General features: G+C 38.5%; 1 protein-coding gene across 1 annotated transcript; it reads right to left on the bottom strand.

The window, feature by feature from the left end:
* Positions 1–42,229: 42,229 nt before the first annotated feature.
* Positions 42,230–128,252, bottom strand: LOC149205001 (protein SIEL-like). Its single transcript, XM_089393398.1, has 3 exons — positions 128,107–128,252; positions 43,627–44,189; positions 42,230–43,243 (listed from the first exon to the last, which is right to left on the bottom strand). Exons 1-3 carry the CDS (start codon positions 128,170–128,172, stop codon positions 42,307–42,309), a joined length of 1,566 nt encoding a protein of 521 aa, XP_089249524.1. The 5' UTR covers positions 128,173–128,252; the 3' UTR covers positions 42,230–42,306.
* Positions 128,253–144,179: the final 15,927 nt, after the last annotated feature.

Raw genomic sequence — 144,179 nt, 5'->3', positions numbered from 1 at the left:
GCCAATATGTATTGAAAAGTATAATGATTTCCATTCCAATGGGTGGTGCTAATGTTGTATTAGGATTCCAATGGTTACCATCTTTAGGGATGATAGCTTTTAATTTTCAAGAACTTTTCTTGAAGTTTTCTAAGGAGGAAATGAATTTGAATTAAGGGGTATCACAGGGATACCCATTAAAATAATCAACTCTAATGGCATGACAAAGATTTTGAAGAAGGAAAAATGAGGTGGAATTTCACAATTATGCTCACTATATGTTCAAACATCTAAGTCATCCATTTCTCTAGATCTCCAAAGAGTCCTTGACAATCATTCCAAGGTATTTGATACTCCCAAAGGTCTCCCACCTATTTGAAATTGTGATCATGTTATTCAATTGATTCCACGAAGTTTTCCTTAAAACATCATAAGTTACAGATATCCCTATGCCCATAAGAGTGAAATTGAAAATATGGTTGCAGAAATGCTAGAGGCTAGTAAAATTCAACATAGCAAAAGTTCTTTCTCTTTTTTAGTAATATTGGTGCACAATAAGGATGGATCATGACATATGTGTTCGAATAATAGAGAAATCAACAATCTCTCTATTAAAGATAAATTTACCATCCCTGTCATTGATGAATTGTTGGATGAATAACATAGAGTAATTTACTTCACCAAGTTGGATCTTCGTTCAAGATATCACCAAATTAGAATGAAGACAAAATACATTCCAAAAATAGCATTCAGAACTCATGGAGGTATTACGAATTTTTGGTCATACCTTTTGGCCTTACCAATGCACCTTCCACATTTCATGGTTTGATGAATTCCACTTTCAAACACTTTGAAAATGCGTGTTAGTATTTTTTGGTGTTATATTAATATGCAAAAAGTCTTGGGAAGATCATGTTCAACATGTTGTCAGGGTGCTAAAACTATTGCAAGAGAAACAATTGTACACAAAACCCTCCAAATGTTTCTTTAGAGTACAAGAGGTGGAATATTTGGGTCATATTGTGTCTCATGAGGGTGTTAAGGTAGACTCTAACAAAATTAAAGCCATGAAGGAATGGAAAATATCCACAACCTTAAGGCATCGAGGATTTCTCAGGTTGACAGGGTATTATCACAAGTTTATTAAGAATTATGGGCAAATAGAAGCACCTCTAACAACATTAATGAAAAAAAGATGCATTTTCTTTGACTCTAGAATAAACTAAGGCCTTTGAACATCTTAAAGAGGCAATGTGTCGAGCCACACCTTAGCTACACCAGACTTCATAAATACCTTTACTGTGGAACTTGACACATCGGGAAATGGCATTAGTGTTGTTTTAATGCAATAAGGAATACCAATTTCCTTTGAAAGTTATAAAATCAAGGGAAAGAATTTACACAAACCTATTTATGAGAAGGAAATGCTAGCAATACTACATGTTCTTAAGCAATGACGCCCTTACCTAATGGGAAGACACTTCAAGGTAAAAGTGGATCATGATAGTCTTAAGTAATTCTTGGAACAAAGATTATATTTACAAGAGAAGCGAAAATGGGTCACAAAGATGTTGGGTTATGACTCTAAAATCATCTACAAAAAAGGGAAGAAAAATGTTGTTGCAGATGCACTCTTAAGAAAGGATGAGTATGTGGAGGCATTGATCTGTGCCATTTCTATTATCCAGCCTGATTGGATAACTAAAGCAATGGATGAACAAAAGAAAGATGAAGAGGTGAGGACACATTCAAAAGTTGCAACAAGATCCTAGTGCATCTGATACATTTATCTAGAAAAACAATTCACTATGGTACAAAGATTGCATATATCTATGTAATAAATACTAACTCAAACATAAGGTTCTTTTGGAATTGCACACCTCTCCTATAGGATGGCACTCGGGATTTTAAAAACTTACCATAGGGTCAAGAAGGATTTTTTTTGGGATGGCCCTAAATATGATATTTAGAAGTTTGTGGAAAAATATTTGGTTTTCCAACAAAATAAGGTTGACAATTAATACCCCATGTTTTTTTACAACCATTAGCCATTCTAAGTTAGCGTTGGGAGGAGGTCTCAATGGATTTTATCATAGGTCTACCCAAGTTCGAAGGAAAAAGTGTTATCATGGTGGTAATTGATAGAATTACCAAGTATGCACACTTTTATGCACTATATCATCCTTTCAAATCCAATATAGTTGCAATTGCATTAGTGGAGACAATTCAAAAACTACATGGAAACCAAAATATTATTGTAAGTGACAGAGATCCCATTTTCATGGGAAATTTTTAGACAATTATTTTTCTTGTCTTGGTACTCAATTGGCTCATAGCTCATCTTATCATCTTCAATCTAATGGGAAAACTGAGATAGTGAACAAATGTTTTGAAGGATAAATTTGTTGCTTTGTATCTAATAAACAAACACAATGGGCCAAGTGGTTATCTTTGGCAGAATGGTGATATAACACTTCCTTCCATACGGCAACAAAAATAGCCCCATTTATGGTGCTTTATGGATATCATCCACCGTTTATTACATCGTCTCAAGATACAAATCTAAGGTTCAAGTAATGGAAGATCACATCAAGCATCAACTACAAGTTTTCCAACTCTTAAAGGATAACCTTGTTGATTGCTATAGAATCAACATAAACTAGAGAAATTTCTATTTGCTAACTACTTCCAATGATAAATTTTAATTTCTTAAAACATTTACATCATCAAGCAGTTACACTTAGAAAAAATCAACCATTAAGATTAATAGAGCAGCAAAGATCACAGTGAAATAATGAGACAAAAGACACCAAAAATTTACCCTAGGGAAAACCCAACAACCTTTCCTTAGAGATATCCTTTAAACAAGAGATACATCAAATTCTAATGATAGACAACTGACTAGTATAGGTGACAAGCTCAACCTCTTACCAAGAAACCAAGTCATCCCTCATGAATTTGTCCACAAAGTAACCTCCAAGAACACGATCACAATCTCAGATAGGTCTACTCCAAAAGGCCTAAATTCGACCTATATCCAGACCACAGAAGTTCGGTCCTAACCATTGATATACCACTAAAACACCATAGAGTTTCAGACTATAATATTTGAATTTTCCACATAGAAACACCACAGAGATTCAGACTGTAATCTCAGACTTTTCCACATAGAAACATCACATAAATTTGGATTGTAATCTCAGATTTTTCCATAGAGAAACACCACAAAGATTCAGACTGTAGTCAACCTTTTAATCTTTCTTGAGCCAGGAATAAAGTTACCAACTTAATGAGAACTCTAGCCCTAAAATCCCTATTTTTGCGGGAAAAAAAACGTAAAAAAAAACACCTAAAAACGAAACATGTTGATGTTACATCAACACCCTAAAGTGAAAGTGTTAATGTAGCTTAAAAAAATCACAGATGTAGCTTGATGTTGTCTTCTTCAAGCATTTATAAAACAAATTAAAAATAACTAATAAAAATGCAAATTTCAATCATAGAAAATAAATTAATTAATTAAAAATAAATAGTGTAAAACAAAAGAAAACCTCAAAGAAACATAATTTAAAAAAAAAAAATAGAGATTAAAAATAATTAAAAAATAGATAAATAATTACAAGAAATCAATTTGAAAAAATAAAATAAACAAATAAAAAAATATTAAGAACCATTTAAAAAAAATCAAAAATCTATTTAGAAAAGATTAAATTATCAAAAAATTAAAAAAAAAAATTATTAATAAGAAAGAAAGAAAGTATATATATATATAGCAGAGGTTCGCGAACCCAGGGTGGGGTTCTTGAACATGTCCCAGTTTCTTGGCCCCAAGTACCAAGTTCGAGTACGGGTTCTCCTAAAATGCACCCAAAAGAATCGGGTTCTTTGCAACCAAAATTTGGGTTCTTTTGTCTAATTGGATGCGCTGAACCCGACAACGGGTGCATGGAACACCAAAATCAAGAACGTTAGGGTCAATATTTTTTACTGATTTTGTTGTAATTCTTTTCAAGCTCAACCTTTTTACTTCTCTTTCTACAATTTTGACCTAGAGATGGCCACTATAGATTCATTGTGTAGACCGAATGTCATTACTATTGTAGTTATGTTAAGGACATTACTATTGTAGCTATCTAGTGGGAGAGCACGTTGAATGAAGATCTAAGTGATGTTGATGACATGGCTTGAAGAAGCCATTGTTCACTATTTTGAAATTTCCTAGTTCATGTTTGGAGATGCCTTAAGGCAAAGTTTGAATCTAGTATGACAATGGACATATATCATGATTCTTAATAATATGTAAACTCCAATTTTCACTTGATATCAAACTAGAAATTTTGAAATTTCAATGTGAATGTTGAATGTTCAATGATGTGCATGTTTAAATCATAAATATTTTATTTTTCTTTTTTAAAGTTGGAAAATATACAAATTCATATATATATATATATATATATATATATATATATATATATATATATGCCCAACGAACCCACAAACCCTTTTTCAAAAAGGGACATACCCATTCCGTTCACGTCCTCGAACCCACGTTCCCCGATAATATATATATATATATATATATATATATATATATATATATATATATATATATATATATATATATATATATATATATACCAGGGGAATGGATGGGCCGCCCCCGCCAAGGCGCCAAAGGCTGCAGGCAAGGCAATTGGAGCGACCTCCACCACTCTAGTTGCCCTACCTATGGCCTTTGGCACCTCGGTGAGCGTGACACTTCCATGCCCGGTCAACCACAATTTTTTTTAATATTTCTTTTATTATTTTCTAATATTATTTTATTTTCAGTTTTTTTTCATATATATATATATATATATATATATATATATATATATATGTTTTAATGTTTTTTGAATATTTAATTTTTATTTTATATTTTTTAAATTGGTTTTTTTTTTAATATTTTTTTTTTTATTTTTTAATTATGTTTTTCTTTTTCCCTTCAAATTTTTATCCAATTTGGTTAATTTTTTAAATTTTATTATTAAATTTGTAATAATTTTATTTTTTTATTTGTTTAAATTTTTTGGCTTTATAATTTTTATTATTATTTTTTTTATTTTCTTATTCCATTTTTTTTTTTTGGATAAACGTTGATTTTAACTTGTTTATAATGTTTTATTTTTTCCCCTTTTGCTATTTTTTTCGGATTCTTGTTTTAAATAATCTTTTATTATTATTATTATTTAGTTTATTTTTTTGTTTTAAATTAAGTTTGGTTTATTTTCATTTTTTTAATAATTTATTTGTATTGTGTTATTTTGATTTTTCTCGTTAAAGTTGTTTTTTTTTAAACATATATTTATATTTTTTTGATTATTTTTACTTAAAATTATATGTGAATCATTATTTTTGGAAAAAAAAAAACAAAAACAAAAAAACAAAAAACTTCAGATGCTATTATCTTTAGACATAAAATTCAGAAAATTTCTTCTTTTTTTTCAAATTCTTCATAAAAAATATTTATTTGACACCTCGTTTTTAGCGAAATAGGATTTAATTGTGTATTTTTTTTAATTATATCTATATGCAAAATGTGTAAATTTTTGTCAATTGTTTAAAATTATTATATTTTTAGTGGCAATTATTTTATGTGTATTGAAGTATTAATTAAAAATACATAAAGATATAAAATCCTAACTTCAAAATATTAATTTGATTATTTTTTTTGAACTTTGCAAAAAAATTGAAATTTTCATATTACAAAATAACATTGCAAAGAAAAACGAAAAACAAAAACTTGAAAAACCCTTAGAAAACAAACATCTCAAGAAGAAAAAATATATAAAAATAAAAAGCTTGAAAAATGGTTAAATAACCAACTTTAAAAAAAATGTGCATACTTAAAACATAAGAAAATTCAAAGTGTCAAAAATATGACCCCGAAAAAAAAAGGTTGATGCAGCATCAACACTTTTCAAAATCAGCAGGAAGATCACCAAAATTTAAAAAAAATTATCCATACTTAATACATAAGAAAACTTAAAGTGTCAACAATAAGCCCTCCCTAAAAAAAAGGTTGATGTTGCATCACCAGTTTTCAAAATCAACATGTAAATCACAAATGTTTTTAAAAAAATGTCCATACTTAAGGCATAAGAAAATTTAAAGTATGAAAAATATGCTCCAGAAAAAAAGGTTGATGTTGCATCAACACTTTTCAAAATTGGCATGAAAATTGTGATTTTTTCTGATCTTTAAAAAAAAAAAACTAGGAACAGTTCTCGTTAATTTGGTAACTTTGTTAACGACATACAAGTCACTTCTTCTCCTTATGTACTTTGGCCTTCTTCACTCCTTGTATTTTTCGTAGATTGCAGAGATGGACGAATTTTAGATGTGAGATTGAAGTGCCCAAGAGGGAGGATGAACGTCTCCGTTATATAGCCATCAATGAGTTCAAATGGGTGCCATAAAGGGATTGAGCCGACTTGAGCAATTAGAGAAGCTGACTTGGTTTCTTGTGGAGGGAAAATTATAAATTCAAAATTCAAAATACTTCTCTTCTTGCAAGCATGAAGAACATGCTTCAAATAATTTCTTTTGTCACAAATATAATTTATATTTTATTATTACAAATACAAATTGTACATTTATGAATACTGGCCATAGATACATACTTGAACACTCCCTCTTAGCTAGGGAGGTACTCAGACTGTCAAGATGTCAACAAATTGAAAGGTCAAACAATCTCTCTCTCAAATGTATAAATCTCTGCATAAGGAAAGGTTGACAGCATCAAGTTCATTCCATAACCAAAACCAATGGCATCAAGGTCAACCCAACTAACCATGGGGTCAATCAATATCATTCATGAGGCCAAACTCTCCAACCATACGTAATGGTTTCTCAGTCAAACACAATGAATCAAGGGAGTAATCAAGATCGAACTCTCCAATCATACCAATGGTCTCCTGGTAAAATCCAATGACCTAAGAGAGAACACATGGTCCATCTTCTCGACCATACACAAAGGTCATTCAATCAAGCCTAATGACCTAAGGTAAGAATCCCTATCTCAATATCAAACTCCTCGACTATATAGTGTCTTGGTCAAACTACATGACCTAAGGGAGGAATCTCGATCTCGATGTCAAAAGAGCCAATCTCCCTAACCACATGGTATCTCAGTCAAATACAATGACCCAAGGAGAGTACTCAAAATCAATGTCCATGTGTTATGCAACTAGCTCACAAAATAGAAGAAAATATAGATCAACAACTTGAGAAATAGCCTCTTCGAGGGGGAAGCCTCCTTTACATCACATAAATGAACGTTTCTTGGATGATACAAATGACAAGACCTCTTTTCAATATATAGGAATGTAAGGGGTCTTAATATAATCAAATCCTACATAACAATAATAATTTAAGGGCACAACAATAACAATAGGGGGGTTACACTAGTATTGTAGGGACCTAACGTTTCCTTCTCATTCAAAAAAGTGTTTTCCTTAACGCTTGAGTAGTTCTATATGCTTATGTATAAAATTCTCATCCTCCCATGTGGAATCTTCAGTGGGTAAGTTCTTCCACTTAATGAGATACACCGAAACTGGTCGATTCCATAGTTGTCGAATTATTGTTTCTATGACTGCTTTAGCCTCCAATATGACTTTTCCTTCTTTGTCAAGTTCTGGAAATACTATTTGAATTGGGAGCTTGTTACCAATAACCTTATTTAAGCATGAAACATGGAAAACTGGGTGTACTCGGGAAGATGCAGGAAGCTCCAATTTGTATGCCATAGTACCAATATTTTGCAACAATTTGTAAGGACCATAATACTTGGGTGATAATTTATTATCCTTATTAGCTTGCTTGAGGGACATTTGTTTGTATTGTTATAGCCTTAAAAATACCCAATTTCCTACATCAAAACTTCTTTCATTGTGATGTTGATATGCCTGTTGTTTCATTCAATTCTGCACTAGAGTGAGGTTATCCTTTAAGAGTTGGAGAACTTGTTGTTAATGCTTGATATGATCTTCCACTGCTTGAACCGTAGAATGTTCTCTTAAATATGATGTGATGGATGGTGGATGATATCCATAAAGTGCCATAAATGGGATCATTTTTGCTGCAATATGGAAGAAAGCGTTATACCACCATTCAACCAGGGGTAACCACTTGACCCATTGTGTTTGTTTATCATATACAAAACAACCGAGTTATCCTTCCAAACATTTGTTCACTATCTAACTTTTCCCGTCAGATTGAGGATGATAAGATGAGATATGAGTTAATTGAGTACAAAGCCAAGAAAATAATTTCGCCCAAAAATTTCCAGTGAAAAAGGGATCTCTGTCACTTACAATAATCTGTGGGTTCCTTTGTAACTTTTGAATTGTTTCCATAAATGTAGTGGCAACTGTACTAGCTTTAAAAGGACGAGATAATGCAAAAAAGTGTGCATACTCTGTAAGTAAATCAACTACCGCAATTTTGACACTCTTCCCTTTAGAATTGGGTAAACCTATGATAAAATCCATTGAGACATCCTCCCAACACTGACTTGGAATGGCTAAATGTTGTAACAGACTCAGGGTCTTTATTATCTCAACTTTGTTTTGTTGGCAAACCAAACATTCTGCCACAAACTTCTGAATATCATATTTAAGGCCATCCCAAAAAAAATCCTTCTTGACCTTGTGCTAAGTTTTTAAAAATCCTGAGTGCCCTCCTAAGGGGAAGGAGTGCAATTATAAAAGAAACTTTTGTTTAAGTTGGGAATTATGACAGAGATATAAACGATATTTGTACCATAATAAATCATTTTTCCAGATAAATGTATCAGAAGTACTGAGATCTTGCTGCAAATTTTGAATGAGTGTCCATACCTCTTTGTCATTCTTCCATTCATCCCTTGCTTCATTTATTCAATCGGGTTGGATAATAGAAATGGCATAGAGCAATGATTCCACATCCTCATCATTTATTGAGAGTCATAACCCAACATCTTTGTGACCCATTTTTCTTGCTCTTCTGAAGGAAATCTTTGTTCCAAAAAATATTTAAGACTATCGTGATCCGTTTTTACCTTGAAGTTTCTTCCCATTAGGTAATATTGTCATTTCTTTCATGCATGTAGTATTGGCAACATTTCTTTCTCATAAATAGGTTTGTGTAAATACTTTCTCTTGATTGGACGACTTTCCAAAGCAACGGGCTTTCCTTCTTTCATTAAAACAACACTAATTCCATTTCCTGAGGCATCACATTCCACAATAAAAAAAATTGTGAAGTCTAGTGTAGCTAGGACTGGTGCTTGGCACATTTCTTCTTTAAGATGCTCAAAAGCCTTAGTTTCTTCTGGAGTCTAAGAAAATGCATTTTTCTTCAATAATGTTATTAGAGGCACTATTATTCTCTCATAATTTTTAACAAACTTGTTATAATACCCTGTCAACCCAAGAAATCCTCGAAGATTTTTTATGGTTGTGAGGATTTTCCATTCCTTATTGGATTTAACTTTGTTAGGGTCTACCTTAACACCCCCATAAGATACAATATGACCCAAATATTCCACCTCTTATACTCCAAAGAAACATTTAGAGGTTTTTGCATATAATTGTTTCTCCTCCAATAGTTTGAGCACCTAATCAACATGTTGAATGTTATCATTCCAAGACTTGTTGTAGATTAGTATATCATCAAAAAATACTAACACAAATTTTCTAAGGGTGGGTTTGAAAATAGAATTCATCAAACCTTGAAATGTGGAAGGTGCGTTAGTAAGGCCAAAAGGCATGACAAAAAATTCATAATGACCTTCATGAGTTCTGAATGTTGTTTATGGAACGTATTTAGTCTTCATTCTAATTTGATGATATCCTGAATGAAGATCCATCTTAGTGAAGTAAATTGTTCCATGTAATTCATCCAACAATTAATCAATGACTGGAATGAGAAATTTATCTTTAATAGTGAGCTTGTTCAGCTGTCTATAATCTGGACACATATGCCATGATCCATCCTTCTTGTGCACCAATACTACTAGAGCAGAGAAAGAACTTTGACTAGGTTGAATTATACCATCCTCTAGCATTTTTGCAACCATACATTCAATTTCACTCTTTTGGGCATAGGGATATCTATAAGCACTGATGTTTGGAGGAACACTTCCTGGAATCAAGTGAATAGCATGATTATAATCACAAATAGGTGGGAGGACTTTGGGAGTCTCAAATACCTTGGAATGATTATCCAAGAATTTTTGGAGATCTAGAGAAACAGATGATTTTGATGTTTGAACCTCTAGTGAGAATAATTGTGAAATTACACCTCGTTGTTCTTTTTTCAAAATCTTTTTCATGCCATTAGATATGATTATCTTCCCTAGTTTCCCTGCGATACCCCTTAATTCAATTCCTTTCCTTCCCAAAAATAATTCAAGAAGACTTCTTGAAAATTAAAAGTTATTGTCCCCAAAGATTGTAACCATTAGACTCCTAGTACAACATCAACACCACCCATTGGAATGGAAAGCATTGGACTATTAAATATTCCCCCATGGTTAGTTTGATATTATGACACTTTCTAAAACAATTTATAGTTCCTCCATTTGCAACCATCACTTGACACTCTGGTGTTGGATATAGAAAGCAATTCAATTCCTTGGTTATCTTACAATGAACAAAATTATGGGTACTACCTGAATCAATCAACATTATTACCATTTTATTCTTGATATATCCTTCTATCTTGAGAGTTTGAGGAGTGGTAATTCCTTCCAATGCATTACAAGATATTTTTGGATTCATTTTTTCTTTCTTGGGGGTTTGTTCCTGGTGTATATCCTCTTTTTTTATGTTTCTTATTCCTTTTATTCCTCCTCTTCACAATCTATGTAAAATAATTTATTCTCGGCACACTTATGCACTTTAGTGTATTTGCTATCACAACTGTAACAAATCCCTTTTGCTCTTTTTTCCTCCAATTGTTGCGGTGTCAACCTCGTAGGTTGTGGAAGGCTAGGAGCAACAACACTTCCATATTTATAGTTGAGTGGTAGACTTACTTGTTGCCATAATTTTGCTTTCAACTTTTCTTGCCACCTTGAATGCCTTCTCAAATGAATTAGGTTCCCAAAGTTGAACCTCATGTTGGCTTTTATCCTTCAAAGTCCCTATGAAGACATCAATCCTATGCTCCTTTGGCATATGAGTTACCCTGATATTCAATTTTTGGAAGTCCTCAATGTGTTCCGCCATTGAACCCTTTTGTTTGAGATTTATCAATTGGCTAAAGAAGGTGTTTCTCTTTGTATCTTCATAATGTGCTATCATTTCCTCCATAAAAATTGACCAAGTGAAAAGTGGTTTACGAGAACAAAGCCACCAATACCATACAAATTGATTGGGTTCTAAATATAAAGATGCAAAGTGTACCTTTTTTGTGTGTTGCACATGTAGATAAAAATATTGCTCCATATGTAGTATCCATGTTACTGAATCCTTGCCATCAAACTTTATCATATTGATATTTGGAATGTGGTTGGTCTTCAATCCAAATTTAGAGACTTTAAATCATGATTAACATTTCTTTTGTTCTCATCATGAGTTTCATGGAATACCTTTACGCCATTAGAAAGCATTTCTTACAGAAACTTTGTCAAACCTTCCATGTTTGCTTTTAAACCATTATTCAAACCATCCATCTTAGCTTCCATGTCTGATTTTAATCCATCCTTGAAGCCTTCAACCTTAGCTTCTAGTTCATTTTTTGTTACTCTTTGCGAGAGCGAAATTTGTTGTAATTGGTCTGATAAGTTTGATATATCATGTTGCATTTCTTCCTCTTCTTCATGCTTCATAGTAGAGATTTTTTGTTTCTTACTAGGTTTATTCATTTTTTTGTTTCGAGACATTTTAGAATCAACCAAAGATATCTATGCTCCTTTGAATCACTTAAAAATGATTTTTCAAAGAAAAGTTATGCACATGTAAAAAAAACAAAAATACACACATTTTTCTTGTTTTTAGGAGTTCAATCTTGAAACAGTTGTACCTTTGTATTTTGGCTCTCCAATGTCTGAATTTTTTTTTTGTGGTATCCCTCTGAGTTTTCTTTCCAATGCCAAAAATCATACCAACATTGGATTCCTCAAGATAAAGTTATGCTCAATCTCCCACAATGACTTGGTTATGGATTGGTTTAGTAGAGAAAAGTTGTACGGAATTCCACGTGTCATTGTTTCAACTTTTGGCCTTGAAAATGATATGTGAAAAACTATATTTCGTGCTATTACATCAAAACCTTATGAAATTCAAATTTGATGCTCGTAGAGAAAGTTATGGTGATTTTCCCTAGGTCACCTGTTAGAGACTGAATTCTAGAGCATGCAAAAGCCTTAACTTATTTAGACCATATCTTAGAAAATATATCGAACCAAGATTTGAAATTTTTACACAAAATTCACCAAGATTTTGGATCCATGTGGTCAAAATTTCAGCTTTATAAGCCTTGTAGAAAAATATTTATAGCGAAAATTCAAAGATGGTATGTTTAAAGCAGCGAAACCCTAGAATCCAAAGAACAAATACCAAATGTTATTGAACTAGCTCACAAAATAGAAGAAAAATGTTGGGAAAAATATTAAGAGGGGAAGGGGCTGAATCAATATTTTAAACTCTAAATTTCAAATTTTATATTATGAAATATGCAAGTTATTGTTCTTAAAGCAACCTGCGTATGTACACTAATTCAGAGAAAGAAACCAACGTGTATCTAGTTTACTGATTTTTCATGTGTTTTATCAGATGACTATATTTAATAATTGCATCAGTAGATTAATCAATATGTAGTAAAGAACATAAAATAATCACAACAAATGAGCAACACACATAGACCACCAAGATTTTTAGGTGGAAACCTAATGTGGGAGAAAACCATCACTATTGTTGTCTTTGTCTTCTTTCTTATGATATAAAGAAAATGTTTTATTACATTTGTATTGATGCAAACTCTTATTAATATGTAGGCACCCACCTACAAGAGGCTACAACCTCTACTCGTTCTCCAACTCCCACTGGAAGGGAGCTACAACCCCCTAATCTTGTTTACCAACTTTTACTAGAAGGAATCCCCTACCCCCTTTCTGAAGGTTGCAATTCTCAGCTCCTTGTGGACCGCTTTTCAGAAAGTTTCTGAATGGATCCACCTATCAAAAAATCATCAAAAAAACTATAGTCCACCTTTCATCGCATTTTCAAACTAAACCCAAACAAACATGTCAAATTGAAGCACTGAATTTGAGACACTGTAACACTGCAAATCAATTGAATTTCTGAAGCATTAAATCACTGAATGTAGAACCAAACCAGAATTAACAAAAAATAAATTTTGTACGTGATTGTACTAAATAAGACTCGCGTATTTACGTGCCTCCTCTATATAATACCTGCATACAGATCTTAAATTGATGCAAACTGAATCATGAATAACTGTAATGTTGAATCAATCAATATACCATACATAGAACAACAACAAAATAATGAACCAATCACAAATCCCCACACTGTAGCATCATTTCCAATCAACCAACCCAATCATTATAGTCAGACATAGATCATCAAGATAGAGACATCACTGGCAGACAACAGAAGATAGAGCTGAACTCATCAAGTGTCATCATCAAATCACACTACAAACCCTAACATATATACACGACTATCATAGTATAAATATGTGTATGTACATGAATATCATGAATTACACCAATGTGCAGATCTCAAAAAATTGTATACCATATCTCAGAATATATACACGGCCCTACATAAACAAATCTGCATATGTACGCGACCATTCAGAAGAAAACCAAAGTACATATCTAAAATCACTTAATCATACCTTTGCAATATGTCAAATCCAAATATTGGCCTACACACTGTCGCAATCATACATCATTATATGCATATTCATACCATCATCATAGGTCTATCATTGTTAGCCATGGACACAAACAGATTAAGCAATATGCATTTCTTTCAGATCTATTAGATCTAAGTCATCTCCATGCTCCTTGGTGCACACCTATTTCAGATCAAATCATTTATAAATAATGCATCACTTGCACACTTGACACCTTGAACTCCATCTCCTTATATAGTTTTAGCCTTAGGTAATACCTTAGGTAAATCCCTTGTTAATGTCATTAGTATTCTTTGATAAGATCAAATAATTGTTTTCGCACAAATTACTATGGCCCAATACCATGGTAAAGACCCCTGGTATTCAAATTACCATGGTTCAGATTATGTAAGAGAATTTCCCTTATAGGACCCGTGTATGTACGCAACCCTTCTTCATAATATCTGCATATACTTTCTCAAACTTCACCTTAACATCCATTTGTCTCTAAACTATCATTTCTCTATCCATACCATCTATAACATCTGTATAAATCTACATAACCTTCATGTTATCACAATGTTGATATATTTATCAAGTAGGTTTCCATCAAGGAAAACACATTAGCCATAATTCCAACAATCTCCACTTTTGGACTTGATGACAACCACTATGGTGTTTGGCCATTACCTATAAAAACCTGCAAACACACCCACAAATATCAAGACTTCTCATCTACATTCTTCTCCAAACACCAAGTTTCTCTCCCCCTTTGACATCAAGGGAAAATGGCTTACCAATGTTGAATGAAGGCTTTCCCCCACTTTGTAAAGAGGATTGTTGGAGGTCTGATCTGCTAAATATGAGGACTGCATACTGACCATGCTCCCCCTGAGCATATGCTGAACTTTTTGAAGGTATTCAATATAGTACAAGACTTGAGGACTCAACCAAATGACCTTTCCTATGACCAATGACTCTTTACATTAATTACCCAACTTGTGGGGTTTCCATATTGGATAAAAAAAATTACATCAATGTCTCAACATAATGAGATTACATACATTTCATGACTTACTCCCAATATGTAGAAATTCCCACTGTAAATCAACAGATTATGCAATAGACTAAAGCAAAATACAAGATCTACTTCTACAACAAACTTTGTGGAAGCTTAATCTAATTGAGAAAGATCAATGAGAACACATATAACTAAGAATGAGAAATCAATCACACATAACACAGAAGAAATAACCCGGGGAAATCCTCATCCTAAAACCCCAATCTCTATATTATCATACAAGTGGAAATATGTTCGAGTTACAAAAAGAAACAACTCACAAGCTATCCTGCTCTCTCTGCAATCAAACAATACATCTCACACATTGAATAGACAATATATGTCCTCCTCAAGCCCTCCAAGCCTCCTATTTCCTTGCACAGTTTTTCTTGGGGTCCAGTCATGCCACATGTGTGAATTGGCCTCATCACACTCACAAAACCTGAAGAAGTAATTGTGCAATCCTCAAGGAAATAATTCCTTCTGCATGCAAGGGATATTCACAATGGAATATTCTAGCAACTGATAGTACATTGTCCCTCCATCTGATCTCAACTAGATCTCTGTTTGAACTGACATGCATGAGTTATGTATGAGAGAATATTCAATTATCTGAAGTGCAGCAGTTACATGCATGCATGCATTAACTAACTAAACTCACAATTAATTCAACAACCTGTTTGAATCAATCTAACTGGACTTGACTCAGTTTACTGAGCCAACTAATTACAACTCATCCTTATCTCTTTAACTGATGGATAAATTCCTCAATCAATGGAAAAACTGTTGCATGTCCTCACATAGACTTCATGTTTGATTTTCCACAACTAATTAACTCATGGTGAATTAAATAATTGTTTTACAAATAGCTGCTAAGATCAAATTCGAATTTTTACTTCTCTATTTTAGTTCAGGGACTAACTAAAATAGGAAGGTATCTCGAAATGCTATTTATAGCAGTACTAAATTTAGCACTTCTATATTTAGCATTTCTTGTTGCTATTTTCAACACTCCCTCTCAACAAGAAAGCGATTATCAGTAACCACAATCCTGTCTCTGTGGAACTCGAACTTTCATTTTGAAAATGCCTTCATCAAAATATTTGCATCCTATTCCTCAGTCGAAACATACAGCAATAGCATGATCCTCTTGACCACACAGTCTTGAAGATGGTGATACCGGATATCAATGTGCTTGGAACTGTCATGAAAAACTGGATTCTCAGAGAGTTTGATACAACTCTGGTTATCACAGTAGATTAATGTAGGATCCATCCTCTAACCAAACAATCCCACTAGAATCTTCTGCATCCAAATGACCTCACATGCAGCCTGACTAGTAGCCATGTATTCAGCCTCTGCTGAGCTAAGTGCGATTGATCTCTGTTTCCTGTTGTACCAAGAAACTGCAGCTAAACCAAGGTTGAATATTCCTCCAGAATTGCTCTTATGGTCTGATGGACTCCCTTCCCAATCTGCATCTGTGAAGCCCTGAAGCTTCACTCCCTCTGTCCATCTATACCACAATCTGAACTGAGATGTGCCTTTGAGGTATCTCAACACATGCTTCGCTACCTTCCAAAACAGCTTGGTAGGCTGAACCATAGCTTGACTCAGCTGGTTCACCGCAAAGCATAAGTTGGGTTGTGTGTTCACCAGATACATAAGTGAACCCACTAGCTACCGATAAACAGTAGCAGCTACTACCTCACCTGAAGTAGCATCCTCCTTCCTCCAGTTCCCAGCTAGAGGAGTCTGCATGGGTTTGCACTTCTCCATGTGAAAGCGCCTGAGTATCTCATTGGCATACTTGCCTTGAGACACAAATACTTCACCATCTTTCTGCCACACCTCCATGCCTAGAAAGTAGTGCATAAGACCCATGTCTTTCATTTAAAACTCTCTTACAAGGTCCTCCTTGCAAGACTGTATCAGTTGATCATCACCTGTCAAAATCAGATCATCGATATAAAGAACAATGATCAATGGTTTACCTTCTACCATGATGTGGTAAAGGTTTGCATCTACTTCACTCTTGGTGAAGCCCAACCCAGTGAAATAGTTGTCGATCCTGGTGTACCAAGCACGGGGTGCTTGCTTCAGCCCATACAAAGCCCTCTTGAGTCTGCACACATGCGACTCACGATCGAAGGTCTCGAAACCCTCTGGCTACTCAATGTACACCTCCTCCTCAATCTTCCCATTGAGGAATTTTGTCTTCACATCCATCTAGTGGATCTTCCACCCCATTTGAGCTGATAGTGCCAACATTGATCTAATCAATGAGTACCTTGCTACGGGAGCAAAAGTCTCATCGTAGTCGATCCCCTCGACCTATGAGAAACCTCGGGCAACAAACCTTGCCTTATGTTTCTCAACACTGCCATCAGCTACCTGCTTTACCTTGTAAATCCATCTGGAACTCACCACTGCCTTACCCTGAGGTCTTGGGACAACATCCCACACATTGTTCCGAATGATAGAGTCGTACTCCTCCACCATTGCATCAACCCAGACTAGTTGTTGCACTGCCTCCTCGAATGAAGAAGGTTTGGTATCTACACACTGCCCAACCAGGGCTATGTACCCAGTGTACTGCTCGGGCAACCTCCTCTGTTTGCGTTGAGAAGATGGATATCCCACATTCTCCCGTGCATCCAGCATCAACCTGTCAGCTTCCCTTAAGCGTTTCCGCCCATCTCTGGAAGTCTCAGAATGAGTGGATGTCTCCACTCCCAGATCCTCTGCATGCAGCTGCTCCGCATCAATATGAGGCTCCTCCTCCTTAGGAACTGAAAGTTCCTCCTCTACATGCAACTTGGCCTCCCTCTCAAGTGATAATCGCATGGCTTTCTGCTCGTTGAACATCAGATCCCTGCGTACCACAGTCTTCTGACTGGTAGGTAGGTACACCCTATAGTTTTGGGGTGTATCCGTGTACCCCACAAGTATTCCCAACTCAGATGTTGGGTCTAGATTCTTCCTGGCATCTTTTGTCACATGATAGTAAAATGATGATCCAAAGATTCAGAAGTGACTTACATAAGGTCGCTTCTCGGAAAACGCCTCCATAGGTGTCTTCATCCCCAATATATAGTGCGGGCTTCTGTTCTACAAGTATACTATTGTATTGCATGCCTCAACCCACAAATGCAGTGGTAGGATTTGGTCATGCAACATTGCTCGAGCTGCTCCCACAATCGATCTGTTCTTCCTTTCTGCCACCCCATTCTGCTGTGGGTTATGGGGTGCCGTCAATTCTCGTTTAATTCCTTTTGCAGGCAGAAGTCTTTAAATTGTTGGGAGACATACTCTCCACTATTGTCGCTACGCAAGGCTTTTATTTTCTTTCCAGATTCTTTCTCTGGCAAGGCTTTAAACTCACAAAACCTCAAGAAGGTCTGATCCTTCTTTTGCATAAAGTAGATCCAGCATCTACGAGAAAAACCATCAATAAAAATAACATAGTACCTTTGTTTAGCAGTGGAGGCTGTAGAGAAAGGTCCACAAACATCTGATTGAACTCGCTCCGGAATTGCTCCAGCTCTACTATCTCGATCCGGAAAGGAATATTTCGCATAGTTACCCAAGGTACAACCTTTGCATGTATTCTTCTGCTCAAGTTTTCCCATGGATAATCCGGTAGAAATCTGTTGCATGATCTTCAGGGCTCCATGGTGCAAGTGGCCTAGTCTTCTATGTCATAGCTCGCCAACATCTTGGCTCTGCACCATCTCAGCTTTGGAACTCAAAGCAACACAGTCGTCTACCTCCATCTTGTAGAGATTCTTTACTCGAATCCCAATTCGCTTTGTCTGTCCAATATCGATATGCCTCAAGAATACCTTTCCTTTACTAAAGACTACATCATAGCCTTTATCTTCTAGCATAGAAACAGAGACAAGATTCTTCTTCAGACTTGGTACATACTTTACATCAGTCAGGGTGAGGGGAGCTCCATGCTCCCTCTGAAACACAACCGTACCTTCACCTCAAACACGGTACGTTCCATCATTGCCCATCTCTATCCGCATCTGGAGATCCTTCTCCTCCAAGGTACTGAAAAGATTCTTGTCACCTGACATGTGGAATGAAGCTCCACTGTCTAGGTACCACACACATCCCACCATGGATGAAACCATGCATGCGATAAGCGAGAAATCCAACTCAAACTATGAGGCCAGTGCCTCACCATTATATCCCTTCGAAGAACCCTTCTTGGATTTCTTCTGTGGACAATTTGTAGCATAATGGCACACTTCATGACAATGAAAGCATCACACTTTCGATTTGTCAAACTTCTTCCCACCATGGGAAGAACTGGATTTGGGATGGGATGCCTTCCCTTTCCCTTTCCTCGCCTTACTCGCTAAGGCTATATTTTCCTCATCATCTTGCTTTGATGAGGATCCATCTCTGATGCTTCTTCTTATTTCCTCCTGCATCAGATCTGACCAAAGCTATTCCCAATCTGGCAGTTTTTCTCTTCCATTAACTAAGTCTTGGTAGCTATGCCAGCTCTTAGGAAGACCGAGGAGTGCAAAACTCACCATGTCATCATCAGCGGTCGTGATCCCTACACTTCCAAGCTCATCCCTGCGAGTGGTGAGCTTGTTTAGATATGTAGAGATCGTGTCGCCCTTTTCACACTTGATTTTCTGAAGCTTGTCTTTCAGCGCCAGCTTCCTCTGATCACTGCTATTCTGATATAGATCTTTCAATGTTTTCCACATCGAAAATGGTGTCTCCTTCCCATGGAGACTCGAGACTATGTGGTCTCGAACTCCCTCCAGAAGGATTCTCCTTGCTTTAGCCACACATTTCTTCCATTCCGCCAATTGAGTAGCATCAGTCAGCTTGGGGAATTCTTGATCAATGAAGTCCTTTAGACCGTTATCCTCTAATACTGCTTCCATGCGATCCTTCTAGGCTATATAATTCAAGCTGCCATCAAGGGCATACTCGGGTCTTAAACTATTGAACGCCATTGGTAAAACTAAGATGTGATAAGAACTCGATTTCTATATTCAGGAACCTTAAACTTCGAACTTCTCCCTTCTTGTATACAGTTCTCTCCTTTGATCACCTTTGCTCTGATACCATGTAGAAATTCCCACTGTAGATCAACAGATTATGAAATAGACTAAAGCAAAATACAAGATCTACTTCTACAACAAACTTTGTGGAAGCTTAATCGAATTGAGAAAGATCAATGAGAACACATATAACTAAGAATGAGAAATCAATCACACATAACACAGAAGAAATAACCTGGGGAAAGCCTCGGCCTAAAACCCCAATCTCTATATTATCATACAAGTGGAAATATGTTCGAGTTACAAAAAGAATCAGCTCATAAGCTATCATGCTCTCTCTGCAATCAAACAATACAACTCACAGACTGAATAGACACAGTATATGTCCTCCTCAAGCCCTCCAAGCCTCAATTTCCTTGCACAGTTTTTCTTGGGGTCCAGTGATGCCACATGTGTGAATTGGCCTCATCACACTCACAAAACCTGAAGAAGTAACTGCGCAATCCTCAAGGAAAGAATTCCTTCTGCATGCAAGGGATATTCACAATGGAATATTCTAGCAACTGATAGTACACTGTCCCTCCACCTGATCTCAACTGGGTCTCTGTCTGAACTGACATGCATGAGTTATTTATGAGAGAATATTCAATTATCTGAAGTTCAGTAGTTACATGGATGCATGCATTAACTAACTGAACTCACAATTAATTCAACAAATTGTTTGAATTAATCTAACTGGACTTGACTTAGTTAACTGAGCCAACTAATTACAACTCATCCTTATCTCTTTCCTCAATCAATGGAGAAACTGTTGCATGTCCCCACGTAGACTTCATGTTTGAATTTCCACAACTAATTAACTCATGGTGAATTAATTAATTATTTTACAAACAACTGCTAAGATCAAATTCGAATTTTTACTTCTCTATTTTAGTTCAGGGACTAACTAAAATAGGAAGGTATCCCGAAATGCTATTTATAGCAGTACTAAATTTAGCACTTCTATATTGATCATTTACTGTTGCTATTTTCAACACAATATCCCATATATGACTGAATTTTACAATGATTTACAATATGGGCCTTTTCATGACCTTTACATCAAGAGACATTGACAATTATAACAAAAAAACGAGACCTCAACAATGAGGTAACAAGATCATGATAGTCATCAGCAACCACTATACACCATGTAGGAACTTGCAATATGAACATTTAATCACAAAAACATAGCAGCGGCATGAACATGATCAAGAAGCTATGTAAGATCAAGCAATGTAGCATCAAACTTTCCAACATCATCAACATCATCAACATGGACCAAGTATGCAATGCTTCCAAGCATCACCAAGTAACTCCAGAAAACCAACAACCAACATCATTATTGACCATAACATACACATCTTCCTCATCAAGCATAGCATCATTCATAACTTTATCATTTGGAATCCATGCATCATTGATAACTAGAGACATAACTTTAGCATATAAATATTCAGTAGTAACATCCAAAAATAAGCAAAGATATGTAACAAGACATGCCCAAGAAATCATAATGCCAACAAGGTACTATTAGGGGCATAACAATTGCTCCCCTTGACCTAAAAGACTACAACAAACCAATGTCAGAGCCAAAAAACTAAACATGAAATGATGAAGGCATATAGGAGGCTCCCCCTAAATCTATGCCACTTTTTTTTTCAATCACTAAGAGGTACATGCATCTGTCTAACTCATAAACCGAGTACATACGCAGCTGTCCTTCACACCATCCACATACGAAAAGTAATTTACAGACACAACTCCCCTTGAACATGATATACATGTTAGAACAATCAGTAGAGTGATGAGGCTGGAATCATTCCTAATTTATGTATGATATATTCAAAGTAATCATGTGGAAGTGGCTTTGTAAATATGTATGCAACTTGTTCCTTGGAAGGAACATATTCCAGTTTGACCTTTTGCAGTGTTTGTATCATCCATAGAAGTCGAGTACAACAAGATGTAGCAGCAACATATTCTTCCTCAACAATGGACAAAGAGATAGAACTTTGTTTCTTGTTGAAACATGAAACCAAGCAAGGCCCTAAATAAAATGCTCCTCCACTAGTACTCTGATGATCATCAACATTACCTGCCCAATCTGCATGTGTAAGCATGAAGTGCAAATTCTGCATTTTTGGGGTACCATAGACCAAAATCTTGAGTTCCTTGTAGATACTTGAATATTCTCTTAACTGCTAGGAGATGAGTTTCCTTAGGATTTTCTTGAAATTTTCCAACAATGCCAACTGATGCTAATGAATGGTCTTGTACCTGTAAGATAGAGCAAGATGTCAATCATAGATCTGTATTCTAGTTGATTGACTAAAGGAATCATCATTTTGACTTAGATTGCATCATGTTACCATTGGTGTGCATACAGGCTTGCAATATTCCATTCCATATTTATTCAAAATTTGTTTGAGGTACTTGGTTTGAGAGACAAAGATACCATTCTTAGTTTTTTGAACTTGAAGTTCAAGAAAGTATGTTAGTTCACTAAGTAGAGACATTTCAAATTATTGTTGCATAATTGAAGCAAATCCTTGACTCGTAGATTCTACATTGCTTCCAAATATGATGTCATCTACATAGACAACAACTATCAAAAAAATTTCTTTATCAAATTTGATATATAGGTTGTTATATGCAGAACCCTTTTTGAAGCCTTGTTACTGAAGATACCTATTAAGACGATAATATCATGCATGAGGAGCTTGTTTTAACCCATACAATGCCTTCTTAAGTTTGCAAACAAGATTTTTATCATTGCCAAGAATGAACCCTTCAGGTTGTTCAATATAAACTTCTTCTAGATCCCCATTTAAAAATGCAGATTTAACATCCATTTGATATACTTTAAAGTTATGAAAACTTGAAAATGCAAGAAACATTCTTATGGCTTCAAGTTTAGCTACAGGTGAAAATGTTTCTTCAAAGTCTATCCCTTCCTATTGAGCATAGTCTTTGCATACAAGTCTTGATTTGTTTCGAATAACTTCTCCATTTTCATTTAGTTTGTTCTTGAACACCCATTTTGTCCCAATAACATTTTTATCATGAGGCCTTGGTGCTAATTCCCATGTATGGTTATTTTCTATTGGATCAAGTTCTTCATGCATTTCCTTAACCCAACATTCATCTTTGCATGCTTGATTTATATTTTTGGGTTCAATTATGGATAGTAAGTCTAAGTAACTAGAAGTTCCAACAAGAGTTCTTCTAGTTTGTATTCTTGCTTCCTTTTCACCTAGAATTTGAGATTCGGGATGATTTTTCTGAACATACCTTGAAGGAGTCTTTTCTAATGTATTTGTATTTTCATTTCCTTCTTTTGATGCTTCTCTATTTCCTTCTCCTACAACCTTTTGGCTTGTAGTAGGGAGAGTTTCGTCATATGCTAGTGCTTCTCTTTTGGTACTTGTGGGTGCTACATCTATCACATCTATGCATTCAACAATCTTTTGAAGCCTTTTTATTATAACATTTATATCCCTTGCTTCTAGAAGAGTATCCAAGAAGGATTCATTCATCAACTCTAGATTCAAACTTTCCAAGCTTATCATCATTTTTCTTTATGTAACATTTGCTTCCAAAAATTCTGAAGTGTTTGACAGTTGCATGCTTGCCAAACCATAGTTCATGTGGATTTTTATCAATGTTTACTCGAACATGAACTTCGTTAAGTATATCCACGGTTGTATGTATTGCTTCTCCCCAGAAGGTGTGAGGTCTTCCCAACTCATAAAGCATGGCACATGAAATTTGTTGGATTGTTTTGTTCATTCTTTCTGCCACTCCATTTTGTTGAGGAGTCTTAGCTAAAATTGTCTTTTGATGTCGTGTTGTTCACAAAAATTGAAAAACTAATATGATATAAACTCTCCTCCTCTATCAGATCTAAGACATTTGATTTTCAAATCTAACTCATTTTCTACCAGAGCCTTTAATACTTTAAATTTATGAATTGCTTCATCTTTATGTTTTAGTAAGTCAATTCAAGACATTCTTGTAAAATCATCAATGAATAATATAAAGTATTGTTCACCACGAGGAGAATTCTTTCTCATAGGACCACACAAATTAGTCTGAATAAGTTCAAGTGGCTTACTTGAAGCACCTTCCTTAGCTTTAAACTGAACTCTAGTTTGCTTACCAAATTGACATGATTTGCAGATGTTATTTTCAGGTGGAGAGATGTTGGGCAAGTTAAGAATTGCTCCCATTCTGCTTGATTCGTATAATTGAGAAAATTTAAGGTGTCCCAACCTTTTATGCTAAAGCCAACTCTCTTTAGATTTACTTAAATAACAATGCTCTTGGTTGCCTTCTAAGACATAGGCATTGCCTGGAGTTCTTGTTCCCTTTATTATGATCTTATCTGTATCCATATTTCTTACCATGCAATTCTTTGATTTGAAAATAACTCCATGCCCTTGGTCACACATTTGACTAAAAATTAATAAGTTATATCTTAATCCATCAACAAACAATACATTTCCAGCCTTGACCCTTTTCTTCAACAACACAGTTCCTCTTCCCTTGATAGCAGCAACTGAGATATTACCAAAATTTACATTATTTTCTTTCTTTATTTCGTTAAAAGAAATAAACTTATCTTTGTCACATGTCATATGCTTTGAACATCCATTGTCAATGTACCATAGATTTTCTTGATCTCCTGCATACAAAGCTAGACCACAATTTTCAGTATCTGTAATTTTCTTTTTCCGTACCTTGGGTGGTATTATCTTTTGCTCATGCTGGTAAGACGGCCCCATGTTGCTTCTACATTCAATTTATTTATGACCAAAGTTATTGCAAAGAGAACATTCAATTTCATTATGAAGAGGTGAGAAAACATTATAAGAATATTTATTTTCCCCGATCTCATTCTTTTGTTTTCTTGCTTCTCTAGTCATAATAGTTTTATAAGCAACACAATGAATAACTTTGTGACCAAAATTGTGACAAGTGAAGCATTGACCATTGAAGTAGGAATAACTGGGAGTATAATACCTTCTTGAGTAGCTTTCCCTTTGATTATGGTAAGGTTGTTTTGCATGAGAAGGGTTTAATCCTTCATTTTGCTAAGAACTACAATTCTGATGATTGCTTCCTTTTACTGCATTGACGTAGCTTTATGTACCTATTTCAAAAGATTTCATAATTTTTTTATGTTTTACCATTTGAATTGTATCCAAGGTGTGTCTTGATTACAGGAGAGCACTTTGATGATTTCTTCTAAATTCTCAGTTCCTTTAGCAAATCTAAAATTTAGAGCCCTTGTTTTCTTAAGTTCCTTTCTTAGACCCACTATTCCAAGTTCTAAATTTTCACAGTGCCTTTCCTTTTCTAGAACGTGTTTCTTTGAAACTTCTTCAACTAATTTAGCTTCTTCTAAACACATTTTAGCTGAGTTATCTCTTCAACACGAGTATTTTCCTTGTACATACAATTTTCCTTTTCTTCTAGGGAATCCATAAAAACATCATTAGATTCATCAACATATTTTTCTTCAAATGCCATAAGCAACTGATAATCTTGATCAGATTCAACATCTTCATTATTGGAAGAATTCACTATCTTCATGAGTATAAAATATTTTCTTGCTATCAAAACTTCATTTAACGTTCCCTTTTGGAACATTCTTCCCTTTCTCATGATTTTTTTTATAAGGACATTTAGCAGCATAGTGACCTACTCTTCCATAGGCAAAATATTTTAAAGGGAGCTTACCTCTAAACCTGCCAATTCCTACCTAAAGTTTCTTCACAAAATTTGCTTATTCTTCGTCTAAAATGTAACATGTTTCCTTAAGCTCTTCATTTTCCTTTCCTTTATGTGTAGCCTTGAATGTTTCTTCTCTGATATCTGATGGACCTCCTTTTCTCATTTCATAAGCTGTTAAAATCCCATGGAGTTGTTCAATAGTGAGATTCTTCAAACCTTGCATTTCTTCAGTGGAAGAGACTTTGGAATCGAACTTTGAGGTTAGAGATATTAGAATTTTCTCAGCAACAGTAGAATCCTCTATTTCATCACCAATATCTTTCATTGAGTTAACGATATCATCTATTCTAAGGAAAATACTTGCAGTACTTTCATTATCATGCATTCTAAGGGTCTCATGTTGAATTCTAAGTGTTTGAAGTTTAGCATTTTTTACCTTAGTGTCACATTCATGGCTTTGGATAATCTTGTCCCATATAGCCTTTGTGGTATTCAGTTGCATGACCTTCACAAATTCTGATTCAACCAAGCTTCCTAAGAGAGCATTGACTTCCTTCACATTGGTCTCATATTGTTTCTTCCCGACATCATCTGTGGGAATGGAGGATGGGTATTGATATCCACCTTCAACAATTGTCCATACATCGGCTCCCAGGTGACTGCAAAAATGCTCTCATTTTGACTTTCCAAAAGACAAGGTTAGTTCCATTAAACAAAGGTGGCTTAATAGAAAATGCTCCTTCTTCACTACTCTTCTTGATAGATCTCCTTTTAAGCAATCAAGCATTAGAGAACTTTTGAGGTCTAAAATGGGCCTCCTAAGAAAAATGTACAACCAAATAAAATTTATAAGAACCAATAGGATTACGAATGATGATGTCAAACATGGGCGCTGATTTACCATTTTTGGGGTAAAAAAGTAAATATATTAAAAAATAATAAAATAATAAAAATACTTTTTCAACTTATCTCCCTAAGGTTTTACTCAAATTTCGAGTGGGAATACTCGTTGGATGAAGAATTTAATTCCTCATCCAAGGAGTACCCATGTTGGATACTTTTGATGGACCCTACTATACGAAAAATGAGAAATACATGAAAAAATGTGATTGCAATCACGTTTTTCATATATTTCTCATTTTCGTGCAGAAGGGTCCATCGAAATTATGCAACATGGGTACTCATTGGATGATGAATCAAATTATGCATCCAACAAGTGTTCCCGATTGAAATTTAAGTAAACTCATAGGGAGATAAGTTGAAAATACAAGTTCAATTTTTTTTTTTTCTTTTTTCCCTCTAAAATTTGATGATGTAATCTAATCTTATTTTATTATTTCCACTATTATTTTCCTTAGGAGGCCCATTTTAGACCTCAAAATTCCCCTAATGCTTCTTCTAAGGGACTTGCTCTGATACCAATTGTTGGGAAAAACTAAGACGGGGTGTTGGGATGGGGAGTGGGAGGAAGGGGGGAAAGGGCAGGGTGTTGGTGGTGGTGGGTGAATCAGTATTTTAAACTCGAACTTTCAAATTTTATATTTTGAAATATGCTATTGTTCTTAAAACAAATTGTGTATGTACGCTACTTCAAAGAAAGAAACCAACGTATATCCAGTTTAATGATTTTTCATGTGTTCTATCAGATGACTATCTTTAATCATTGCATTAGTAGATTAATTAATATGCAGTAAAGAACATAAAAGAATCAAAAAAATGAGCAACACACATATAGCATCGGGATTTTTTAGGTGGAAACCCAATGTGGGACAAAACCACCATTGTTGTTGTCTTTGTCTTCTTTCTTATAATATAAAGAAAATATTTTATTACATTTGTACTGATGCAAACTTTATCAGTACACAGGCACCCACCTGTAGGATGCTACAACCTCTACTCGTTCTCCAGCTCCTACTAGAAGGGAACTACAACTCCCTAATCTTGTTTACCAACTTTTACTGGAAGGAAGCCCCTACCCCCTTTCTCAATGCTGCAACCCTCAACTCCTTATGGACCACTTTTCATAATGTTTCAGACTAGATCCATGTGTCAAACAATCATCAAACAACTTGTAGGCCACCTTTCATCACATTTTCAAACTAGACCCAAACAAACATGTCAAACTAAAGCAATGAATCTCAGACACGGTAACACTGCAAATCAATTGAATTTTTAAAGTATCAAATCATTGAATGTAGAACCGAACCAGAATTAACAAAAATAATATTTGTATGCAATTTTACTGAATAAGACTCGCATATGTACACGCCTCCTCTGTATCATACCTGCATACATATCTTAAACTACTGCAAACTGAATCATGAACAAATATAATGTTGAGTCAATCACTGGACCATACATAGAACAATAACAAAATATTGAACCAATCACAGATCCCCACACTATAGCATCATTGCCAATCAACCAACCCAATCCTCATAGTCAGACACAAATCATCAAGATAGAGACATCATTGACAGACAACAGAAAATATAGAAAAACTCATCAGGTGTCATCATCAAAGTGCATTGAAAACCCTAACATATATACACGACTACCATAGTATAAATATGTCTATGTATGTGACTATCATAAATTACACCAACATACATATCTCAACAAACTGTAGACCATATCTCAAAATATATACATGACCCTACAGAAACAAATCTGCGTATGTACACAACTATTCAGAAGAAAGAGAACATACAAATCTAAAATCACTTAATTATACATTCACAATCTGTCAAACCCAAATCTTGGCCTACACATTGTCACAGTCATACATCATTGTATGCATATTCATACCATCATCATAGGTCTATCATTGTTAGCCACGAACACAAACAGATTAAGCAATATGCATTTCTTTTAGATTTATTAGATCTGGGTCATCTCCATGCTCCCTGGTGCACACATGTTTCAGATCAAATCATTCATAAACAATTCATCACTTGCACACTTGACACCTTGAACTCCATCTCCTTATATAGTTTTATCCTTAGTCGATACCTTAGGTAAATCACTTGGTAATGTTGTTAGTATTCTTTGATGGGATCAAATAACCGTTGTCGCACCAATTACTATGGGCCAATACCATGGTAAAGACCCCTGGTATTCAAATTACCATGGTTTGGATTATGTATACGACTTTCCCTTATAGGACCCACATATGTACACGACCCTTCTTCATAGGATCCGCGTATACTTTCTCAAATTTCACCTTTAACATCCATCTGTCTCTGAACTGTCATTTCTCTGTCCATACCATATGTAGCATTTGTATCAATTTGCATAACCTTCATGTTATCACAATGTTGTAGGTTTCCATCAAGGACAACACATTAGCCATAATGCCAACAAAAAGATAGATCAATGATTTGAGAAATAGTCTCTTTGAGGGGGAAACCTCATTTACATTACATAAATGAACAATTCCTGGATGATACAAATGACAAGACCTCCTTTCAATATATAGGAGTCTAAGGGGTCACAATATAATCAAAAAGCTACATGACAATAATAATGTAAGGGCACAACAATAACAATAGGGGGCTACACTAGTATTGTAGGGACCTAACACCCCGACCAAACCCATTGGTCTCTCAGTGAAACAAAATGACCTTAAATATCACTCCAAGTCGTGGAATCAACCTCCCCAACCATAATGGTTTTTTAGTCAAACTCAATGACCTAAGGGAATAATCAGAACAATCTTCCCAAACATAAACCATGGTTTCTCAGCCAAGCCCAAGGAATATTGTTATTCTCATGATGTTGTACATTCAATGCTCTTTCTCTCCAAGAGGAATAATCAGCCACTCTAGGCTTCTCACAGAAGAAAGAAAACTTCATTTGGGATAGCGGCTTTGTCAAAACATCAACAACTTGCTCATCAATAAAAATGTATTTGAGCCTCACAACTCTCCTTTGGAAAAAAACTCAGATATAGTGACACTTGATTTTAATGTGTTGACCTGTCATGAAAAAACATATTCTCAAAAATCTTCACACAAATTTGATTGTCACAATATATCACAGTCAATTCCAGCACCTAATCAAACAAACCAACAAATAATTTTCAAAGCCAACAACAGGCAGAACTATCAGTTGTATACTCCATGTTAGTCGTGCTAAGTGAAACAAAGGTTTGCATCCTGCTCATCCATGATATCCAAGCTAAAACAATATCCAAAAGTGCTCATCATGTCTTTAGAACATCTAGCCCAACCAAAATCTACAAATCCATGCAGCAAATAGTTCAACAAGCCAATTAGTAGGATCAACCAAGTCAGCAACAAAGTCTCATAGCTTCTTCAAAATTGTTATCGTAGAGGTGTACATGGATTTGTAGTCCAACATGCCATATTTTTGAAGGATCTCAATAAATATTTCAACAAGTTTATGCCACACTTTCAATCCCAGATCCTTCATTTCAATTTTCAAAAACAGCTCCCTCTTAAACTGGACAATGAGATCCTCAACCCCATTCAACATATAGTAGAAAAATCATGGGCTCATCCTCAATAGATTTGGATCAACATCGCTTTTCAACAAATATCAATTCAAGCTCGAGGTGCCTGACTTCATAGTTTTCTCCCTCTTGCTGAGGTAATCCTTCGCTTTGTACTTCTAGCAATCTTCATTTCGGAAGTCACAACTGAATTATTTTTGACATAAATAAAAAACAAGCTTCAATTTGGTTGATCTATCTGCTCCCTCTGAGTCCAGAGCTAGGGTTTGTTCTTTCAGCAGAAGCAATCAATCCTAGGGTTTTGTCTATAAACCTTACGGCTTTCTTACCTGGTCCCTTTATCTAACTAGGATTTTGTAGATCTCACTATTCATATCCAAATTAAATTCATCATTGTCATCAGTAAAGGACTCTTCAAACCAAGTAGCAGTAACAATATTTTGTTTTGAAAGATGTGGTCTTCACTTCATGATGCAACAAATAGTCTTTATTAATTTAGGTTGAGCATTCAACATCTGGTCATCCATAGAAATAGATACATGATTAGAAGTAGGTGCATTCAAGAACATATCTTCAGTTGATTACATCTTTGGCTTATAGAAACAAGAAAAGGAGGCTCTTAATTCATGTTTTTAAGAAGGGGTTAGTCTGGACTTAACTCAATACTTCCATGTCATAGCAAAAGGTATATGTTAGCAAAATAATGTCAATGCTTTGCATCATCTTCAAGGTAGCTCTTTATATAGATCATTTTGATCATGATCCAACACACCAAGATAATTAGCATGCCATTCTTCAAGTATCCTTCCTTCAAATATATGCAATGCAAGGATCAAGGCATCAACTTCACATGTTCGGTATATCCCTTTTTCAATCTTTCAATATAATTCTCTTATGTGACTACGTCTTTCTTTGAGCCACAATTTGATCAAGATAAATCTCATGCCATATATTAATGATGTTTTTGTGATCAAAGATTGTTTGAAAAACTCATCAATGAATGAGGAGATTCCTTTGATATTCATTGTCATTGGTGATCTCTCCAAGGAACAAACTAGACGATGTTGCAAGTGAATCATCGTCTTTTTCAATCTTTGATATAGACCCTTTTAAGCATACACGAGATCTTTCTTTTGACTATTAGAAAAAAAAAAACTTAGATAGATTGAATTATGATAATACCAGCCATAGTTTTGTTGATCTTCACATCCAACTTGATGCTTGTAATTGTAAATGGACTTTGAATTGATCGTGGATGATATTGATAGCTTTGTTGATCTTCACATCCAACTTGATGCTTGTAATTGTAAATGGACTTTGAATTGATCATGGATGATATTGATTTATGAGAAGCAATTTTTTGTATCACGATCACAGACTTGATCCTTCTTTATTAAACTTCTCAAAGTTAAACAAAAGGGAAAACCCACAGTACTAATTGCCAACTTCAATATTCCTTTTAAAGCCCTCTGACTCAGTAATAATCATACTTTACAATTCTTAAGTTGCTTCTTTCAACACCTTATGATGCATTTATGCCTTGACTTGATGCATTAATCACCTTACTTTAAGTCAAACACTTCCCAGAGTTCACAAGGATGTCTCTACTGCCATGTCAGAGATACTTCCAAGCTTACTCAGATTTTTCAAATGGACTTTCAATTCTGAGATTTCGATCCTTGAGAACATGGTATGCTTCATCAAATGAATTGTAGACTGAGATGATTCAACTATTCTAATGATAATCAATTTTTATCAATTTTTTTGAGGTTGCATTAAGGTACTTCCGCTAAGATGGATATTCTTTAGAAAGAACAGACTTCGACCTTTTTAATATTAAGACTCCTTGAAACTTTTTCGGACCTCCGACAAGGGCTTCGGATTTATGAGACCAGATTCTTGGATTGTCTAAGATCTTTCGGCCTTCAACAAGTCTTGTGGCTTTCTTTGGTCTGCGAGATTAAGAGACCTTTCGGCCTTTGGTTGAACTAATACTTAGTTATTAGATTCTCGGCCTTGTTGACAGAGGCGTAGCATATTCGGTTTGGCAAGGCTACTTCGTTTACCTTTTCTGAGGCTCGTGTAGATTGCTTATGATATTTTCCTACCTTTAATGAAAATTGGACCCTTTTAAACTCTTTTGGATGCTTCTTCGAAAGAGACACCAGATCATATCCTTGGTTTCTGAAGATAACTTTAGTATTTGAAGATTATTGTAGCAATTATTCCTTCATTGGCTTGGAAGACACCTCGTGAGATCCTCGACTTTTGAGTTTAAGGATTGCTTTGATTTCAAAATTGAGTCAAGATCTTTTCTGTGATTGGACCTTCAGAGTTAAGGCATTATTAAAACATGGAGTATGTCAAGTTTTCTTCCCAAAGGTTAGGCAAATCCAATCTTTGATTCTTGAACTAGGGCAAATAGGGCTAGATGACAAATTAAGCCCTAGATGACGACTAGATGACTTCGTTTTCAGGGCTACTCTTTTACCATAGTTTTGATACCATGTTGATTTTTCTAGATGTAAGATAAACTAGAGCAATTTTCTATCCGGTAACTACTTCCAATGATAAATTTTAATTTCTTAGAAAATTTACATCATCAAACAGTGACACTTAGAAACTTGCAACCATTAAGATTAGTAGAGCAGTAGAGATCACTGTGAAATAATGAGACAAAAGACACCAACAATTTACCCTGGGAAAACCCCACTCCAAGGGGAAAAACCCAACAACCTTTCCTTAGAGAGATCCTTTCAATAAAAGATACGTCAAAGTCTAATGATAGACAACTGACTAGTATAGATGGCAGGCTCAACCTCTTACTAAGAAACCAAGTTAGCCCTCATGAATCTGTCCACAAATTAACCTCCAAGAACACAGTCACAATCTCAGATAGGTATGCTCCAAAAGGCCTAAATTCAACCTATATCTAGACCACGGAAGTTTGGTCTTGACCAGTGATATACCACCGAAACACCATAGAGATTCAGAGTATAATCTCATAATTTTCCACAGAGAAACACCACAAAGGTTCGGTCTATAATCTCGAACTTTTCTACAGAGAAACATCACAGATATTCAGACTGTAATTTCATATTTGTCCACAGAGATTTGAATTGTATTCAGCCTTCTATTCTTGCTTGAACAATGTAACACTCCTCCCTTGTGTACTACATTATTGTAAACCTAAGCTAAGTTAAAGCTAGGTATGATATCCTCCCTTGTGTGTTAAATGTTTGTAAACCTAAGCTGAGGAAAGCTAAGTTTGATACCCTCCTTGTGAGTTAAACTATTCTACACCTAAGCTGAGGAAAGCTGAGTGATATGTAATATGAAAAGCAAATGTATTATTAAATAAATTAATAAAATAAATCACTTGGAGGATGGAGCACCAAGAGAGAGGAGATGCTTGCCAAATCCCATTAGGAATGGTATAGAGATGAATCTTTCATGATAAATCTTCTAGATGTGATTCTAGATAAGCTTGGATGGGAGATAAAAATCCATCGAACATAAAAGCTTTGCGGGAGATAAAGGCAAGCTTTTATGTGGAAAAGCGTCGTGGGAGATAAAAACGAGCGTTTCCGGATAAGACCTAGGCAAAAGGAAAATCCATAAAGTGGGACACCACTAATGGTAACGAAATCATGAAAGATCAATTGAGATAGTTGATCCTTGGCAAGATCTTCGGCTCGGGGGGAATCAGAGGTGATTCATGGCTGGGTGGTGGTGCTCCTCCCTCCAAGTGAGATCTAGTTGGTGTCATTTGCGTGGAATGGTTGTATGTCGCTCTCTTTCCCTTCATGTGATTATTTTATTTGGTTAAGTATTGGATATGTTATCAGTCTTGGTTTATTTCATTTTCTATGCGCATGAATGGGTAGGATACCAAATGAATCTAATGGAAATATTCTTATGTCAGTGAAGGAGATTTTATTGTTATATAAAGCCTCTAGTTAACATGGAAGATAGTGGTAGATGATTACAGATTATCATAGTATAATGTAGGTAACAGTATAATCTATGATGGTCAGATTTTCTATTGCATGTATACCCAATAAGGATCGATTTGCATTTTGTCAATTGCTTAAGAATAATGCATCCTTATGTAGCAGAATGTCCTATTAAATGGATGAAAACACTTTTGAACAATCTGATTAAAGAGTAGATGTGATGAAAGTGTTACATGTGATTATCTGAGTTAATTTATAAAGTTTTTGCATGCATTATAGTAACCAGGATTTATTAGTGTGGAGACAAGTTATTGGCATAGAGGCATGCAGAGCAACTAGGAAGTAAATTATAATCGTATATCTAAGGGTCGAGGATATCGATACCATGCGGGGCTTGATGCTTGCATGCTAGGGTTCCTCTTTTTTTCCAACTGTGGTTGTATTTATCAAATCATTCGATGAAGAGGAATTAATGGGTCTATGGTATAAGGTTATCTCTTGAATGTGATGTGACCATCCAACTAGAAGAAGAGGACGGGAAATATTAATTATAACTAAGGAATTTTTTAAAATTATGGGGAATTAGGGGTTATTTCCTGGTAGGCCATGGAGGTATGTTACAAAGAAGGTCATACAAGTCATTTCTTATCCTTTTGTACTTCGGCCTTCTTCACTCGTATTTTTTGTAGATTGCAGAGATAGATGACTTTTAGATGTGAGATCGAAGTGTCCAAGAGGGAGGACAAATGTCTCCTTTATATAGCCATCAATGAGGTCAAATGGGTGTCATAAAAGGGTTGAGCTCTAAGTTGCACGAAATGGGGAAACGGGTATGAGTTTCTGAAACAGGCACGGGTATGAAACGTGACCCCCCCAAATTTTGGAAATAGGGAAACACGAATATATATATATATATATATATATATATATATATATATATATATATATATAGGACATTTAAAAAATATGTGCAATCACAAAGCATATATGATACATTCTAATTTATTACATTATGATAAAATTGTCAATAGTCAATGCATAAACTATAAGTCTCTAAATTTACATCACATTTACTCATGAATGATCACATAATGAAAATAGAAATATCGAAAATCAGCCACGAGAAATTTCTAATTTCTTGTCTCGTGCTTGATTGGGAGTCTCCTCCTACATAGTCAAACGACCTTAGTGCTCTTGATTAAATACAAGTTTCATACCCTAGTACCCTACATGCTCTTGATTATTGGGAGTCTTTCCTGCATAGAGGGCTTGGTTCTCTTGAATAAATACAAGTTCCACACCCTAGTACATGATAAAATCCAATGGAAACATTGCAATCCCCCCAATCCTGAAATCCTGAAAAATAGATAAGTCTGCTGGATTTTGAGTGAGATCTAAAATTCTACTTTCTCCATATGAAATCCAATGAGGGTGAAACCACTCTCAAACATCCTGAGTCATTTCATGGTAATATTAAAAATTTAAGTAAAAGAATGAAAATGAAAAATAAAGGAGAATGTCACTTTTACTTTAAGAATTTAACATTACTATGAACTGAATTTAACATTACCATGAATTGTATATCAACACTAAGGCCACAGGCTTGAACATTTGGCTTCCCCGCTAAAAAAACTCATTTTTTTATAACTTGAGAGACATCTAGAAGCATCTAGAGAATATTTGAGTCGCCTAATAAAAAATCAAAAGCGAAAAAATAAAAAATAAAATACAAGAAAAAGTCAAGTTACAAGAGGAAACTCCGACATACAGCCCAGAAACGCGTTTCCGGCCGTACTGGCCAAGTTTCCTCCTCGAGAAACGGGCCAGTACGGACAAAAACGCATTTATGGGCCATACCGTACGGGTTTCCCTGTTTCCGTTTTCGTTTCCGTACGGGAACAGACCCTTTGCCCACGTTTCCTGCAACTTAGGTTGAGCTTACTTGAGCAATTAGAGGAGCCTACTTGGTTTCTTATGGAAGGAAAAGTACAAATTCAAAATTCAAATTTCTTATTTTCTTGCAAGCATGAAGAACATGCTTCAAATCGTTTATTTTGTCATAAATATAGTTTATATTTTATTATTACAAGTACAAATTGTACATTTATAAGGACTGGTCATAGCTACATACTTCAACAAACATGACTCCGGCACAAATTCGAATGAAACAATAATGAGATCAGCATTGCAATGAAAAAAGTTTTGATGTCGGCAATTAGGTATTTTTATGGCTACAACCATACAAACAAATGTCCCTCAAGCAAGTTAAGAAGTATAACCCAAGTACTATGGCCCTTATAGGGTGTTGCAAAAGATTGGTACTGTGGCATACAAATTGGAGTTGCTTGCATCTTCGCGAGTACACCCAATTTTCCATGTTTCATGTTTAAAGAAGTTTATTGGTGATAAGATCTCAGTTCAAACTATATTGCCAGAATTTGATGAGGAAAGAAAATTCATATTGGAGCCTACCTGTTGAAAATTAGAGCATCTCATTAAGTGGAAGAACTTACCTGTTGAAGATTCCACATGAGAAGATGAGTATTTTATACAAAAGCATCCAAAACTACTCAGGTGTAGAGGACAACATTTTTTTAAGAAGAACATGCTAAGTCCCTATAATACTAGTGTAGCCCCTATGTTGTTAAGTCTCTATAATACTAGTGTAGCCCCTATGTTGTTATTGTTGTGCCCTTACATTATTATTGTTATGTAGGCCCTAATTATAGTTTTTCCCTTTAGACTCCTATATATACCAAGGAGGTCATGTCATTTGAATCATCCAAGAATTTTTCATTTATGTGATGTAAAAGGAGGTTGTCCCCTTGAAGTCGTTTATTATCAATTCGTTGATTTATCTCTTCTTATGTCTTTGTGTTATTTTGATCTAGGTACATAACACACGGAGGGTGCAACCAAGATGCTATTCATTGCAAACTTGTTGGATGTTGGAACTATTGGATCTAGTGGTTGGACAAACCCTCATCAGGGGTGTCTTCAACTAGGTGAAGATCTCTTCCAATCCCATAATCAATCTGAAAATCAGAGACGCTTCACTAGAAGTCACTCCTAGTTGAACTTGAGGACTTATGGAGCTATCTTAGGCAAAGGTGGGGGCGACAGAGTGTTTTCGACTCCAAACTCATCTCAATGTCCAAAGTACAAGGTCAACTTAAAAGTGTTTGTGATTTGTAACCTGATACTTGAAGGTAATTTTGGGCTAAGGTAAGCATATCTTAGCAAACATCTTATTTTAAAACTCAATCTTTTCGATTTCTACTTTTATCAAAATAAAAATAAAAATATTTACTAGCATGCACTTTTCAAATTTTAACCAAAGGAAAGATATACCTTATTTTGGGTTTTCATACATATTTCACATGGTATATTGAGTTAATTTTGCAGATCTACATTAATCTATAGCAATACATACTTTAAACCCAATAAAATTCAAAACACATGGACATTTTCCAAGTTAGTATACATCCATAAGCATTAGATTCCAAATTTATTTATCAAGTTGATATCATTGTTTTACGACTATTTCTAGCTTACTCCAATACTTAAAAAGTTAAATGACAAGCTAGATAAATTTATGGGTTTTCACTAAATGGGAATTTGACCCCTAGACCTCTGCAAGAAGTTTTCAACTTGTTGGAAATGCAAATCTGTTGTAGATTTAAAGCTTAGGAAACACAAAATTGACATATGCATGTTATTTGAGCTTCTCCCATCCCTAGATTATCAATCTGAAGCATATAGACACTTGTGGCTAGCCCTGGAAAGGGAGTTTCTCTATTGTGTCTTGTGTTTTTTTGCATTTTTTTCAAATTTGCAGTCACAAGAAAGCAAGTAGAAAAACACAAGATAGCCCCTTACTAAATGCATACTTTAAAGAAAACTTGTATCTCTGGTAAGTATATTGAATTTTTACTCTTTTAAGCATTTTTGAGTAAATTACATTATTGGTCTACACTATTTTTTGGTGTAAATATCATTTCCAAATCAGTTTAATAAGAAAGAATTACCTTGTCTTTTCACTTAAGACCCCATTTAAGGCACTAGTATATTAATGACTAGGTGAAGCATTTTACATAGGGAATCGTCCCATAAGTAGGAGTGGGTTTAAAGAATGGGAACACATGTTGATATAAGAGTGGAAATTTGTCTTGTGCGTGCCATCTTAGCAAATCCCAGAGACCTTGGAAAACCTACTATTTTGAGTGGTAACAAGCCCAATATAGAGGAGATACTGTCACGCAAGCATAGATAACACTATTGAAAAATAATGAAAAAATACTTATATTAACAAATTTTAAAAATACAAGCTTTAAAGTAAAAAAACTACAAGTTATCTTTGAGTTAAAACTAGAAATAGAAAGTATTATTAATTTTACTACATGACAATAGTAATATTAACAAAGATTTACTTCTAATTATGAGTCGGTAATGGAAATAGAGAAAAAAATGTCTACTTAATTTATATATAAAAATAAAACACAAAGACTTATTTATGCACATAAGTTACTAATGGAATTAGAAAAATGATTGTTTTTTTGTTTGTTGATAACCAACAAAAAAATGATTGGACTCGATTCATAGTAGATTGCACTGACAGTAGCAAGGTGATTTACAACCTAGTATGTGGAAAATGTTACAAATAATAATAATGTATATACATATGTCTATGACAACAATAAATAAATAAACAAACAAACAACTAAATATGTATGTCACATCTAAAAAAATAAACTAGCATAAATCCATCTTAACCTTGGATCTATCCAACACTAGGAGGAATCAAATTTCTTAAGGTGTAATTTGTTTATCGTTTAATCTAAGGAATCAATACATGACTTGGAACTAAATGATAAAAAATATCTAGACCTCCGCAAATTTGACCCTTCTGGATGCTTGACAGATTTGAGTTTAAGAAGTTTATGTGGTCATAGGTTAATGACTTATTTTACACAGTTAATCTCAAATTTGATATCTAATATGTTGTAACTGTGGAAGCCCCTAATGGTTAAACATGGATTAGATTACAACCCTAATTCCTTAACTAGAATTAGTTTGCAATTGACCAAAACCATTGACCAAAATAATATATACCAAACCCAAAAAGATTCCTTTAAGGCTTTGTCCATAGCCTTCACATGCCCCTTGAATCCTCGTTGGGATATAACATGTCCAAACCCATTTATAGTTCAAAATGGTATTATAACATCTTTCTTTGGGGTTTTTGTGGAATGAACTACTAGAATAGGTCATTTTTGCAACATTTCCTAGCATCCTCTAATGCACAAATTGGAGAAAAGGGTGCATGATGGTCCCTTTGGCATTTTGTCTTTGCGTCCCTTTTCTATGTCTCTCACATGTCCATTGTGTTCTTGTTGCATCCTTTTTTGTGTCATTATTGCATCCCTTTTTGCATCCTTAGAATCCTCCTAACATTCAATTTGTGTTGTGTTTCTTTATATCACCCCCGCCCCCTAGAAAGACACTATAAGGATGCTAGGACAATGTAAGGACATTAAAAGGGTACACAAAAATGTTGTTGTGATTACAAATATTATAGTGATTAAGGCTACCTATCATATCATCTAGAGATAATATCCTCGGGTAATGATGATAATATGAGGCCTACACTCCACATATATGGTTGTCCTAAAAGAAATCACAAACTTCAAATGCAGTAATGTCACATAGTATGTCATCTTTGACGAGCTTGGCAGCATATTGTATGTGGCATTGTTGATTACATGGATGTCTTGCCCCTAGCTCAAGGAACCAATGGTGTATAGCTAGGGGTTTTACATTATTAGAAATGTCATTTTCTTCACAAACTCAACTAAGGTCAAATTCTCTTGACAATTGCTACCAACAATGACATGAAGTGATGTCCCCTTCACCTACATTTGCAAGTGGAAGAGGCAATCACCTTCCCCAAGCTCCTTTAGTGACCTTTGCAACGGTGATTGTGACATTGGATTCTATGTTGATGATCCATTTTATTTCCCCATCCATAGGATGTGGTGGCCTTCACACTAAATCAAGTTTGAGGCTTTAAGCTCATCTAATAACCATGGTTGAACATAACTTTGTCATTGTTGTGCCAAGGGATTTTATGGGTGTTGCACCATCCTACCATGTCCTTTAACTTCCATGTGTTCTCTATATGTTGCTTTCACTAGGTATCTTGAGATAGGTTATCCTTGCTATGTCCTTTTTGAAGTGTTAAGGTTTCAGTTCCCTTCTTTTTGTTGCTAATTCTCGACCCCAAACTCTTCCTTACAATTTTGCTAAAAAAATTCTTCAATCCTAACAATGTAATAGTAAATTGCTCCAAGTGAGGAGATGTCCAGAAACTACATTTATGTATAGATGTATCTATGCACGCTATTACAATGTTTTGGAACCAAGTGCCACTCAAATGTCTTGATACCTAATGTAGCACGCACGTAAGGTATCAAAGACATTGGTGTAATTTAGCACAACCTAGTCATTACCTTAGAGAAGATTGCCCATCTCGTTCATTTGTTTTCATAGTTTCCAATAGGTAAATACTCTTCTTTGTGGGCAATGAAAAAATACCCCCAAGTGGGTTTTGTTACATGTGTTTCAAAATCATCTCCAACATGTTTCACATAATAGGTATGCCACCAATGCTTTACATGGTGAAGGTACTTCAAGAGTGAGAAGGTGATCTTCTCACTATAGGAAAAGTTGCAAATAAAGAAAAAACCCTCTAGCTGATTTAACCATCTCTCCAACTCTTTTGCATCTATCTTGACTTCAGTAGAGGGATATTAAACTTAACTTGTACCTTGAAGGGTATTGGTCCTCCAAAATCACTATTTTTCCAAAGGCGCCCTTGTCATTGTTGGGAGTCATCGAAGGATATGCACAAAATGATCCATCATCTAGCTCCTTTATCACTCAAGAACTTCCTAAAATCAAGCTTGTTAAAATTTTCTACTCCATTTCCTTCACCAAGAAAGGTTGCTTAGGTTAGTGAGGAACATCATCACTAGGATTAGTTAGATCATGGCCCAACACCCTCTACTTTGAGCTTGTGGGGGGAAACCACAAAAAAAAAATAGAGCACAAATTGCTCTGATACCACTAATTTAGATTATGTTGACAACAAAACGAAAGATAGCATTAGCCTAGAAAGTGACATGGAGATACAATGAAAACCAAATTGTATCACTAAAAGGATGGCGACAAACATTGTATAAATACAATTGCTAGAATGGTGGTATCTATCATTGAAAAGAGATGCCTCTACTATGCAACTTCGCAAAAAACTAATCTGAGAGGTCTTATGATAATGTGGAAAAAACTAAAAAGACCAAAACCCTAAGATGCAAGGACCTTAACCAGACCATGAAGCTTTGACTAAGTGTGCACACTAAGCTCCAACTCACTATGGTTTAGAAAAAGAGTTTGCACACTAGTGACTAAACTATCTGAGAAAAAGCCAAGAACATAAGTTTTCTCTTCTTGCTCCATTTCAAGTCTTCTTTAACTTGTTGGAAAAAGGAATTGCACTTTCAACCAGATGCTCAATCATTAGGCATCAAAACCTCAAAAAGTGTATGGGAAGGCCCCAAAATATGTATCAACCGTATATGACCCAAAAACTACCAATATCAAGACCATTTTTTGGATGGCCCTAAATGGGCACCTAGATCATGGCAAGTACGAGGAAAACCATTTCTCTAATATATTCCTCTAGACACAATGTATTTGGGATGCTTTAAAGAGAAATTTGATAAAATGTATAGAAGATTAGTAGATATTTTAAAGAAGACTTCACATTTATTACTTCGAAGAAATTAGGTTCTTAAGAAATTGCAAAGCTATGAAATCACTTGATTTCAAAAACCTCTAGCAAGGTGTGGAGTTATAATCCTACATATTGAATGGCTTTTAAAACATGTACTCTACAGTTTTCATGCAAACTCAAAATGAATAGGAAAATTTTTACAGAAAAATAAAAGATAAATGTACCAATAAAAGAAAGTAAGAAAAAAAAAAGGGAAGGTAGCTTATAAATGAACCATAAAGGTGATTTCCCTTTGCACAAGGGAGAGAACAATGACATTGACAGGAACAATTTCCAATTCATGTGTTTGATCTCTTCCTGATACATGCAACTAGATCAATTTTTTCCACATTGGATAGTGAAACAAGTTCCCCTTTTGGACCAGCCTGAAATCTATTTAATAGAACTCTCCCAAATTCAAAGGGGCATTCCATCATAACAGAAACTTCTAAGAAACATGATGCAACTTTTTTCGCAGCATAAAATGGCACAGTAACTGAACCAGATTTTACTCCACCATTTCCTTCAAATTCATTGACATCTATTTGGTTATATTGTACCGAGTCTCCCAAAACCATCAACAACCAAATTCTGTGTTCAGTAGTTACATTGTACAAAGTGATGTGCAAGGTAATTCCAATAGGCACACCTATTACAAAATTAAGAGGTCGCTCATAACTATTTTCTGGAACAAGCAAAACTGCTCTAATTTCTTTAAGTTCTTCACTGAGAAATATGGGTTCAAGGAAAAAATGTTTAGGTAATTCCTGAACAGGTTTCAAGAGACATGATATATTTGGATTGTCATCACAAAGTTGCTTCTTAACTCGCTCTAAAAAGTCAGAATGCTCCAATCCAAGTCCTTCATAGAGGACCTCAGCAGTAGAAACTATGGACTTCAATCTGGTAAATATCTGGGAATGTAAATTTAGTCCTGACGCAGACAACCTCAACATATAACTGAGGGCATTCAGCTCAAGTATGTGCAGCTCTTGTTCTTCACCTAGGCCCAAAAAGCAATTCCCCATTCGTCTTAATGCTTTGTCTAATTGTTGCAGAAAGAATTCTGGTGAATTTATTCTAGAATGATATGTATTTCGGCAGCTTCTAGGTATCAAGTTGGCCCACAGCTTTGCTAAAAACTGAATTGAATATATATAGAGAGAAGAAAAGGCTATCACAGAGCTAGGCCCTTCAAAATTTCTTTCAATTTTTCCCAAGTCTTCCCTGCACTCACTATGTTCCAATCCAAATGGAAGTTAGTGCTAAAATATATGCCATGCAAAGAGAAAACAGAGGAATGAAAACTAATTTTACATGATCGATATCTGTTCTACTCAATGTTGCATAAACAATGATAATGAAATAAGCAGACAACTGACATTAAGATTGGTATATCTGCATTTGCATAAATGTTTACATTCTTATGCAAGCTTCAACACATACAAGAAGCAATAAAGTAGTGAGCATAGAAGAAAGGAATTAAAATGATTTCATGGATGGAACTATATTTTGCACCTAAAAATAAATTAACAATTTATCCCTAAAAATATTCATGGTATAACTAATCTAGAAGTCAGAATACACTGAAGGGACAGAAACCAAAGGAAGATTCTCACCTCAAAGTCTTTAGGACATCAACTAATGCCCTCTGTTTAATCAAAGGCCAAGTCGCAGCAACCACCCTGAGAATATTTGTAGCTGTATGTAAGATCTCACTTTCACATGGAGAATTTCGTTTATGTTGTCTCATTTCAGGTCCATCAACGTCCTTTGCCAATGTCTCACAATGTTTTAATAAATTATTTGGAAATCCATCCCCCATATCTAATGCTGTGAACTGTGGTCTTATATTATTTGTTTCACATCTAAAGCTTTGGCATATCTCCTTTCCCTCGTCCTGATATGGAACTATAGAACTTGATGCAATCAAGTTTTCATAATTGTTGTTTTCTGAACTCTTCTGCGAATCGTCTGAAGGTGGACTCTGCATTTTTACAGTTACAGTTGATCCCAGAGCACTAATGAACTTTCCATGGAAATATTTCGCATATGAAATCACCTCTTTTGGGATTTGAAAGCGGATTCCTACATTTGAGACTTCTGCTGCCAACATCATGATCAATAACGCTGCTACTTGAGGTTGATCCAAACCTAAATCTTCATTTGAATATGCTGTTATCTGCAGCCATTGACATTATATTAGCATTTTAAAATCCTTCCTTGCTCTTAAGACACAACCTTCATCTTAACCAAAATCAAGTTGCCCGCTCCTTTTCTCCAAAAGGATCTGCAGGAGAAAAAATAAGCAGCAAAACTGACAGAAAAATAGCACAAAAGCTCATCTCCAACGAATGGTAAATTTGTTGAGGAAAACTATTTCACCCTATGGAAAAGGTTTACAATCCAGTGAAAGCTGATGATCTCCAAGGATGCTATCAGTGATGCGCAATTTACTAAAGCAGGGATGAATGGGACCTATCAGGATATAAAATGTATTGGGTGAAGCAGTCAACTTAACTGGCATCATTGTAAAGGTTTTCCTTTTGCTGATTTTAAGTTTCTCATTTCTAGGAAATAACAGATGTCTGCATACGATTCAGACTTTGTGCTAGTGCATTCTAATGTTAATAATCAAGTAAATTTTTGCAATGGAATTAACTTCTTGAGCAATGCTGAGGGATATTTCAAATAAAAGAAGGAATATAGTTAGATTATTCATCTCAAAGAATAATGACTCTCGAGAGATAATTGTGATTGCTTAGAAGACCCTCATGTTTATGATTAGATTTTTTCTCTTTCTGGATCATTTACTACATAAAGTCGCATGTCAAAAATATTTTCAAAAATGTTAAATAAAAGTACCTCTCCCAAAAATGGATAGATAATATGGGAACCTGAAAACCCCCAACAGGGATGGAAGAACCCAAGAGAAGGATGGATCATACTAAACTATTAAGGGACATCAAAGGGCAAGCTGGGATTAGAGTGGGGCCGGGGGAGTTTGTAGAAATCATGGAGGAAAGCTAAGTTGCAGGAAACGTTGGAGAAGGGTCCGTTTCCGGTGGGAAACGAAACGGAAACGAGGAAACTCGTACCATACGGCCTGGAAACGCGTTTTCAGCTGTACTGCACTGTTTCTCGAGGAGGAAATGTGGCCAGTACGACCGGAAACGCGTTTCCAGGCCGTACGGTGGAGTTTCCGCTTCTAACTTGACTTTTTCTTGTATTTCTTTTGTATGTTTTCGCTTCTAATCTTTTATTGGGCGACTAAAATATCTTCTGGATGCTTCTAGATGCCTCTCAAGTTATAAAAAAGAGGATTTTCTGAGTGGGGCAGCCTAATGTTCAAACCTATGGCCCTAGTGTTGATATGTAGTTCATGGTAATGTTAAATTCTTAAAGTAAAAGGATGAAAATGAAAAATAAAGGTGAAAATGAAAAATAAAGGAGAATGTCACTTTTACTTAAATTTTTAACATTACCATGAAATGACTCAAGATGTTTGAGAGTGGTTTCGCCCTCATTGGATTTCATATGGAGAAAGTAGAATTTTAGATCTCACTCAAAATCCAACAGACTTATCTGTTTTTCAGGATTTCAGGACTGGGGGGATTACAATGTTTCTATTGGACTTTTTCATGTACTAGGGTATGGAACTTGTATTTAATCAAGAGAACCAAGCCCCCTATGCAGGGGAGACTCCCAAAAATCAAGAGCACATAGGGTACTAGGGTATGAAACTTGTATTTAATCAAGAGCACTAAGGTCGTTCGACTATGTAGGAGGAGACTCCCAATCAAGCACGAGACAAGAAATTAGAAATTTCTTGTGGCTGATTTTTGATATTGCTATTTTCATTATGTGATCATTCATGAGTAAATGTGATGTAAATTTAGAGACTTATAGTTTATGCATTGACAATTGACAATTTAATCATAATGTAATAAATTAGAATGTATCATATATGCTTTATGATTGCACATATTTCTTAAATGTCCTAATATATATATATATATATATATATATATATATATATATATATATATTACGTTTCCCCGTTTCCAAAATTTGGGGAGGTCACGTTTCGTACCCGTGCCCGTTTTGGAAACTCGTACCCGTTTCCCCGTTTCGTGCAACTTAGGAGGAAAGATATCACAAGTTCTCAGGGACAATAGCAAACAATCAGGCTAAAATGGATGCCCTGATTTCAGGATCAATACTTGTCTGCAACTTAGCCTCAAAAGAATTAAGACTGAGGGTGACTCTACAATATTGATTGATTATATAAACAAGAACAGAGAACCCTAATGGGAGTTAAGTACTCAGATTGATTGGATAAAAGAAGCAATAGGAAACATAGAGGAAATTTGGCTTATCAATGTTTAAATATCAGCCAATCAAATAGCTAATGGGTTGGCAAAGAGAGTGGTATCTAAATTAGATGCACAGTTGTCAAGAACTGAATGTGGGAACTTTCATAGAGAAGCAAGGAAACTAGAAGAAATGCCTCTTCGAAATAGTTGTCAAATCCCAGCCCACAAGGTCAATAAACATTCAAGTCCTACTCAACGTTGCATGAAGCAGAGATGAAGCGGGGACGTTTTTTGGAAGCGGGGACACGGAAGCATCATTTCCCAAAAGTCTTGGAAGTGAAACGTCTTGGAAGCGTCTACTATATATATATATATATATATATATATATATATATATATATATATGCATTGCATTTATATTAAAAAAACATCCCAAATACCAAATTAGTTGTAGAAGACATAAAAACATGCATATTTTTACATAAATTAAGATAGATATGGTATCCATGATTCCATTGTACATCAATGATTAATTATTCAAGCATCAACCATCTAGATTCTAGCAATTACAAACATACATCAAATTTTTAAGCATATCATAAAACATAAAACATTTAGAAAATAAAATCATCAAACATTCAAGTAACTTATCTAGCAAGTGAGTGTGAAATTCAATCACTACAGTAACTGATTTACTTTTCCTACTTATTCCACCATAAGTTATTCATGAAATCACTTCAATAAACATTAAAATAAATACTGCTGCAGATATCACACCGTAATACATAAACAAACATATGCACAAGAATCAACACATTGACATAGATATTTTGGACTAATGTGGGAAAACCAATGTGGGAAAACCGGTGCAGCAAGGGAGGATTTTATTATTCAGCAATTTTCTAGTACAACAGGGTGCCACATTGGCTTACCCACAGATAGAAAAATTCTCCAACACTTCTTCTGAACCCAGCGTCAACCCTGCTGCCCTCTGCGTGGTCTGAAACCCTCTGCGTCAACCTATTGAGACTCTGTGCAGCCTCTCTAGCCTTTTGCGTCACTCTTGCAGCCTCTGCGTGGATGACACAGGCCCTGCTGGCTCTGTGTAGTCTCTGTTGCCTCTGCGTGGCTCCCTCTGGCCCTGCATTTGCCTTTTCTGCCTCTGCACTGATCTCTCGTCTCTCTGTTCTGTACTTGCTACCTCTTGACTACTCACCAGACCACTGGTTCAATTTCTCAGCTAACCCCGCTCCAGAAATTGAACTGACTGGTCTCCCTCAGTATGTTCTCCAAGTGACCCTCAAGCCTCCTTTTATACTTTTCTTGTTAACAAATCAACGGCCGAGATTAAGTCCCTAATTAACGGCTAAGATTAGATCTAGCTTGATCCATGACTTTTGGACCATTCTAACACAGTTTTATATTAATTCACATTAATATTTTATTTTCCCTAAGTTTAGACTTAGGGATTACATTAAAAATATTAATTATTTTAATATCTCCCAAACTGTTTAGAATCTGCCCAAACCCTTTATGGGTATTGGAGATCTCATGTGCCTTAGCCTTTCCACCAAGTTTCGTGGCTAGAGCACATCCGATGCTACCCCAAATCAACACTCCCTCTTAGCGAGGATTGTGCTCTAGCAATACTCCTCACTGAGCATCACCCTGATCATCCGACATCGGTTCCTGTGCTGATGCTAAGCCTTCCTGCCCAACATCCTTTGCATTGTTGCCCATGGCTCTACCACTACTACTGCCACTGCTGCATTTGTGTTGTTGCTGGTCCTTTCTCCCAAAACTGCATCTGCACTGCAAGTCCCTCTTCATTCGTGCTACTAACACACTCATTTCTACTTCTGAAAGGGGTTCTTTACCATCCCCATATTTTCCCTGAAGTAGTCAAATTTTGACTTTCCAAGGGCCTTGGTGAGGATATCTGCCACCTGTTCTCTTGTAGGAGTGTAGCTCAACTGTACAGCTCCTCGTTGGACACAGTCTTTGACAAAGTGACATCGGATATCAATATGCTTCGACCTATCATGAAACACTGGATTCTCAGAGAGTTTGATGCAACTCTGATTATCGCAGATGATCCTGGTCGCCTCCATATTTCTTCTGAATAGGTTCACCAACATTTTTCTAAGCCATATGGCCTCACACGAAGTTGTGCTTACTACCATATATTCTACCTCAGATGAGCTCAAAGCCACAGACTTCTGTTTCGTACTGCACCAGGAGGTCATTCCTGATCCAATGTTGAAACAATACCCAGACGTACTTTTCCGATCCATTGAACTTCTTGCCCAATCTGCATCAGTAAATCCACTCAACCCGATATCCTTCCCCTTGGTGTATAGGAGCCCATAATCAACTGTTCCCTGTAAATACCTGAGAACGTGTTTGGCTACTGCCTAGTGTGCCCTCTTTGGTTCCACCATGAACTGACTGCAGGTGTTGACAGTGTGGCAAATATCTAGCCTAGTATTGACCAGATACATCAGGAACCCTATGAGCTGCCGGTATAGGGTGGGATCGACATCCTTGTCTTCTAATGCATCAATCTTCTTCCAGTTGGTGATCATTGGCATAGCCATAAGTCTACAGTCTCCCATCCCGAATCTTTTCAGGATTTTTGTAGCATACCTCCCTTGCCCAAGGAAGATTTCTCCTTTCTACTGCCAAACTTCTAACCCTAGGAAGTAGTGCATTCGTCCCAGATCCTTCATATCAAATGGCTAGATTCTTCTTGCAATCCTCCATGAGTCTGGATGCTCCTGTCAGAAAGAGATCATCCACATATAATACTAAGATAAGCGGCTCGTTCTCGACGACCAGATAATAGAGATTCGGATCTGCGTCACTCTTGACAAACCCCATCTTCTGTAGGTAGCCATCTATTCGACCATACCATGCTCTCGGCGCCTACTTCAGCGCATACAAGGCTTTCTTCAGTTTGCATACATGAGACTTCTTCTCATGAGTTTCAAAGCCCTCTTGTTGTTCAATGTATACCTCTTCTTCTATTACCCCATTCAGAACTGTCGTCTTGACATCTATCTAATAGATCTCCCATCCCATTTGGGCTACAAGAGATATCACAGTCCTAATAGATGTAGACCTGGCTACCGGGGTGAAGGTTTCCTCATAGTCAATCCCTTCCTTTTGAGCATACCCCTTAGCCACAAACCTGGCCTTGTATTTCTCAACACTCTCGTCTGTAGTGTAAAGCTTGTAAATAATTAAACAGCGATTTACCCTAAACAGATTATGAAATCTACCAAATGTAAAGCCTGTAAATAATTAAATAGCTATTTACCCTGAATAGATTATGAATTCTTCATGAACCTGTTATAAAATTTAACAAAATTTCATGTATCAAATTGATTGATTTGATGAGAAGGACCTACCTAGTTTCCTGCGGATGAAGAGGCTTCAGATTTGCTCCAGCTTTCGCCCCCGTTACCAAAAGACCATAACCTCCTAGCCAAACTAAGTACAACCTAGGTACTCAGTCCAGAATGCTTCTCAATTGTGGCACTCTGTTCCCCCGTGCCCAAAAACTTCAGAACAAACAAGGCTCAGTCTTTACTGTTGAAAATTCAGTGTTACAAATTTTCCTCCTCCTTTGACCCCCCCTTCTTCCTCCAACCGCCCCTTCCTTCTTATAAGTCTCTGTTCACCGACTTCCTCCATCTCCGTGTCCTAATTTTGATATGTATTGATTTTATAAAACAAAATCTGATTTGATTTGGTGATTTTATTCGAGTATCTAAATCTGATTTAATAGGTTATTTATTATTTTAATGATTTAATTTAATTTATTTAATTTATAATTTTAATTTAATTAATTTTAGTTAATTTCATAAATTTTAATTTACAAATTAAAATTTTAAACATTATAACTAACATTTATGTTCATTTGAGGGTTTATTATATATATAGTGCCTTACATACAGGTCCATGCATACGTAGCTATCGTATGGAGGCCTCGTATGTATGCTAATACTTGTATTTTACTTATAGCTATAGGTGGGTCATTACATGCAACATATTTGATCTTGTAGATCCATCTCGAACCTACCACAGATCTGTCTTGAGGTCTTGACACCACCTCCTAGACATTGTTCACCATTATGGAGTTATACTCTACCATCGCATCTAGCCAGACCTGATGCTGAGCTGCCTCCTTGAAGCTAGCAGGCTCTCCATCCTGAGCTACTAATGCCTGATATCTGTCTGGCCGTTTTCGCTCCCTCTTACTGTTCCTTGGAGCACCGATGAAGTTCCCTGCTAGTTCTTCCTCTACCAGCAAGTACTTTTGTTCGCTCCTCCTCCTCATCCTGAGAATCTACCTGACCTGAGGAAGAATTCTTCACTTCTGTTGGTTGCAGAGGCATGAACAACGGATCCTCTTTCGACTGCTCCTCGGAAGGCATTTCGGGAGATCTTCTGAAGGCTTTGTCCTCCGTGAACTTTACATCTCATCATACTACTACCTTCCTGCTCCCTGGAAGATAGATTATGTATGCCTTAGCATTCTCGCTATATCCCACCAGATATCCCTTTTCTGCAGTCTGATCCAACTTCTTCCTCTTTTCTTCGGGTATGTGACAATATGCTAAACTCCCAAATATCCTAAAATGACTGACTTCAGGAGTCTTCCTAGTGTAGACTTTCTCTGGAGTAATCTTGTCCAATGCGCGATGAGGAGTCATGTTCTGAACATAGACAACTATGTTGCATGCTTCCGCCCACAGGAATTTTGGCATATCCTGATCATACAGCATGACCCTAGCTGCTTCTACAATAGTCTTGTTCTTTCTTTCTACTACCCCATTCTTCTCCAGATTGTAGGGAGTTTTCCACTCTCTTCTAATGCCCTCCTTAGCGCAATAATCAGTGAAGTCCTTATCGACATACTCTCCACCATTATCTGAGCGCAAAACTTTTATTTTCTTCCCAGTCAAATTCTCCATTAGAGCCTTGAACTCCTTGAATCGACAGAAAACCTCATCCTTGGTTTTCAGAAAATAAATCCAAGTTTTCCTCGAGTGGTCATCAATGAAGGTAAGGAAATACTCGGCACCACTGAGAGCTTTGACGGACATAGGTCCGCAGATATCTGAGTGTATCAATCCTAGTACACTCTTGGCCCTGTGTTTGCTCCTAGGAAATGCCGCCTTGGCATACTTCCCTAGAGCGCATCCCCCGCATACATCATCTCGTTCCGTACTCAGATCTGGAACTCCTGTTACAGTGCTCCTGAGAATTCTCAGAGCTCCATGGTGTAAGTGACCCATCCTTTTGTGCCATAGTTCGTTCAAGTCCTTGTCCCCATGACTGCCTATTAGTGCCATTGGTGATTCTAGTTGTAATCTATACAACCGATTACTTCTGCACTTTCTTTTTCCAGCTCGGGTGTTTGACGTATACCTTTTCCTTGATGAAGTTGATGTCATAGCCCTTACCTTGCAGTTGTGACACGAAAAGTAAGTTCATCCCCAATCCTGGTACATGCAACACATTTGTGGCACGACACTGCTCTCCCGATTCTGTCTGAAAAACTATGGTACCTTTCCCTACTGGAGTACACTTTGCCTTGTTCCCCATGGTGATCTGAAAGTTCATCTTCTCTTCTCGATATTCTGAGAAACACTCCCTGATTCCCGTCATATGCCACGAGGCTCTACTATCTATATACCATACTTCTGATGATGCAGCACTAGTCATGCATGCCATGTTGAGATTGCAACAAGATGATGGAGCTTAGTGAAAAGAGTCGCCTTCACTAAGTGGGCCCGCAGGCTATTTTTGGCGCAAGTCTATTTTTAGACTATGTCTATTTTTAGACATATGGATCATGTCTATGGATTGCAGGTTGCTGTTTATGGATGATTGATCAAGTTGGGAAAAATAGATGGACTTCTATTTTTGATGAAAGTGTGAGTGATCACAGTGTGAGTGATCAAAGTCTATTTTTAGACTGGCTGTCAAAAAATAGAAAAGTCAAATATTATTGTCTCATAATAATATTTGGACTATAAACTTGATCTTATTCTCTTGGAGCACTTCAGTTTGAGCTACAGAGGTGGCACATGCAACTGTCAGAAGGAAATACGCTTTTCTTATGAGTCAGTTGAGTTGTTGCATGCATGACTTCAGTTAGAACTCAATCAGTTGAGTTTGGTGGAGTTGATTGTGGAGTTGATGGAGTTGTGTTCAGTTTAGCTTTGTTAAACTGGTTGTATTTAGTCTAACTGGCAAATAGACTAGAGATGAGTTGGGTGAATTAGTTATTAATTAATTCACAAGTTATTAACTCATAATACAACTAATGAATACATCAGTTAACTCAGTTGCATGTCAGTGCATGTTCAGTTCAACAGGGACAGGTGGTAGAGAATCAGATTGCTATCAGTTGTGACTATAGTTGTGCACCAGATCTTGCACAATCAAGGGATTGAGTATCCCAATGAGTTTGCCCACGTATTTGCCCACATTTTAGCCTTTGCTCACGTCCACAAAGAGTGAGTGACTATTTTGCAGGTGAAAAACGAGTTTGGGAAGCCATTCTCATCAGTTCTTGAGCAGGTATTGAGCAGTGGAGGCAGGCAAGCAGTGGAAGAGATTTGGAGATCAGATCTGAGCTGTGTTGTGTGTAACAGAGGTGGAGATACTTGTGAGAAGTATTATGCTGTGTAATGTTACATGACTCAATCATTAATATACAGATAGTTGGGGTTTTTAGCGAGATGCTTTCCCCGGGATACATACTGTGTTAATGTGTGAATGCTCTTGATGTTTTATTGTTATTGATGCTGCTATATTGATGATCAACGTAGAGGAGCTTATGTATTGTGTATGTTTTCCGCAATAGTACATGATCAGGATAATCTCCATTGAATATGTGTTAAATTATTCAAAATTTCTACATGGTATCGGAGCAAGCTAGATAATTGTAGAAAAAGTTTCTACATGGTATCGGAGCTGTTGATCATCAGATCTACTATTCAGGAAGTGTTTACATTCTATTTCTCTAGGCAGAGCCTGTAATCGGGCCAGGTAGCCTCTGGATTCATCCTTCCTTTGGAAGGTGAAATATCCGGTAAAAGCCCATACAGTCAATCTCTGTACGAGAAATATTTTGTTCTCACGAATCTTAGATCGGAAGCGGTTGAGTTGGTAGCTGGTGGAATTCGAATTTGCAGCAGTGTTGTTGAAATGTCTTTCAACGGATTGCAAATGTTATTCCAAAGCAAGAGCGACCTGGCGCTCAAGAATAAACTCAGTAACAATAAAGGTGAGAATGGATCTTCATCAAAGGTATCTGATGAAGAGAATTGCGCTTTGGCTGCCAAAGCAAAGAAGGGGAAGAACAAGAAAGCTTCTCATTCCGGTGCGAAAGGCAAGAAGCAGGACATGTCCAAGGTGAAGTGTTTTCACTGTCACCAGCACGGACACTATGCCACAAATTGTCCGCAGAAGAAGAAAAACAAGCAAGCTGCTGGATCTGCAGGGGGAGAGGCCTTAGCTTCTCAGTTTGAGCTTGATTTTTCATTGATCGCATGCTTGGTTTCAAGTGTGATGGGATCAGTGTGGTTCTTGGACAGTGGTGCGTCTTTTCACATGACGGGAGATAGAGATTTTTTCTCTGATCTGGAGGAAAAAGATCTTGGAGTGCACATCGAGATGGGCGATGATGGTAGATACAGTGCGACCGGTATCGGTACCATTTCCTTTGAGAGGGAGTCTGGTAAACCCTTTGTATTGAAGGAAGTCATGCATGTTCCAGGATTGAAGAAGAATCTCATCTCAGTGGCGATGTTAGAAGACAAGGAGTATGATGTTGTTTTCAGCGAGGGAAAGGCCTTCCTGCGCAGCAAGACAACTGGTGAGACCCGGAAGATAGGGGTTCGAGTGAGGAACCTTTATCAGTTGCATGTAGATGGATGCGCAGCAATGGCAGGCAAGGCAGAAGGATTGGTGAGCCGGGATGATGGCGAGTTGTGGCACAGGAGATTGGGTCACCTTCACCATGGAGCCTTGAAGATACTGCAGCAGATCACTACAGGGCTTCCTAAAGGCACACTTGCACAGTCAGATCAGTGCAAGGGGTGTACTTTGGGGAAGTTTGTGAAAGCCACCTTTCACGAGAAGGATAGTCGCGCCACGACGATCCTTGAGAGAATTCACACAGACGTGTGTGGACCTTTCTCAGTTGCTTCGACAGCAAAACACAGGTATTATGTGATTTTTGTTGATGATTTCTCTCGTAAGTGCTGGATCTTCTTCATGCAGAAGAAGAGCGAGACATATTCAAAGTTCTGTGAATTCAAAGCACTGGTCGAGAAGGAGTCGGGGAAGAAGGTGAAGGCTCTTAGGAGCGATAATGGTGGTGAATACATCTCGGACGAGTTCAAGGATTTCTGCAAGGCAGAAGGGATTCGTAGAGAGCTCATAGCTCCCCATAACCCACAGCAGAACGGGGTAGCTGAGCGGAAGAACAGAACGATTGTGGGTGCTGCACGGGCAATGTTGCATGATCAGGGCCTACCCCTTCACTTGTGGGCGGAAGCATGCAATACAACAGTTTATGTGCAGAACCGTTGTCCTCATAGGATACTTGGCATGAGTACACCTGAGGAGACTTATTCTGGTAAGAAGCCTGATCTTTCTCATTTGAGGATTTTTGGTGCTAACGTTTACATGCATGTGACGAAGGATGCCAGAAAGAAGTTGGAGCCGACTGCAGAGGTTGGGATATTTGTGGGGTACACTGATACGCCCCACAACTATCGTGTGTATTTGCCAGACAGTGGTAAAACTGTTGTGCGACGGGATATAAAATTTCAGGAGGAGAAAGCCATGAAGTGTTCGCTTGAGAGGGAGCTACACTTGCATGCAGATGAGGAGCTATTAGTTCCTAAGGATGAGCTTCAGGACGTGGATCAGCCACAGGACGAGGTTCATGGAGTGGAAGAGACCACTCATGCAGCGCCAACCATCAGAGGGCAAAAGCGCTTGACAGAAGCTGAGCGACTGGCTCAAGATGCAGAGAAAGTTGTAGGACCACCTACAGCCCAACGCAGGCAGAGACAGTCACCTGATCGGTACACTGGATACATGGCTCTTATGAGAAAGTGTGTTGTGACTGAGCCATCCTCTTTCGAGGAAGCTGTGGAGGATCCCGCATGGGTAGACGCCATGGTGGAAGAGTATGATTCTATTGTCAGAAACAGTGCATGGGAGATTGTTCCTAGACCGGAAGGGAAATCAGTGGTGGGTTCGAGATGGATCTACAAAGTTAAGCAGGCAGCTGACGGGAGTGTGGAGAAGTACAAGGCAAGATTTGTTGCCCGAGGCTTTTCACAGATTGAGGGGATCGATTATGAGGAGACCTTTGCACCTGTCGCAAGGTATTCTTCCATACGAACGATTCTTGCTCTCTCAGCGCAGATGGGATGGCACATTCATCAGATGGATGTGAAGACTGCGTTCCTCAACGGAGTCATTGAGGAGGAGGTGTACATTGAGCAACCCGAAGGCTTTGAAGTCTTCAGCAGCGAGTCGCATGTGTGCAGGCTCAAGAGAGCGCTGTATGGGTTGAAGCAAGCACCACGTGCTTGGTACACACGGATAGACAGCTATTTCACAGGACTTGGATTCTCCAAGAGCGAGGCGGATCCGAACCTATACCAGATTGTGGTGGAGGGTAAGTTGCTTATCATTGTACTGTATGTTGATGATTTGATTCTAACGGGTGATGAGCTGTTGATACTGTCATGCAAGAAGGATCTTGCTACAGAGTTTGAGATGAAGGATTTGGGCCTCCTTCACTATTTCCTAGGATTGGAAATATGGCAGCGTAGTGGTGGACTGTTTGTTTCTCAGGGCAAGTATGCTCGGGAGATACTGGAGAAGTTCAACATGCATGGCTGCAAGCCTGTTGATACTCCTCTTCCTGGAGGTTGGAGGAAGGAGGATGCCACTTCGGGAGAAGAAGTGGATGCCACTGTTTATCGACAGTTGGTGGGGTCGCCGATGTATTTGGTCAATACACGACCTGATATATGCTATGCAGTTAACCAGCTTTCACAAGCTATGGTTAAGCCTACCAAGCTCTTTTGGAAGGCGGGCAAGCATGTATTGAGCCACTTGAGAGGCACATCGGGATATGGATCTTGGTACAGACAGGAGGATGCAAATTGGGTAGGGAGCTCAATGGATGACATCAGGTACCATCATATCAGAGATTGTGTGCAGCGGAGGATCATGTTACTTTCGTACATTCCAACGGAGGATCAGGATGCTGATATTCTGACGAAGGCTCTCACTAGGAGCAAATTCGAGTACCACCGAGGCAGGATAGGGGTTGTTGATAATCCATATCTTGTCGAGAGGGAGTGTTGAGATTGCAACAAGATGATGGAGCTTAGTGAAAAGAGTCGCCTTCACTAAGTGGGCCCGCAGGCTATTTTTGGTGCAAGCCTATTTTTAGACTATGTCTATTTTTAGACATATGGATCATGTCTATGGATTGCAGGTTGCTGTTTATGGATGATTGATCAAGTTGGGAAAAATAGATGGACTTCTATTTTTGATGAAAGTGTGAGTGATCACAGTGTGAGTGATCAAAGTCTATTTTTAGACTGGCTGTCAAAAAATAGAAAAGTCAAATATTATTGTCTCATAATAATATTTGGACTATAAACTTGATCTTATTCTCTTGGAGCACTTCAGTTTGAGCTACAGAGGTGGCACATGCAGCTGTCAGAAGGAAATACGCTTTTCTTATGAGTCAGTTGAGTTGTTGCATGCATGACTTCAGTTAGAACTCAATCAGTTGAGTTTGGTGGAGTTGATTGTGGAGTTGATGGAGTTGTGTTTAGTTTAGCTTTGTTAAACTGGTTGTATTTAGTCTAACTGGCAAATAGACTAGAGATGAGTTGGGTGAATTAGTTATTAATTAATTCACAAGTTATTAACTCATAATACAACTAATGAATACATCAGTTAACTCAGTTGCATGTCAGTGCATGTTCAGTTCAACAGGGACAGGTGGTAGAGAATCAGATTGCTATCAGTTGTGACTATAGTTGTGCACCAGATCTTGCACAATCAAGGGATTGAGTATGCCAATGAGTTTGCCCACATTTTAGCCTTTGCTCACGTCCACAAAGAGTGAGTGACTATTTTGCAGGTGAAAAACGAGTTTGGGAAGCCATTCTCATCAGTTCTTGAGCAGGTATTGAGCAGTGGAGGCAGGCAAGCAGTGGAAGAGATTTGGAGATCAGATCTGAGCTGTATTGTGTGTAACAGAGGTGGAGATACTTGTGAGAAGTATTATGCTGTGTAATGTTACATGACTCAATCATTAATATACAGATAGTTGGGGTTTTTAGCGAGATGCTTTCCCCGGGATACATACTGCGTTAATGTGTGAATGCTCTTGATGTTTTATTGTTATTGATGCTGCTATATTGATGATCAACGTAGAGGAGCTTATGTATTGTGTATGTTTTCCGCAATAGTACATGATCAGGATAATCTCCATTGAATATGTGTTAAATTATTCAAAATTTCTACAACTTCTTCTTCCAGCCTGGAAGCCAACATAAAGAAATCGAAATCTCTTTCTCTTGTGCAATCTTCTAAAAATCTGTGTAAGTCCCCTGAGATGGATGCCTCTGCATCGTGGTCTCGACCCATAACTGATTTTCCCTTTCTATCTCTGATTACTTGCTCTGATACCATGTGAAAATTCTATCACTGCAGTAACTGATTTACTTTTCCTACTCATTCCACCTTAAGTTATTCATGAAATCACTTCAATAAACATTAAAATAAACACTGCTGCAGATATCACATCGTAATACAGAAACAAACGTATGCACAAGAATCAACACATTGACACAGATATTTTGGACTAATGTCGCAGAAAAAACCTAATGTGGGAAAACCAGTGCAGCAAGGGAGGATTTTATTATTCTGCAATTTTCTAGTACAACAGGGTGCCAAACTGGCTTACCCACAGATAGACAAATTCTCCAGCACTTCTTCTAAACCCAGCGTCAGCCCTGCTGACCTCTGCCTGGTCTGAAACCTTCTGCGTCAGCCTGTTGAGACTCTGTGCAGCCTCTCTGGCCTTCTGTGTCACCCTGCAGCCTTTGCGTGGATGACGCAGGCCTTATTGGCTCTGCGCAGTCTCTGCTGCCTCTGCATGGCTCCCTCTAGCCCTGCATCTGCCTTTTCTGCCTCTGCACTGATCTCCCGTCTCTTTGTTCCGTACTTGCTACCTCCTGACTGCTCACCAGACCACTGGTTCAATTTCTCAGCTAACCCCACTCCAGAAATTTAACTAACTGGTCTCCCTCAATATGTTCTCCAAGTGACTCTCAAGCCTCCTCTTATACTTTTCTTGTTGACAAATCAACGGTAGAGATTAAGTCCCTAATCAATGGCTAACATTAGATCTGGCTTGATCCATGACTTTTGGACCATTCTAACACAGTTTTATATTAATTCACATTAATATTTTATTTTCCCTAAGTTTAGACTTAGGGATTACATTAAAAATATTAATTATTTTAATATCTTCCACATTGTTTAGAATCTGCCCAAACCCTTTCTGGGTATTGGAGATCTCATGTGCCTTAGCTTCTCCACCAAGTTTCGTGGCTAGAGCACATCCGATGCTACCCCAAATAAACAGTGAGCAACTGTCAACATGAGTCATGTCCAAAATTCAAATAATAATGTTTACAAAATAGGCCACTTGGTCACCACCAAGACTCGAGTACACACTGAACCAGGAAGAGCAAGACAAAAAATTTCATAATCACAAGACTACAAGTCTAGTCTATGACAAAAGTAGTAAACTATGAATATATCTATTAATCTCTCCTTCCAACACAAACAGGGCGTAAGCCTCCACGTGGTGGCAATGAAGAAGAACGTGGTTGGCAGTGGAGCTGATGAAGATGAAGCCCTTGTTTTTGGTGTTGAAGCATGGAACCTGGGAATCAAAGGACCGGATGGGGGTGGCATCTCAACTCGGTCATCATCATCATGGATAAGAGCATCCTCCAATTGCTCTAATACCAACACTCCATCCTCCAAATTGGGCTCCTCTGGATTTTTGTCTCAAACCTTAAGGTCTTTATTAGTCTTTGCATCATCACAATAATGGGACAACAATCACAAGTTGTAGTGAACATAAACCAAGCTCTTTGCTTGGTCTAAACTCAATCTGTTCCTTTTAACACTGTGGATGAAAGAATAAGAGCTCCAACACCTCTCTGCAGAAGAAGTGTTTACCACCTGTGATAGCACCCGCAATGCCAAAGTTTGTAGAAGTGGAGTAGCACCTCCATGCATGCATGTAAATTCTCTCGACTCTACTGCTCCCAAATGGAAGTGTATAAAATGTTTCTGTAGCATGTCAGACTCTCATCAATAATGCTTTCATATAACCATTTAGAACCTATGGATCTCTCCAAAGCCATGATGGCTATGCTAAGGCATGCAGTGGAATGTTTAGCATATACCTTGCATGCACGGTCTCTAAACAATGTCTTTAATCTGTGAGGTCGATCTGTCTGCAGATCATCCATCATCAAGACTACATTTATCCATGATTCAGCACCATTTCTTGTCTCACCTTCACTAGCTGCCTAAAGGTGAGGTAATAACTTGCAAATCTTAGTTTAAGTAATTGCAACTTGGAGTAAGTGCCATAAAAATAGTTTACTTGTATGCCCTGTGATAAATTTAATGAGTTGCTTCCCTCTCTTGTAAAGCTCATTAATCCATCCACCTTCACAATATCATGTGGTTCAATGTGTGTTGTGTGGATGAGTACGCTCAATAATTTTTCATGCTACCTGGCATGATCACTTGGGATCTTTGAGGAGATCTGTCAGTTGCACTGATACATGACATGCACTGCACCACTAGGCAACATTTGTCACCCATCTAATACAATGCATGGTGTCAAAGCTCTTTGAACCTTTAATAACATTGTTCTAGCTTTCCATCTTTATTTTGTATCCTTTCTTCACCTTAACCATATCATGCATAGGGAGATAATGGTATCTGGACTACATCGGAAATCCCCTATTGACTTTCATTGCTACCATGAGGGATCTACCAAATCTAGAGGTTGCTTGATTTAGAAAGAGTCTTGTATTTCCAGCCTCCTCTATTTGGATGTATTTTCTTCTTTGTTCAGTTGGAACCTTTGGGCAAATTGCTATCCCCACAACACCCTTTTTGTCATCACTGTCCAACACCCCACAAAGACACCTCCTCACACGGATATATGAAACACTATATGGTTTTTCTCTATGACAACCATGAGGGCACAAAAACTTGTAGCTTCCACCACCTTTTCCCCCTTCAAGTTTGGTCACAAAATTCCACAAGGGTGTCAATGCAGCTTTCCCCTCTAGCATTTCAGTGTTTTTTTCATCCCCTTCCTCTTCAAACCTTCCTCCTCATCATACATTGGGTCACTCATATGGGGACCACTATCCTCTTGTTCTTCTTCCCTTCTATTCTTACTCCCCCTTGCCATCATGAAAACCAAAAGTGGAATGATACATAGAAGCCAAAAGAACACCATTTTAGAATATGAATATAGATAGACAACTTGCAATGAAATGAACAAGAAGAAAGAATGAGAAAGAGTAGGAGAGGGAGGAGAAAAAATACAAACAACAATGACAGAAAAATGAGGGAGTTTGGGGTTTGCACTTACCTCTTTAGCTCTTGTAGATGGAAGCCCTTCTTTACTCCTCCAAGCTCCTCCTCCTTCACTACTCCTAGCTCCTCCTCCTTCACTCCTCCAAGCTCTCCTCAAGTCTCTCTTCTCCAAGCTCTCTTCTCCTCTCTTCTCCAAGCCCTCCAAAAATACAAGAGTAAGGAAATGAGTTTTATCCCCATCTATCATTTCCCTAACTCAACATAAACCCACCCCTGACTCAAGTTAGACAAAAATAAAAATAAAAATAAATAAAAAGATTGGGTCAGCCTCGCGGAACTGCCCATCGGGCATCGGATCCGCTCGGGATCCACACGGATCTGTGCCTGATCTGCTGCGGATTTAAGGCGGATTTGAAATTCCAAGAACCGTGTTTTCCGGCCCGATTCACAGTTCCGAATTTTTGAATCGTAGATCCGGTGGCAGGTCACCCACAAATCCGTACGGGACACAAGTCTCAGTTTAGAACCGGGGGGGGTGTTTCTTGCAACATTGGTCCTACTACACAACACCATAGCGTAACTAAAGGGTGAACCAAAGTTCATAAAAAACTAAGTAAATGGTACAGATTTCACTACTTGGAAAAGTGTTATCAATCATTTCAACATAAATACAGCTTTGTGCTCCAGATTAAAAGAGGATCGAAATGGATTTCCCCCCTCATCATCATCCCATGTAAAGAGTCCTTTGAGAAGTGATTAAGAAAAGGGTCTTTCATGGTGATCGAAAGCCAATTCGGGTCCCCTCCTTTAGTAGGGGTACTCCAAAACTTTTTGGCCACACTATATAAGCTCAAAGCATGTTCCTTACAGCCTTATAAAGCCATGTGGGTGTGTGTTATCTTGTGAAAGTGACTCTTAGATCCCTGTTGGCATGGACGGCCATGGCTACTCAATATTTGTTAGTTTCATGATATATTTGCCTTATTGTTAACTTCCCCCTAGTGGGCAGTGTTACCACTCAAACTAGCAGGGGTCCTAGGAGGTGATCCTATAGAGCAACTACTAGGTCAAGTGGCAACAATGGAGCAATAGCCCATTGCCACCTCAGCTAAAGCTCCCTGCTCTTTATGGACTTTCACCAACGGGAGGAATCCTGATATGAGAGGAATCACGAGGATAGATAGATCAATGATAAGATGTGGAGTGATTCTTAAAGCCTATTCACATGAGAGGCTCAGGTAATTGGCTTACTTGCTTTGGAAGCAAGGTGATTGGCTCTCTAAGAAGAGATGAGGGGGCACCTAGAACTAGATTTGAGGAATATTCCTTAACAAGAGGTATCCTAGACCTAAGAATCCTAAAGGAGAAATAGTTTCAATGTAATCCGCGTGGAATTTGAGTCACAAAGTTGTGGGACCACAAAGAACCCAAGTGGACCCAAACTAGGTCAAGGGTGTGGGATTGATCAACAATGGATGAACTTGACCAGGTTAGGGAGAGGAAGACGATCAAAGGAGAAATTTTCTCTTGGAATCTATGTGCATTGATCCAAGTGAAGACACTAACCCAAAGGAACCTAGGGAGAAGTACATTCTTTAAGCTAGGGCTTGCGATATCTTAGGATTCCACCGTCGGATTGAGCTCAAAACTGGAGGACCTCTCAAGGAGACTCAACGCAATTCTAGACCGATTTTCAAGAGTTTTTGATGGCTGCAAATGATTTCGTGTGATGCCCTAGGAGGCCTTCTAGGGTTAGGCTTAGAGTTGGAAGAGAGGAAGAAAAGAAGGGTTATTTTGACGACCAAAGGAATGTGAGGACTAGTGCCTTGCTTCTTGGGCCTAATGGAGTCAAGATACACCTAGATCGAGAATTTTCATATGCTAAGGAGCCCTAGATGAATTTTGCTAGCCCTTCCAAGTGTAGCGACTAAGTCATTTAGGGATTTACACTTCGATTTGCAAAGGAGATGAAGTTTCAAGGCTTGTTAACCTTCTAGGGTGCCTCTAGGAACATTCGATCCCTCTGTCTATGAGCAATGCATGCAATATGTCAATTATTCAAGACTTAAGAGGAATTTCACATTATTTAGTGCCCATACAAGAACAATGATAAAATTTCATGCATTAGACAAGTAAGAAAGACAAAATGGCATTAAATTTCACTTACAAGAGAGGCAAGAGTATATCCATTCATCATCTTTGCATAGAAAGAAGCTCCAAAGACAATAGCGAAAATCCAAACATCATAGTGCATCAAGTAACTCCAAAATTTTGTTCAAGAGAGCAAGTGCGAAAATCTCAAGAGATACTAACCCAATCCAAACGATGATGAGAGGAATGAATGAACCTCTCATCTATTTATACAATCCATAAGGGGATTCGAATAGGCTAATTGGCCTAATTAAGCCCCACATAATAAACTAATGTACAATAGTGACATGACTTGGTGACAAGCCCACCAAGATAACTCAATAATACAAAGATGAAGCCTCTCAAGAGAGAAAAATAGTGAATACAATGATTCATTGGGCCCCTGAAGAGGCCTAGTGGAGTCCACATTGTGCCAATGTGAGAGAATAGGCTCCAAACACAGTGAGCAAGAGGGTGGCCCCTTGATATGCAAGCAAATCCAATGTGGTGTCCCCAAGTGGATGTGGGGGCACAATGACATCCTCATGGGTCTCCAAGTGGATCGATAATGCATGTATACCATCTGTAAGGGCTGGAATGATGACATAATCCCTCCCTTTGTCTCCCATGGTAAGATGCATCCTCATCTGGGCCCCAGAACATCTACCAAGTGTGTGGTGCAAGTGTGAAGTTGGTTGGGCATGATGGTCTAGGTGCATCATCCTCATCCAAAAGGTGTAACATGAGCAATCAACGCATAATCCCTCCCTTTGTCTTCTATGGTAAGACACATCTTCATCTGAGCCTTGGAACATTTGCCAAGTGTGTGGTGCAAGTGTGAAGTTGGCTGGGCATGGTGGTCTAGGTGCATCATCCTCATCCAAAAGGTGGAGCACGAGCAATCAATGAATGGAGTTGAGGGATCCATGAAGTGACAATCTGCTCTTTGTTATGGTGGAGGCCCATGGCTCTCAACGCTCACCATACAAATGCCAATATAATCCTCTGGAGGGCTTGGATCCTGTATAGGGAGACCAAACCCCAAATGGAGACCCACTTGCAATCCTGTATAAGATCCAATGTGTCCCCTCATCTTCTAGTACAACAAATCATTAGAGTAATCGAGTAAAAGAGTTCACAAATCATGGAATCAAGTGGACACTTCATAGTGGCATGCCCTTCCATAGCAGGCTTTAGCATGTACAGGTGTCTCCAATCTCAATAAGGGGGTTAACTAAGGACCCTATTAGGTGGTTTCAAACTCTAAAGGGGGTGACATGTCCATGGTACATCCATCAACTGGTAGGCGGCACATGATATAAAGATGAGATGGAGTGGGGCATCAGGGGAAGGCTCTAAGCCACTTTCCACAGTACAAGGGTAGCTACAATAGGGGAAGCCCACACTTGAGAATATGAATGTAGGAGGGAGAAATCGTGGTACATGAATTACCCCGACCTTTGTTTTTCCACCCTTCTTCATATGGCCTTTTGCCTTTGATTGATTTTTCTTCATAACTGCTTGGGGCTCTAAAGGATGAGAGCATGATGTGTAGGATATAGCAATGATTACCCCATTAAGGAGGGGCAATTCATTGCCCACCAGGGGTTGGGACAATCATGGGTTCCTTAATGATGAAAGTGGTCAATATGAGGGACCCAAGAAACCAGGGTGATTACCATAATGACTAGGGTAGAGCTCATGTTTGGGCTTTTGTCCACGTTCCAAACATGTATGTCCCGACCATCTTTTGCATTTTATGGTACATTTCTTGTTGAGAGTGGCCAAATTATGCTTTTTCCTTTTCTTTCAGTTGCATCAACCTCTGGGGTACCGTTCCAGGCCCGACCCAAGGTGTGGACAAGTGGAGGGGAAGGCTAACTCCTTGTGGACCCGAATGGGAAATATGGTGAATGGGGTTATAACGAATGGAGGGAGGTGATGTATGTGGTGTCGGGAAGTGGGACCACACAACCAAAATCAGGGTTCCCATGTAGTGCCACCCCTAAAGCTAATAACCAATAAAGGAGATCACACGGGACTAGGATACAAGGTTAAGCATCAACTTGGGCAGAGGAGACAAGAGTACAGACCTAATCCACTCTTTCTGTTGAATCCCTCCACTAATCCATGCCCAAAAGTGTCCATCATAAGTAAAAAAAGATATGCAGTGCACACAATGAAAAGCCATACATTCGCGATTAGAAGGTCCACCTTCAAACATATGATCATAACAGATGGGAAAGGGACGACATGGTTGGCTCAGGTGGCTGCAAGGAGCTGCTAGTTACCAAATGAGGACCATTTAAGAGAAAATTTTCTCCTATGGATATCGCCCACAAAGTGGTGGGTCCCAGGCGGTGACGCCTTGCCTTGATGGGTATTCTTATACGCTGGGATGTTTGATGGGTTTCATGGAGTAGGAACTACTAGGACTCATGGTTTAAGGGAGCACCTGCATCAATAAAGCCTTGTAAGGGTGATCACCATATGTTATTTTCAGTGACATTATCCCTTCTAATTTAGGTGCACCCTACCCCACATGTGTTATGTTCCTTATGTATTTTGCACTCCCCCTTGGCTTTGGATTTTTTGTGAGTTTGTCTAGCTCAGACAGGTGTTCTAGTCTCAAATTGTGTCTATGAGGTTAGGGAACACATTTTCTTCAATACCCAGAAAAGGTTTCATGAGAAAAGGCCTTGATTAGAATTAATTAAGCGGTTAATTAATTTTCCTAAGTCTAACTTAGCGAAATAGCTTAATTAATTAATATTAATTGGGGTAAATCGATTTTTCTCTAGAGACTTTTGGAAAAGTCATGAGATGGGGTCAAGATGATCTTAGCCAACGATTGAGATTAGATCATGGTCGTTGAGGAGATAGATGGGTCACTTGGAAAACACATAAGATCAGTGGAACATCAAGACACAGATTCGCAGTGATAGTTGTTGGACACCTAATCCTCTATGGGTTGGTGTGGAATGTGAACAACCACCGGAGTCCAAGAGACCACTTGGAATATGAATCCAAGGGTCACACCATGTACTATAAATGTATATCATGTCCATAATATATGCAATCAAATGCTTATCTTTCATGTTCGTTGTTTACATTTCATGTGAGTTTAACATGGTATCAGAGTTGGCATTCTCCTGCCGTGCTCCAATTTGAGCCACTTGTTTTGTGGTCTCTATATACATGTCAATTTTGCCTTTCTTTAGATAAGAATTGCCACCTTATAGAGCGTTTTACTCTGTGCATACATACCTATTTCATTACTAAGTGGATTTCACAAGGTGTAGGTCCATTTTCCTTGCCACACGCCTGTCGATGTGACCTCTCGCATGAATCTTACTGAGTTCTTTTCCATGCCTGACAAATCTACCTCTAAATTGATCAGATCTGCCACTCTGAGCAGTGCAACATTTACTTAGTTCTGTTGATTCTCCGCTTCATCTGTCAGAAACGTTTCATGTTCTCTTCCCAAGGTCCAATAGATTTGTTTTATTCCCAAGCATTGTCCACAGCGAAGGGATGCGACCATGTTGCACCCATTGCACACGTTTTCTTCCATTTCTGCACTGTTACTTCTCCTGCCATATCCCCCTTTCTGTCAATATAGAAATCCATTTCCTTTGAATGATGTAAAATGCACCAACTTTTCTCGAGTTCTTAATTAATTGTTTATTTCCAGGCCTATCGGCAAGTCCTCCTCTTGTACGTCTATTGTGCAAGATAATGAGTGGCATTTTCTTTGATCGACTCATTCATTTTAGCTCATTGGCAACAACATTTATCTGAGAAATATTGAAGGCATGTATAGGTTGCAGAAAAAGTGAATGCATGTATAGGTTGTAGAAAAAGTGAAGGCGTGTATAGGTTGCAAAAAAAAGGTTGCATTTGCACCATCCATAAGTGCTTCATAGGGGCCATGTTTATCTAGCCATTTCTGAAAACTAACAAACTTTTCCTTTAACTCCCTTCCACATGCCAATGCCACAACAGACCTTGCAAAGTTCTCCAACTCCTCTGAATCGATATCAATAGTGACCAATCGCTCCTGGCAACATGGGCAAACAATATTCGGGTTCATAGCGGTGCACTTCACTCTCTAATCCCTCGTCCCCAACCAGCGGTGCGTTGTTTTTGGTGTTATTGCTTACCTCCCTGTTCCACCGGTTGACCTCCCCTCTACGCAACAATAGAATGGTTATCTTGCTTGACCTCCCCTCTATGCCACCTACGCACTTTTTGAGCCTAGAGTGTTGCATGCAACAATGGGTGTACTAGGCCATGGTCTTCCAGCTGCAATACTTTCCAATGCTTGTCCAACAACACCATGAAGAAACTTTGATGCTTTATCCAGCTTGAATGTTATCGTGGGGCTCACAAGAGCTGCTAAAGTTTAGTGTTTGAAAATAGTTGGACAACATAGGGTCTTGACTCGAGGTTCAATAAAATAGTGATTTGGCGGCCCTCAAATTAAGAGAGATTAGTGTGCAGGTGGTGGATGGGAGGATCGACGGTCATAAGGGTACGTTGAAACAAAAATTGAGGCTTGAGTAATACCTATAATAGAAATGATATTTTGTTGCTAACCTGTATTAAGGGAAAAAAGGGAGCTCAATTGGATTATTTTATCATTATTAAGAAGCCCCAAAATTGTTTGAACACTGAGATTGAGAATTCTCAAGCTACTATCTTCATGGTCAAGAATTCAAAGTTTTCTAGAGTTTGATTCATCTTCGGATGTCGAAAATGAGTAAGCTCAGGTCATATTGCTTCTAAGTGAAGGCTAGGTCGTTCTGCTGCTAGGTGAAGTAAGGCAATGCTTACAAGTCTGGTGGTGTAATCAAAGTATCAATGACACAATGTATAATGAAGGCATAAAGAATAATGGCAGTTTATAAAAAGTGTTGAAAGGTGCATGTTTGTTGGAAATCGACACCTTTATTTGTTGAGGTTAATTTGTTGACAAAATGGCTCAAATTAATAATGTATTAGAGCCACTGAATACTTTAATACAGTCAATTGTTTATGACAAAGTAGAAATCAACAAAACCACTCTTGTCGACATTCAAACATGTCTACAACATGCACAGGAAATGATCGATTTTCTTCAACTCGAGTCAAAGCTACGAGAAGAAGAATTGTAGCAGTGGAGTCATCATTCTGAACCTATTTCTGTTCAGAACATTGAGATAGACTCCCATAAGCAGCAAATCAATAAGGTTGATCTTGTACCCAATAAAGGAGAAGCTTTGCAGAAAGATGCAGAAACTCAGCCTGCATGGTATCCAAGTCGGTCATCAGACCTTGGGAAGAGCTTGTCCATAACAAGCACAAAACAGATCTTGGATATGATAATGAGGTTTCCCTTCACATTCCAAATTACTCAAAGCCCATCTCGTTTCAGAATGTTGGGTTCCTTCATGGCAGTTCACCTTCACTTGTTCTAGATTCTCCTCCTCCACATTTGCAACCAAAAGTTGTTAAATGCCAACCTAAGTCACATGACACGAGGACACGAGACACGGAGGACACGTAAATACGAGGTATTCAATACGAAACACAGCGACCTGGAAACAAGACACGGGGGACACGTTTTATATATATATATATATATATATATCGAAATATAGTTTTTTATCCATATTAAATTGCAGGTTGTAGCTTATCTAATCAAATTAAAATATAATTACTTCTCAAAGTTCGTAGTTCACTTTAAAAAAATAAATAGAATCAAAATTTACAACTTACAAGCACATAAGAAACTAAGTAGTAAGTACTTACTACTAATTATAAATTTAGAACTTAGATATTAAAACCATAAAATGCAGATTTTCCATTAAGTCATCAAAATCAAAATGTATCACTGTTCAGTGTTCAGTGTTTACAATGTACATAGATAGATCATAGACTATAGTAGATACTGACTCCTGAGAGAATGCCAATGGAAAATACAAAAGAGTAGATACTAGATACAAAAAATTGCTAATAGTTTTTAACTTTTGCTAATTATCAACAGAGAAATTTACAGAATGATTCTGCATTCTAGGGTCAGATATTCAACATTTAATACCTGCATCCATTGCTGTGAAGGGTCAGATATTCAACTTTGAATATGATCTTGAAGATTCACATATTTTCCATGCCGATATTAAAATCCCTGCTTGTCTGTTTTACAATTTTTATCATGTGTGAAATTTTTAGTTTCACTGATAGCCTGACATTGAATTATAATTACAATTATTCTGGGTCTTTTGCCCATTTACATTTATGTGCCCATATAGGGATCAATAACATAATTAATTACAGTTTCAATATCAGTGGGGTTAAGTTCTGGGGATGTTACACCTTTGCATTGCCAATAATGTCGAAGAGCTGAAAAGAACCTTTAATCTCTCTGGTATGATGAGATTGTTAAATTTGGTGATGCAATAAGACCTTCCAAGGAGCATCCCCTTCCACTGCAAATATCATCCATTTGCCTGTGAGGGCCATCCCTTGCATTTGGACTTTGGGAAGGTCCAAAGGCCCATGTGCACAAGGTAAGGTACAGATATTTCAAGCCACTGAAGTAAGCCCTGTAGGCTCTCCCTGTTTGCTTGAGAGTCTGAGACAATATTGCAGAGCACATGTTCTAAACTTCTATAAGCTGATTTGGAAAAAAAGATATATGATGAATAATACAAATGGCCTGCTGCTAAATTTCTGTCCATCACTATAATGCACCCAGCAAGAGACCGAACCAGATGTTTCTTTTCAAATTTGCCCATGATTCACCTCCAGTGATAACTTATAGCATGTTTAGATAAGAAATATTGCACATGTATGCCATGTTTCTTGCAAGTAATGGAATGCCAAAGCATGGGTTTGGTGGTTGTTATCATCTGATCATAGGTAGATTTAATGATTTTCAGCTTGAAGAATGCAGCTATGTGTAGGATTCTTGTTAGTAAAGGTGTACACAGTTGCCATTTATAATTCTATTCAAGGCATAATGAGGAACAGTGTGATTTGACTGCTGCAGCATGCTTCAAAGGATGATGCTGAGAGTCTATAATGAGTGTGTTCTGAGGCTGATAGAGTCATAGTGATGTTCTGTACGTTACTATGAACTATTTCATATTTTCATTCATGCCAAGAAGATTGCCTGATCATCTGTTTTTGTATTGAGATGGATTAATGTCTTGATCCTTAGTTATAACATGTTGAGATAAGAAAGAATGCACATGTATGCTATATTTTTCATGAGTTTTAAGTGATGCCAAATCATGGATTTGGTGATTGTTATCTTGTGTTTATAGGTATGATGTGTTTCTAGCTGGAAGAATGCAGTACGTATTCAAATAGTCGAAATACGTTAGGGCAACGTATTCCACCTACGAAATACGCGTATTCGGAATGTGGGACACGACAAGAAAACGTTGAATACGTATTCAAATTTTGATGACACGATGAAAATCGTATTGGACACGTATTAGGGCCGTTTTCGTGTCCAATACGAAAAATACGGGACACGGGGCCCTAGGGGACGTGTCCTGTGACTTAGATGCCAACACTGTGACCGTTTTGGCCATATGAAATATCACTGTTTTGATCTTCATCCATGTGAGCATTGTCATAAAACCACTCATTTTTCAAATAGATGCTTCAAAAACAAGCCTCCTGCAAGAACAAAGATTCATCTTGGATGGATCCCTTCTTGGCAATGGGCTTCAACAGCCAAGAAGATATTTCAGTCATATGTTAATACTTGTTCTAGAGCATAGTTGCAGGGGAGCACCTCACCCCCCCTCGATCCCGCTCCCAATCTGCGCTCCAGGCGGGAGCGACTCGAGAGCAGGTCGGGAGCGCGCTCCCTAAAAAAAAAATCGTTCCTTGCCTTTTTGGGAGCGTTTTGCCTTTTTTACAGATTTTTTTTTGCAATTATGTTCCAAATGCAATTGTTTTTCAAAGAAACAAATAAGTTTTTAGTGGGGAAGCTTAATGATCAAGTCTATGGCCCTAGTATTGATATGCGATTCATGGTAATGTTAAATTCTTAAAGTAAAAGGATGAACTTTAATCTTAATTTTCATCCTTTTACTTAAATTTTTAACATTACCATGAAATGACTCAGGATGTTTGAGAGTGGTTCCGACCTCATTGGATTTCATATGCAAAAAGTAGAATTTTAGATTTCATTCAAAATTCAACAAACTTATCAGTTTTTCAGGATTTCAGGATTGCATTGTTTCCATTGAATTTTGTCATGTATTAGGGTATGGAACTCATATTTAATCAAGAGCACCAATCCCTCTATGTACCTTGATGTTAGTGACAATGGTTGTCGAACTCCTCTATCATGACCCTCGTAAAAATGTACGCATCACTCAAACAAAATCTTGACTTGACATGCTATGCTTTTTCTATCTTATGTTAATGCTTAGAGGGTGATATTAATGACAAAGATCCCTATACAGATATAGAGGTAATGACAAAGATACCTCTAGATATTAATGCTTAGAGGGTGATATTAATGATAAAGATCTTGATTTTCCAACAAGACTAAAAAATTAGACATTTCTCGTTGTGGCAAGAGGCCCAAGCATAAGCAATAGATAATAGATTTACTTGTCTTTTCTAGTTTCTAGTAGTTTTTATAACTATTGACTCTTTCATATTTATTATGATATTTTTTTAAACAATATATGACAATTTAAGTTTGAAGTTGGCAATTATAACTCAGTAATAATGAATTATGAATATGATGCTTCATGAAAGTTGAAAGTTGTTTCATTTCATTTTATAACATTCAATTTCATGTTATATATTATTTGTTGTAATGGTTACACTTAGTTTACAAGTACAACTTTGGTGATCAATGATGATAAATATTATATATTGAACTTTGAAAGCTTGAAACTTTAAGACTGATGAATCATGACTCAATATGTTGTATGTTACTATGTTACTAACTTGTGGACATGGTTGATGAAGATTATAACTTCTAGATGATTGTTGTTATATGGTTCAATCTATGGTTTTTTTATGCTTTTTATATCTAATTCATCATTCTGCATGTTTTCGTTGACATATACGTATCAAAATATAAAAATATAAAAGATATATATATTATATAAAAAACACTCCAGGATTCGCTCCCAAACTAGGAGCTTCTGAAAATGTTGCTCCCGCACCCGTTTTCGCTCCCGATCCCCGCTTTCGCTCCTGCTCCCAAGTAACATTGTTCTAGAGTATTGAACAATGTTGCAGTTGAGTTTTCTCCATCATCTCACCTTGTATCTGACAGGGGGGGAAGTGATGGTCATCTACAAGCTTCAAAGCCATATCAAGTGAGCTTGAGCCACAACTTGCCATACCAAATTCAGATTTGTAGCCAGAGACAAAGATGCCCTTGAGCAAGACTTTGGTTGATGATTAGCCTTAAACCATCTATGCAGGGTTGAGACATCTCTTCAAAGAATTGGGGACACTTCCTCTAGCAGAAGACTTCAGCTTCTTGCCAGTTTTGGAAGAGTTCCAGGAATTGCATTAAGCATTCCAAAGTTGGTGGTCATCCTTAAACCATCACAGGTTGAGACCTCCCTTTTCAGGTTGAGGTTCTCCCTTTTTATGCGGGGTGAGACCTCCCTTTCTTCTTCAAAACATTAGGAGCACTTCCTCTAGCAGGAGACCTCAGCTTCATGCTAGATTTGGAAGAGTTCTCGGAACTACACTAAGTGTTCCAGTGTTGGTGGTCATCCTTAAACTACCCCCTTTATACCAACATTTCAGAGAGCACATTCACCCTAGTGTTGCCATGCATTTTTTGAACATTTTGTATTACAACTCTCTTCTTGGACTCATACATACCCATTCGGATTAAGGGGGGGAATGTTGGACATCTAATCCTCTATGGGTTGGTGTGGGGAGTGTGAACAGCCACCAGAGTCCAAGAGACCACTTGGAATATGAATCCAAAGGTCACACCATGTACTATAAATGTATATCATGTCAATAATATATGCAATCAAATGCTTATCTTTCATATTCATTGTTTACATTCCATGTGAGTTTAACAATAGCAAGGGTGTGGAGGCAGCACAGAGATACCAGCAGCAAGGGTTTCAAGAGGAAGAATTGAGAGATTTTAAGGTATTCTTCACGAGATTATAGCATTCTGAGAGAAGGGAATAGAGCTCGAATTGATCTACAGTAAGGCCGCATTAGTTAGTGTGAGTTAGCCAGTGCGCATAAATGGGCAGCAGTTTGATTTCCAGTTGTCGGAGGAGGTGTAAGTTTCCCAGTAGAGTTGGAGGAAGAAGACGTTGCATGAACAATTTTGTAGAGGATGTGCAAATTCCAGGAGGGTCGTATGCATTTCCAAAGTAGCTAGTGCAAGTTGCAGGCAAGAATGTGAGTTGCGGGCAGGACACCATGAGGTTTTGCAGAAGGAAACATTGTGTTTCCAGATCAATTTGCCAGTGAGGAAAATTATCGGAGCTTTTCCAGTGTAAGGCAAGTAGTTGGTGTACCCTTTAATTTGTTGAAGAATTAATAATAAAATCCTCATTAGCAAAACTGGTTTTCCCTTCAGGGTTTTTCCAGGGACAGTTATTCAAGAATATTGGTGTTCAATATGTGTGTGTGTTTGTGTGCATAATTTTCTCAGTTCCTGTGGTTATTGATTTTTCGGTGAAGTGGTAGTCGTGTTTTATTCAGTATTTGCTGCAATTTAATTGCAAAAAACAAATAATCTAAACAGATAGGTGAATAATAACTAGTGATTGCAATAGTAAATCAAAATTTCACATGGTATCAGAGTGGATCTGAGGGTAGAAGGAAGATTTGCGCAAACACAAGAAGAGAAAAGTCAAGGGTTTTTAGCCTAGTTCGAACTCTTCAGATATTTCTCCAGTTTATTTGAGTTCACTACATTTCAGATTTTCCATAGATGGTTGCAACAAGTTTGAGAGATCAAGAAAGGTTGTATGGAGCCTCCAACTTTGGCATGTGGAAGGCCAAAATGTTTAGACTTAGGGACTCCATTAAAAATATTAATATAACAGTGGAAAAATTTTATGTGGGTTAGCCTAAAATCAGTTCCTAAGTTGTCTAATACATTAAGGAATTAATTTCTTGAGTTGGGCATTCATCATTAGGCTTATTTCATGTTTTAATTGTTGGCTGTAATAAGTATATCAGATCTGATATAATTCTGGAAATCACATCACAACAGGCTGAAAATTTTTGATAATTCATGTGGGCAAGTTTGGAAAAATTTCGGTAAATTTTTGGCATAAAGATATCATTGATAGCTCACTGTTTTCATTGTCATATTGCTGCTGTCATAAAGTTTTTCTTACTGCTGTCCTAAAAATTAATTTCTGAAAATTAAGTACTCTGTCATGGAATTGTGATAAAATGCATATCCTTTGTTTCATAAACTGAGTATTTTTTTGAGCATCTGTTGACATTGATATCGAATTGCAAAGTTGTTTTTGTTCTCTTTGAGCTAAATTGTATCAAGAAGATTTGAAATAAGCTGGTGTTTTAATTATAGCATCTTCAAGAGTTTATTTTCTAAGTCTTCATCTAAAAAAAGGCGAGCATTTCATTTGGGTAATTGAGGGATTTTGTAGCATAAGTGTTTTCCCATTCTCGAGTCTAACTTCATCTCATCTTCCAGTGCATTTGCATATAAGTTAACTTTGCATAGATAAAATTTACCTCCAAGCCTAAGCTTGGTCAATAGACAGATAGATCTCCATCCGTCTTTTCTTGAGAAGCCTGCTTTAATAGTACTTAAAACGGTGACCTTGCAGTCGTCAGAGCCACAGTTCTTTGTAGCGCCAGAGGCACCAGGTATGTTAGAATTTCCGGAGAGGTATCGCTAATCACACCTTAGTGTGTTTCTCCTGATCTTCTCTCTTCCAATTACTACGAAATCAGGCTCAGCACAGAAAGGATTGAAGGATTCACGTTTAAATAGGCATTTAACTAAAATTAACCAAGATTCTTGCATCTTGTAATGACCCACTTATAGTAAATTAATATTTATGAAATTAAATAAAATTAATTAAATTAAATAAATTATAAATTAAATAAATTAAAATTTAATCATTAAAATAAATAAATAAACTTTATTTCAAATTAAGATATGCAAATAAAATAAAATCAGATTTTGTTTATAAAAAAATCTCGACACGTATCATAATTTAGACACAGTGATGGAGGATGTCAGTGAATGGAAACTTATAAGAAGGAAGGGACGGTTGGAGGAAAGGGGGGAAAAAATAGGAGAAAAGCTTATAGACAGAGTTTGTTTATCATCAGGAACAGTTTGGCCTTGCTTGCTCTGAGGTTTCTGGGCACGGGGGAACAGTCTGCTTCAACTGAGAAGTTTACTGGACTGAGTAGCGAGGTTCTGCTCAGTTTGGCTAGGTGGTTTTGGTCTTTTGGTAACCGAAGAAAGAGTAGTTTGAGGCATCATCGACCGTAGGATTACAGGTAAGTATTTTCATTGGTTCTGTCAATTAAATTTATAAAATTCAGGAATTTTTATCATAGGATCATGATGTGTAATTTTAGAAGCCTTTATTGTCTCTGCAATGGCTGTAATATTCTGTTATTTCATATTCTGTTCATAGGGAATAGTTGTTTAAATTATTCACAGTTCTTACACATCTCACATTAGTTTTAGGATCTGCATTTCATATAAAATAGTCATTCATCTAAGCAGCAGCTGCTAATCGATTACTTGGTCTTAATTTCCCTAGCAAGATTTTTAGGCTAACCCACACTAAAATTTTTCCGCGTGTTAAATGTTTAGACTTAGGGACTCCATTAAAAATATTAATTGTTTTAATATCTCTTGATCTGTTTACAATCTGTCCAAACCCTTTTTGTGTATTGGAGATCTCATGTGCCCCAACCTCTCCACCAAATTTTGTGGCTAGAGCACATCCGATGCTACCCCAAATCAACAAACAATGTGACCCAGGGACGAATCAACTATGAAAAAAAAATACAACTAGATGTTCAAAGTGTTTCGCCCTCCTTTACAAGTTTTATCTGTCACCCAAAATTGTACTCGGCTCTTCAAAATGGTGCACAAACTCAGTTTGGAAATGCTCTGCTGGTATACATTAATCTCGGCCTCTGCTTGGGTTTTTATGATGATGGAAACCTTGAGCAAATCGTAGAGATCTGGTAATCTAACCTTGGAGTAAGAACACGTCCACTAGCTAGAACAATTGGCTTCTTCTATTTCTAAAAATGCCCGGCCTTCATGTGAGTTGAATTCTGGAAATTATGCAATGAGAAATCCTCACACCTTGGAGGAATTATTACTGCCACAAACTGAAAAAATTCGATCTCCACTCAGGTTATAAGTTTCCGCTCTCTGATCTGGAAGGGAAAGAATAGCAATCAACCTCTTTGAATATATCTTCCTTGGCACTAACTGAAGCATACGACCTCCTAACCCTCCTTGTGATTCGTCCTGCTGCCACAACAATTGTTTTGGCCCCTATGTGGAAAATTTGAGTATCCTTGCAATTGACAAATTTTCGTTGAGGGATTCCTTTTGAGCATCAAATGCCCATGATCTGCAAGAGTCTCTACTTCATCTAAATTCATAGCCTTTGCAAATACAATTATTGTGGACGATTAATCAGCCCCTTAAAAATAGTTTTGCGGCAATTAAACGTTGGCCCTTTACAAATGTTTGACAGCAACAAAAATTAAACCATGATTTTTATAAACTTTAGATTTTGCCTTTTGATCAAGATTTGCTCATCATTCCCTTTTTAATAATATTCCATGCCAAAACTTTTGGCTTTATACAAGAAAATTAATCCCCTTTTCAAAAACTAGTTGGCCTCTTCATATACTTTACGGGCCCCACTTCAAATTAATCAGCTGCGGATTTTTGGATTTAAAAAAAAAATTGTAATTCTTGCCAATTAAAAATTTGTCCAATGAAATAAAATATTTGTACTCCTGATCTTTGCCCTGACTTCATGAAAGAAATTTCTTCTCCAACAAAATAATGACTTCGACAAAATAGAAGAAATCCTTAAACCCTCCACGCTGGATGAAACACTAGCTCGATACCAAAGTAATATCCCAAACGGGATATTCGGCTAATTTTGCAAAAATCTAACTCACCCAGAATTTGTCCATACCATTCATTTAACAGAAAATTGCCATGTAAAATATCATCAATCGATTGCATGCAATTCAATAGCACAATGAGCAGAAATAATCTCAGCTTTCATTATAATAAATAACTGAAAGATTGTACATGATGATATGCTAAAATAGCTGAGATAGATAATCTGGTCTCCAAAAAGATCTGCTCCAATGCTAAAACCAGCCCTCCAAAATTGAACTGAAATGCAACTACTAAGCTCTCCTATGAATTCGGGATGAATTCACGAAGGGGAGATGGGTACTCGCCCAATCTCATTGAATCACCCAAGGGTTTCCATCCTAGGGCTACCAGTGATGTGGAGAATCAGGTTCTCAACCTCTCATACAAGAAGAAATATCAAATCAAAGATGTCCTCTAATGGCCTCCTCCTCGTATTTTTATAGCTCTAATGGACCCCTCTAGAAGCTCCTATTTTATTATTATTTTAATCATTGAGCACATTTCCCTCAATTAAAATATATTTTTAATGTGGGAAAATGGTAAATTGGCCACAATACTCTCCCTGGCCATTGAAAGTCACTTCTCAGCATCCCATCTTGTAGATCTTCTCGTTCCAGTTCCAACGAGCTATTACACTGAGGTGTTCCATTAAATAATCTTCCTGGAGTGCCACCTCGAGCATAATTAATTAAGTTAGGCCCCATAATAATGCTATTTTTGAAAGTTGTCGGAATGCAATGGAACGAAAAGCAAATTGTGAAAATGATGGAATATGCTAAGTGAATGCCATTGGATCCCATAAAAACTCCTCAAAACTCCCTCGGAACCCTGGATGACATAAACCTGCTCCCATGACATAGCCATCCCGTGCCCTAGAAATCCACCCTGGTTGTACTAAGAGGAAAATAAAAATGGGGACAAGACATTAGACTAGGCCCACTATATCGTTTAAACTCAATACTGAAAATACCTCAAAACAATTGAATACAAATTCTTCTCTCAACACTCTGCAATAGACTCTAACTCATAAACAAAACTTTGCCCAAAACTCTCAATTTAGTAGCATGCCCTTAACACTCTGCAATACAAACTCTGCTATAAGCAATCAATTGCACATCAAACTCATTCTCATCACCCCAACAAGCAAACCCTAGCATCACTTCAACAACAACCAAACCTTGGAAACACCAATCTGCTCTCACTATTAATCTCAACCAGCAACATATAACAATCCACTCATACTCTGTTCGTGACAAATTCAACATCAATCTCTCTCACAATCAACTCAACAATCATCTCATCAAACCATGGACACCAGCAAACTCCCTCATTCAACATAGAAGACAACATGCTGCCAAACCCTAGCAGCAATACATAGTAACAAGTAGCAACAAACTCTCACTAACCATCCAAGTAATGACATGACCTCAACAGCATAAAACGGCTCTCAGCATTGTTGCACACATTGTTCAAAGTTCCAAGGAAGCAGTTGTACCATATTTTTCAAAAGATCAAGATCATTAGCCATCAGCATTTTGAGTCATTGTAAACCCATTCTGCAAAGTTTGTAATGCAAATGATGCTAGTAAGACCGTGTATGTATGTAAGAACCTATGTAAGCCTATTATTTTGGTGATGAATTTCATCCTAGGAGGGTTTTCATCTCACTAATTTATCTGTGTTTCTAAACACAAATGATCGGAAGATTTTTCCCTCTAGCCTCACCCCATATCTAGGGTGGAATTTATCGTCAAAGTTTTAGGTAAGTCCTAGTGTTTTAGTCGCGTTTTTGTAAAAGTGATTTGGGAATAATTTAAGTTCATTAGCTAAATTATTTTATTACAAGTCACTTCATCTACTAGATCATATTGTGTCACAGAATTGGGCGTGTATTTTGAGGGTCTATAACAAACAGGTATCCCCCCTTTGAGGGTTGAATTTTGTAAAATCTTATGTAAAAAATATTTTAGTGCATGGTCCCTCATACTTAGATACCATGGCTAAAATATGAGGGTGGAAAAATAATTAATCCCCTCAAGTGTCAACTAATTACTTTTTCTGGCCTTCCCCATATTCATTAAGGAGAGGGTGAAGTGTCATATTCAACGGGTTTCCTTCCCCATAATCTAGAGGCTCAAGTGATTTGAATGTATAATCATGAGGTGGGTAGGTAGGAGCCTCATTGCTTTCCTCATTATAAGCATCAAAGATTGGGTTTTCATTAAAAGGAGAATCAATCACCTACAACTGTCCTTCTTCATGCAAGGGAAAATAATAATTTTCCTTCCCAAGGGTATTGATGGATATGTCATTGCAAGTAATTTCTGGCATAAAGGGAAAACCAATCTCAACCTCGTCTTCTTTGTCAGTATCATAAATAGGTGCACAGTGGAATTGAGGCCCAATAATCTCCCCTTTCTCCTTTTCAATGCGGAAGTAATCTCTAATGTCATCTTCTAAGGAGCTCGTGGGATCACCTTCCTCAAGGTTCTCAAAAGGAGAGTCATCAAGAGTGATACCCTTGAGAGAGGTAAGGTCAGTCTCGGCCCTACTTTCCATAGCCTCATTCTCCTCAAAACATGCTCTCAAAATTGTCATGTCCATCTTGCGGCCCTAACGAGGACTCATCTTCCTGCTCATCACCGAGATCCCCAAGGTCATCTTCATCTTGGTTGATTGATAAGTGGTACCCCTCTTCTTCTCTCTTCTCTTGAAGAACAATGGCTAAGATATTTGTTACATGATTTTGGTAATATGCTTCTAGGAGAGCATTAGTAGGGTTCTCTTTATATTCACATTTCATCTTATGAAGCTTCACCTCTTCATCATATAAACGGGAGAAAACTTCATTAGAATTACACTCCTTTACTAACCCCCTACATGACCTACTATATTCATCCATTCTTTCTTGTGTAATTTGGAGGCTTTCAGGATCCAACTCTTTGTCGTCCTCAGAGGAGATGTCTTTTACTTCACTGTTATTGGCCCCCAATTCCATAACTGATATTTGCTAATCATCCTCATTTTCTTGGTCATCCTGATCATCCAAATCCTCATCTGGTAATGAGCCATATTTTCCTTTGATCTTGTGAGACAAGGAATTAAATGCACCAGTATAATAAGCAAGCTCCAAGAAGAGAATTTGTGGGCCCTTCTTCATACTCCTGCCTTATGCTGTCGAGGTTTGACCTGCTCTTGTTATACAAATTGAGTATGAAGTCCTCGTTCTTGTGCTCTATTAGATGTACACAAAGCTCAGACCACGAATCTAATCTTTCCCATAGGTCCTGCTCTTCTTCGGGGCTAATGTTGTGGATACTTTCTTTAACCATTTTTCATGATCTTGCATATAATGCTAGAATGGAGACGTCAGGGTGAATTAAAATGCCTTCACAAATGCCTGCTTCACCCTACAAGCATTGACTTTGAAGTTCAATGAGGAACTAGGACTTCATTCCTCCAATGGAATCACCAAATGATATATCAATAATGTCGTACAGGGAACAAAGCACATGTTTTGTGTCTCCGACAACAGCGCCAAAATGTTATTGCTCAAACTAGCGGGGGACCTAAAGGGGATTCCTAAATGGTAAATGCTAGGCCAATGGCAACAAATGGAGACTTAGCCCACTATCACCTCAGCTAAGGCTCCCTTCTATTTATGGACTTTCACCATTGGGAGGAGACCCAGCATATAATGGAGTCACCGATGATAGATAAATCACGATGGCGCTTGTTTGCTTTTTAAGCAAGGTACAATGTTTTCTAGGGAAAGGAAGGGTGGATTTTAGGGTTAGGTTAATGGGATATGACTTGTGAAGGAGTTTCCCAATCCCTAAAATCTTTGTTGAAATTGGTATCCTGGATGGTTCTTGAAGAATTGTATTTCAAAGGAACGGGACCATACGGGACCAAGTGGACCCAGTCTAGGGTAGGAGGAAAGAGTATGGAAATCAATGATATTCTTACCCTAGACAAGGTGGGGAAAAGGATCAAACAAATAATTTTCACTTGAAGGTGTTGAATTGATCCTATAAAGTACTAGCCTTTGGATGCTAGGGAAAAGTTTGATCTCGAAGCTAGGGCTTGGCTTTTCTCCCAACTCCACCATTGGAATGGCTTCCATTATAGCGAAGAAGACAAGGGTCAAAACCTCAGGAAAACCTCTCACACGTGTGAAAAACTAGGGTTGCAGTGTTGTCACATCAAGTCTGCAACTTCACATCAAGAAGAAGCTCGGTTGGTTAAGAGAAGGAAAGCATCATCTTATGTGAAAGAGTTCACTAAGGATCAAGGAGAAATATCTCTTCTAGAACTGAGCATAAGAAGGTCTATCACCAGTTGCCGAAAGAAGTAGGAGGAAGAAATGTCAGGGAACGAAGTGCTGAAAGAAGGAGGACGAAGTGTTGGGAAACAAAGTGCGGGAAGAAGGAAGGATTTGACTTGTGCTTGGAGGATATTCTTGTCAAGGGTCTAGGGTTTGGCATTGATCAATAAGAAGCTTCAATATAAGAAACTTACTAAAGGGTTTTCCTCTCAAGAGAAGAGAGGTTTTGACCCTAGCAGAGAGCCAACATCTTGTGTTCTTGTTCTTATGTTTTTGGTAGCAGTTTGTTGAAGTACACACACATGCATTAATAAGAAGAGGATTAAGCTAACAAGAAAAAGTAAAAAGACTCCACAAATTGTTATCAAGTCAAGAAGAATCACACTAGACCTAATTTTCCCTTGATTCTTCAACATGGTATCGGAGCTAAGGTGTCACATTAAGGAAAGGGCATCTCAAGAACACCTATAAGGTGACTCATCAAGGGAAGACATCTACAAAGTTGAAGCATCAAGCCAAGAAGTCTCAATCACTTCAAGGACAAGAAGGCCTACCATCTATCATTCATAAAAGGAAGAATACAAAGCAAGAAGAAGAGCCTTACATAAAGGCACCTACAAAGAAGTGCAGATCAAAGAGGGACCTACATCATCTACAAGTCACCAAGCAAATCTCATCATCAAGCAAGTCCACATGGAGAAGGCAACTTGAAGAACATCAACATTCTAGGAAGGCAAGCCATCAAGTCTTCAAGGAGAAAGCAAATCCACTACATCTAAAAATATATCAAGTAAGTATATGTCCCCTTTTGAATATACATCAATGTCTTTTTGCAAGGAAAGCAACAAATCGATGGGTACCAATAACTTTCTTGCATGGAAGAAGAGGATTGATTTACTTCTCAAGGAGAATGAACTTCTAGAACATGTCAAAGGGAATATGACTATCCCTGCTAAGGAACAAACACAAGCCTTAGCCAAGTACAATTAGGATGAGACAAGAGCTCAAAGGATTCTAATAGAATCTATCAAGGACTCTATCATTCCTTATGTCTCCAAATTTGAAACATCAAAAGAAATCTTTGATAAACTAGTAAAGCTATTCTCAGTAACCACTGCTAGATAAGTGATATCTCTAAGAAATCAATTGTACAAGATGAAGATATCAAAGGAAGGAAGAGCTCCCTACTTCATGAAAATCTCTGAGATGAGAGATCAACTTCAAAAGCTAAGGGATGTCATGTCCGACAAAGAAATGACAACTGTAATACTCAATGCTCTACCTGAGAATTGGGGCAACTTCACATCAAGCATATATCCAAAGAAGGAAGCTACCCCACTAAGTGAAATGTGGTCTCTATGCAAGATAGAGGAAACAAGACTCAAAGCAAAGGAAGATGTGGGATTAAAGGAGCAAGCATTTGCTACCATGGCCAAGAGAAAGGGAAAACTTGGGAAATTTGGTCCGCAAAGAACAAACAACAAAGATATGTCCAAAATCCAATGTTATGGATGCCAAGAATATGGACACTACAAAAGGAATTGTCCTAAACTGAAGAAGGACAACAATAACAAAAGAAAAAGTGAAGAAGCTCATATGACTCAAGAAATGAAAGAAGAAGACAAGAAGCAAAAGAAGGAAGATCCTCTGGAACTCTACTATGACTAAGTCAAACTCTTTACTTAAAGTCTTCTTTCAAAGTTTTGAGTAGTATAGGAGCATGTAGGAATAGAATAAAAATCAATGTTCCACGGAGACACGTCCCCCAGGGTCAGGTGCACGCACTCCTCACGCACCTGGGACGGGGGGATGCCTGGGGGTGCGTTTCCCCACGCACCCCTTTTGGGGAGTCTTTGGGACATGCAGGGGGGTGCATTTCCCCAGTGTGGGGGATGTGAGTCCCCAAAAGGGGTGCTTCAGGGCATCCCCTTTGGGGGACGCGACTCCCCAAAAGGGGTGCTTCTGGGTGTCCCACCCACCCAAAAAGGGTGCTTCTGGGCATCGCCTTTTGAGGGGGGATGCGTGCCCCCTCGAATTGGTCTAATAATACTTAATGTAGAGGACCAATCATTGAGATTGACTCCTTGATGTTGATTTTATTTTAAGTCCTCATTGTCCATTTTTACTTTTCAGTTTTAACTTTGTTTGATGACCTCACACCAATTATTAATTCCTCACTCTTAACTATTTTTAAGTTTGAGATTTTGGGTTATATCAATTTTGAATTCAGTAGTTTACTATTTTAGTGTTCAAACTTCAGTATCTAGTATACAGTATATTAGTAATATACTAGTCTGTTTTTCTTTCAAATTTTAATTTAGATTCTAGAATGATGAATTTATTTTTAAATCAATGTAGATTATAGAATGATGAATGACATTGATCAATGTATTTGAATGTTTCATTATTGAATCTCATGGTATGGATGAATAATGTATGTATCAAAATGAATGACAAGGAGGGATCAATGTATTTACTATTACTATTAGTCTATTTATGTTTTCATTATTGAATATGAACTTGATATATATATATATATATATATATATATATATATATATATATATATATATGCCCCGACGTCCCCCGCACCCCCGAAATTTCCCTAAAATTTGAGGGTAACTACTCCCACACATCCCCCCTGTGCGTCTCCCCGCACTAGAGTCTTGGTGGAACATTGATAAAAATTGCATGGCTAGAAACATCTTCTAGAATCTAGAAGCATGATGTACATAGAGTTCAAAATACTCTTGTAGAAGGAGCATTTATAAATGAGAACAAAATGCATGGTTAGAAATATCTTCTAGAATATAGGAGCATGGTAGATATAGCTCAAGATATTCATGTAGAAGGAGCATACCTAGTATAGGACCTCATCCACAATGAAAGAAAATTGATCATGATTAAGAATCTTAGAAGACCTCCATCATCAAAAGGAAAGAAACATTTGCAGGGTAAGGGTCTTCAAGATCCTATGATGGAATCTTCAAAAGAAGATTCATAAACAAAAGCAGATGTCTCATTGGGAATCCCATTCATGGGATTCAAGAAAAGGATGATATGCAGGCAAGCTAAGATGAAGCAAGAAGGGCCACACCAAGGACAACCAAATGAAGCTAAGATGATCAAAGGAGAATCAAGATGAGGTATGTATGCATCAAAGTTTAGTCATGTTATTATATGTATATTATTGTGCCATGGGAATAGTTCTATGATATGATCAAGTAGGAAAGAATATCTTTCACCAATGACATGCTTGAAGGCATGTACTACAATGCTATGAAGGTCAACAAAAAGGAATACTCACATAAGGAGTATAAGATTGTTGACTAAAAAGCAAGTGAAGAAGAAATGTTGACTAGCACTAGAAGCAAGCAATGAAAAAGTGCTCCCACAAGGAGCATAAGGTGGTTGACCAATCTATCCAAGAAGAAGCAAGTGAAAAAAGAGATCAAGCATGTGAAGAACACCATGATCACAACAAATCACTATCTAACCAAGATCCATTTAAGACAACTCCCGAAAGAAGGCAAGACAACTCTGACTAAGAAAGGAAAAGATCAAAGGACCCTTGACACCTATGAATGTAGGAATTTACAGGGTAAGTTCCTTAGACAGAAAACCAAAAGGACACCGCTCACAACCAGATCGCAGATCAATACACCAGTATTTTGACGTGGTTAAAACCCTCAAAGAGGGAAACAGTCCACGGCCTGAGCCAACGCGACCACTTCAGGCAATTTATTAATAAAAGAATGAAAATTTACATATGTTTCTCTCATGCACGGATTACCCTACAAATGACCCTCCATGCGCTTTAAATAGAATTCATGGACCAATCGGGTGTCAAGCCACGGATCAAGTGTCGGTAATACCGAGGAGAGAATGAACCGTCGGATCACTACATATCGTGACCGTCGGATTGTAAGTTACAAAATGTACAACAGTAAAGAAACACACTTTACCTAACTCTATACCTAACTCTATACTAGACCAAGTTGTACTTAACTATTTCCTATGTGTCGGAATATCCTAACATCCCCCCTTAAGAACAACTTGGGATAGGATTGAAGGATTTACAAATATGACACAATAGGAGAAGGAAGGAGGCACTAGAGCCTATCCCCCCTTAGTGACAACTTCCTGAACTCCAACCATAAATCGAAGTTTAGTGAACTTCGCCTCTGTGAGAGCCTTTGTGAAGATGTCTGCAACTTGATCATCTGTTGAACAATATTGCACTTCAAGAACATGGTCGTGAATGAGCTTTCTGATGAAGTGCATGTGCAGTTCAATGTGTTTGCTGCGCTGATGTTGGACTGGATCTTTGCATAGCTGAATGGCACTTTGATTATCACACCAAAGTGTAGTCGGATGTTGCTGCTCAAAGTCAAACTCTGATAGGATCTGACGAAGCCACAAGGCTTCCTTACTAGCTTCTACGGCACCACGATACTCTGCTTCTGCTGATGAAAGAGAAATGGCACCTTGTTTCTTGCAAGCCCATGTAATAGGTCCTAAACCAAGAGTGAACACATAACCGGCAGTAGACTTCCGATCATCAGGGTCACCAGCCCAATCGGAATCAGTGAAACCAACCAATAGAGGAGATGCTTCGGCACTGTAATGAATCCCAAACTGAATTGTACCTCGAACATAACGAAGTATTCTTTTAGCTGCTTTCCAATGACTTTCACGGGGGTTTTGCATGAACCGAGCAACAAGGCCAACAGCAAAGGAAAGGTCAGGACGAGTATGGGTTAGATACAAAAGTTTTCCTACAAGTTGACGGTATAAGGTAGCATCAACTTCAGGAGAAGTACAAGTGACTGAAAGTTTGACTCCAGACTGAAAGGGAGAAGGGGCTGGCTTACAGTCTTCCATGTGAAAATGACGTAGAATATCACAAGCATACTTGTACTGGGAAAGGGAAATACCCTCCTTAGATTGCAAGACTTGAAGACCGAGAAAATAGTGTAAGTGTCCTAAGTCTGTCATTTCAAATTTCCTTTTAAGGCTAGACTTCACATGGTTTATAAGGTTGGGATCACTACCAGTAAGGATAAGATCATCAACATAAAGAACAAGGATGATAAGAGAGTTGCCCACTTTCTTGGTGTAGACAGTATTGTCAGAATGACACCTAGAAAAGCCAGATTCTAAAAGAAAGCTATCCATTTTGGCATACCAAGCCCGAGGAGCTTGCTTGAGACCATAAAGGGATTTCTTAAGTCGACATACAAGGCTGGAGTCTGTTTGTATGAAGCCAATGGGTTGTTCCATATAGATTTCTTCATGCAAGTCCCCATGCAAGAAGGCAGATTTAACATCCATCTGATGGACTTCCCATTTGAAAGAGGCAGCAAGGGAAAGAACAAGGCGGATAGAGTTCATTTTGGCAACAGGGGAGAAGGTTTCAGTGTAGTCAATGCCTTCAACCTGTGAAAAACCCTTAGCAACAAGACGGGCTTTATGTTTATCAACTTTCCCATCTGGTCCATACTTGGTTCTGTAAACCCATTTGCATCTAACAAGTTTTCGTCCCTTTGGTAGAGGAACAAGATCCCATGTATCATTTGCCAACAAGGAATGATATTCTTCATTCATAGCTGCTTCCCAATCTGGATGGCCTGAAGCTTCTGCAAAGGTGTCAGGATCATAATTTACTGGAGCTTGAGCCAGTAAAGAAGAGGCTCTCTCGAACTGAGAACGTGTATGTCGCTGATCTGTAGGATCACCGGCAAGATCACCTGCTGCATCTCGAGTAGCACGAACCCATTTTGGAAGCTGAGGAGCTGAAGGAAGATCCTGAGATGGTGGGGGAGGATTGTCATCCTCACTTTCATCATCTGAAGAAGAAATGTTTTCCAAAGTAGAAGAGATAGGGAGAGGTGGCACAACAGCCGGACTAGGCTCGCAGGCTGATATATTTTCATCAAATTTTACATCTCTTCTAATGATAACATTTTTGGACTTAAATGGAATAAGTCTATAGCCTTTGACATCTTCAGAATATCCAACAAAAGTACATTTTTCACTCTTAGGTTCTAAAGCTTTATGCTTTTCATCTGGAATATGGGCCCACGCTTCACTTCCAAAAACACGAAAGTGACTTACATCTGGTTTGATTGAGCTCCATGCTTCTTCTGGAGTGATATTCTTTAAAGCCTTAGTAGGAGTGCGATTTATTATGTAATTTGCACAGTTAATTGCTTCTGCCCAAAAACTAAGACCAAGTCCTTTATATTGTAGCATACAATTAGCCATTTCCTTTAAGGTGTGATTCTTCCTTTCAGCTACACCATTTTGTTGTGGAGTATATGGAACAATATGTTGCATTTGAATTCCATTCTCAGTGCAATAGTTGATGAATGTGTTTTTAACATATTCTCTACCATTATCAAATCTTAACTTAAGAATTTGATGTCCAGATTGTTTTTCAACAAAGGCCTTGAAGGCCAAAAAAGTGTTAAATACTTCACTCTTGAGTTTTAAGAAGTATACCCAAGTGCGTCTAGAGAAATCATCAATGAAAGTTAAGAAATACTTGCAGCCAGAGAATGACACAACTGGAAGTGGACCACATAAATCACTATGCACAAGCTGTAAAGGGGCTGAGGCGTGCCAAGAGGCACGTTTTTCAAAACTGTCCCGATGATGTTTTCCGAGTACACATCCGGAACAAACACCATCTCTGCAAGATACCATAGGAAGACCTGTCACCATATTTTCTTTACATAGATGCTGAAGGGAGCGATAGTTTAAGTGACCAAATCGCTCATGCCAAAGTTTGCTCACTTCATCGTTATGAGCAACAAATACTGAGGGAAGATTTGATGACCCAAAGTTGTGAAACTTATACAACCTTGTAGAATCATCAGCAATGCCAGTAGCCAAAATCTGTTTAGGATCTCTTAAGTCCTTGATTACAACATCATGAGGTGAAAATTCAACGATTTTACCTTCACCTGAATGACTTATCTGATATACAGATAGAAGGTTGCAGGATAAGGTTGGAACACATAATACATCATTAAACTGACCATTATCTAGATGAACAGTTCCAGTCCCTACAACACTAAGAGATCTATCATCACCAACATATATATTTTTGGTGTTACAATCATTTAAAGAAGAAAACATGGCTTTGTTTTTGGCCATGTGATAAGAAGCTCCAGAATCAATGAGCCACTCATGAGAATGAGAAGAAGAAGATACATTTAATGCATAGCCAGACCGAGATGCTTGACAACCACATGCAGAAAGTGCCATTCCTGAAGATGAAGTTGAATTTGAAGATTGCCCCAAATGGATGTTATGCTTCTTCATTGCTGCTTCCAAGGCTTCCATCTTCTTAAAGCATTTTGATTCTAAGTGGCCATCTCGATTACAAAAATTGCAATGTCTATCAGTCTTCTTCCCTTTGTTTTTATTTGTCTTATCATTTTGTTGAAATGATTTTTCATTTTGGGGCTGAAATTGCTTGGGACCCTTGTTTGGTTTAAGACCATTCTTTTTAGGATATGACTTCTTAGGATTCTTTGAATTTGGTTGCTGCTGGGCGGCTAACGCTTTCTTGGAAGAGTTTCCAAGATTAAGAAGACCAAGGTGTAAGAGTTTTTCTTGTTCTCTTATTAAAGAATCACAAAAAGAGTCAAACGAAGGGGGCTTGTAGTCTGTTCCTTGAGAAATGAAGGCTTCTCTTGTAGAATGGAAGGTGGAAACAAACACAGAGTAGGTTGGTCCCAACTTTGTAAGAATGGAATAGATAAGGTTACTATCTTCTTTCTTAACTTTAACACCTTCCAAAAGATATCTAAGGGTCTTGAACTTGGACAAGAAATCTTCAATGCAAGAAAAATTATTAGGGTCCAATGTAAGCAACTCATTTTCAAGTTGATGGGCTCTAATTTCATTTTTAATCCCAAAAACTTTATTGATTTGTTTCATTGCTTCATCAGGAGTATCAATTTCTGCAATATGGAATCTAAGATCTGGAGAAATAGACATCCCTATCAATCCACGTGCTTGATCTTGCCTATTTTCCCATTTAGCAGCCTTATCTTCATCCTTCGGTTTCTTTTCTTGGCCTGAGGCTATTCTGTAGAGACCTTTACTTCTAAGTAAATCCTCAATGTAAGCCAACCATTGGAAGTAGTTGGTGCTGTCAAGGGTAACTTGGTATTGACTTTCCATTTCAATGGAAACTGAAGCTAAAGATGCTGAAAATAAGTGTTCCAATGGATAGATCTCGAAAAATTAGGCTGATTTAAAAAAAACGGCTCTGAAAACGGCTTCCGGATGAAGAAGTTATGGCTTTTGAAAAAAAGTTGTTGAAGTTGCCGACGAAGTGCGGGAATGTGCGGAAATGAAAAAGTCTGCCCCCACAAAATGGAGACTTGAACCCAAGACCTCTACTCTCTTAAAATAGCTTTGAACCAATTGATCTATACAAAAAATTTGAGAGAGAGAGAGAGAGAGAGAGGGGGGGGGTGCTTTGGGTTGCGTGCTTGCTTTGAGAAAGCTCTTTTTCCCTACAAAACAAAAAACACAAAACCCAACACGGACATGCAAAGAAAACGAACCTTATGGCTCGAAGTTAGCTTTAGCCAAAAAACTAAATATTTTCAAAAATGAACCTTGCGGCTCAAAGTTAGCTTTGGCCGGAAACTAAATATTTTCCTCAATGTTTCTGATTTTCCGAGATCACACTAAGGCGCAGGAAAAAGAGCATACGCATGAGAAAAATCCTTCCTTTCTGTTTCTGATTTGCCCAGATCGCACAGAGTCGCAGGGCAAAGAGCATACGCAGAAATGAAAGGTATAAATCCGGTAATAAAAAGGCTAAATAAACCGAAACCGAAATAAACAGAGAGAAAATAACAGTAAACTGCAAATAAACACTGTATACCTCCAGATCTTAAAAATGACGCAGCTAGGGCTACCGGAAACCTTTTCAAGTGAAACGAAAGGGGTTCCTCACTGGAACAGATGCTCCCAACACAACAGAGCAGTCCTCTCGGCCCGAAAGCAGTCAGAAACAGCAGATCTAGGAAACGACAGTCGGATGCAGTTCTACCGGCTTCAGATTTCGATCACCAACGGATGCGGCCCTCAAATAGCTCCGATACCATGTAGGAATTTACAGGGTAAGTTCCTCAGACAGAAAACCAAAAGGACACCGCTCACAACCAGATCGCAGATCAATACACCAGTATTTTGACGTGGTTAAAACCCTCAAAGAGGGAAACAGTCCACGGCCTGAGCCAACGCGGCCACTTCAGGCAATTTATTAATAAAAGAATGAAAATTTACATATGTTTCTCTCATGCACGGATTACCCTACAAATGACCCTCCATGCGCTTTAAATAGAATTCATGGAGCAATCGGGTGTCAAGCCACGGATCAAGTGTCGGTAATACCGAGGAGAGAATGAACCGTCGGATCACTACATATCGTGACCGTCGGATTGTAAGTTACAAAATGTACAACGGTAAAGAAACACACTTTACCTAACTCTATACCTAACTCTATACTAGACCAAGTTGTACTTAACTATTTCCTATGTGTCGGAATATCCTAACAATGAAGGCCTTGGAGATATAGAAGGTGCAGATAACTGATTCTACTCTACGAAGATGTCATGATGAAGAAGCCATCTAACAAAAGCACCATTTAATGTTGAAGCAATATCAGGATGAAGTCATGAAGGGCTTCTAGAACAAAGCATGGGAACAAGCAAGTACAAAGAATCATCCATGTAAAGAGTAGTCTGAAGCATAAGACAAGATGAAAAGGAATAACTAGATGACAAGAGAACCTAATATATGACAAGAAGGCCACTTTCCACGAAGGAAGCAATGACATGACAAACCAAGAAGGAAAGTGATCGATGGATGATGCCCTATCAAGAAGAAGTTCAAACAAAGACTTCATGACATCAAAGGAAGGAAGAAGATCAAGCAGCTGAAGGACCCACAAAGAAGAAGTTGCGAATGAATGGACAAGTCCCTAGCTAAGAGGGAGTTATAACAAGTTCCCAATTACAAAGGAACTTGGACAGGTACCCTGTCAAAGGATACTTGGGCATGTCTTCCTCAATTGAGAGGAAGTGATAGACACAACATTCTTGTCTTCACTTGGGAAGAAAGAATGAGAGCATTGGGTAATCATCTAGCATTGGATACTCTTTGACGATGTGTAGGGAATCCAAGAAAAGAGTAGGCAAGAGGACTGATATTCTTTGAGGGTTGGGAACCCAAGATAAGAATAGTCCTAGAAGGTCATACTCAGTGAACACTCGAGTGGGTATGTACCTTGAGAGACAATGACTAAGGTGTCTATAAGTCATTGGTCTCGCCAACATTGTGCTCTGATCTATTGAGAGATAGATTTGTCAGTCAAGGCCTTGTTGTGGAAACAATGTTGGTTACTATGATGCTATAACAGATGGATTGCCAATACGGTTTCTCTTATGTGAATTCTTCAAGATTGAAACATAGCCAAACACCTTGTAAGGTTGTATGAATACCTCCCTAGTTAAGAGGGGGTGTTGAAGGAAATGTAACTAGGTTCGGTCTTCATAAATGTACTTTTGATATTTGTATTTATTCAAGAAAAGAAATATTATTTTTATAATATATGTCAATGAGTTTCTTGCTCATTGAAATAGGTCTAGCACATGTTAAAGTGCTATAGGTGAGTCAAATAGTCAAAAGAAAATACTGAAGACCTTAAAGGCATGTTACACCATGTATATAATTGTATTAAGTCAAAAGAATACCTCCAAGCAAAGTCAAAGTCTCCTCCTTGCAACGACATCCTTCAAGCAGCAAAATGATGAAGAAATAGACAAGTCAGCCTACTGTCCTCAAGTCGGTCTAAAGGAGGGATAGTCCTCTATATATAGAGGTTTTCCACTCTTCCAAAGACAATGACCTCACCTCTGAAATTAGCGAGCAAGAGAATTCGAGAAAAGAGTGAAAGAAGTGGAGTATAAGGAGCCTCTAGTGCAGCGAAGTCTGAAAATTCTATCACTGCAGTAACTGATTTATTTTTCCTACTTATTCCATAATAAGTTATTTATAAAATTACTTCAATAAAAATTAAAATAAATATTGCTGCAAATAGCACACCGTAATACAGAAACAAACATATGCACAAGCATTAACTCAATGACACAGATATTTTGGACAACAGTCCCAGGGCAAACCCAATGTGGGAAAACCAGTGCAGCAAGGGAGGATTTTATTATTCAGCAATTATTTTGTACAACAGAGTGCCAAACTGGCTTACCCACAGAGAGAAATAATTCTCCAGCACTTCTCCCAATCCCAGCGTCATCCTGGCTGACCTCTGCATGGCTCTCAAACCCTCTGCGTCAGCCCTGGGCCTCTCTGCGTCACTCACGTAGGCCCAGCAAGTGACTGCGCAGTCTTCTGCTACCTCTACATCTGCCTAAAAAGCCCTGTGTCTGCCTCTCCTGCCTCAGCACTGATCTCCAGTGGTTGATCCCGCCTCTCTGCTCTGTACTTGCTACCTCCTAACTGCTCACCAGACCACTGGTTCAATTTCTCAGCTAACCCCGCTCCAGAAATTGAACTGACTAATCTCCCTCAGTGTATTCTCCAAGTGACCCTCAAGCCTCCTTTTATAATTTTCTTGTTGACAAATCAACGGCCGAGATTAAGTCCCTAATCAACGGCTAAGATTAGATCTGTCTTGATCCATGACTTTTGGACCATTCTAACACAGTTTTATATTAATACACATTAATATTTTATTTTCCCTAAGTTTAGACTTAGGGACTCCATTAAAAATATTAATTATTTTAATATCTCCCAAACTATTTAGAATCTGCCCAAACCCTTTCTGGGTATTGAAGATCTCATGTGCCTTAGCCTCTCCACCAATTTTCGTGGCTAGATCACATCCAATGCTACCCAATCAACACAAAGAAGGAGAAGACAAGACCAAAGGTTAAGGGGTTGCTCTAAGGGTCAAACATAGTCACACGTGTGAGAAAAAGAGGCCTCTCTGCGGTCATAACAACAACAACACATTAGTCCCATATCTCTCATTGTTTGGGCTAGAAACTAAGGCCTATAAGGCCTCCCACTATAGTGAAGAAGAGACTCTCTCAAGCGAAGAAGACAAGGGTCAAAACCTAAGGGAAACCTCCCACATGTGCGAAAAACTAGGGCTGCGGCGCTGTCACATCAAGTCTGCAACTTCACGTCAAGAAGAAGCTCAATTGCTTAAGAGAAGGAAGGCATCATCTTATGTGAAAGAGTTCACTAAGGATCAAGGAGAAATATCTCTTCTAGAACTAAGCATAAGAAGGTCTATCACCAGTTGTCGAAAGAAGTAGGAGGACGAAGTGTCGGGGAACGAAGTGCCGAAAGGAGGACGACGGAGTGCCAAGAAACAAACTGCAGGAAGAAGGAAGGATTTGACTTTTGCTTGGAGGATATTCTTGTCAAGGGTCTAGGGTTTGGCATTGATCAATAAAAATCTTCAATAAGAAAAACTTACTAAAGGGTTTTCCTCTCAAGAGAAGAGAGGTTTTGGCCCTAGCAGAAAGCCAACATCATGTGTTCTTGTTCTTATGTTTTTGGTAGCAATTTGATGAAGTACACACACATGCATTAATAAGAAGAAGAAGATTAAGCTAAGAAGAAAAAGTAAAAAGACTCCACAAATCGTTATCAAGTCAAAAAGAATCACACTACACCTAATTTTCCCTTGATTCTTCAATAGATTTGAGCTCAATGCTAGCGAGACCAATGATTTATAGACACTCTCATCATTGTCTCTCTCGGAATATCCCCTACATGGGTACTCAGGGTGTGTTCCATGAGGACTATTTTTATCTTGGACTCCCCAGCCCTCAAAGAATATCGGTCCTCCATGACTACTCTTCTATTGGATGCCCTATCTCATCCTCAAAGAGTATCGGATGCCAAATGATTACCCAATCCTCCATTTTGTCTTCCCAGGTGAAGACCAGTATGACATGTCTATCTCTCCCTCTCAAATAAGGAGGAAATATTCCAATAAAGGAATGTACTCATTCCTACCAAAAAGGAACGTACCTGAACTCCCTCTTGGCTTATGAATTTCAAGTTTCTTCCAAAGTAAGAAACTCCTTTTCAGGCTCCCTCTTAACTAAGGACCTACAGCAGCTCCTCGTGTGAAACAACTAGCTGCTTGAAGAAGTCCTTCCTTTGATGTCATGAATTTATTCTTCGTCATGGAGTCTTCATCTTTCGAGGACTTCTTCATAAGGCACAGACCATCTATCACTTTCATTCATGAGTTAGTCATGTCCTCATTTCATCAGAAAGTGATCCATCAGTTTTTCCATCTAGTTTTGCTTCATGTCATGTTGCTTTCTTCATGCCATATTTTCCGGAAGGATCTTACATCCCTCAATATGGTCCTCTTGGAAATCATCCACAGATCTTCCCTTTGGCAGTCCTACATAAGCCCATCCAGATATTAGTTCAAAAATAAGAAATGAACACTTAAATTAAAATTACCTTTGTGATGGTCTTTCTCCATGACATCTTCCTGTAGGTATCAGCATCCTGCATACATGTTGACACATCTCTCAAAGATATTCATTGTCAAGGGTCTCCATCTTATCCCGACTCTTATCAGAGTCTTCATATCTGTCTGGAAGATATTCTAGTCAACTCTTCTTGGTCTCGGATGTTGAATGCCTTTTATCTTTGTTGAATATTTTCACGATCTCTTCCTTTCTTTTAACACTTCATTCCCAGGAGCTTCCAATTAGAGTTCCTCAATTGTAGTCATCTTCCTCATCTTTCACATGAGAACATATTATGTTGATTCTAGCTAGTGTGACTTATGCCTTTCTGCAATCTTTCAGAGGAGGAGATCCCTTCTTCTCTTGATCATATTTCCCAAGATGGAAATAGTGATCCATATTATCTGCAACCATATGACATGATTTTCATAATAATCTATGTGAGCATACATACCTCATCTTTCCTTTCGGTCATCCAGGCTTCCTATAGCAGCTTCGAAAGAGCTTTATTCTTTAGACCTGCTTCATTGTTATGTCATCATACCATCATCCCTTGAATCCCACGAGTTGGAATACCTGATAAAACACTTGTTTTCCTTTGAGATCAGTAAATCCTTTGATAAGGATTCCATCAGAGAAACTTGAGGATCTTCCATATCCTCACTCAGTAGATGTTTCCTTATTGACTATTGTATGATGATCCCAGCCAATGATGACCTCTACTTCTTTTGATATTTCAATGAGGTTTCCTAGAGCTCCCATTCTTTGTAATTAATAGAATTTATTCCAGACATCCTTTCTATTTCTTATGTCAAGAGACCTTACTTCTAATGCTTCTTCCATGACGCTATAATCTAATGCACCTTATCTTATTGACATTGCTTCTTATCTATAAATTACAAGTGACAAGTACCTTCTAGTGAAGAAGATTATCTCAGTCATAGTAGAGATCTTTTTACTTCTTTCTTCTTAAGCTTCTTTGTCTTGGGTTCTTTCACTTCCTCAATAATATGGGCTTCTTCCCTTGTCCCTCTTAAGTTTAGGACAATCTCTTCTATATTGCCCAAGTTTCTGACAATCGTAGCATATTTCCTTAGCCATGTTGTTCTTTTTCTTTGGAGGACCAAACTTTCCAAGTTTCCCTTTTCTTCTTGTCACTGATTGATCCCTTCTATCTGATCTTTTGTTACCTTCTTTCTTCATTAGGATGATCTTTTTTTTTCAAATGAGATCCTTTCTTCAATAGAGAGAAGATTGCCTTTCGATCTAATCTTCCTTAGATTTGAAGAGCTTCCACTTCTTTGGTGATGTATGAATGATGATCTTTGAATTGCTTCTAGGGTTTCTGTCTTTCTTCCTACTTCCTTCTTGAAGATAATTTCAAGACTCTTGCTAGAGTATATTTCTTTGATCTATGGTTTTGAAGTTCTTGACCGTAGTGGTCCTTGAATCTGCTATGATCATTCTGCCACTGCTTGATGTCTTCTTCATTGAATGCCCCTTCTTGTCTTCAGCACCTAGGCTCTGATACCTGTTGATTTGGGGTAGCATCAGATGTGCTCTAACCATGAAAATTGGTGGAGAGGCTAAAGCACATAAGATCTTCAAGGCCCAGAAATGGTTTGGGCAGAATCTACCTGGTTAAGGAGCTATTAAAATAATTAATATTTTTAATGGAGTTCCTAAGTCTAAACTTAGGAAAAATAAAATATTAATGGGTATTAATATAAAACTAGGGTAGAAGGTTCTAAAGGACATGGATCAAGCCAAATCTAATCTTCGCTGCTGATTAGAGATATAATCTCAGTCGTTGAAGACACAAAAGAAAAAGTACAAGAGCAGGCTTGAGGGTCAGTTGGAGATACCCCAGAGTGATCAGTCATTCGATTTTCTAGAGAGGGGTTTGCTAAGAGAAATCGAATCAGTGATCAGAGTTGCAGCGAGGGGCAGTGAGTACAAGGTAGAGAGGTAGAGGTAGTGTCGAGAGACCAACGCAGAAGCAGAGAGGCAGACGCAGAGCCAGAGGGAGCCACGCAGAGGCCAGCAAAGACAGCGCAAAGGCCAGAAGTAGAGAGGCAGACACAGAGCCAGAGGGAGCCACGGAGAGGCTAGCAAAGACAGCGCAGAGGCAAAAAGGGCCTGCATCATCCACGCAGACGCTGAAGGAGTAACGCAGAGAGCCGAAGAGGCTGCGCAGAGCCTCAGAAGGTTGATGCAGAGGGTTTCAAGCTTATGTAGAGGCCAGGAGGGCTAATGCAGAGCTTCAGATTGAGGTGGAGAGGGATTCGTGGCGCAAACTTTCAAAATATTTGCTTCCGAAGAGAGAGGTATTATTGCCAGATTATTTTCTCTGTCGGGTGAGCCAGTTTGGCACCCAGTTGTACTCAGAATAATTGCATAATAATATAACCCTTAGAATTGCTGCACCGGTTTTCCCAATTTGGGTTCTTCCGAGGACGATTGTCCAAAAATAACGGTGTCCCTTGTGTGCTTGTCTAGTATTTCAGTTGCTAGTCTATATATGAGTTAAGACTGCATTTGTGTTTATTTTCAGTATTTATATGTATAAATAACTTGTTAATGGAATAAACAAGTAGTTGGAATAAACCAGATAATGCAATAGGGATTTCTAATGTGTCAGACTTAGAAATTTCAACAATACCATATTGAGAAATCTAGGACATGGATAGTTAAAATATTTCTCTACTTGATAATTGCTTGTGATATACTTTTACTTCTTAGCTTATAGTATTTTCTTCATTATGTTATTATTGTGTTCTTTTCATCAAGAAAATTACTAGTATGCACAATAAAAGACAAGTGACACAGTGTGTAGGCTTGTCAGCTAGGGCCAAAACCTCTCAATTGATGAGTACGAAGACCATGACAAAGACCCTTGACTCTAGTATCCTCCCAAGAACCTTGTCACTAACCTTGATGCTCTGCCTCTTCCCTTTTTCGACTTTCTTCTTGATCTCGAATTGTTCTCTTCGGCTCCTTCTAGAGAAACTCAGTATCTATACTTCACATCGCTTCTTCTCGACTTCTCCTAGAGAAACTCGGTCTTTATGATCTTACTGGCTTCCTCTAGAGAATCTCGGTCTCTAGATCTCTCTCTCGGTTACCCAAAACAAGTATCCTAGAAGAATCCTTCCTTCGCTATCCCCAGAAGAAAACATCTCCTTCACTAACCCAAAAGAAAATCTCTCCTTCGCTAACCTAGAAGAAACCTCCTTCACTGCCCCAAAAGAAGCCTTTTTCACTGCCCTAGAAGAAACTCTTCTTCGATGACCCCAGAAGAAACCTTCTTCGCTATGCTCAGAAGAATCCTCCTTCGCTTGCCCAGAAGAAACTCTTCTTATCACTTCTTCACACTTTTCTTTGTAGCCCTTCTTCTTCACACTTCTTCACCGAATGAATGTCGAGTTACTTGCTTCTAAATGATGTCGAGTTAGGCTTTATATACACCTCATCTCATGATCCAGGAGGATCTCCAGACACCAGTGGCAGGGAAAAGGCTCAAACTTCAAATTGGGAAAGGTGATGAAATTGACATCAGATCGAAGTGCTCATCTCCCTGATTCCAACGGTGCGAACGGCACTCCAATCTGAGTCCGAATGAAGGAGATAGAGGCAGTCAAAGTTGGGTTGACTTTTGATGACTGGGCAGGATTAATGAAGGCATAATTTGAACTTTTCCGGCGGACGGAATCCGGCCAACTCCGGCCAGATTCCGGGCAAAATCGTGGCCTCATTAAAAAGACTCCTTCGGTCCAAAACCGAATTTCCGAAAATGCATAGTTTGTTTTATATCACAAAAATATATATATAAAAAAAGGGGTGGCGGGCCACCAACACCGCCACCCCAACTCCATCCGCATACAAACAAAATAATAGTGGAGGGGCGGGCCACGACCCCCGGCCCCTCCCACAGAACCCACACCATGGAGCCATTAACTGTAAGCTCAAAGTTAAGGTGGTGGGCCGGCCCTTGGGGCACGGACCCAACCACCAACATTAAAACAAAGGACCGTTAGCATAAAAGGTGGGCTAGCCTTTGGGGCGCGGACCCAGCCTCAACCACTGCTTAAATGAGTTGGAGTAGGGGACAGGTGAGGTGGGCGGGCCGCCCAAGGCGGGCCCAGCTCGACCTCCCTTCCCACTTAAAAATTTTGTTATGTAAGGGAGGTGGTGGGGTTTGACCACCCGACCTCCTCCCCAACAATATTTGGATCTCAAACCAACTCTGCCAACAGCGTTCTTGAGAAATCCATCAGCCATTTTTTATTTAAAACTCAATTCATCAGTGTGCCCAGGGGAGAGGAGGCAGCGCACACAGTTCGAGGCAGAATTTTGCAGGAGGACCGAATTTTCACTTTGTCAAAATTTGACAAATTTTATATGGTTTTAGCACTTCTCGACGCCACGAACGCAATGGCGTTGTCCGTTTCTCCATCAAAGTTCTGCATTTTTTGGCCATTTTTCAATATGGAGGTACAAAACTCCTTTTTTGTAACTAATGCTTGTACTCTTCTTTCTCATGCCACTTAATGAATGAAGGCCTCCCCATTGATCGAGTAGGGCCCAGAGACGTAGTCCAAGTTAGACGAACTCCGTTATCAAGTCTTGTTGTCTTCTTTCATGCTTTATGTGTTTCTCCTCTTCTCTCATGTGCACATTAAGTCTTCTATGTTAAGCTACAATTTATGCATGTAATTCTTTAACACATCTATAAGCAAAAGATTTTGGATCAAGTGGTATCAGAGCATGTCTTTTTTTAGATGCGAATTGCATGTTTGTATGCTAACAAGAAACAGGCTCCGAAGAGGCAAAGGGAAACTAAAGTCTTTCGATCCCGAAGCAGGGCGTGCACATCGAAGGAGAAACATGGCAGATGAAGAGGCCCATCATGAAGAGAAGCGCAATTTCCGCAAAGCCTTCTATACAATGGCAGAGAATGTTGGGCAGTTGCTTTCAAGGCTGGAGAAAGTAGAAGAGAGAAATCCAGAAGAACAAGGTTCAGTGCATGGAAATGGTGGAGAAGAACCCCCTCCTTCTCCTTCCAAGAGTTAAAGTTCTTCTTCTCATCACTATCATCATAGAAATTCAAGGGATGCATCTAAGAAACCTTTCTTTAAATTAGATGTCAAATTTGATCTTCCCATGTTTAATGGTGAAAGTAATGCAGAAAAGCTTAACAACTGGATTCGGCAGATTGAAATCTACTCAGGATTCAGCAGATCGAAGAGGATGAGGCAAAGATTCAACTGGCCTCTCTTCAGCTGAGTAGCACCGCTCTTGTTTGGTGGGAGAGCAAATTGCGAAGCAGTAAGAGTGTGGGTAATCTTCTTTCCTCATGGCCTAATTTCATTTCTGCATTAAAGGAACAATTCTATCCCTTGGGTTATAAGCAAAAGGCCTTAATGGATTACTAATACTTAAGGCAAGGCAGAGGTCAAGATTTTCAAAGCTTTACAGAGGAATTTAGAAAACTAGCACTTAATTTGGACATTGCACTTGACTCACCTGAAGTAGTAACTAAGTATATTGGATCATTACATAGTTACCTTAGACATTCATTATTATTGTTTGAACTAGCTACTATTGACTCTGCCAGTGTGAAGGCAATTCATCTTGAGAACAGGGGCAAAAATGAAAGAGATGATCATTTCAAGAAACCACCTTTCAAACCTCCAAATGGCAAACCCAAAGTGAAAGGAAAGGGTTAGGAGAAGAGGACAGCATCAACCAAGAAAGATGAAGGAGAAATACCTTATTGCAATCACTGCAAAAAGGAAGGTCATGACGACAATCATTGTTGGAAACAGTACCCGGAAAAGAGACCAAAGAAGTATGGAGGAAAAGGCAAGCAGAAGACAGTAGCAACTGTGCAGTAAGACCTTGGATCTGATTCAGGAGATGAAGCATTGATCACAACAGCTGGAACAAAAGGTAGTCTTACACCTCATGTTAATTCTGAATCACATGAAGGTACTAGTTCAATAAATGAGTCTCTTCCTAATGAACGAAAGAGAATTGAGCTTTTCATATTAGATTTATCATAAATCATACAAAAGTGGAAACTCTATTTGATACCAGATCCCAAGAAAACTTAATTTTAGAGTCCTTGGTAAAGAAGCTAGGCTTGGAAACCAAACCACATCCAAAACCTTACCCACTTGGATGGATAAATGATAAAGCAAAACTGAATGTAACTAAGCAGTGCAAGGTTAAATTTGTGATCGCTTCTAAGTTAGTAGATGCGGTAAAACTTGATGTGATACCATTGGATATCTGTGGCATGGTGTTAGGGAGTCCATATCTATATGATAGAAAGGCAATCTTCTTCCGTCATGAAAACAAATACCAAATCACAAAAGATGGGTTAGAATATATTGTAAGGGTTCATCAAACTAAAATCAACGCCAGCCTTGTAAGTGGAGGACAAATGAAGAGGTTGGTGAATTCCAGTAAGGGTTGCATGCTTATGATTGTAAGGGGAAAAGATGCAGAATTATCCGATGCTTTCCAGGGTTGTGATCATGTGCATAAAAAGGAATTATGTGAATTAATTTCTAACTATGATGAGATGTTTCAGGAACCAAGGGGATTACCTTTGAAGAGGGAAATCCAACATGAGATCCATTTGCAGCATGACGCTCCTTTACCTAATATTAGCATGTACAGGATGTCGACCATTGAGATGGAGGAGATCAAAAAGCACGTGCAGGAACTATTGAACCAAGGGGTCATCAGACCGAGCACTTCTCCATGTGGCTCACCGATTGTCTTAGTGCCGAAGAAAGATGGCACATGGAGGACGTGCGTGGATTACCAAGCACTAAAAAAAATCATGGTGAAAAATCGTTACCCTCTTCCCTGCATTGATGACTTATTAGATCAGTTAAAGAATGCTATCTATTTCACCAAGTTCAATTTACATAGTGGTTATCACCAGGTCCGAATTGCAGAGCAAGATGTGTGGAAAACCGCCTTGAAGACCAAATAGGGGTTGTTCGAATGGATGGTGATGCCATTCGGACTTTGCAACGCTCCAACCACTTTTATGAGGGTCATGAATGATCTCTTTAGGCCTTTCATTGATGAATTTGTTCTTGTATATCTAGATGATATTCTTGTCTTTAGTAAAAGTTGGAATGAACATGTATGTCATGTGCAGAAAGTGCTTGATGTATTGAAAAACGAAAAACTCTACGTAAAATTGTGAGTTTGGGAAAACCTCTTTGGTTTACCTAGGTCATATTGTTGGTCATGGTCAGCTAAAAATTGATCCTTCTAAAGTTGAAGCAATTGTAAATTGGCCTAAGCCTACTAGTGTAACCGAGGTTCGCAACTTTTTGGGTGCAGTACAGTATTGGAGAAGATTTATTGCCAATTTCTCTATTGTTGCAGCACCTTTACACGTATTGACATATGTAAAGCAAGTCTTTCAATGGGGAGGAAAGTAGCAGAAGTCCTTCGAAACATTGAAAGAAAAGATCAGCACCGCACCGGTCTTGGCCTTACTAGATCTCCAATAGCCATTCGAGATCAAGACAGACGCCAGTGGATATGCCATGGGAGCTGTACTGATGCAACAAAAGAAGCCGATATGTTACCATTCAGAGAAGTTCTCTCAAGCTGTGATAAACTATCCCACTTATGACAAGGAATTATATGCCTTGGTCCAAAGTGTGAAAAAGTGGAAACACTACCTGATCGGCAAGGAGACCATCATCCATACGGATCATCAGCCCTTGCAGTATCTTCAGTCACAAACCAAGTTGCAGCAATCTCGTCATTTCAGGTGGATGGGTTTTCTTCAGTAATTTCATCTGGTAATAAAGTATAAGAAGGGCACTAGCAACAAAGTGGTTGATATGCTATCTCGCCCTCCTATTTCTGCTTCTGTTATTTTGCATAATGCTTCGTTATCTTTTGAAAGTTATGCTGAACAATATGCTAACGATGATGACTTTAAGGAGATTTATGCAAAACTAACCCATGGGTCACAGGTGGACAACTATCACTTGCAGGGGAAACTGTTGTATCACCTTGGCAATTTGTGCATACCCACAAGAGAAAGGGTACATATAATCCCAGAGACCCACACCTCCCTTGTGTCTGGTCATTTTGATATTGAAAAAATTTTGTGTCATGTACAAAGATTTTGGTTTTGGCCTCATATGAAGAACATTATGACTCGCTATGTAAAGCGTTGTGTGATGTGTTCTGTTTCAAAGCCCTCTAATAGAAAACTCGGGCTCTACACACCACTCCCTATTCTGAGTCGTCCATGGGAAAGTGTGTCGATGGATTTTGTAGGAGGTTTGCCTTTGTCTACAAAAAGTCACGACTATTTGTATGTCGTCGTTGACCATTTTAGTAAGATGTGTCTTTTAATGTCTTGTAAAAAGCAGATCATTGCAGAGCAGACTGCTTATCTTTTCTTTCAGCATGTTTGGGTCCATTTTGGGTTGCCCACATCGATTGTGTCAGACCAAGACTCTCGCTTTCTCAGAGAGTTTTGGACCAGCTTGTGGAAGATGATGGACACCAAGTTGAAAAGAAGCACGGCATTTCATCCACAGACTGACGGACAGACAGAGGTTGTCAACTGCACCGTGGTACACTTGTTGAGAGGCTATTGTGGGAGACATCCTAAGTTGTGGGATGAGCATCTTCCATATGTGCAGCATTCCTACAACCGAGCAGTGCACTCATCTACGCATCGTTCACCATTTGAGACATGTTTTGGCTACCTACCAAAAGACCCTTTTGATATGGTCTTTGGAAGGGAAGATGACTCCAGTGGATGTGATGACAGGGACAAAGCGCAGCAGTTCATTCAATGGATCCAGTTGATTCACCAAGCAGTACAGGAGCAGTGGGAGAAAAGTCAAGCCCGTTACAAGGCTCGACATGACAAACACCGAGTAGACCATCAATTTCAAGTGAGCAACAAAGTGTCGTTCCATATCAGCAAGGAAAGGATGATGGGAGAAGGGAAGAAGTTGTGACCAATCCGGTATGGTCCATTCACCATTTTGGAGAAGATTGGAAACAATGCCTTTCGTCCCGATTTGCCAATATATATGCAAATGTACTTCGTAGTGAATGTGGAGAACTTAAAGTTGTATGAGCCACCATTGATTATGGACGCCGAGGAGGTGGGCACAGTTCCTACAGTTGATGATCTTGCACCAGAGTATCTCGATGAGTTACCTGAAGACATCATCCTTGACAGAAGAACCAGGACTTCACGACGAGGAGATGTGGAATACCTTCAAGTTGGTTTCAAGGGGATGCACCCTAGCAAGACAAAATGGCTGGAAAAAGGAAGGGTGAGGGAACAATTCCCTCACTTGCCAATTGAATGATAAAGCTTTTGGCGGTCCAAAAGCTCCTCAATGGGGAGGATTGATCCAGGAGGATCTCCAAACACCAGTGCAGGGAAAAGGCTCAAAATTCAAAGTGGTGGAAAGGCGATGAACTTGACATCAAATTGAAGTGCTCATCACCCTGATTCCAACGATGCGAACGACACTCCAATCCGAGTTCGGATGAAGGAGATAGAGGGAGTCAAAATTGGGTTGACTTTCGATCACTGGGCATGATTAATGAAGGCATAATTTGAACTTTTCCGGCGGACGGAATCCAGCCAACTTCGGCTAGATTCCGAGCAAAATCGTGGCCTCGTTAAAAAGACTCCTTCGGTCCAAAACCGAATTTCCAAAAATGCATAGTTTGTTTTATATCACAAAAAATATATATAAAAAAGGGGTGGCTGGCCACCAACCCTGCCACCCCAACTCCATCCGCATACAAACAAAATAATAGTGGAGGGGCAGGCCACGACCCCCGACCCCTCCCACGGAACCCACACCATGGAGCCGTTAACCGTAAGCTCAAAGTTAAGGTGGTGGGTCGACCCTTGGAGCACGGACCCAACCACCAACATTAAAACGAAGGACTGTTAGCATAAAAGGTGGGTTGGCCCTTGGGGCGCAGACCCAGCCTCAACCGCCACTTAAATGAGTTGGAGTAGGGGACAGGTGAGGTGGGCGGGCTGCCCAAAGCGGGCCTAGCCCGACCTCCTCCCCAATATTTGGATCTCAAACCAACTCCGCCAACAGCACTCTTGAGAAATCTGTCAGCCATTTTTTATTTAACACTCAATTCATCAGTGCACCCAAGGGAGAGGAGGAAGTGCACACAGTTCGAGGCAAAATTTTGCAGGAGGGCTGAATTTTCACTTTGTTAGAATTTGACAAATTTTATATGGTTTCAACACTTTTTGACGCCATGAACACAATGGCGTTGTCTGTTTCTCCATCAGAGTTCTACATTTTTCGGCCATTTTTCAATATGGAGGTATAAAACTCCTTTTTGTAACTGATGCTTATACTCTTCTTTCTCATGCCACTTAATGAATGAAGGCCTCCCCATTGATTGAGCAGGGCCCGGAGACGTAATCCAAGTCGGACGAACTCCGTTATCAAGTCTTGTTGTCTTCTTTCATGCTTTATGTGTTTCTCCTCTTCTCTCATGTGCACATTAAGTCTTCTATGTTAAGCTACAATTTATGCATGTAATTCTTTAACACATCTATAAGCAAAAGATTTTGGATCATCTCATGTCCTTTAGGCCGACATGATCACTAGAGGTTAGGCTGACTTCTTCTAGCATGTTCTTCCCTCATTGTAGGTCATCTTGAAGAGGATAAGTGATAGGTCTTGGAAGATAATTTACATAGACAAGTTTGACTCTATACAAAGTGTAACATGACTTTATTACATGACAATGACTCTATCATTTTATGACTAGATGACAAATAATTCCTAAAGACTCTCAATGGGAGTCATGACTCAAATAAAATATCTTGCTCGTGAAACCCATGAAGCAAGCATTACAATAAATTTATTTTTCTTCTTTACATCTCATTACATAGCATCATAATTACATGTCATTATGAAGACCAAACCTAGTTACACTTTTCAACAGGGACTTCAAGATGGCCTGCCCTTCCATAATGGGCTTCAAGATGTGCCAATGTCTCTTAAACTCCAAATGGGGTTCATCAAATATCCTATTAGGTGGTTTCTACTTCTAAAGGGGATAATATATTCAAAGTACATCCTTCAAAAGGTGGTGGCATGTGACAGATAGGTGAATGAAGTAGGGGATGACAAGGGGTAGCTCCGGGCCACCTGCTAATGTACAAGGGTAGCTAGTAAAGGAAAGCCTACACTTGGGTTTATAATGTATAGGAGGGAGAAATCGTGGAACATGAGGTGCCTCGGCCTTGATTTTTCCACCCTTCTTTATATGCCTTTTGCCTTTTTATGATTTTCTTTGATTAACTTCTCGGGGCTCAAGGGGGAAGAGCATGATGTATAAGATATAGCAGCGAATATCCCCTTTTAAGGTAGGGCGGTTCATTGTCTACTAGGGGTTGGGAAAATCATGGGTTCCTATATGATGAAGGAGTTCATAGAACCAGTAGGAACTAGGGTGATGGCCATGATGATCGGGTAGAGCTCATGTATTGGCTTTTGCCCACGTGATAAATGTGTTTGTCTCAGCCATCTTTTGCATTTTGTGGTACATTTCCTTGTTGAATGTGGCCAAATATGCTTTTATCTTTCTATTTAGCTACATCAACCTCTGAGCATCATTCCAAGTCATGACCCAAGGTGTGGGCAAGGGGAAGGGGCGAGCTAACCCTGTGTGGACCCAAGTGGGAGAGATGATGAATGGGGTAATAATGAGTGGAAATGGGGTAATGTAAGCAGATAAGAGAGCGGGACCACACAACCAAAATCGGGTTTTCCCATGAAATACCATCCCTAAAGCCAAATGGTCCATAAAAGAGATCCCACAGGACTAGAATGCAAGGTTATATCCAAAAGGGGTATAGGGGACAAGGGCACAGACCTAACCAATTCTTTTTGCTGAATCCCCCCATTAATCCATACCCAGAAGTGTCCATGATAAGAAAACTACAATACTCAATTACCAAATGACAAAGCATACCTTTAGGTTCGGGAGGCCTACCTTCAAACATGCGATCATGGTAGATGGGCGAGGGACCACATGGTTGGCTCAGCTGGCAGAGAAAAGGCACAATGAGCTAGTTGGTGGCTGCAAAGGGCTACTAGTTGTCGGCTGAGGACCATCTCGGAGAAAAAAATTCTCCTAGGGATATCACCCACAAAATGGTGGGTAACAGGTCACACTTAGAATAGGCATCTAACTTAAAATTAACCAAGATTTTTCATTTTAACCTAGTTGATAGGATTTGCACTTCATTTAGGTTAGTGAGGCATTTAAGCAGCAATTTTCCATCCGATTAATTGGCATTTGATTGATAATAAGCAAGAAGTTGACTCCATAAGGCATTGGTCTCACAATTCAATCTAATCTAATCTTTTAATCTTGCTTAATTTAACCAAGTAGCCAGGCCACTCAATCTTGTCTCTCGGACTCGTTGGTTTCCAACTTTTCCTTCATCTTCACATTTCCATAGGGACTACCCTCCATAGCCTGCTATTGGGAGACAGCTAGAACGGAGAGGTCGGGGATCAGGGTGACAACCCCGACCTAAGTCATTATTGCAATGTCTGTAAAATCTGAGCGACAAAAAGCATGATCAAAACTTATAGCAACTAATTTGATCTCATACTTGTATTACATGAATTCACACAAAGTACATGGCCTGCATATATAACTTTGCAACACTATGAACTCACACATATACTATTGAATGTAGCATCAACAAAATATGATGGGTATTTGCACAACAGTGTACCCCTACAACAAACATTGTTAGCTTCTCTACAACCTTGCAATCACGCCCTTAGATCAATAGCTACACCCTGCATAAACTCTGTTAGCCACTCTACTCCAACCTCAGCCTCTTGACAACAAACACTAACTCAACACCCTGCTCATTACAACCAAAGTATCTCGTCACAAGTCCTTTGCTCATACAGCAACATACAAACAGCCTGCTGACTCAACAATACAAAGCCTTCTCAATACGTCTAGTTGTAGCATACAAATTATAAACTGTGACCTCATACATTAAGCTACAACCATATAAATTATAGGCCATATCACATCAATGTGTAGAGGCTACAAGCATACAAATGTTATGACAACAAAACTCTTGACAAAGCCTCTCTACCATGTATACTCTATTCCAACCAGTAGCAACTAATCCCTACAAACACTAGTAAGATTAATCATGACAAAACACCAACATTTTATTGAGATGGAAGCTTTTTGTCCATACTTTGCCACCAGACTTTCAAAACACTACTACAGGGGATGGATCCATGTGCTCTGCCTCAAAGCTTTGCTTAGTTCAATCACACTAGCAAACATACTCTATCACAATTAACCAATTGGTACAACATAGCAAATTCTATCTCTGCAATGTGCACTTGATTCGCAGGACTGCTACAGGGATTGACTTTGTCCAAGCACCAAGTATATGCCTTGACATCAATCACTCTTCATGCACAAACCATGCACACTTACACTATCAAATGCCTTAATGCATTGTCCCTTTATCGCAATTCGTTACTCCTTGCGCTATGCTATAGATATTCAACAAACTGGCTCTGCACGCACACATCCAAATTTCGTGCACTTCCTCAAATATATTTTCATCATTACACAATGTGCACTTGGAAAATCTTTAGCACAAAAACACTCACCATCAATCTATCCCTTTTTCACTCCATTTGCACTGGTGTATGATGTACGTTATCAGCTCTGTGATTCTATGTGCGCCTATCTCAAAAACTCACGCCACTCACAATGCAATCGTTTTTCATCAAATTAACTATGCATATCATCCAACATTTTGTTGCTAAATGCTTTGTGTTGATTTTTGGTAGCATCGGATGTGCTCTAGCCATGAAATTTGGTGGAGAGGCTAAGGCACATGAGATCTCCAAGACCCAGAAATCGTTTGGAGAAATTCCACCAAGATAAAGAGATATTAAAACTAATTAATATCTTTAATGGGTTCCTAAGTCTAAACTTAGGAAAATTAAATTATTAATGTGTATTAATATAAAATGGGTGAGAAAGTTCTAAGGGACGAGGATCAAGCCAGATCTAATCTTAGCCGTTGATTAGGGACTTAATATCGGTCATTGAATCGTCAACAGGAAAAGTATAAGAGGAGGCTTGAGGGTCAGTTGGATGCACACCAAGAGAGATCAAGAATTTGATTTTCTGGGGTTGGGATTGCTGAGGAAATAGATTAGTGATCAGTGGCAATGAGGGGCAGTTCAGCAAGGGATTTCGATCCAAGGCTGAAGAATACATATCAGAGAGGCAGCAAAGAGCCTAAGAGGGTTGACGCAGAGGACGTAGAAGCCATAGAGGCAGACGCAGAGGACACAGAGGCTAACACACAAGCCACAGAGGCTTACGCAGACAGCACAAATGGCTGTAGAGGCTGACACTGAGCTGAAGAGGTTGCGCTAAGGAGGTTTTGTGTGGCAGACTGAGAGGAGATCGGCCGGGAGAGTGTGATGTAGTTCTAGAGAGGGTGACGCAACTCCAGAGCAGTGCTTGGAGCAACTTTCGTTATCCAGCACAAGGAACAGTCAGAGTCACTGTGGGGTTGATCATCCGATTGTTGATTTGTCGGAATATCTGTCTCTGGAGAGAGGTACTACTACCAAGGATATTCTCTGAAGGGTGAGCTAATTCTGGCACCCTAGTTGTATTCAGAAATTTGCTTAATAATAAAACCCTCATAAATGCTACACCGGTTTTCCCACATTAATATTTGTCTCTAAAGAGAGGTACTACAGCCAAGGATATTCTTTGAAGGGTGAGCCATTTCTAAGACCCTAGTTGTATTCAGAAATCTGCCTAATAATAATAAAACCCTCATATATGTTGCACCGGTTTCCCGCATTAGTTTTTTCCGGGGACAATTGTCCAAAAATAACGGTGTCCCTTGTGTTGTCTCAATTTATTTCAGTTGTTAATCTTTATATTTGTGAAAGTTGCAATTGTGTTTAATTCGATGTTTATGTTATTAAAAAACTTGTTAATGTAAAGAACAAGTAGGAGATAGTAAACCAGATATTGTAGTAGCGGTTTTTGATGTGTTAGATTCAGAAATTTTCACATGGTATCAGAGGGATTGCAGATCAAAGAGGACTGAAGACACCTGCGGAAGAAATCTGAAAATTTGCAGTAGAGAAACAGTTGACCCAAGAGACAGCATTGTTCCAGAGTTGAAGCGGCAAGAGGAGGAGTGACGCGTTGCAAAGAGGGTGACGCAGAGACTCATGCAAAGCCTGCGTAAGCATTCTCAACCAAGAGAAGGGCCAGCGCAGAAGCAAAGAGGGGCTGAACAGGCTCACGCAGAGCCACGTCATCCTTCTCAGCGAGGAAAGATTGACGCAGTTGGTCGGGAGGAGCAGATTCAGCCCAAGCCGTGATTACGCAGAGCCTGAAGGGCTCAGGTTCTTCAGATGATATGAATTAAGATATCTATAATTTTGTTTCATTTATGCATATCGATATGATTAATGAGATAGAAATAAAAGAATGATTATAATTTCAATGTGAAAGCCAATAACATGAGAAGGACATGACCAAGTATGTTATACTGTAGATAACAACATATATGAGCTATACAGAAACTGTTTATTTTATATATATTGATGCATATGTTATAATATATGGACAAGTGTTTACGTTGCAGATAGCATTGTTACCGAAATGACCACGTGATGACAAAAACTTCAGTACAATTAAGGCTCAATGAGATTTCATGATAGGGTGTTGACCCTAGTCCCACTAGGAGGGGTGGAGGTATTGCCCACCATTTATCCTCCAAAACCTAGAGTCATGGGAGGACTGTGTGAATCACGCTCCCCTAGATGTGTGAGAATGACTGTTGGATGCCTACTGGGAAATCAGGTCAATATAGTTGATGCTATCACCCTTGAGGTTTATGAATGGTTAGATCAGTGTAACTGACGCCATGACATATTCTAGTAGAGGACGGATAGGATGGGAGCGGAAGAGATTAGCAAGGATAGGATGATTTTGGAATAACTTGGGAACCCAACTGAGATAGGGTATAACTAATAAAGTTGAAAACCTATAAATGTTCAAAACATAATTTTTATAGTGTCCTCACATTAAACATAAATTATATTAATCATTAAATAATTACTAATATATTATATAAAAACCTAAATTCGGGACAAAGTTTGCTGAAGGAGTGTATGTAATGACCCATCTACCAGTATAAACGAAATGTGAATTATTAGCATGCAGACAATGCATGCATATGATAGCTATACATGCATGTGTCACCTACACTGCACTAGTAGTCATATTAAATTATAAAGACATTTTAAGCACAGGATAAATGATGTAAGTGTTGAAGATATTAAATAAATATCTAACTCACAAAAAATAATATACTAGAATATGTATTTTAGTATGTGTTGTTATCATAATAAGTAACCATAGAACATTATCCAAAGGTTCTAAATTTTAAATTACTAAAGTTTTAAAAGGAGTTATATTGTTATAAAAGAAGTAACTTTATACTAAAGGTTAAACATTAAAAGGTATAATATAATAAAATATTAAATAAATATTAATAACAAAAGCACAACGTAAGTGATGAGTGTCAATATAAAACATGACTACCTCTTTAATTCATGGTAAGGAGCCACGTAATAAGACAGGGGGCACACAGCCAAGGCAATGAAAGATGAAAAAGTGATGGTTCTAAGAAATAAAAGGAGAAGGGAGTAGGACTAAAAGGGAATCTTTTGTTGCTTGGGAGCACAATATTGAGGGGAGGAAGGAGAACAATTTTAACACAGAGGTACAGACAGGAAGGAGTCTTGATTGTACTGGAGTTTTTGAGCATGGGGGATCAGATTACTTCGATTGGAAAGCATTCTGAGACTGAGTACCTAGGTTGTACCCAGTTCGGCAGGGAGGTTTTGGCCGTTTTGGTAACGCAGCCGGAACAAGATTTGCAGCAGAGCAAACAGGTTGGTATTCCTAAGATAAATTGTTCAAATTCTGTATTTAAATTACATATTCTGGTATTTTATGAACAAATTATTGTTAAACCCTCTTAAGTTTCGAATTTAGGGCTCTTACACGGAGGATCAGTGTGATGTGTCTATGTTGAATTGTTGCTAGAGCACATTCCTCGCTAAGAAGGAGCGTTGTTTTTTGGTAGCATCGGATATGCTCTAGCCATGAAATTTGGTGGAGAGGCTAAGGCACATGAAATCTCCAAGACGAGAAATTCCACCCGAATGAAGAGATATTAAAATAATTAATATTTTTAATTGGTTCCTAAGTCTAAACTTAGGAAAATTAAAATATTAATGTGTATTAATATAAAATGAGTGAGGAAGTTCTAAGAGACGAGGATCAAGCCAAATCTAATCTTAGTCGTTGATTAGGGACTTAATCTCGGCCATTGAATCATCAATGGGAAAAGTATAAGAGAAGGCTTGAGGTTCAGTTGGAGACACACCAAGAGAGATCAAGAATTCAATTTTCTGGGGCTGGGTTTGCTGAGGAAATCGAGTTAGTGATCAGTTGCAGTGAGGGGTAGTTCAACAAGGGATTTCGATCCAAGGCTGAAGAATACATATCAGAGAGGCAGCAAACAGCCTAAGAGGGTTGACACAGAGGCTAAGGAGGCCAGCGCAGAGGACACAGAAGCCATAGAGGCTGACGCAGAGGACACAGAGGCTGACACAGAAGTCGCAGAGGCTGACGCAGAAGCCGCAGAGGCTGAGGAAGACAGCGCATAGGCCTATAGAGGCTGACGTTGGGCTAAAGAGGTTGCCTAAGGAGGTTCTGTGGGGCAGACTGAGAGCAGATCAGCCTGGAGAGGGTGACACAGTTTCAGAGAGGGTGGCGCAGTTCTAGAGCAGTGCTTGGAGCAACTTTCGTTGTCCAGCACAAGGAACAGTCACAGTCACTGTGGGGTTGATCATCCGTTGTTGATTTGCCGGAATATCTATCTCCAGAGAGAGGTATTACTGCCAAGGATATTCTTTGAAGGGTGAGCCATTTCCGGCACCCTAGTTGTATTCAGAAATCTGCTTAATAATAAAACCCTCATATATGTTGCAACTGTTTTCCCGCATTGGGGTTTTCTAGGGACGATTGTCCAAAAATAACGGTGTCCCTTGTGTTGCCTAAGTATATTTCAGTTGTTGATATGTATATTTGTGAAGGTTGCAATTGTGCTTACTTCGATGTTTATGTTATTAAATAACTTGTTAATGTAAAGAACAAGTAGGAGATATTAAACCAGATATTGCAACAGGGGTTTCTGATGTGTTAGATTCAGAAATTTTCACACTTTGGGTATAAATAAAATAATGCTCCAAATCAACCATACCTCCACGAACTAAGCATATCAACTCTTCCTTTGACCAGATCACACAATACTCTAATGATCAATGTGATCACACATGGAGACTAGATCAAATTACTTGGACCATATTAATACATGACTAGATCAAACAATTTATTACAACTAGATCCACCACTGACGCCTTTACACTTTTAACACCAAGTCAACGGAACTTTTTGGACCAAATCGAACCATTACAATGACCACCTTACAACTTGTAGACTAGATCAATGTTCACATTTTTAGGCTCCTTTTATACGATGATCAGGTTCACACTTGATCAATCAAACTTTTCATGTTGTCTCAACACTCTGCATATGATGGCAACTAGTCTCTGCAATAGATTATTCAGAAAATGGTATCTCCCATTGATCACACTGGTCCAAAACAATGCGAGACCTCAAAGGATTCTTCCAGACCAAGCACAATTTCATCAGTCCACCATTCTTATATCCCCTGTGCCAAAACAGAAGAAAAACAAATTCATATCTATAATGTATGAGCATCGGTGCCAAAACAAATTCCTCAAATAACTCAAACACTCATGCTCAAATGTCAAATTGCTATTTCGTCAATCCACCATTCTTATATCCCTTGTTCCAGAACAAATTCCTCAAATAACTCAAACACTCACGCTCAAATGTCGAATTGCTATTTCGTCAATCCACCATTCTTATCCCTTGTGCCATAACAGAATGAGAAACAAACTCAGATCTATAATGGATGAGCATCAGTGCCAAAACAAATTCCTCAAATAACTCGAACGCTCACACTCAAAGGTCAAATTGCGTTGCTAATTTATAGATCTCGGCCCTTTAATTACCACAAGAAAAATAAACTGTAATGTTTGATGGCTTTCCAAGTCAACCACAATGCATTAACTCATTTATAACAGTAGATGACCAAATCAACTATAACGACTCAATCGATCCACTACACCATCACTTGATGAATTAATACATTCACACCATTCATTGGAGACCAAATTAGCCACAACACTGCAAACCACCTCATTCTAACTATCAAAACTTTACCATGGGCGATTACTGAGGTTTGTGCTCGCGATAATTTCTTTTGTGCACCTACAAGCACAGACACAGGTTATGCATGTTGAATCCAAGATGCGGACGTGGACTTGCCAAAGAAAATCTGGGCTGTAAAAATTAGGTCTGCTCTTTTGCCTCTTTGAACCAACGTCTGTACACTTAATGAGGAAAAACATAAAACTTTTGATCCAGATCTGCCACTGCTATTTCAAGCCATCTGCAACGATCTTGTCAAAACCCTGTAAACCAACAGACTTGATCAAAACACCATGCAACCTCATCAATCTATTGGCATCAATGCCAACAAAACTATCTGACTAGTTGATTGTCTTTGAGGGTTGAAATCAATGCCAACACCATGCTGCCAACTGCACGTCCCAACCCCAATGGGCAATAAGTTGCCTCATCATTAAAGGGTAATACAATTGCTATACATCATTCAAAGCAAGCTCTAACCCTTTGAGCTATGATCAGTAATACAAAAAAAAATAGGCAAAAGAAAAACGCATACAAGAGGGGTGGAAAAACAAAGGTTGAGTTGGTAACTCATGCATCCATGATTGCTTCCTCCTCACATCTATACATTCACGGTGTGGATCCCCATCATTCTGTTCCATTTGACCATGGAACTTGGCCATGAAGTCTTTTCCCCTTTGTTACCATCATTATTCACTAACACCTATCAATTGAAGGTTGGACTAAGAAAATGTTACTTCCCCTTAGGGGCTAAAATACCTAATAGGGTTGTCCTTTAGCCACTCCCACCTAGGGAGGAAACACCATTTCGAGTTCAAGGCCCCAATTTTGGAGGGGAAGCCTTATTTGACGTATTAAATAAATAGCCTTTTACATTCAAGCTTGGTTCACTTAGATGCAAAAATGATTGTTTTCCCTAATGACTAGTTCCTTTCGCTAGACTTTATGTTGTTATTGTCAGGTGGTTTAGCAGCCCATGATCTAGGCACTGTACCCACAGATACCTAGACCCTAGAGAAGTATACTGGCACCATAGGTGAAGTGTTGAGAGCCTTGGGTCTTTGAGCAGTAGCAACACATCATACCTACCTTATGCACCTTCTACACCTAGGGCGTTCTACCTCTTTTCACTATATTTGATGATTCTTTAGGATGATGCACTTGCACCAACATGCCCCAGGTCAGCCTTAGCACTCTCTGAGAGATGGAAGTTGATCCAAAGCCTAGATGAGGATGGTCTCACCTTTAGAGACTTGGGAGGGCTAGTAACACCTAGAAAACCCTCAAATATTAGAGCAGAGATGGACATTTTGAGTAATGGGAGACCCAGGAGACCACCTTTGGTCAAACTGGATTTTGGGGTCCACAGAGAGATATTGACAGAGATTTGAGGGCCAACCCTCATATCATGATTTTTAGAGGCTTCTACACCACTCATTGCACCCTGGAGTCTCAAAACATTCCACATGGAGCTTATTTGATGGATGATGTCGACATAATAAGGCTTCACGGCTCACACATGTGGGCATTTCTTTGATTTTATGTCTAAGCCAGTGGGTTGGCTTGTAACACAATGCATTATTATGATTTTACTTGTCTTTATAGGGGATTTTAGGTTAATTAGGAAATATTCCTCCTCATTAATAGAGGAGAGGACTATTGCATTTTTCATCATCATCACTTGTGAACTCAACCTCTCTTCTTGAGAATTCAGCCTCCTTTCCTATTTGAGAGATGTGATCTATGGAGCAAACCTTGTCTTGGAGATATTGTCCTGTCTTTGGAGATGTTACCTTGGATTAATGATTGACTTGTACATATATATTATCTTGTAAGTGCCTTTATTTGCAAAAAAAATTATTTTATGTCTATTCTATGGAATAAATTAGTGACCTAGGTTAAATATTGTGCCCTAATTTTGTTGAATATCAATCTTACTGAAGGTAGGTCATTTTATTGCATGCATTACTCATTGTATGATATATGAATGGCAATCCCCTTGGTGATCTTACATTAGCTCTCCCAAGTGATTTTCAATCCCTCACAAACGTAATAGACTAATAGTTAGGGTTTTGATATTAGGGCATCAAAATATCCTTACTCCTTTGCGAGTTTTAGCCAAACTAAAGAACCCATAGACTCCAACAACCCTAAGACTAGGCACTAGCCATCCTTCGTCAGTGATCAAGTCTAACTTTATCCATAAATTTTACTCTTTCTCTCTCTTTACCTAATTCGATCCTCTTAAGGCCAACCAACCACCTAGGGCCTAGTGCAAATTAGCTAGGAAGGGAAATTTTGGCTTTTGGAAACTCTAAATATCAAGGGTGTGTGAAAATTTCTAACACGAAATTCTACTGCAGTAACTAATTTATTTCTCCTACTTATTTCCCACAATAAGTTATTTACAAAACCCTTCAGTAAACATTAAAATAAATTCTACTACAGTTATCACATAATTACATAGAGAAAATAACAATGATATACAAGCACAAGAATCAATCACATCAACACAGTTGTTTTTAGACAATTGTCCCCGGAAAAACCCAATTCGGGAAAACCAGTGTAGCATATAGAGGGTTTGTATTATTAAGCATATTTTTTAATACAACTAGGGTGCCAAATCTAGATCACCCAACAGAGAATAAACCCAACAGAAGTACCTCTATCCAAAGACAGACGAATAAACTCCACAGGTGACTGCGTTGTTCCTAGTGCTGGGCAGCGATGGCTGCTCCAAGCTCTACGCTGGAATTACGTCACTTCCTCTAGGAGCTGCGTCACTGCGACACTACGTCAAAGCTCTCCCTCTGCATCACTGCGTCAGAGCTCTCCCTCTTCCTTCACCTTGCAACTCTCCCTCTGAAATCAAACTCCTTCTCCTTGAGAATCGATTTCCCTCGAGTTATTGAATATTTGCCCGATGTATCTCCAAATGACTCTTAAGTCTTCTCTTATACTTTTCCTATTGATGAATCAACGACCGAGATTAAGTCTCTAATCAACGGCTAAGATTAAAACAAACTTGATCCTCGTCTCTTAGAAGCTTCTCACCCATATCTTTATTAATACCCATTAATATTTTTATTTTCCTATGTTTAGACTTAGGAACACATTAAAAATATTAATTATTTTAATAACTCCTCATCCGGGTGGAATTTCTCCAAACGACTTCTGCATCTTGGAGATCTCATGAGTTCTAGTCCCTCCACAAAATTTTGGAGCTAGAGCACATCCGATGTGAAAATTCTATCACTACAACAACTGATTTATTTTACCTACTTATTTGTCGATAAGTTATTTACCAAAACCCTTCAGTAAATATTAAAATAAATTATGTTGCAGATATCACGTCATAATACAAAAACAAACACATGCACAAGAATCAACACATCAACACAGATATTTTGGACAAATGTCCCTGAAAAAACCCAATGCGGGAAAACCGGTGCAGCAGAGGAGGATTTTATTATTCAGCAATTCTTCAATACACTGGGTGCCAAGCTAACTTACCTAACAAAGAACAAATTCTCCAGCACTTCTCCCGGTCTCAATGTCAGGCTTACTGGCCCCTACGCAGCTCCCAAAGCTACTGCGTTAGCTCCTGCCTCTCTGTGTCACCCACGCAGGCCTTCTAGTGACTGCGCAGTCTACTGTCTCTGTGTCTGCCTCTCCAAACGCTATGCTAATCTTCTGGTGTTGTTCCCGACTCTCTGTTCCGTACCCGCTACCTCCTGCTGCTCTTCAAACCACTAGTTCGAATTTCTCAGCTAACCCCGCTCCAGAAATCGAACTAACTGGTTTCCCTCAGTGTGTTCTCCAACTGACCCTCAAGCCTCTTCTTATACTTTTCTTGTTGGTCCTTCAATAGCCAAAAGTAAATCTCTAATCAACGGCTAAGATTACATTTGGCTTGATCCATGACTTTTGGAACCTTCTAACCCAGTTTTATATCAATACCCATTAACTCCATTAAAAATATTAATTATTTTAATATCTCCCAAACCGGGTACAATCTGTCCAAACCATTTCTGGGTCTTGGAGATCTCATGTGCTTTAGCCTCTTCACCAACTTTCATGGCTAGAGCACATCCAATGCTACCCCAAATCAACACTCCCTCTTAGCGAGGACTATGCTCTCGTAATAATCCATTATGAGCATCACTCTGACTATACGGCACTGGTACCTGTGCTAATGCTAGGCCTCCCCGCCCAACATCCTCTGCACTACTGCATCCTGTACTGCTGCCCATGGCTTTGCATCTCCCAGTGCTGCATCCATATGGCAGCTCCCTCTGCATCGGTGTTGTTGCTGGTCCTTTCTCCCAATGTTGCAATTGCACTACAACTCCATTTGCATCCATGCTATTGTTGGTCCTTTTTCCCAACATTGTATTTGCAATGCGATCTCTTCTCGCCATGTTGCATTGTGCTACTGTTGACTGCTACTGCACTGCAACATCACCCCCATTTCTGCTACTGAAATGGATTCTTTATCATCTTCATCTTTTCCCTGAAATAATCAAACTTTGTTCTTCCAAGGGCCTTGGTGAGGATGTCTGCCACCTGTTCTCCTGTAGGAGTGTAGCTCAACCGTACAACTCCTCGTTGAACATGGTCTCTGACAAATTCACACCGGATATCAATATACTTTGACCGGTCGTGAAACACTAGATTCTCAGAGAACTTGATGCAACTCTGATTATCGCACATGATCCTGGTCGCCTCCATCTTTCTTCTGAATAGGTTCACAAGCAGTTTTCTAAGCCATATGGCCTCACACAAAGTTGTTCTCGCAGCCATATATTCAGCCTCAGCTAAGCTCAGAGCAACGGATTTTTGTTTCCTACTGCACCGGGAGGTCATTCATGATCCAATGTTGAAACAGTACCCAAAGGTACTTTTCCGATCCACTGAACTTCAAGCCCAATCTGCACTAGCAAATCCACTCAATCTAATATCCTTACTCCAGGTGTACAAGAGTCCATAGTCGACTGTTCCCTATAAATACCTGAGAACATGTTTGGCTTTGCCGAGTGCGCCCTCTTCGGCTCCACCATGAACAGACTGAGGGTGTTAACAACGTAGCAAATGTCTGGCTTAGTATTGACCAGATACATCAGGGACCCTATGAGCTGCTTGTATAAGGTGGGATCAACATCCTTGTCTTCTGATACATCAATCTTCTTCTAGTTGGTGATCATTGGAGTAGCCATGGGTCTACAGTCCTCCATCATGAATCTCTTCAGGATTTCTGTAACATATCTCCCTTGCCCAAGGAAGATCTCCCCCTTTTCCTGCCAAACTCCCAACCCCAAGAAATAATGCATTCGTCCCAAATCCTTCATGTCGAATTCCATGGCTAGATTCTTCTTGCAATCCCCGATGAGCCTAGATGATCCTGTCAGGAAGAGATCATCCACATATAATACTAAGATTAGAGGTTCATTCTCTACAACCAGATAGTAGAGATTTGGATCTGCGTCACTCTTGACAAATCCCATCTTCTACAAGTAGCCATCAATTCGACCATACCATGCTCTAGGTGCCTGTTTAAGCCCATACAAGGCTTTCTTCAATCTGCATACATGAGACTTCTTCTTATCTGCATACATGAGACTTCTTCTCATGTGTCTCAAAGCCCTCTGGTTGTTCAATGTATACCTCTTCTTCTATCACCCCATTCGGAAATGCCATTTTGACATCTATCTGATGAATCTCCCACCCCATCTATGCTACAAGAGATATCACGGTTCTAATAGGATGTATACCTAGCTACTGAGGCGAAGGTTTCTTCGTAGTTAATTCCTTCCTTCTGAGCATACCCCTTAGCCAAAAACCTGCCTTTGTATTTCTCAACACTGTCGTCTGCAGCATATTTAATCTTGTAGATCCATCTCGAACCTACCACTGATTTGTCTTGGGGCCTTGCCACTACCTCCCAGATAGCATTCACCATTATGGAGTTGTACTCCTCTACCATCGCATCCAGTCAAACCTGATGTTGAGCTGCCTCCTGAAAACTGGCAGGCTCCCCATCTTGAGCTACTAATGCCTGATATCTATCTGGTTGTTTTCACTCCCTCTTATTGTTCCTTGGCGCACCGATGAAGTCCTCTACATCTCGCAGAATCTAATGAATTTCCCTGCTCGTTCTTCCTTTGCCAACAGGTGCTTTTGTTAGCTCCTCTTCATCTTGTGATTCTTCCTGATCCGAAGAAGAATTCTTTACTTCCGTTGGTTGAAGAGGTTTGACCAACAGCTCCTCTTCTGACTGCTCTTTGGAAGGCATTTCTCGAGATTTTCTGAAAGCCTTGTCCTCCATAACTTCACATCTCGTCGAACTACTACCTTCCTGCTCCCTAGAAGATAGATTCTGTATGCCTTAGCGTTTTTGCTCATGGTCTCGACTCATAATTGATTTTCCCTTCCTATCTCTGATTACTTGCTCTAATACCATGTGAAAATTCTATCACTGCAACAACTGACTTATTTTACCTACATATTGTCGATAAGTTATTGACCAAAACCCTTTAGTAAACATTAAAATAAATTACGCTGCAAATATCACCTCATAATAAAGAGACAAACACATGCACAAGAATCAACACATCAACACAGATATTTTGGACAAATGTCCCCGGAAAAACCCAATGCAGGAAAACCGGTGCAGCAGAGGAGGATTTTATTATTCAGCAATTCTTCAGTACAACCAGGTGCCAAACTGACTTACCCAACAGAGAACAAATTCTCTAGCACTTCTCCTAGTCTCAGCGTTAGGTTTACTAGCCCCTACGCAGCTCCCAAAGCTACTGCGTTAGCTCCTGCCTCTCTACATCAGCACTGAGCCTCTGCGTCACCCACGCAGGCCTTCTAGTGACTATGCAATCTGCTGCCTCTATGTCTGCCTGAGAGGTTCTACGTTTGCCTCTCCAACCTCTACGTTGATCTTCTGGTGTTGTTCCCGACTCTCTGTTCCGTACCCGCTACCTCCTGCTGCTCTTCAGACCACTAGTTCGAATTTCTCAGCTAACCCTGCTCCAGAAATCGAACTGACTAGTCTCCCTCAGTGTGTTCTCCAACTGACCCTTAAGCCTCTTCTTATACTTTTCCTGTTGGTCCTTCAACAGCCGAGATTAAATCTCTAATCAATGGCTAAGATTAGATTTGGCTTGATCCATGACTTTTGGAACCTTCTAACCCAGTTTTATATTAATACCCATTAATATTTTATTTTTCCTAAGTTTAGACTTAGGAACTCCATTAAAAATATTAGTTATTTTAATATCTCCCAAACCGGGTACAATATGTCCGAACCATTTCTAGGTCTTGGAGATCTCATGTGCTTTAGCCTCTCCACCAATTTTCATGGTTAGAGCACATCCGATGCTACCCCAACTCAACATCTGATGCTACCCAAAATCAACATTTTGTCTTAGCGAGGAATGTGCTCTAGCAATACTTCCCAACAAAAGCATCACACTGATCCACGACATCAATCCTCTGCGTTGTTGATGCTCGGCCAACTGCCCCTCACCCATTGCACTGCTACAACCTGTATTGTTGCCCATGACACTGCAACTGTCACTGTTACATCTGTACTGCAGCTCCCTCTGAATATGCTGCTCATTGCACTGCCACTGCTAACTGCTGCACTGCAACTCCTTATACTATCCACTTTTGCTACTGAAACAGATTATTCACCATCCCCATCTTCTCCCTGAAGTAAACAAACTTTGTTCTTCCAAAAGCATTGGTGAGAATCTCTGCCACCTATTCTCCTATTGGGGTGTATCTCAACTGTACTGCCCCTCGTTGGACACAATGTCTGATAAAGTGACACCTGATATCAATGTGCTTCGACCGATCATGAAAGACTGGATTCTCATAGAGCTTGATGCAACTCTGATTATCACACAAAATATTGGTCGCTTCCATCTTTCTCCTGACTAGATTCACAAGCAATTTACTAAGCCATATGGCTTCACACGAAGTTGTGCTAGCTACCATATATTCAACTTCAGCTGAGCTCAGAGCCACGGATTTCTGTTTCCTACTACACTAGGAGGTCATTCCTGATCCAATGTTGAAACAGTACCCAGTGGTACTTTTCCGATCTACTGAACTTCCAGCGCAATATGCATCAGTGAACCCATTCAACTTGATGTCATTGCCTTGGGTGTACATTAGTCCATGCTCGATTGTTCCTCGTATATATCTGAGAACATGCTTGGTTGTTGCCCAGTGCACCCTCTTTGGTTCCACCATGAACTGACTGAGGGTGTTGACAGCGTAACAAATGTCTGGCCTGGTATTGACCAGATACATCAGGGACCCTATGAGCTGCCTGTACAAGGTGGGATCGACTTCTTTATCTTTGGATGCATCAATATTCTTCCAGTTGGTGATCATTGGAGTAGCCATAGGTCTACAGTCTTGCATTCTAAACCTTTTCAAAATCTTTGTAGCGTATCTCCCTTGCCCAAGGAAAATTTCACCCTTCTGCTGCCAAACTTCCAACCCCAGGAAATAATGCATCTGTCCCAAATCCTTCATGTCGAATTCTGTGGCTAGGTTCTCCTTGCAATCTTTGATGAGCCTGGATGAGCCTGTCAGAAAGAGATCATCCACATATAAAACCAAGATTAGAGGCTCATTCTCTACAACCAGATAGTAGAGGTTAGGATCTACGTCACTCTTGATGAATCCCATCTTCTGCAAGTAGCCATCAATTCGACCATACCATGCTCTAGGTGCCTGTTTAAGCCCATACAGAGCTTTCTTCAACCTGCATACATGAGATTTCTTCTCATGTGTCTCAAAACCCTTTGGTTGTTCAATGTATACTTCTTTTATTACCACGTTCAAGAATGCCACCTTGGCATCCATCTGGTGAACCTCCCACCCCATCTGTGCTCCAAGGGATATCACGGATCTAATAAAAGTATACCTGGCTACTGGGGCGAAGGTTTCTATGTATTCTATCCCTTCCTTCTGAGCAAGCCCCTTAGCCACAAACCTGGCTTTGTATTTTTCCACACTGCCATCTGCAGCGTATTTGAATTTGTAGAGCCATCTCGACCCTACAACTGACCTATCCTAAGGCCTAGGTACCACTTCCCAGACATCATTGACCATTATGGAACTGTATTCCTCCACCATAGCATCTACCCATACTTGATGTTGATCGGCCTCTTGAAAACTGAAGGGTTCTCCAATCTAAGCCACCAAGGCTTAGTATCTATCTGGTTGTCTATGATCCCTTTTCTCGTTCCTGGGCACCCCAACGAAATCCTCTGCATCTCGTAGTATCTGTCGAAGTTCTCGACTCGTTCTACCACTGGTAGTGGGTATATCTATCTGCTCCTCTTCCTAAGGCTCCACCTCTGGAGTTTTGCCTTTAGGAGAAATACTAGTGCTAGTTTCTGTTGGTCGAAGAGGCTGGACCAACAAATCATCCTTTGACTACTCTCCGGAAGGCATTTCTTTGGATTTCAAGAAAGCTCTGTCCTCCATGAACTTTACATCCTGTCGAATTACGATCTTCCTATTCCCCGGAAGATAGACTCTATATGCCTTAGCATTCTCTCTATATCCCACAAGATATCCTTTCTCCGCAGTCTGATCTAATTTCTTCCTCTTTTCTTCGGGTACATGACAGTATGCCAAAGTCCTAAATATCCTTAAATGACTTACCTCAGGCTTCTTACCAGTGAAGACACTCTCCGGAGTAATCTTACCTAATGCCCTATGAGGGTCTTGTTTTGGACATACACTGTTGTGTTGCATGCTTCTGCCCATAGAAACTTGGGCATATCTTGATCATACAACATCGCCCTCGCTGCTTCATCAATAGTCCAGTTCTTCCTTTCTGCTACTCCATTTTGCTCCGCATTATAGGGGGTTGTCCACTCCCCTCTAATGCCCTCCCTTGCGCAAAAATCAGTGAAGTCTTTGTCGATGTATTTTCCACCATTGTCTGAGCACAATATCTTTATCTTCTTTCCTATCAGATTCTCAACTAGAGCCTTAAACTCTTTGAATCGACCGAAAACATCATCCTTGGTTTTTAGAAAGTAGATCCAAGTCTTTCTGGAATGGTCATCAATGAAGGTGACGAGGTATTCGGCACAACTAAGAGCTTTTGTGGACATGGGTCCACAGATATCTGAGTGTATCAATCCCAGACCACTCTTAGCCCTATTGTTTCTTCTGAAAAATGCTTCCTTAGCGTACTTTCCTAGTGCGCATCCTCTGCATACATCATTTCATTCAGTACTTAATTCTGGAACTCCTGATACTGTTCTCCCGAGAATTCTTAAAGCCCCATGGTGTAAGTGTCCCATCCTCTTGTGCCATAGTTCATTCAAATCTTTTTCCCCATTGTTGCCTATCAGTGTCATTGGAGATTATAATTGTAATCTATACAGCCTGTTACTTCTAACTCCAATCTGGGCCTTCTTTTTCCAACTCAGGTGTTTGACATATACTTTCTCTTTAATGAAGAAAACGTCATAGCCCTTGTTTTGAAGCTAAGATACAGAGAGTAAGTTCATCCCCAATCCTGGCACATGCAGCACATTGGTTGCTCAAAGCCGATCCCCTGCTTCTATTTGAAAGACTACAGTACCTCTTCCTACGAGGGTACATTTTGACTTATTTCCCATGGTGATCTGGAAGTTCATCCTTTCTTCATGATAATTTGAAAAGCATTATAGTATTCCTGTCATATGCCAAGAAGCTCCACTATCTATATACCAAACCTCAGAGGCGGCAGAACTTTCTAGGCAAGCGACTTCTTCTTCCAGTCTGGAAGCTAAAATAGAATAATCATGATCCATATCCTTCGTGCTCTCTTCTTTCTCTGGAGATCTGCGTGAGTCCCTCTGAGTTGATGCCCCAACATCAAGCTCTTGAATCATAGCAGATTCTTCAATCCTGTTGCCTGATCTCTGCTCTGATACCATGTGAAAATTTCTAACACGAAATTCTACTGCAGTAACTAATTTATTTCTCCTACTGATTTCCCACAATAAGTTATTTACGAAACCCTTCAGTAAACATTAAAATAAATTCTACAATAGTTATCACATAATTACATAGAGAAAATAGCAGTGATATACAAGCACAAGAATCAATCACATCAACACAGTTGTTTTTGAACAATTGTCCCCAAAAAAACCCAATTCGGGAAAATCGATGCAACATATAAAGGGTTTGTATTATTAAGCAGATTTCTTAATACAACTAGGGTGCCAAATCTAGATCACCCAACAGAGAATAAACCCGGCAAAAGTACCTCTCTCCAGAGACAGATGAACAAACCCCACAGGTGACTGCGTTGTTCCTAGTGCTGGGCAGCGATGGCTACTCCAAGCTCTGCGCTGGAATTGTGTCACCTCCTCTAGGAGTTGCGTCACTGCTACACTGCGTCAGAGCTCTCCCTCTACGTCACTACGTCAAAGCTCTCCCTCTTGCTTCACCCTGCATCTCTCCCTCTGAAATCGAACTCCTCCTTGAGAATCGATTTCCCTCAAGTTACTGAATATTTGCCCAATGTATCTCCAAATGACTCTCAAGTCTTTTCTTATACTTTTCCTACTGATGAATCAACGGTCGAGATTAAGTCTCTAATCAACGACTAAGATTAAAACAAACTTGATCCTCGTCTCTTAGAAGCTTCTCACCCATATCTTTATTAATACCCATTATTTTCCTAAGTTTAGACTTAGGAACACATTAAAAATATTAATTATTTTAATAACTCCTCATCCAGGTGGAATTTCTCCAAACAATTTTTGGGTCTTGGAGATCTCATGAGTTCTAGTCCCTCCACAAAATTTCGGAGCTAGAGCACATCCAATGCTACCCAAAATCAACAGGGTGGAGTGGTTGCCTCAAAATCATTCCCCTTTCGTAAGCATTCATTCTGATTTTGTCCATAATTTCGCTTGCCTAGTTGTTTGCCCTAAGTCAAAACCCTAGTTTGGATTTAACTTCAACTTGGGGGCTTCTTGAGGGTTTCATGTGCCATATCCTTGCTGAATACATTGTTGGAAACCCTTTATCTACACCTTGACCTTTGGCCATCTGAAATCTCAACCTATTAATCAAGCCCTAGGTCTTGTGGTTCACAAATTTGACATCTCTAAGGAGAGTGAATTGTCTTCATTCATTGATTGGAGCCTTGTACTTAAGTTGCGTCTTTCCATTAGAAGCCTCTTGGTCATCTTATACCTTTATACCTGGAATATCCCTTATAGGTGACCTTATACAGGGACTCCTCCATTGATGGCAATCCATAAAGAGCAAGGGGGTTTTGGTTGTGGTGACAGTGGGCCATCACCCCATTGTTGTCTCTTAGTCTATTGATAACCTTGTAGGGTACCCCTCTCCAAGGTCTGCTAGATTTTGCGGCAACAAGAGTTTCCGAGGTAAACGTGTCCTACTATTTATGTGTTTGGTTTCATTGTTGTTTTTACTTCTGCTGTGCATATCCAAAAATCCAGTGTGTTTAGTGTATAAAAAACAGACCTGAATTTTATTTCCTGTTTTGAGCATATTTTATTGGGCACTGAATCTGAATCTAGGTGCAAAAGAAACTAACGCCCCCCACCTTCTCATCCCCGAGAAGGAGATTAAAGAATCAATCAAAGGTAACATTTATTGACGGTTCATTCAAATCACTTGAGTTTCCCCCACACAAAATCTACGTCCTGAGCTAGCCTATTTGGACCACAAACTTGACATTACAACACATATTGGGCACAACTAATATTTAAGTCTCAGACTAAGATGCTTATCAATATTTCAGAATTTACGAGCATAGGATGCTGATTTCAGCTCATTTGTGTTAATATTTAATTTCGTTTTAACATAATAAAGAAATATTTTGAGTTTTCCATGAATACTGGATCCGTACATAAATCTTGCATTTGAGAATGTTTTGCTAAATATGAAATAACATCTAATGAAAAATTTTGTTTTTGACACAATTCCAATCGACTATGGTATGTAGGCAGCAACAAGCAAGATTCAAATGAAATGGATGATTTGGTCAATTTCTTGGTTATAGAATGCTTAGAAGGTGGCCCATCTCCCCAGCTTCTATTAGTATGTATAGATTTCAAGTCGTACAGCTCATAGCAAGATAGAGTTCAGGAATTGATACAAGTAGAACAATTTCAGCTATGTTGAACACAACCATTTTTCAAAACGGGAATCCTTGGAATAATTTTAATACTTGCAGCAAACAAGCATATGAATTTTTGTCTTGACAAAAAGGAACCTAGAAAACCCCAGCTATGACCATTTTCTAATTGGATAGATCAGAAAACTGAAACTCCGGAAGAAAATTTATAAGTCATAAAACTTAACCACCTAAAAGTGTTGTGAGTGAAAAACACCAGTGGCTAAAATACTGAGCATACAAGAGGAAAGTGAATGTAAACCTGTTGTACAAATTCATTCGCAGAGCACAAGATATATGTGCCATGGCTTTTGCCCATGCAATACATAACAGAGATAATATCTTGCTCATCCTGCAGTCAAGAAAGATCAACCATCAAAGACCAGTCACACTTCAACACAAAGCAAGGTCTTATTCACCCACTAAATATTCCCAGCCGAATTACTTGGTATATGCTGCCTACGCAGGAACAATTCTAGATATTTCTCAATCATCTACTATTATACGGGAACAATTCTAGATATTCTTCAATCATACAAAAGTCAACAAATTATACAATACACTTTCAGTTTAATATTTTTAGGTTATAAGCATATGACAAGAATCAGCTACCACAGTTAACCATCAGGTAAATAGATGGTCAATGATTTAGTGAGAATGTGAGAGAATCTATCTCATTCACAAGTGACAAATATAAGAAACAAGTTGCATTATAAACTCGAATGTACAGCCTGCTTGAGGAATAAGGAAATATTAACTTCTCAGCATATATTCTCCATTTGCTAAGTGCCTACAAGTTTATGGTCAATGACAGTGAGAATGAGAAATTGACAGAGAATCTATCTCATTCACAAGTGACATACATAAGAAATAAGGTGCATTAAAATCTTGAATGTAAAGTTCAACCTGCTAGAAGAATAATTCAGTATCAACTTTTGAGCGTATATTCTCCTTGTGTCTACAAGTTTAATTAATCGCAGTGAAATAGTATCTGTGTGCACTTTTGTTGCAAAAAATATAGATTTATCAGTGATTTTCAGTTTTTCCCCAAGTTCATCCCCAAACTAGAAATTGGAAAAGAAAAAGAAAAATACATGATTTAATAAAAATTTGAAAAAATCATGGTGCAAAATTTCTCTTCTAAAAGACATACTAATTGCAGTAAGTTCATATATTAAACTAATTGGATAAAAAGATTATTTTGCATGTTTAATGCTTGCCAATTTTTGTTGAATCATCCCAACTTTTTCCCAAGTATTTCCCCAAGATACATTTTTAACCACCTTTGACAAAGTAGCAGAATCAGATCTTTCAGTACAGAAATTTGACCAGGATCATGATTCAGCTGAATCGCTGCTGAATTCTAACTGGTTTAGCATGCCAAAAAAATGACAGGATGCTTTTGAGAGTTCATTATGTTAGGCCATAATACTTTTTTATTGCAAACTACATCATATATTTCCAAAAAGGCATATACAAATATCAAAACAAACATGGAAGGATATATACAATGGAATTTATATCCTCTTCTAAAGATCTTCTAATGCTGAAATAAACTCTAAATAGGCTACAAATCAAAAGCTTGAGCATCTTTAATCAACAAAGCAACCTTCAGCAAAAGCTGGCGTTGTACGTCATCACACCACCTAGCACAAAATGTGGACCTATTACCCACCAAAATGAGTAACGGTGTAACCCCATAGGAGGAAATTTTTCTCCTACATTTGACAACCACCAAGAAAACCAGACAACAAGCAGCCCCTAAAAACCACCATTAGACGATGATATGCCATGTACCTCTGACATTTGCATCAGAAATGTGCCTCTCACTATCCAGCGTTGACACTTGGATGAAGGTGGGTTGTTATTCAAAAGGTACTTTGATCATTTTGCAATCAGGTGCTTATACTTATTTGTTTTGGGCATTTAGTATGGATAACGGGGTGATCTGGAAAATTGACAGGATTTGACCATAATTTTGTTCTTTCACCTTACTAGGGGAGTTAATCTTTGACCCTAGTCAAGCGGAACCTCCCTTAAGGCCCTTTTTGTTATAGGAGGGGCACTACTTGGGATGCCATGATTGAGATAGCATGTTCCATCTTCCGTATACCATACTTAACACCTTCCATCCCACATTACAAAGCTCCATCATCCATATCTCACCTCCATTCTTCAGGTACAACTTGTCATTGGTTCTTGGGGATTTGGCACTCATATGTTCACGTACCTTGAGTAGCGCCTAGAAACTTTGCCCTGAGGATTGATGCAGATAAAAGAAAAGGAAAAAGCATATCACGGCCACAACAAAACAAAACAAAATCAAAATGCAAAGAATGGTCGGGACATAAGAATTAGCACGTGGGAAATGTTGATTTTACACGATACTGGAGTCTAGGTTAGAATCTTACAATCACTGACGCTACCAATCCAAGTATCACAACAAACTACTTTGCACAACAGAACAATATACTAGTGCACAAAATATACAAAACTTTTTTTCAGTGTTCCATCGGGACGCATCCCCCAGGGTCGGGTGCGTGCACCCCTCGCACCCCACGCACCTAGGATGGGGGGACGTCTGGGGAAACGATTCCCCATGTCCCCCTTTTGGGGAGACATAGGGAGATGCAGGGGGGCGCGTTTCCCCAGTGTGGGGGACGTGACTCCCCATAAGGGGGACGCCTGGGTGTCCCCCCTCAAAATGGGCTATGCGTCCCCCCTTAAATTTGCTTGTAAACAATGATTTGTGGCAAGGAAAACCTAGTATTTGACCATAGTTCCCTTATCTTTCATTTTCATTCTTTTACTTAAATTTTTAACATTACCATGAAATGACTCAGGATGTTTGAGAGTGGTTCCGACCTCATCGGATTTCATATGGAGAAAGTAGAATTTTAGATCTCACTCAAAATCCAGCAGACTTAACAGTTTTTCAGGAATTCAAGATTCGATGGATTGCGATGTTTCCATTGCATTTTGTCATGTACAAGGGTATGGAATTAATATTTAATCAAGAGCACCAAGCCCTTTGTGTATTTTAGAGTGACTTTTAGACTCATCACTTCACTGTTTTTGAGTTTTAGCTATATCAATTTACTATTCCAGACTTTAGATTTCAGTATCTATTATAGTCTGTTTTTCTTAGTACTAATTAGATTCTAGAATGATGAATGATGAATTTAAATTTTAAATCAATTTAGAATCTAGAAGGATGAATTTAATTTTTAAATCAATGTAGATTCTAGAATGGTGAATAATGAATAATGAATATGGATTAGAGTATTTCATTATTGAATCTCGTGGTCTATGGATGAATCATGTATGTATTAGTAAGGATGACGAGTATGGATCAATGTATTTCATTATTTAATTCAAATATGTATGTATTATTGTATTTATGCTTTCATTATAGAATATGAATTATTATATATATATATATATATATATATATATATATATATATATATATATAAAAAAAGGAAAAAAATTATATACCCCAACATCCCCCCATCCCCCCTAAATTTCTCTGAAATTTGAGGGTACTCCCACATGTCCCCTTTGTGCGTCTTCCCGCACCCGCGTCTCCCCGTCTCGGAGTCTTGGTGGAACAATGTTTTTTTTACAATTTTCAACAACCCAACTTCGTTATATTAATCAAACTATTAATACAATAGTTTAGGGCTCTCGTACCAAGGATAATGACCCTCATACATCCACTAGTGCAAGAATACAAGAACAAGACACACTGATGGTCTAGTTGATGTAGTCAACGATCATAGTTGCTTTGTCGTATCCTGAACACACTGCAAGTCCTTCGCTTCCATTCTGCAGCACTGCCTCTATCAATGTACCAACTGCTTTAGGCCACTGAACATGGCTCTCCAATCTACCCTCTAGCTGATCATAAGTCCATCTACAACCAACACACAAGGTCTTCACACTTACTAGCGGCTCCTTAGTCCTTCAAGGCCACAACACTTAGAGTCTTCTTGTCCACTGCTACTCCTCAGCTACTTAGGGACTCCTTCCCACTATTGTCTTCCTGCGTTGCTCCTATGAAGACAAACTTAGGGCAGGAGGGTTTCCACCAATCACTATTAGAAATCCTTCTCCACAAATGAATTTGGATTGATCACAACATCCACTTGGTTGGCTGCTTTTGTCCTTCAAAGAATGTAATCCCTAACCTTCAAACCTTCACATTTCCTCACTATTGTCAATGTCCTTCTTCGCAACAAAACTAGGGCTACTTTGAGCACCTACTTGTTTCCCTCCAACAACCACAAGATGCCAAACCAAATCTGTCCGCACTAGGAAAGTCCATCCTCTAGCATCAAAACAACTTGAAACACATCAAAACATACCTTTCCTTCACTTTTGGACTGATGTACACCTATTGTAGCTTTGGTTGCCTGGTTAGGGTTGCTAACAATTCTTATTAGCCTCCTCCAAACACTCCCAAAACCATCCTACAGTTGCGGCCCTGCTTCCACAAGAGATCTAAACTTACCACTCCCCAAAACACGGCTTCCAGCCCTCTTGAATTTGCCCTATTCAAGCTCGGCCCATTTGCAATTACTTCAGAATCCCTGTGGCCCTCAAACTAGGTATAGACGTGCCACAAAACAATACAAAAACAACCCAAATTTAGTCCTCTCCTACTCTGTCTGCTATTAGACCTACTCGACCCCCAAGACAGTCATGAAAAGGCACAAGAATTCGTCCTCTCCTCCTTCGCTCGAGCTGCTCCCGATCTACGGTCAAATTCATATGTGCTTCCTTATGCTTTGATTCACTTGGATGTGACAACTAGCCTCCACATTCACTCGTATTTATATGCCTCTCCTTGGGGCTACACGAACTATCATGAGGTCACACTTTTACCTTAGTCGACCTCTTTTTCTTTGTGCAAACCCACCAGCATACAAAATAAATGTATTTCTCACAGACCACATGACGTCTATTGGCGTTTAAGGGGTCCCCTTGCTCCTCTAAGGGTCCCCTACATCCTTCAAGTGTCAAAGTAATAAGACTCCTTATGGTTTCACACCCACAAGCTTGGGTGCAAAGCCCACACCTTGGGTTCTAAGCCCACAAAGCCCATTTGTGGTGCTCCTTCCTCCAAACCCCGAACCCTAGGGCTTGGAGTACCTCCCAAGCTACAAATCTCAACACTCCCTCTTAGCGAGGGAGGTACTTCCAAGACTAGGAAGTAACTCATCATCATCACTGTCACTGTTGGAAACACTAACCCAACTCCTGGCACTCATAACTACAGCAAACCCTGTAGCATGAACTAAACCTCTCGAAAGTGTCACTGTCACTAGAAGCCTTCTGCTTCTTCTTCTCTTAAAATGCTTTCAGGTCATTCCATGATTCCTTCTTACCAGCAGTAGAAGTACCCTTACTCCCTACTGACCACACACTCTTCTTGGGCTGCACATTCTCCCTCTGAACCTACAAACTCCCTCTAGAACTTCGCTCCTTCTGAGCCTCTGGAACCTGGACCTTCTTTTCTAGAACCTATACCTACTCCTCTAAAACCTACACCCGCATCTCAGAAACTTGTACCCGGTTCTTCTTCTTCTTCTCACGATCTATAGGCTTGCACGTCAGCCTGCATAGACCATGCTCTCTAACTCCAATCACAACACCTACAGTGTTGACCACACTTTGTCAACAATCCAAGGAAGCACAGTACAAAGATGTCAAGAATTTTTTTCAAAGTTCAAAGTCATCAGCCAGCACAATCTTATCATTGTAAACCCAATTTCTGCAAGTTATATTGTAAATGATGTTATTATGATCGTTTAATTATGTAACAGCGCCTAGGTAAGCCTCTAACATTGGCAAAGGATTTCATTCTAGGAAGTTTTCTAACCTCACCGAATTATGTGTGTTTCTAAACACGGATAATCCGCAGAGTTTTCCTTCAAGCTTAAACCCCAAAGCGAGGGTGGAATTCATTCACAAGGTCTTAAGTGAGTCCCAGTGTTATATCGAGTCTTTGTAAAAGTGTGTTTGGGAATAATTTAAGCACATTTGGCTAAATTATTTTATTACAAACATACTTGGTCTATACTAGATCATATTGTGTCGCAGAATTAGGTAATTTATTGAGGGTATAAGTCTAAATGTGTTCTCAAGGGTTGATATTGTAATCATTTGATGTAAAAATATATTTTAGTGCATGGTCCCTCATATTTAGACACCATGGCTAAGTTATTTGAGGGTGGAAAAATCATTAAATCCCCTTCATAAGCTAGAAAATTAATTAATTTTGAGTCAAAAATAATTATATAGATTAATTTATCTCGAAGTGGAAAATAATAAAAAATTCGTGGGTCAATGAGAAGTCAATTTTTGGAGGTCCCCCACCAAGGGAAAAATGGTGTTTTACGAAAATTTGAGCCCTTGGACAGTGGTGGTTAAGTCAAAATCAATTTTTTCCGGAAATTAATCCAAAATATTAATTTTTGGATTAATTAAAAATGGTTTTAAGAAAAATTCGAATTTTCCCTCAAAATAAAAAAATTCACGATGGAGGTCCACGGGTCTTGGATAGACAGTGATCAGGTGCTCTGTTAAAGCACTCCTTGATGTGAAGGCGTTAGTCCAATTCCCCGACCCGATCGGGGTGATAAATTGGACATGATGAAGAGGTAGTCCTGCCAATCTTACAAAAAGATATTGACAGTGGAGATTAAAAGATGATCAAGCTATTTTCAATGGTCGAGATTATTTTGACAAGGATTAAGCCAACTAGCCGTTATTTTCCACTTGGAGGGGTTTCTCTATATAAAGAAGCTATTGAGCATCTACTTGATATCTTTGGATGATGTAATTCTTGAACGCTGGTATTGAGTTGTTACTCTGCAGGGAACATTATTTTATCATAATAGAAAGACTTTGGGGTTCAGTTCATGGTGTTCTTCTATTGATTTGTGGTATGTGTTAGCTATGTGTGCTCCTATATTGTGTTGAATATTGCTAAATAGTTGTTATTTAACTTATCGGTGATAAGAACATTCTATTGGTACATGCTATCTTATGTGATTTGATTCACCATACGATCTAACAATTTTACTTTGAGAATAACATAGAGATTTACAGGTATGGTAGCCCTTGGGCTCTGTTGTCGCACAAATTGTCAGGACAACGCTCAGACCGGGCGTTGTCACCCTGATCCCCGATCTCTCCGTTTAAGCCGTCTCCCGAGGCTAAGGGGGGTAGACCCTATGGGACAAAGGAAGACCAATTGTGGACCAGTTGGGTTGGAAGACACAGCAAGGCAATTTAGCACTTGATTGATTTTAGAAATTAATAAACCAGTGCCTTATGGAGTCAATGATTAAATGATTATTTGTTAGATGTTGCAGTAATATGAACTTTGTAAAACAATCACTTATGATCAAATAACCCAAGCAATGCAAGATATTCGATAAACGCACAATGCTTTAACAATATTCCAGCAATTAAAATTCAAAAGATTAAATGCTTTAAATAAACACGCAATTTTAAATGCTAACCAAATATCACTTTCATATAGCTAATCTCCAAATGAACATTTGAGCATGTTTAACCACATAAAAATGATAAATATTAATCCCACATCAAAAATCTATTAGCCTTAGCGAAATATACCAAAATTTGGAAACGTGACAAAATATGCTAAGACTAAATGCGATACAAAAATAATTCAAAATTTTTATATTTTCTTATTTTTTTGTATTTTTTAATGAAACTGAATATATCTAATCTAAAACTAAAGCCTAAGTTAAATGAACTCAAAAAAAATCTAATTATAATACTAACACCCTATCATATAAAACATGAAAATCGATTTTTTTATTTAAATTTTTTATTTTTTATTTATAAAACAAAAGGAAAATAAAATTTTAATCTAAACCAAAAATCAAAACTAAACAAGAAAAAACCTAAGGATTAAAACTTTTTTATGCTTTTTGGATATTTTTATATTTTTTATATTTTTATGACTTTAAAATGCTAAATTAAAAATTTAAATAAAACAAAACTGAAAGAAATAGATCTAAAACCTATGTTGCGAGGAAACGTGGGTGCGGGGACGGGGACGAGGACGGGGACGGCATTTTTGGAAATAGGGTGCGTGGGTTCGTCGGGTAATATAATAATATTAAATTTTAATAATTATATTTTATAAATTATAAATTTATAATTAATAATATATATGAAATTTGAATTTGTATATTTTTTCAACTTTAAACAAGAAAACTTTAATGATAATCATTTAAACATGTTTAGTCTCTCCCATATAAAAACACAATTTTTTCATAGGAGATTCTTTTCAACGTGATAGTGGTCTAGACTTTTCTTGATGTCCAATCATCCACTTGCCCCATGCATGGTGTGCTCTGTGGTAAAGCAATCCCAAAAAGTTAAAACAGTGGCAGCGTTACCCTTCCACAAAACACGCTTATTCATTTAGGCATATTTTCCTAGTTTTAATCTTAACATGATGTTATCAAAATGCTGTGAGAAATTGGCAGATTTTGATACTTAATTTAGCCATTTTCCAAAATAGCCCTTCGCCATTTAACAGCATCAGCTGATTACAGCTTATGGCTGGTCTCAATCCTACTTTCTATTTGACCGAAAATGTCTAAACCTATATGTGTGCATTTACAGTTTATAATTTGATGGTTATTAACTTATTTGGCTCGGGAATGAATGTTTCATAAATTCATTCCAAATTGATTTACAAGAATCTGCAGGCTCAAATTACAGAGTAAGAGGTCTCTTTTCCAGTTCTGGTTTCGATGCCATATAATATTAAAGGCATTGAAGATCCACAAATACAGGAGATTCATAATATACATTGAGACTCTAACAAACCTTGGGCATAAGTTTTGAAATTGTTTATATAAATTTATAGCATAAGACTAATGGAGAGACTGATCATAAGAGTCTCCTGCGGTAGGAAGGGACTCATGAATGTGCAAACAGCTACCCTTTTTTTTCCAACTATGGTCATCACCTTATTAAATATTTCCACAAAGCTACAGCCAATATGATATGATATTCTGCTTGTGGGATTGTACACCCATAATGTTCCTTTTATAATATTGAGATATCATAATCATATATGATTTCAGAATACTGTGTCGCTCATAAGTTTTGAAAAACTTATCACTGTTGATAAATTTTTACAATGATTCATTACCCTTGAGCAGCACGTCATGCCCACAGAGCAATGCTAAGGCATGTGAACAAAGACAGTCTTTGGAAACTGTAATCTTTGGAAATGATGGCAGAAAATTTCCTTGAGAAACATTCAGAAGACCTTACAACCATCTCTGAAGGACAATCCAGACCAATGACCATCAATGACTCCAAAAATGATATCATTCGTTTATGGCATATATTCTATATTCTATGGCATATCATTTTTTAAATTTCAATAAAAAAATAATTATTTGAAAATTAAATTTTTAATATAGTTTTTTTATGAAGAACCCAAAGAACCCGAAGAACCCAACCCGAAGAACCCGAAGAACCCAAGAACCCAAGCACACGAAGAACCCGAAGAACCCAAGAACCCAAGCACCCGAAGAACCCAAGAACCCAAGAACCCGTTAAAGGAAAAGAACCCAATTTTTTTTTTTGAAGAACCCGGTTCTTCATGGAAGAACCCGGTTCTTCTGGGTTCGTCTGGGAAGAACCCGTACCCGAATCCGGTACTTGGGTGCGGGAACCCGGGACAGGTTCGAGAACCCCACCCCCGGGTGCGGGTACCCGTGCAACACAGTCTAAAACTAAACTTTAATTCTAAAAGTAAAATGAAAAATTAAACTAATGTCTAAACTAAATGAAACTCATAAAAAACAAACAAAGAAAAACCTACACTAACTCATGAGACACATCTCAAAAAATCGAAAACACTTTAAGTTTTTTGTTGACTGCATATATAGGTCTGCGGATGAGAGAAAGTCGACGGAGGGAGGAACTGCGAAGCGGCGGCAGAGAGGGTTCGATGGAAGAACGTCGTAGGGTTTGCGTGAAGCAAAGGAGAGCAAGTATTGGATGGCGTGGAGCGAGCAGTGAGGATTTACGCAGGTGACAAGGGTTGCCAAGGCTACATGGAGATAAATAGCAAATCGAGCTAGGGTCGTGAAGAAAGAGTTGGAACGATGGACGTTTGTAGGTTTGAAACGAGGAAAGGCAGCAATTGTGGATGAAACGCAGCGCTGGAGAGGCCAGGGTTTGGTGATGGGAATAGCGTGAGAGGTGAGGGAGAAGTTGAGCGTTAGGAGCATGGGGAGATAGAGGAAAAACGCAAGGGAATGAGGCAGCAACTGCAGATTTCGAATGGCTGCAATGGAATAGGCAGCGTGTAACTGGATAGCTGAGGTGGTCACTGACTGCAGAGGAGAGTGGATGCGTGATGGAGAAGGGGGTGCAACGCAAAGAGGAAAATGATTTGCGCAAGTAGAAAGGGACGCAGGCAGACAGAGATGGCAGCATGCTAAGAAGACAAGATGCAGATGAAGGCTGCGTGGAGGCAAAATGCGATTTTTTGCAAGTTGAAGACAGCAAGGAAAGGAGAGCGATGAGTGATAACTGCTGACAGAGATGGTTGAGTGAACAGTGAGAGGATTACAGCTGTATATACAGCTGCATGAGATTTGGCAGCAATCCAGGAGCTGCGATAAAACAAAAAAAAAAAATTGAAATATTTTTAGTAAAACGAAACCCTGAGCAGTAGACAGCTCTCATAAACCCTCAAATCTCCTCAAAAAAAAAATTGAGAATTCGTTGAAGATTATCCCTGCAAAAATGATGCTGAGGCCAGATCTTACCCTCCAGGGCCTAGATCTGGCTTCAGGACAAAATTATATCTTCAGCTCCAAAACCTATGACAACAAAAGAAAAACACCCAAAAATAATATATGCAAGAATTAAAACTGAAACCCTACAAATCAGTTACAATATTTACAGATTTATGACTCTACAACAGCCAGATTTGTCAATAATCCACAAAAATATTTTAGAATTTTTTTTAGATTTACTATGAGATACTTCAGAAAACTTCTCATGCATTCAAAAGATAAATTTAAATGATAAACCCAGGATCGAAACTGACTGGGCTCTTCAAAAAAATGTTTTTCGAGAGTTGGTTGGTTCAGCCAAGAACATTCCCAAACACCCGCTTATCTTCACAATCTAGATTTCCTGCACAACTCACTTCAACTATCAATAAAGAGGGAAAAAACAATACTAAAATCCAAATCCAATGGAGATACCTGCCATTATTTTCAGAAATTTTGTTACCATTTAAACCCTAGTGAGTGAACAAGATACCTGTGTTCAACATCACTCTTCAACAAGCTACTACCAATGGCTGAAATTATATTCATGTAAAAAAAAATGAAACACCTTACAACATTTCAAGAGAGTAACACCAGCAAGATTTCAACCCCAAAGTCTTTCTTTATTGCACAAGAAAAAGATTACAATAGAGCTTTCTTCAGCACAAGACTCACAAATCGAATGATCTCAAACGACCCCTAACACCCTATTTAAAGGAAAAATTCCCAACGGCTAGTTCGAGTGATCCATGTCAAACTAATTTCGATCGTCGATGAGGATCAAAATCCCTTTTAATCTCATCCGTCGAAATTTTAAATGCATTTTAATATATTAAAAAATTAAAACTTTGCATTTATTTTCTCAAAACTTTGACTTATTATTATTTTATTATTTTATTTTATTTTATTTTATTTTTTTTTTTTTATTTTTATTATTTTTATTATTTTTATTTAATTATTTTTAAATTATTTTTTATTTTTGGATCCTCGAACTTAGCCCTTTCGAAAAATCACCTAGGACCTAGGACTTAGGACTTATAAGGGGATTAAAACATTTTCTAGCCCTCAAGACACTTTACATCATGACTTTTGCAATTTTACATCTCAAGGGGGAAAACCCATTTGACATAGACCCTCATAGACCACCTAGTTCTGTGACACAACTATAATCTAGCAGATCAAGCAATTTGTAATATCCTAACCAAATAGTTAGAGTTATTTCCAAATTACTTTTACATAGACTCGACTAAGTACACTAGGAGTCCCCTAAGATTCTAATGACAAAATCGATTCCAGCTTTGGGGTTAGGCTGAAGGAAAACTTTGCCGATCATGGATAGGTGAAACAAAAAACCTTCCGGAACATAGATTATCACTAGAAAATTAGGTTTGCCTAGGCAATTTACATACATGACTCAGATCTGCAAAGATCATTTAGAATTTACACATGCAGACTGAGTTTACCACATAACATGATCGGGTCGACGATCACTGTCGAATGGCATAGACATATCGATCAGGCGCTATCCCTTTTGCTAAAAAATGGGGTGTACTGCTATGGGTAGTTGACACGTAGTGGTCAACATCTGGCTCTCATTGGGGACACGTTGCTGCACTGTAGGAATGTGAGAACCCAGAATCTGCATCCATGCAACATGTTAGTGTCAGTCTTTCCAGCCTTCCTCCAGTGATCAAATATGCTCTTACAAAGTGGTTTCAGAGTGTTAAGGTCAAATTTTGTCATTTCAAAGAGTTTTCAAGCAAAATTTGGTCACTATGCATTAGGTCTAGGGTTTGCTTTCACTCCTTCTAAAGTTGTCCAAATGGCGGTCTATGTCATCATTTAGCTGAGTCTATCATCATTCATAGGGTTGTCATTATCATGTCAGTGTCTAATGAGTCATTTTACGTCTTGTTCATGCTTCAGTTGCGCCAAGGCAAGGTCATTTCCCTCTCCTAGGGTTTTGAAGCCATTTTCTCTTGGATGGTCAAATCACCGGCAAAACTTGTTTCCTGATGTTCATACACCTTTCCCTATCCTTAAAGTACCTTATCAAACACTTCCCATCCCTTAGATCCGCCAAATTCCTCATTTTCGCACAAACCCTAGTTTCTAGCTACAACCTGGCAATTTTCTAGGTTGGGCCTGTGTTTTGCCCTTTTGGACCCCTTCCCCTCACTCGATCTCCGTGATTCCACTCTTCCCTACTTCCTAACATCCCTCCCTACTCCCAAAAATTTCCTCAAGAATTTAGAAGCCCCTTATCCCCTTCATTTCGCTTCATTTCGACAAAATCCCTTGTTCCTCACATCGGGACAAGTCGCACTCAAATAATGTTCCAGAGCAATCAAAGATGAATTTTTGGAAACTGAGAGAGGTTTTTATCCAAAACATGCCAAAGAAGAAAAACCTCCTTCAGTTTTTGCACAGGTGTCATGGTTTTAGAGAAATGTCAAAATTACAATCGCCAGATCCAAGGAGGTTGGCCAAAGCACAAAAACGAAGAAAAAGGCCCGATCCACTCCAAATTTTGGCCAAATCCTCTTTGACTGATCATGATACTCATTAGCATCCTCCTAGCAGCAAACCCAAGAAATTTTGAGAGTTTTGAAGCATTTTTGGTATTTTTGGGAATTTTACAGGTTTTGGCCATTTGACTGGTCTCACCCTGCGCGCGACCATACATGGGGGCAACTCAGAACGGGGAAAACTTTGCATTTTTGGAATTTTCATGCAAAAATACACTTGCCTATGGATGGGTTTCATATTTTATGGAGATTTGGGCTTCCACAGGCTCAAAATGCATGCAAATTTTGACTTTCTGCCCCTATTTTGAGTTGCAGAAAGCTGTCTTGGGATAAATGACTTGTGAGGGGTCAAATCAACTCCAAATTCAAAAATTCCAGTGGGGTTGGAAAGTAGACTCGCAGACCTTTCCAACGAGCTATCTTGCACCTGATTTAGACACCGGGAAGGCCCTCAAACAGAGTTGTGAATGTGCGCGACCAGTCAGAGTGATGTGCGCGACCTGTCAGGGAAATTTACCTGTTTTGACCAGTTCGGCCAGCAAAACACTGTTTTCATCTTGGTTGACTTTTGAGGCATGTAAATGATGGATTTTTGTGTAATTTTCATGGCACTTAGATACTTTTACTCTCCTTGAACACTTCTAGAAGTTTCCTTGATGTAAATGGTAAAGATTTAATGCATAGATAGGTTTCCTAAGTTTTAGAGGCAAGTTGTTTTGACTGCCTATTATCTAGTGCTCAGTTTAGAATTAGTTGAAACAGCTCCTAGGAAGCTGAGCTCGACCCCTAGAGGTGGGGAAAGGAGTTAGATCTTTTATATTATGCCTTCTCTTACTCATTTTCATGGTTGGACTCTTGAGGGAGAAGCTCCTATTGTATATTTTACTTGTATCTCTGCAATTTGAGGAAAAGGAAGACCAGGGTTTTGCAGACATCATTGGGATTCTTGTGGACTCTTGTGTTGATGGTGTGTTCTATTATTGTAATTGTAAGTGTGTTTATGTGTTCTATCTCTTTCTTTACTGCAGCTTATTAAACAAATGAAGTGATAAAGTTTGAATTCATGCTTGCCATGCTCAGCTTTCAAATTTGTTTAATGTTTATGTTTTCCACTGTCTAGAGAGGATTCAAAGTCATTGTTTGCCCTCTTTAGCCTCTCTTCTTTCCTCCTTGATCATCCATCTCAGCTAAAGGCATCAGCACAAACTCCTACCTTGCCCCAAAGACCCACCTGCAAAAACTGAGCTCAATCCCCGCACCCTGAATTGCACTCCCTCCAATTGCCACCAAAAACCTCAAAAAACTTTAAATCAATCCTCCTTATCAGTTTACTAGCCTAATATCTGTGTTACCTTGATTGGTCATCTCTTCCCATTGAAAATTTAACGAGATTGACCGGAGAGAGCCTTCTCATACCCCGTAGGGCTAGCTACGAGGTGAAATGGTTTGATGTAGCTTTGAGATTTGCCTTCTCAGCCTGAGGTGAAATTTCAAACGCTAACATACTGGCGACCATACTGGGGAGAACATCAATCTTTGTTCATTGAATGTGTTATTTCATAAGTCTTAGACGGAGCCTGAAGTTACGCCAGGTAGCCTTCGAAAACGCTCTTGTTTTACATCAGCGCAAGTAGATAAACGCTGCTTCAGTCTATCTCCGTGAGCTTGTGGATATAACACTTCATTTACATTTTACCCCAGTACATGTATCAAGTTCAGATCTGATTGTTGATGGTGGACAACGATCAGACACTGACAAGGCTGAAATCATTCACTGGCGACTCCTCCACTGAAAACTTCAGAGATCGATACTTCATGGTGACTTCACTGCAGAGAGATCAGTAGCTTTGAGATGTTCAAGATGGATCAGATTGCAAGAAGATATGCTCCCTTGAGCCGAGATCACATTCCAGGTTTTCCGAATAAAATTCCAAAGGTAGATTGGTCAAGGAATCTGCCCATATTTAATGATGATGGTAAGAAGGATGCTGCTTTACATCTAGTAAGATTTCATATGCATATTCGCAAGTTGAAGATCGATTTTCCTGAAGATTGCTTGATGAAAATATTCTTGGCCACTCTAGAAGGTACAGCCCAATCATGGTATGAAAGTTTGCCGCCCGCTTGTATTTACTGTTTAAAGGATTTTCATGCCTTGTTTATTGAAAGATATCAAGCATCTTATCCATCATTAAATTTGGTTCATGATTGTTGCAAGCATGCTTATAGTTTTATTGAAAGCCTTGAGAAATATTATGAAGATGATAATTTTATGGATGTTGAGATCATGGAGGCTCTGTGTGAGAATCCATTTCAGCAGCACAGAGAAATCTTAGAGGATACTTGTCAAGATCAACAGGCTGAAGACTTCCATATGGCTGTAATTGATGAAAGAGAAGAGCTTGTTTCAGATCTGCCCACAGAAGAAAACCAGATTGCAGAATGTGATAATGTAAAGACATCTACTTCAGAACTACATTCAGATTGTGATAACCAAGCATACCTTGTGCTGAATCCTGAAAAGGAGAGTTTGGTTGTTGAGGTCATAGACAGAGTTTTGGATTCAGATGTTCATGAACAGCAAGGTGAGATCTTTGTGCAAGTAAGTGATGAATCTCCTTTCAATTACCCAGTAATAAATGATAGTCTAAGTGCCTTGTCATATGGAGATAATTATTGTTTAAACAGAAGAAAACAAAAAGTGTTATCTCCTTTGTCTGAAGAGGAGATAGATCAGCTTTTGAAAGGTCATGCTACAACCCAAGCTACAGCAGATTTGCAATGCACACCTAGTCAGGAAAGTGTTGGAGAAACTTCTTCCTCTTTTGAAAAAGATGACTGCCTTATAATCAGTTTTGTAGATCAGCAAACAGAGAATGTTTTCCTTCACAAAGATGATAATCCGGCTGTCATATCATATGAAGATGACCTACAACACATTCAGACTACAGAAGATC

This window comes from Pinus tabuliformis, chromosome 1_2 (assembly GCF_031772625.1).
Source record: "Pinus tabuliformis cultivar Carrire ecotype Pingquan chromosome 1_2, CPIR1, whole genome shotgun sequence".
In the NCBI taxonomy this organism is placed as follows: Eukaryota; Viridiplantae; Streptophyta; class Pinopsida; order Pinales; family Pinaceae; genus Pinus; species Pinus tabuliformis.
The sequence above is the reverse complement of the archived record's forward strand: the minus strand, read 5'-3'. Positions and strand labels throughout refer to the sequence as shown.

Bases quoted from the DNA above. Each gene is read 5' to 3' on its own strand.
- LOC149205001 (XM_089393398.1), bottom strand. From the start codon at position 128,172: ATGTATTGCATGGGCAAAAGCCATGGCACATATATCTTGTGCTCTGCG. The intron at 44,190-128,106 runs GTTTACATTCAC...CAATGGCTGCAG, and splicing joins CGAATGAATTTGTACAACAG to ATAACAGCATATTCAAATGA. The intron at 43,244-43,626 runs GTGAGAATCTTC...ATTGGAACATAG, and splicing joins GATGTCCTAAAGACTTTGAG to TGAGTGCAGGGAAGACTTGG.